Source organism: Squalius cephalus (assembly GCF_949319135.1).
Source record: "Squalius cephalus genome assembly, chromosome: 11".
In the NCBI taxonomy this organism is placed as follows: domain Eukaryota; kingdom Metazoa; phylum Chordata; class Actinopteri; order Cypriniformes; family Leuciscidae; genus Squalius; species Squalius cephalus.
The window spans coordinates 32,580,867-32,702,762 of NC_137132.1; the positions used below are offsets into that span (position 1 = coordinate 32,580,867).

Genomic DNA, 121,896 nt, shown 5'->3' on the forward strand with positions numbered 1-121,896 from the left:
GATTTGAGCATGAATGAGTATATACATGAGCGCTTGGTAAGCTATCTAGGAAGCTAATATTATTTTTCTTAATTCAGAATCCTGCATCATGTAGAGAAAAAGAGGGAAAAGAACTTTTAACTTGAGGTTTACCTGTTAGATTATAGCCACTTCTCCAGACACCACTACAATACTGGGCCTAGCCCAAACTATGAAAAACATCCCAAGACCATTATCCCACCTTCAACATTGGTCCATATAATTTTGCCTACAGTAAGGTAGTCTTCAGCATTTTTAATTATTTAATAATTCAATTTTAGGGGACCCCCCAAGAGTCCTAAGTCATTTCGAACCCTGCTTACAAGAGTACATTAGTATTGGTATACTTACTTCATAGAGTATTCTTAAAAATATACTTGAACTTTACTAAGGTATAGCCTACTTAATAAAATGATATAATATCCCTAATATCCCTTAATATCCCTTTTTATAAGGGATATACTGTGTATATAAAATGCATAAGTGAAACCCTGTGGCTGGTTCTATTCCAACATGGGAATAGTTTACAGACTCATGGGAACACGGCATAGTGTATTTAGAGACCATGATTTCATGTCACACTTTCATTTCACTCTTACATGTAAGAAAAATAATTATGATAGTTAAACAATAGTTATGATAGTTATCGAGAGCACAGGTTAATGCATGAAAGGCCTATGTAATTAAACATAACATCATATCTTGTATCTTTATCTTTATATAATGAAACATTCACTGAACATCTAACTTGTAAAGGTCAGCTTGATTTATTTTCTCTCTTCACAGCAACACAGTACAACAAAGAAGCCTCACAAATAAGGTAAAATTAAGTGTATTCTAATTCTTTCATAATGATAATAGATGAAAAGCACATTCACTCTGCATTTTAATTCATATTGTGAAAGTGAAATCACTAAATAAAATAATTGTGAGCAATACTGTAGAATTTTTTTTTTATTTATCACTTTCAAATGTAGCACAGCCTACTGGACATACATGGAAAAATGGTTTAGTTTTTATCTTTAGGCATTAATTCTTTTCTTTCTTTTTTTATGAACAGCATGAAGAATCTTTCTGCACAAAATATTTCATTCTCAGACTTCAATCTGATTGGTTTCTACAGCCTAGGAGAATGGAGGCCTTTATTATTTATCCCTTTCTTTCTTATGTTTTTATTGTCTATCACAGCAAATTCTATTCTCATATATTTAATCATATGTCAAAAGTCTCTTCATTCTCCTATGTATGTACTAATAGGTTTAATGGGTGTTGTAGACTTGTTCATGCCTGTATTTTTTGTACCTAACATGCTTCTTAGTTTTTTATTTAATTGGAATGAGATATCTCTAACAGGTTGTTTGATACAAATGTTTTGCGTTCATTTTGTTGGCTCATTTCAGTCCACTTTGCTTTTTTGGATGGCACTGGACCGTTACTTTGCAATATGCAAACCACTTTACTATCATAAATACATGGAAATCTCTAACTTTCTAAAGTTTATTGTTGTCCCATTATTTAGAAATGGACTTCTGAATATCACCATGGTCTCTCTGGCTGGAAAACTGTCATTTTGTTTAACAAATGTGATTGATCACTGTTTTTGTGAACACATGGCGGTGGTTCAGTTAGCATGTGGAGATATATCTATTAATAACTTAGTAGGACTTTTGTCTGCTTTCCTTATACCAACTGCAGATGTTATTCTCATTACTGCTTCCTATGCTGTGATTTTTACCTCTGTGTTTAAATCTGGGAAGGCCCACATGAAGGCCATAAACACCTGCATTACTCACATCATTGTTATGACATGTACTTTGATTTTTGCCCTGACTGCATTTATGTCATACAGAATAAGAAATAATTTTTCTACCAGTAGTCGTGTATTTGTGAGCACAATGTACGTACTTTTTCCAAGTTGTTTTAACCCAATTGTTTATGGAGTGAGAACAAAAGAAATAAGACAAAGGTTTATTCAGTTTATTAGAGAAGTAAAAGTCTTTCCTTTGCAAAGAAATCCAATTTAAAAAAAGATCAACAATATAATATGCTGATACTGGAACATTTTAAAAAGTGGTTTGTTAAAGCTATAGTTTAAAATGGCCATATAGGCCCTATTTGAAAACATGGGACTGAAAATATATAGTTAATAATAAACATACTGTAAACACTGATGGTAATTTACAATAATGATATCCTTGTTCACAATTTTTGAATCCAGAACTGAAAGAGTTACTGACAAATTCAATTAGCAAAAAAAAAAAAAAAAAAACAGCATTCTCCATCTCAAGCCTGTCTGATAAATCCTACTAAATAGAATAATATCTTTTTACTCCATTTATACTCTTTTCCTTGTAAGAGAAATACAACTAGTTACCTGTATGTTTTCTATTAGTGCCTACTTACTTGCAGTATACACACCTCTAAGAAGCCAATCTCTATGGAGTAAACAAAACTCACTACTAGAATATCGTAAAAATCAGGTATTCAACCATATAATCATTTTCAGTAATATAGGGTGTACCAAAGATTAGAATCTGTTATCTGTAATCATAATATGACATGTAAATTAAGCTTCATATACAGATTTGAGTTAAAAAAAATTATATATATATATATATATATATATATATATATATATATATATATATATATATATATATATGTGTGTGTGTGTGTGTGTGTGTGTGTGTGGAAAAGTTATTTTGCTCCAGCAATACAGACTACTACCAGGAGAGGGAGACAATAATGTATGAGATAATTGGAGAAGGACTAGCATGAACCTGCATTTCTTTTTCTCATTACTGCTTTATTATTTCAATTAAAGCTTATTTATTATTAAAACGTTTTTTAAAAAAAGAATTCTATTTTATGCCTATGCTTAGATGCTTAAATGCTATTTAACTCGTTAATTATTGCTAAAATGCAGTGTTGAAGTGCTCATTGACGCCCACTCCAGCTGGTGGTGGCCTAGGAAACCTCCTAGGTTGCCAATGCCTAGAAAAGGCCCTGCAATAATCTCATGTATGTAGCGACTGAGACAAATCAGACACAATTATTTGTTATATGTAACAAATAATCTTTAAAACTCACTCTGGGATCTATGGTCCCATTCCCCCAACAAGGGCAAGAAGGGTCTTGGTAACCATGACTACGATCAGATAAGTTGGTTTTATTGCTGTTAAAAATGTCCTGTTGTCAGGCAGAGACAATAGGGAAGACAGAAACAGTCCTCAAAACAGACTTTGCTGCATTCATTTATAGACAAACTGATCTATAAATGAACATGCATCCCAGAAAATTGTGTGAATGATTTACTGTCTTGTGTAGTGTCTTTTAATTCTATTATTTTTTTTGATACTGTCTATTTTATGATAGAGCCAACGGTCAATGTAACCTCACCTATACCATGTTTGGTCTCTATAAATTGATACTTTGAAGATCGAAATGATTGTGTACATGATATGCAGATAGCTGCGCAACATATTAGTATTACAAGAATCTTTCTTAGTTTCTTCATCAGAAACCAATCCAGCTGCACATGCAAATGAGCACGCTTAAAACAAAGATTCATAAATAAACCGCAGAGGAATTTTCCCGCTTGGAAATTCCACCTTTCTCATTGGTCAAGCATACCTCCCCCTCTTCTTCTGGCCTTCACTGATGCTTCTTCGGGTTGATGTCTGTGGGGACCCCCACTGGGGCCCGTGACCACAGCCTGCTATGCCTTCACTTTCCCAACAGAGTCAGACTGTATTTTCTTCAATCCAACTCAGAAAAAAACTGCAACTTTACCATCACTGAATGGGCAACCATCTTCGACTTCCTCACTCCTTGGTTGCCTGCGTGGCCTTTCTGGCCCAGGGATGGCAGGTCACAATCTGCATGTGGTCAGCCATGTGCTCATGGAGAGAGAGTCAAACAAACCACTAAAGTTCATAATTTCTTCTTCATCCAACGGAGAAGAAAACGTTTGCGACTTCCACGTTTGGCACTCACCGAACCATCAACATCCTTTTCCAAAAACTTCAAGAATTGTTTCCACTGCAAACACCTTGAAAGTATACATTTAATGAGGTGCTCTGAAAATGATAAACTGATGGTTCATTTCTTAGTTAAATGGATCTTTTTCATAGTCCCATTTCCTGCTTCCAGTTCCATTCTGTCACTCACCATTTTACCTATACCTAGTTATGTTTATGATTTAGTTCACAATACGTATTTGGTTCTGATTCTCTGCTTGCAACAAAGTTTCCTCCCCCAGAAATGAATATTTCTTAGAATTAATAAACAATTAACGCTGATTGTTTACGGGACGGACTGGTGGGTTGATTGTAATATAAATTTTACTACATTAAGTTAATTCTATAAACTGATCCAAATATTCATAATCAATTATAACAAGTTATGATTGATTATTAATATTTCTTTGAACTAACTCGTTACATGTATTATGTGGCTCAAGCTGGTATCCTTTGCTTGTAATCTGCAGCCAATATGCTTGCCCGCTTTCTCTACCGCTAACATTTAAATGGTCTGTTTCAGTATTTGCTGTAAGCTGGTGCAGTTTTCTCTCTGACACCTTCCTCTTCCCCAGCACCACGTGTCTAGATCTGCTCATAGGGCATATTATGTATGTATATTTGTACAGCTGCAGAAGAGGTCTGAAATGCTCTCTGAAGCATATGTGTGTATGACTTAGCAGTCTCTGTATTTGTTTTGAAGCAGCAAAAGCAAATTTATAGTGTACCAGGACCAAATAACTACACTACTTTGAGCAGATATACTGAGGTCCAGGCACGTGCACACATAGACATCAAAGGGGGCTTGAGCACCTGCCCTTTTTATTCCTGGAGAGAAAGTGCCCTTTTTTCTGGGGTGCTTTTTTTCTATTTTTGAAAAATAATATATATTCCTTTTTGCGCACAGCTTCCCTGTCAAACAAATATATTTATTGAAGAATAGTATATCTAAATATCAGGTCCGTCCAAGTGATCTGAGGGCGCGCGCGCATCCTGGTGTGTGACGTGTACGCAGACTGGTGCATAGATATATACACTAGATGTCGCCTTGTCTACGGCAGTTCATTGGAACGAATGTCTTTAAGGGCGACATCTAGTGTACATATCTATGCACCAGTCTGCGTACATGTCACACACCAGGATGCGCGCGCGCCCTCAGATGTCAGATCACTTGGACGTGGCAGTGTTATAAGAGCTAAAAGCGATATAAATACTATTCGTTTTCTCACACAAACCGCTCGTTTCGTGTCTTAGGCCATCAATGTGTACTTAAGATGGGGAATTATTTAATTTGGACGATGGGGAATTGTTTTAATTTGGACTCTGTGCATGCTCTTTGAGACGTGACCATAAACCTGCATTATATGACTGACAGACAAGAACGGTTTGACCTAAAAATATCAATATTTAAACTACTGCGGAAAAAAAGACACCTACATCTTGGATGCCCTTGAGGTAAGCTAAAACATACCAAAATTTTATTTCAAAGTGAACAATCCCTTTAACTAGTTGACGCCTAATTTGCATACAGAACGTCCCCAGTTAATGACTTACATCAAGAGTCTTTCCCCCTGAAATTTAGAAATCTAAATTGGTGAATTTAGAAGAAATCTACAGATGCAAACAGATGGAGGATACACTCTAAAAAATTTAGTAAATCTGAGTAACTGCATCTGGTACATTAATACATAAAACTGAGTAGAAATAAGTTAACATTAAACATTAAAAATAACAATATTTATAAACTTTTTATTTATGAGTAATTTAACTTTTTTTTATTTCCTCTAAACCTTTATATAATAGTATTCCATACAACCACATACATGACATTGGCTTTTATTGAATTTTTACTCAATTATTTTGGTAAGTTTAATTCAAACAATCAAGTAAGATTTTCAGAGATTTTATTAAGTTAATAAAGTTAAATATTTCTGTAATATTTACTAAGCCACAGAATATTTTTTAGAGTGTAGTAGGTTTAAAACAAACTCCATCTAAATGTGGATTTTGAATGTTTTATTTGATGATGATGATACAGTCCTCCCTCAAATGTGAAACTAAGTCCATGTCAGTCACCATCAGTTATTGTGTGTGTGTACATGCATAAACATCTACAGGGACATGGACCTTCAGAAGGTTGCCCGCTGTAAGGGAGGAAGGAGAGACAACCAGGGAATGGAAAAACAGATTTTATTTTGAAGTAGAAGACCTTTTTTTTTGTAATAATTTTATTAAATTGCTGTATTTTTGTATTTTGTCAATCATTTTTGCAGTGATTTTTTTCAGTAAAGTTAACAAAATAGCAGCAACAGCCCTCTTCAGTTTAGAGTGAATATTTGTGTTGATTTTAAAGTGTTATGTATTCTGATAACACCAAAATAATTAAAATGATGTAGTGCCTTGTGCAAAAATAAACAAATTATTAGTAAAACACGCCCCTCTGCTTGATGCAGTTATTTAGGTTATTCTAAATATATACTTGAAACTAGTAGCATAGAAAATGTTTTCAAAACATGCACATTGTGGAATGGTTTCCTTTGCTGCTCTATAAACCTAGTGAAGGAGACCATGGTTTCTGTGTGAACTGATTATTTTGTAGACATCTTTTGAAAATGAAACAATTGCGTGAGTTTGAGGAAGATAAAATTAACTAACTTTTTAAATAAATTTTTTTAAAAAGGAAGTCAGAGTTGCGTTAATATATATATACTTTTTTGTTTAAAAAAAAATAAAAAAAATACGTAATTATGAGAAGTGCCCTTTATTTCACTTGAGCCCCTGCCCCTCAAAATGTCTGTGCACGTCCCTGCTGAGGTCTTTAGAGCATATACAAGGTCAGAGAGAGAGATTATTTTATTCAGAGGGAGCAGTGTCACAATTATCCACTGAAGGAGAGGTGAGATGAACCCATGTGTAGTTTTATTTGACCGAAAGTAAAAGAGCTGATTAAAGTAAAGATTTTGAACACAAGACCAAGTTATTTTACTTGAAAAGACCAAGTAATTTCGGCTATGCCACCCTTGGGAATTTCACCCAGGTAATTGTTAACAATACCCTAAAATTGGTACTAGGTCACACAGGTTCGACTCTCTTATAAAAGATTGTAGGCAATTTTCACTTAATGTATTATAGTAATGATTCTACAGCATGACTTCGACCAGTGTTTAAATAAGAACATCTGTTTAATAATAAACAAACCTAAACATTTTGTACTGGTTCACTTAGACACACTCAAACCTCATGAATTTCAATAACGGTGACATGCTTCATGCCGCAATGCATTCTGGGAGCCACTGATGAGTTTTGTATGATGCACCCAGAATGCATTGCGCCATGAAGCATGTCACCATTACTGAGATTCATGCACTGATTCTTGAGGTTTGCATTTGTCTCAATGAAGGGTTTTAAAACTTACTGTACACAGATTTAGTTTTTTGTATTAAATGCTCCAGATATTCTGATTAAAACGCGGCAGAATCTCATGCTGTAGAAATCCTGGATTATTATGATCACATAAATTTGATACCAGAGACTAGTCCCTGAATGAAATCAGGCCACTACTACATTATGATAATAACTTTATTTTCAATATGTAGCTAACATGATCATATTTTCTCTTGTTATAACAAACACTTACAGCAGACAGAGAAAAACTAACATTAAATAGTCAAGGCCAAAGAACCCAACTAAAGCAAACACTGACCTCCACAATGGTGACCAAACCAAACTATTACTTTCAAACAAACTTCTTTTAAGATGTTCAGTCCTGTGTCTGCTGGGAAACTTCCCGCTAAAACTTTAAAATGTTAGGGGATAATGTTCTATCAATGTTATCACTAAACATGTTTAAAATGTTTTTAGAGAGTGTTATCCTACCTTTTAGGAGAACATTCGGGTAAAAAAAATAAATAAAATAAAATAGCTACAGAAAACAAGTACATAACATAATAGTCTCAAAACATTCATAGACCAATACAATTTCTAGCTGGGATGAGCTCGTATTGTGGCCATAGTATGAGCACACAACCTTTTAGCCTTTTAGTTTGTAGTTTGCGGATCAGACAGAAGTTGTCGGCGATTCTTTCTTTTGTAAAGTCAATGTGAAACCTCCTGTCGCCGATTCATCGCGCAGTGTGAACACAGCAGCAACTGAATGTGTCCCCAGAGAGTTGAGCAATGTGAAAAGAACAGTGAACAATCTAAAAATCACTACTTGAAAATTGTGCAGTGTTTTGCTAACGCCTGTTCGCCTGTTGCAGAGTGTATTTGCAATTAAACTTCATTGGAACTTTATTCATCTGTCTTCGTCTGTCTGTCTACCTACAAACACACTGTGACTTCTGATGGGAAACCGATGCGAAAGTTCGAATGAGTGAGTTCAGCACGCTTCTATTCATATCCACTTCACAGGGTGTGGTTCTCAATGAAAATCTCACTCGTCAAAGTCCATTGGCTTGTTTTGTTTACACTTGAAGGTGATTGGGCTCTCAGGCGAGATCCCAATTCGTCAGTCACTGATGTAATGTCGAGCGTGACTGACTGATAGGGAAACTTAGGCCTAGTCCACACAGACACGGTAGTGATGCGCGGGTCGTCTCATAACCCGCGGGCCCCACGGGTAGCCCGCGGGTCGGGTTGGGGCGGGTAAAGAAATTGTCACTTTATTAGCGGGGCGGGTTGGGGCGGGTCATTAAAAACAAAATAAAATAAAAATCCATATATGTTGCATGCAATGTCCAGCCTATATTAAATATTTGGGAATATCAATCTAATCATATTTTAGTAGGTTCTTTGATAAGGCCGTAGCAATGCAACTTGCGTGATTTCCCCAAACCTTTGACATCACGTGACACAGCTCGCGCAAAGCAGCTCCCGCCTCCAGCATATGATATCTATGCCTCCAGCCACAACAACAAAGACGGAGAAATAAAAGTGAAGATGGAAGATGAGGTGCGGGAGAAATTGAGGTCGGGATTTTACATAGCCTAATTAAAAGAAAAAAAGGTGAGTGATGAATTAGATGAATACAAACGCTGCTTTGTAAATATTGAAAATGTTTAAATCATTATCTTATTAATATGACCTGATTTATGGTTCATATTCAGAATCGTCTGTTATTGCCAGTTGGCGATGTTTCCAAGCACTTTCAGGCTGAAATAAAGGCTGTTTTCATTTACATTACAATGCCTAATATGTCTATTTAATGGTCGCGGGTGCGGGGCGGAGCGGGGCGGGGCGGGTTGTAAAAATAGATACAGTGGTGCGGGGCGGGCTGGAGCGGGCCAAATAATTTCATAAAAGCGGGACCCGCGGGTTGGAAAAAAAGCCGACCCGCGCATCACTAAGACACGGGTATTTTTATAACCGGAGTTCCCTTTCGTTGTCACTCCGAGTTACGTCGGATGACGACGAATGGGGTTTCGCTTAGAAAGCCTATCATCTTCGAGTATATAAAACGAGCCAATGGCAATGAAATGCCATGGGTCTGCGGAATTTGCATAGCGTATCTCCGCCCCACGCAGGGGGTATATAAGGAAGTGCGCGAGCAACATGCAGATATGTTTTCGCTTCGGAGCCAAGTTGATTCTTCACTCCACAGCCAATTCTGAGTTCATCTCTTCATTCTCTTCGAGACGAGCCTCTCTCCAAGTGTTGGTGTGACAGCGAGTTCCAGCGAGTGCACATTCCCTGCTTATCTGTGCAGTGATTTGCCAGAGTGTGTGTGTTCTCTCCCTGGTCGCTTCAACATTTGTGGAGAAAATCTCCTTTCACAAAAGAGCATTGCACGCGGCACGTCTTTTTAAAGATGCCTCGCCCGTGTATTTCTGGTTGCGGTCTATATGTGTCTGACTCTGATGGGCACAATCGCTGCCTTGTGTGTCTGGGTGTCGAGCACGCTAAGGCAGCGTTTGTGGATGAGTCATGTTCCCATTGCGGGAACATGCCATTCGCACGGTTGCGGTCGAGACTCAATGACCTTCGTGGTAGAGTCCCCTCACCCGCACCCCGATCTACTGGCTCCGCGAGAGCTAGTACTTCGGCTGGCGGCCAGGGTGACCTGAGGGTTACGGTGTGGAACAAAGCGCCGACTATTCCACGCTCCACACCGCCCTCTAGCACTGTGCAACCCGCGAGTGTTCCAAATGAGCCTGCAGTACAGTCCACTGACTTGCCGCATGTCTCATTTGGCGCTCCAGAGGCGCTCCGTATGTCGATCGCTGCATCACAAGGTAGGCAGGAGTCCTTGGGAAGTGACGATTCGGCTGTGCTGCCACCCTCGGGTGTCCCAGCATTGCCCGAGTCTGATCCCGAGCTGACGGCAATGCTTTCCCGGGCAGCCGCGGCCATTGGTCTTGAGTGGTCCCCGCCACCTGGTCCCCGCTGGATGATTGGTTTTTGGGAGCAGCCGCTGACCCTCGTCGCCGCCCAACCCCAATACCTTTCTTCCCAGATGTGCATGAGGAGGTCACGAGGTCCTGGAAGGCACCATTGTCTTCCCGTGATCGCTCGGCGACCTCCTCCGCCTTTCCTCCTTTAGATCAGGGGGCTGCTAAAGGGTACACTGGGGTTCCCCAGGTTGAACGCTCTGTTGCGATGCAACTGTGTCCTCAGAGTGCTTCTTCCCGTGGCGACCCAAAGCACCCCTCCAAGGCCTGTAGGTTCTCCTCCACCCTCGTGGCGAAGGCCTACAGAGCTGCGGGGCAGGCAGCCTCCTCACTGCATGCCATGGCGACACTGCAGGTCTACCAGGCCCAGTTGTTACGTGACATGCACGAGGGGAGGACTGACCCAGCACTCTTCGATGAGTTGCGTGCCGCCACCGACCTCGCTCTCCGGGCGACGAAGGTGACCGCACGCTCGCTGGGTCAGGTGATAACCACATGTGTGGTCCAGGAACGACACCTGTGGCTCAACCTGGCTGCTATGTGGGAGGCCGAGCGGACCCGGTTCCTCGACACCCCCATATCCCAGGCTGGCCTCTTCGGCGGCGTAGTCGAGGACTTTGCCCAGCAGTTCTCGACTGGCAGACTGAGGCTTTAAAACATGTCCTGCCCCGGCGGCCCGCTGCTTCGGCAGCGCAGTCGTCGGCACAGGTGCCTAAGCCTGCTCGCCGCCGAGGGCGCCCTCCTGTGGCTCCCGCCCCTCCCGACTGGCCTCAGCAGTCATCTGCCTCCGGCCCGCGTCGTGGAGGAAGCCGCAGGAAGGCGCCACAGCCCTCTCCCGCCCCGCGCCCCGCTAAACGCCAGGCCAAGCGGCGCTCCTGAGACGGGCTGCTCAGAGATGGCACTGAGTTCTTTTCAGGAGACGGTAGCAGGGCCGCTCCTTCCCCCGGTGGAGGGCCGGGGGAGAATCCTTGGTTATCCCATTCCCGCTGCTCGTCCCACGACGGGCAGCACCCTAAAATGGTTAAAGAAAGAACTCACACTCCCATCTCTGAGCACACAGAGTTCTCGGATGACAGTGCGCGCCGCTCACGAGCCCCGCCACTCTCATCCCCCTCTGTCGCCAGACCCCTGCCAGAGCATGCCCCCGTGGGACGCTGGTCCTCCCCTGGCCTCCTCTGGCAGGACGCGGCTAATGACCGTGCCCCCGCACTGGGCCGCTATGCCACCCACGCCTGGGCCGGTCATTCCGCCTCGCTGCACCACCGACGGTACGTCTGTGGTCCGTATGACCCCGCTGGTTCAGTTTCTGGGAGCCTGGTTAGAGCTTCCCGGTCTGTCCCGCTGGGTCGCGAGGACCATCAGGCTCGGCTACGCGATTCAGTTCGCGCGGTCTCCTCCCCGCTTCAGGGGAGTCCGCTTCACAATGGTCGGTGACAATGCCCCTGTCATGAGAGCGGAGGTCGCCAGCCTACTGGCGAAGGGTGCGATCGAGACTGTCCCTCCAGCCGAAATGAGGTCCGGCTTCTACAGCCCTTACTTCATTGTACCGAAGAAATCCGGTGGGTTACGACCTATCCTGGACCTGCGCGTCTTGAACTGCTCCCTTCACAGGCTGCCGTTCAAGATGCTCACGGCCAAACGCCTTTTCGAATGCGTACGGCCACAGGATTGGTTTGCAGCGATCGACCTGAAGGACGCCTACTTCCATGTCTCCATTCTTCCTCGACACAGACCGTTTCTTCGGTTTGCTTTTGAGGGGCAGGCATACCAGTACGCGGTTCTCCCTTTCGGGCTAGCCCTGTCTCCTCGCGTCTTCACGAAGGTCGTCGAGGCAGCCCTTGTTCCCCTACGAGAACACGGGGTTCGCATCCTGAACTATCTCGACGACTGGCTGATTCTAGCTCACTCTCGAGACCAGGTTTGCAAACACAGGGACCTTGTGCTCCGGCACCTAGCTCGTCTGGGCCTTCGGGTCAACTGGGAGAAGAGCAAACTCTGCCCAGTGCAGAGGATCTCTTTTCTCGGTATGGAAATCGACTCGGTCGCCATGTGCGCGCAGCTTACGAGAGAGCGCGCGAAGTCACTGCTGACTTGTCTTCGTCAGTTCGAGGGCAAGAGTGCGGTCCCACTGAAACTCTTTCAGAGGCTCCTGGGGCATATGGCATCCGCAGCCGCAGTAACGCCGCTCGGTTTGCTTCATATGAGACCGCTTCAGCTTTGGCTTCGCGATCGAGTCCCGAGGTGGGCATGGCAACACGGCACGCTCCGAGTCCCAGTGACTCCGTCCTGCCGTCAGACCTTCCCCCCGTGGTCGAACCTCAATTTTCTACGGGCCGGAGTTCCCTTAGAACGAGCTTCCAGGCATGTTGTTGTATCGCCACGGGTTGGGGTGCCATGTGCAATGGACATGCTGCCGCGGGCTCCTGGACAGGACCCCAGCGCCTTTGGCATGTCAATTGCCTCGAGTTGCTGGCTGTACGCCTTGCCCTGCACCCCTTTCGGGCGTTGCTCAGGGGTCAACACATACTAGTCCGATCAGACAATACTGCCACAGTAGCGTACATCAACCGTCAAGGTGGTCTACGCTCCCGCCGTATGTCGCAACTCGCCCGCCACCTCCTCATATGGAGTCAGAAGCATCTGAGGTCGCTTCGAGCCATTTATATCCCGGGAGACCTGAACCAGGCAGCCGACGAGCTGTCTCGGCTTCGGCCTCTCGCTGGAGAATGGCGACTCCATCCCCAGACGGTTCAGCTGATTTGGGATCAGTTCGGGGACGCACAGGTAGACCTGTTTGCCTCCCACGACTCGTCCCACTGCGACCTGTTTTATTCCCTGACCGAGGGCACGCTCGGCACGGATGCACTGGTGCACAGCTGGCCGCGGGGCCTCCACAAGTATGCGTTTTCCCCAGTGAGCCTTCTTGCGCAGACCTTGCGCAAGATCGGGGAGGACGAGGAGCAGGTAATTTTGGTTGCCCCGTATTGGCACAACTGCACCTGGTTCCCAGAACTAGTACTCCTCGCGACAGCACCTCCCTGGCCTATTCCCCTGAGGAAGGACCTGCTGTCTCAGGGACGGGGCACCTTATGGCACCCTCGTCCCGATCTATGGAACCTCCACGTGTGGCTCCTGGACGGGATGAGGTAGGTTTGAGTACCCTACCACCAGTGGTGGTGGCTACCATCACTTCCGCTAGAGCATCGTCCACGAGACATGTCTATGCGTTGAAGTGGAACCTCTTCGTCAACTGGTGTTCTTCTAAAAATCTTGAACCCACGAAATGCCCCATCAGTGTCGTGCTTTCCTTCCTGCAAGAAGGGTTGGAGCGAAGGCTGTCTCCCTCCACCCTGAAAGTGTATGTTGCCGCCATTGCCGCACATTACGACGCAGTTGATGGTAAGTCCTTAGGAAAGCACGACCTGATCGTCAGGTTCCTGAGGCGAGCCAGGAGATTGAATCCTCCTCGTCCGTCCTCGTACCCTCTTGGGACCTCTCAGTGGTTTTAACTGCCCTGCAGAGTGCTCCCTTTGAGCCTCTGCAATCAGTGGAGCTTAAGTTCCTGTCAATGAAGACAGCGCTCCTGGTTGCATTGGCCTCCATCAAGAGGGTAGGGGACCTGCAGGCATTTTCGGTTGACGAAGCGTGCCTGGAATTCGGGCCGGCTAACTCTCACGTGATCCTGAGACCCCGGCCTGGATATGTGCCCAAGGTTCCCACCACACCCTTTCGAGATCAGGTGGTGAACCTGCAAGCGCTGCCCTTGGAGGAGGCAGACCCAGCCTTGGCACTGCTCTGTCCAGTACGCGGCCTTCGTGCTTACGTTGACAGAACGCAGTGTTTCAGGACCTCAGACCAGCTCTTTGTCTGTTATGGTGGGAAGCTGAAGGGAAAGGCTCTCTCCAAGCAAAGGTTGTCTCACTGGATAGTGGACGCCATTGCTTTGGCTTACCAGCAGCAAGGTCGACCATGCCCCCTTGGTGTGACGGCCCACTCCACTCGGAGTGTGGCATCCTCTTGGGCTCTAGCGCATGGCGCCTCGCTAACAGACATCTGCAGAGCTGCAGGCTGGGCGACATTAGGTGTTTAGGTGACATTAGGCGAGATTCTACAATCTCCGAGTAGAGCCAGTTTCTTCTCATGTACTCGCTTCAACTAGCCGGTACTAGATTCTGCTCAGGTGTCTTCGCTTGCTCGCCATTCCCCTCCACGGACGGGATACGTGCGATATTTCCTCAGGTGAGCCTAATTATGCCAACGCCAGAGTTATGCCACCGGCAGCTTTCGCGCTTGGCTAGGTGCCTCCATGTGCATGGTTCCCCCTCCAGGCGACCCCCACATGTGTATTTCCACTGTAAGCCTCTTTGAGCATGTGTCTTTCCCTTGGCAAGCCACCTTGCCACCCCTGGGGTTGAAATATTCCACCTGCGGCTGGACACCCCAGTGTTACTCCGTATGCAGCCCTTCGGGGTCATATGTGTATTCCAAGTCCCTCCCTTCGGGTTGGGCATGATTGCATATTTCCACTGAGATATGCTTCCCAGTGTACCTTGGTATTCCTGTGTTAGGTAGGAGTCCTTCGTCCGTGCCAGTCTCACGACAGGGAGCTCAGACTTACGCAGGGCACTGGAAGACAGTCGAGAGGTGGCGTGATTACACTGGGAACCCCATTCGTCGTCATCCGACGTAACTCGGAGTGACAACGAAAGGGAATGTCTCGGTTACGTATGTAACCCTAGTTCCCTGAGTAGGGAACGGAGACGTTACGTCTCCCTGCCACTTCCGCTGTACCGCTGGAACGCCTGAGTTCAGTCTCGGCTCCTCAGCGAAGACATATCTGCATGTTGCTCACGCACTTCCTTATATACCCCCTGCGTGGGGCGGAGATGCGCTATGCAAATTCCGCAGACCCATGGCATTTCATTGCCATTGGCTCGTTTTATATTCTCGAAGATGATAGGCTTTCTAAGTGAAACCCCATTCGTCGTCATCCGACGTAACGTCTCTGTTCCCTACTCAGGGAACGAGGGTTACATACGTAACCGAGACGTTTTTCCTCCTGCGTTTAAAAAAAATCAGCGCTATCAAGCGCTGTCAAGAGTATGCCACATCAGCAGGCAGCGATATAACCCTAATCGTAAAGCCACGTTGGCCAATCAGAAGCCGCGGATAACGGCGCACCCTCTGACGTCGCAAGGCAAAAACCTGTCTTACTGTCTACACGACAACACTGCAACCGCCGTTTCTGAAAATCCTCACCCTGGCAGGGGTTTTCAAAAATGTTCGGTTTCAGTGACCTGATAATGCGTTTCCGTGTGGACGAACGGCCGAACCGCGTAAAAAAAGTCACGGTTATAAAAATACCCTTGTCCGTGTGGACAAGGCCTTAGGCAGATGGGAGTTTTACTTTCTCAAAAATGTTCTGAGGGTAGAAAGGAAAATTATTGGTTTACAGCTTCAACCAATGAAACTGAAGCAATGGCGGGGTCAAGACGTTTGAACGTGCGGTGTGAAGGGATTGAGGAATAGTCGGAATACAAGACAGATGTTCGTGGGAGAACGCATTTATTGCAAGGTAAGTGAATTTACTAAATATTTTGTTAAAATTCAACATCATCTAACATTTATTAAGATAATTAGCGAACATTAAAAATGTATTGTATGCATTTTGATTCGACTGTTTCAATAGACGACAACAACAAAGCTGACAAGCTGTTCTCAGGGTGTCCGCAGATCCTTAAAAAGTCTTAAATTAGATTTTTAAAATTTAAGGCCATAAAAAGTCTTAAAAAGTCTTATTTTTACTTATGAAAGGTCTTAAATGTTCGATGGCAATTTGACTTAGACATATCTAAATGTTTTCCAAATTAGAACTTAAATGTTCGATGGCAATTTGACTTAGACATATCTAAATGTTTTCCAAATTAGAACTATCTAATTAGCGTACTTTTTATCACATTCACATTCGCAGCAGCATTACGTCCGTCTCCTGTACGCGAAACAGGAAGAGAGAAGGAGAAGCGAGTTGGTAAATGTCAGTTCAGTTGTAATGCCGCGTTCCAGGCAACCTGTAACTCGTGTTTTTCCAACTCGTAACTGGGAGTACATCGTTCCAGGCAACATGTAACCCATGTTTTTCCAACCTTATACCCGTGAAAGTGCACTGGAATGGCAGTAAAACCCGTAACTTCCCACCCGTGAACTCGTACTAGATCGATGTACTCCCAGTTACGAGTTGGAAAAACACGGGTTAAGGCCCGTTCACACCAAGCATGATAACTATAAAGATAACGATAAAGATAACTATATATGCGTCCACACCAACGACCGATAACGGTCTTTTTATTCTAAGCACGCGCGCGCCCGGATGATCCAGATCCATTTTAAATGCGCGAGACCTTTAAATTAGAATGGATTCTGATTGGCTGTCAGTGTTTTATCGTTCGACAGCTGGAAAAAAATCGTTCTGAAAGTGATCCCAACGATATCGTTCCTCATATCTTTATCGTTATAGTTGTGGTGTGAACTCTGTTATTCTTTAATATGAAGAACGATTTTTAGAATTATATCTTTATCGCTATCTTTATAGTTATCGTCCTTGGTGTGAACGGGTCTTTACAGGTTGCCTGGAACGCGGCATAAGTTCAATCTTTATGTGCATAGTGGTGTGCGATGTGTATTGTCTATTATGATATTGTAATCATTGTTTTAACGATGTACGAGGCACTGCGAGCTGACATCGCTTTGTCTCTCGTGCTTTCACTGCTTGATGTGTGCAATTATAGGTATGTTCCCAAATTACTTTTTGTCTTATATTTATATCATATTATGTTGTTATCATAGGCCTACAATATCACATCAGCAAGAGTTCTGTTTTCCCGTGCACAATTGCAAACGTGATATTTATTTTATATAACAGTTAAATTAAAAATAAATTAACATTGTGAGTTAAATTTTATAAACAACGTTGTCAATATTGTTTGTTTTCCCTTTATTTCGCTGACGAGAATTTCAAAATGAAGCCGAGTCTGTCAGCTCTGACAGCGCTGCATCACGTGCACCTGCGCAATATCATAGCTTATGATTTCCGAAAATAGTACTATGTTGTCAACTAGTGATATCATCACAAGAACTGTTGAGGAATATGCAACATAATTTAGACAATTATTTTTGTCATATGTTATGCACAACTCTCATGTTGTCAACAATGTATGGAAAACACCAACAACCAGTAGCCTAACTCATGGACTTCGGTTCGAAGACAACACCTCCGTGGCGTGGATTAATATCGGGGAGTAGAGGCCAGAGCCAGAAAGTACACGCCGTTGATTATTTAGGCGAAAAAGCACCACCGACCTCAATGTTGATTCCCTCCACATCCGACGTCCAGCAAACTCTTCCAATTCGTCCAACAACCAGGACCACGATAGGCTTCCAGGAGAGTATGGCGATGAGCCACTATTGCCAATGAGGCAGGTGAGTTTCCCAAGTTTAGCAAGTGCAAATAGCGCAACAGGTAGGCTCCACTTCAAGCAATGCGTAGGCTACGTGGCTAAAAGTCCGTCTTTTAGTAATTTGTTCCAACAATGGAGAAAATGCAAGTTAATCCTTCGAACTGTATGGTTTAGTTTAAAAACACATACGTTTAACATGAGTGACGGGTCAAAAACATAAAGTCAAACACAAGACGCACACAGAGCTGCACCCAGAGCTGCCATCTTGGATTTTAGATAATACAGGATAATACAGATTTCACAAGATGAGAATATTTGTTTTTTATATAAATTACTTCATTTAAAAGAAGAGAATTCAAGCTTCATGCCTGTGTGTCTGTATGCCTGTTTGACTGAGTATTCGCTGAGCTACAGTTCATTTTCGGACGCGTTTCAGAATGGACTTTACTGGCAGAGAGAAGGCAGAACTCGCTTCGTGTTTATTTTTCTTTATTTGGCAAAAAGCACAACACTTTGTTTTTATTGTGAGTATACACAAAAATAATACACATTTAACAGAATCGATTGATGTATGAAACTCCTATGGAAAATCAAAGTCAACAGAGTATTTATGAGTTTCTTTTACACTGATAAAAAAAAGCGAGCTGGTATCGCCTTAAGTTTAAAGGTTTATATGCATGGAAGTTTATATGTATGTGCGAGTGTTTATAGGTGTATATGCATGGAAGTTTATATGTATATGCGAGTGTTTATTGGTGTATATGCATGGAAGTTTATATGTATATGCGAGTGTTTATAGGTTTATATGCATGGAAGTTTATATGTATATGCGAGTGTTTATAGGTGTATGCGTGCGTCAAGTTTATATGTATATGCAAGTTATTCACAAGTATGCATTCATGACTAACATAATATGTATTGGTATGGATTTCATATTAGTGTGCACGTGTATTTCATATATGTATTTTGAACATCCAATAGTATACATGTATATGCGAGTAATTTATAGGTGTATATGCACGTGTGTTATGTATGTATTGATAAGGAAGTTTGATTTAAATCCTACGTGGCGCCTCATACCTACTTACTTGCAGTATACACACCTCTAAGAAGCCAATCTTATGGAGTAAACAAAACTCACTACTAGAATATCGTAAAAATCAGGTATTCAACCATACAATCATTTTCAGTTATATAGGGTGTACCAAAGCTTAGAATATGTAGTTATCTGTAATCATAATATGACATGTAAATTAAGCTTCATATACAGATTACAGTTTATATATATATATATATATATATATATATATATATATATATATATATACCGAAAAGTTATTTTGCTCCAGCAATACAGACTACTACCAGGAGAGGGAGACAATAATGTATGAGATAATTGGAGAAGGACTAGCATGAACCTGCATATCTTTTTCTCATTACTGCTTTATTATTTCAATTAAAGCTTATTTATTATTAAAACGTTTTTAAAAAAAAGAATTCTATTTTATGCCTATGCTTAGATGCTTAAATGCTATTTAACTCGTTAATTATTGCTAAAATGCAGTGTTGAAGTGCTCATTGACGCCCACTCCAGCTGGTGGTGGCCTAGGAAAGCTCCTAGGTTGCCAATGCCTAGAAAAGGCCCTGCAATAATCTCATGTATGTAGCGACTGAGACAAATCAGACACAATTATTTGTTATATGTAACAAATAATCTTTAAAACTCACTCTGGGATCTATGGTCCCATTCCCCCAACAAGGGCAAGAAGTGTCTTGGTAACCATGACTATAATCAGATAAGTTGGTTTTATTGCTGTTAAAAATGTGGTCATGTGGTCAAGGCAGAGACAATGGGAAGACAGAAACAGTCCTCAAAACAGACTTTGCTGCATTCATTTATAGACAAACTGATCTATAAATGAACATTTGTGTGAATGATTTACTGTCTTGTGTAGTGTCTTTTAATTCTTTTTTTTTTTTTTGATACTGTGTATTTTATGATAGAGCCAAAACCTCATTGATACCCTCATTGATAAATATGCAGGTTCTGACAACTCTTGGTTTCAAATAGCACTACAATAACAATAAACAAAAAAGAAAAAAAATGCAACACAAAGAAACAGCAATTTAAAGAGACAAAAATGTATACAACTCACAAAAACAAAACAGAAAGTATGCCAAATCGCAGGGCTGAAAAGATTCCCACACTGATGGATGTGCAGCAGCTGGCAACTCAGCTCCTCGTGCCTGCGACAGCATTCAAATGAAGTTTGAATAATTTGTTATTATTAATAGGCTATATATAAAGTCCAAATATTTTTATTTAACCACCAAGTTAAAATTACATTTTATGGAAAAACAGAATCCCATCCTTGAACTGCCACCTTACCGTGGTGGAGGGGTTTGAGTACCCGAATGACCCTAGGAGCTATGTTGTCCGGGGCTATATGGCCCTGGTAGGGTCTCCCAAGGCAAACAGGAGGCCTCGACAACCCGATCCCTGGACACGGAAACTAGCTCTAGGGACGTGGAACGTCACCTCGCTGGCGGGGAAGGAGCCTGAGATTGTGCGTGAGGTTGAGAGGTACCGACTAGAGATAGTCGGGATCACCTCCACGCACGGCTTGGGCTCTGGAACCACACTCCTTGAGAGAGGATGGACTCTTTACCACTCTGGAGTTGCCCATGGTGAGAGGCGGCGGGCTGGTGTGGGTTTGCTCATAGCCCCCCAGCTCAGCCGCCATGTGTTGGGAGTTTACTCCAGTGAATGAGAGGGTCGCTTCCCTGCGCCTACGAGTCGGGGATAGGTATCTCACTGTCGTGTGCGCCTACGCGCCAAACGGCAGTGCAGAGTACCCGTGCCCGGTTGCATAAAGCACCTTAACCCTCTGGGGTCTAAGGTGTTTTTGGGGTCCTTGAGATGTTCTGACATGCCCTGACATTTGTGCTTTTTTCAGTTGCTTATAAACATATTAATGGCAAAGGTATAATTACACTCTATTTAGAACAAATAGGGCTACCATAATATGTGAGCAAAATGTATGTACATGTTTGTATTTTTGAGAGAATAATGTTTATGCATGGTTATTGAAAAAACAAAAAATGAAAGTTTCTGAAATAAGGCCACAAAACACATACTAAACATGTGTCAACAAAACTTTTGACTAATGGATGTCGTCGTGTTTTTTCTTCAAAATGATGTGAAAATCATCCTGCCTAATCATTCACATAAAACAATACATTGATTTACATTTTGTAAAACACTTTTTGTTTGGAAAGGCAATATGCGCAGGGGCGTCAACGATCCTACACCATCATGAATATAGAGTAGTTCACACCTGAGGAGACAATGGGGCCCGCATACATAATGAGCCTTTCATTCAGGTGTGTCACTGAGCCACAGGAAAGGATGCAAGGACTAAATATATATATATATATATATATATATATATATATATATATATATATATATATATATATGTAAAATTGGTTCACAGTTGGAAACACAGTTGTTGTTGTTTTTTTCACAAATTGTGCTTGCAAATTGTATAATATCCAAGATAAACATTTCTAGTAATTGTGCAGTTAATTCTCATACTGTATTTTCAGAATGTTTTTGAATATATTCTATACCCAAATGTGTCACTATTAAAACACAACAAAAATTATTTAAAGAGAAGGATTATATTGACCTTTTAAGATTTTGTTTACATCTATCCTTGTATATATTTTTGCTATTTTATTAAAAAGGTTATACAATCTTAGTTGATTATTTTTGACAAAACATATATATATATTTAACACATGAGCAGAAATTGGCAACATTATAAGCTTATTTGATGGGGCAGTATTTTACAGTAAAAACTTTCTAATCTATCCAATTTTTGTAGTCGATAGAGTATAGCTCAGTATAGCAATAGAGTTTGCTAAAAGCTGTTCATTCATTCACACACAGAAACGCGATTCATATTTAAACAGTATTTTTGCATGTACAGACACTTGCGATTAGAACAAAGCAAATATAGAACTGACCTCTTCTTCAGCTGGATCTGTTACTCCTCGAAATGAAACTTCCAGCACTTCTGAGGTAAATTTTCCAGGATTATTATCAAGATAGTATTATTCCTGACAGCGTCTTAAAGTACATGAGTCTGAAAGTGAACTCGCGGTGTGTGTTATCCAGCTGAAGTGGGCTCAAAGGTTTGCATGGATCGCCTCACATTTGCGTTTGAATAGCGCACGCTCTCCGTGGGCGGGGTCACATTAAAACATAATGAGCTGAGATGAGAACGACTGACATCTCTCTCTTTTCATACAAATTACATAAACTGAGAATATTTGTTTTTTATAAAAAATACTTAATTTAAAAGAAGAGAATTCAAGCTTCATGCCTGTGTGCCTGTGTGACTGTTTGACTGAGTATTCGCTGAGTTACAGTTCATTTTCGGACGCGTTTCAGAATTGACTTCACTGACAGAGAGAAGGCAGAACTCGCTTCATGTTTATTTTTCTTTATTTGGCAAAAAGCACAACACTTTGTTTTTATTGTGAGTATACACAAAAAAAATACACACTTAACAGGATCGATTGATGTCAGCAAATCGTTATAATTCGTTTGTCAGCAGAGTGGTTCACCGGGTTGCGGGGTCTCTTTCCCATCATTTAAATGCAACAGTCAAAAAAATTTTTTCTTTTACCATATTCATCAAGAAGAATGCATTTCTCCTCCTCTGTCCAATTAGGCTTTCTTTTTTTTGTTTTCTTTATCCATTCCGATATCCTAGCCTACTTAATTTGATGAAACTGCGAAAGTGTTAGTGTTAGTGTTTTGCGTATCTATGGCAACAACAGACTTTTATAACGTGAATCCAGGATCGCTGTCGTGAAACAATTAAATGTTTCCCTTATCTAAGAGAACCGTTTAAGAGATTATATGCGGGGCGCGCTTCCGGCACCGAATGGAGTAAACGCGTTTTTTTATAGCTCTCCACAATTCTGTAATATTGTCTGTTAAAATATCTTGTAGCCGCTTAAATTTCACAATTTATTAATTTTGAACATCCTGAGCAATGCCGACAAAGCAGAAGAAATCTGAAAAATCAAATGTTGAGGAGCCAGGAGGTAACGTTACAGATAAAGTTCAGGAGTCGTCGCCGGCTAATGCTAATCAAGCTAGCGTTGAATCAACAGTGCCGACGAACACTGACATTATGGAAGCAATAGCGAAATTGAGCAGCACCTTTGACAGAAAGTTCGATGTCCTTTCGTCTACTTTATCCGAGGTGAACGTATCACTTGCAAATATTTCCACCAGAGTAGCAGTGACTGAAGAGGCAGCAAAAGTTCACGAAACCCGCATCGAATCACTGGAGAAACTGTGTGCACACCTGGAGACCGAATGTGAAAAGCTTAAGGAAAAAACTTGTGACTTAGAGTCAAGATCTCGACGACAAAACATCCGAATTGTCGGCATAAAGGAAGGCGCTGAAAATGGCAAACCTACGGAGTTTGTGACAAATCTGCTGGCTCAGGTGCTGGGCGAGGAGAACTTTGATCGACCAATTCAGATTGACAGGGCACACCGCTCGCCACAACCCATAAGAGAAGGCCGCTCTCGGGCATTCGTTGTACGACTTCATCATTATCAAGTGAAAGAACGCATTCTGCGCCTGGCAAGATCCAAACCTCTGCAATATGATGGAAAAGCAATGCATATCTTTCCAGATCTCGCAGCTGACATTTTGAAACAGAGGCAGAAGTTTGACAGCATACGAAAGAAATGCAGGGAGCATGAAGTGAGATGCGGTTTTCGTTTTCCTTCCAAGTTCATCGTGACCGTGAGGGATAAAGAAACCAAAACTTTTGATTCATCCGAGTCGGCCGAAACATATCTACGGGGCGCGGTGGAAAACTGGTGAAATTACGGCGTTGGACAGCGGAGTCAGAAAATACTTGTTTATATAATTCCAGTTTACATGTTTGAAAGTCTACAAGGTATTGTTTTTGTTGTATTTTGTAAGATGAGTGGAGGGCTATATTAACGGAAGAATGCCAAGTGGCATCGAGGGTGAGTTGACAGATGCAAATGTTAATTTCTCTGGGATGGGCATCCATAATGTTTGCGTGGGATGCAGTAGTGGGTGGGGGGTGGGTTGGGAGGGAGGTTTTGTTCTAATTTACAAGGTTCGTAATGTTCTATTTCATGGGAAGGTTACATTTTTTGAATTTAAGCTGGAAGGTTTCACGCACTTTTTTATTTATTTAAGCGGGCCAGGCAAAACATGTTTTGTTTCATTTAATGAGTAATGGGGTGAACACTTGCGGTGGCGGGACACTGAAATTATTAAGTTGGAATGTGCGAGGAATTAATAGTCCAGTTAAGAGAGGAAAGGTTTATGCGCATCTTAAGAATTTATTGCAGAGATAGTTTTTCTACAAGAAACGCATATTAAAAGTACAGCGAAGTTTAGCGTTAAGGCTCCATGGATGTCTCAGGTCTACCAGTCAAATTTTTCTACTAAAACTAGAGGAGTAACAATTATCATTAAGAAATCTGTCCCCTTTATACATAAACAAACAATTAAGGATGTGAATGGCAGGTACTTGGTTGTGTGTGGGGAAATAAATTCATTACCCATCACTTTAGTGAATGTTTATGGTCCTAACTTCGACGACCCTTCATTTTTTGAAAAAGTCTTTAAGATTATACCAGACTTTACGCATTCACGAGTCATCATAGCAGGTGATTACAATTGCGTGTTAAATGCTAGGTTAGACACGCATCCCCGTCGAACCATAACAAGTAAATCGGCTGGTGTATTAAGCAATTACATGCAAAAGTTAAACTTAATAGATAGCTGGAGAGCTTTGCATCCCACGGATCATGACTTTTCATTTTACTCTTCAGTCCATAAAACATACTCAAGAATTGACTTTTTCCTAATAGATTCAAGTTTGTTGCAAAGTGTAGTTTCAACACAATATCATACTAGATTATTATCAGACCATGCCCCTGTTTCTCTTAATTTAAAAATACAATTTAGTAAAGGAAATTATGCCTGGAAATTTGATAATATGTTATTAAATGATGTCAAATTTTGTGAATATATTTCGAACAAGTTTACATTATTTTTAGAAAACAACGATAAAGGAGATGTATCTGATTCTGTCCTATGGGAGGCAATGAAGGCAGTTATTAGAGGTGATATTATAGCATATCAATCTGCAAAGAATAGAGAGAATAGGGCCAAATTGAATGATATTGACACACAAATAACACATTTAGAGATGGAATATAGATCAACCAGTTGCGAGACTATTCTTAAGAAAATAGTTGCACTGCGAAGTGAATATAACTCTTTTCTTTCTAAGAATATTTCAAGACAACTCATGTATATCAGACAAAGGCAGTTTGAAATAGGTGATAAACCCCAAAAACTACTTGCACGACAATTAAAGCATTCTCAGGCAACTCGTGCAATACATAAAATAAAATCTGATAATGGGAAGATAATTGTTGATCCTTTGGAAATTAATCGTTGCTTCGCTGATTTCTATAGAGAAGTTTATGAATCAAAATGTGATACGAGCCTGGAAGCAATAGAAGAATTTTTTTCTGATTTGGACCTTCCCATTCTTAGCACTGAAGCAAAACAATTTTTAGACAAAGAGATCACGCTGGAAGAAATAAATGAAGTAATATCTCAGTTACCTAATAATAAATCTGCAGGACCAGATGGCTTTAGTGCTGAATTCTTTAAAAAATTCTGGAATAATCTTGTACCTTTAATCCAAAGATTGATAAAAAATGCAACAACAGATTGTAAATTTCCACCAACAATGTACAGAGCGAGCATAGTATTAATTCCAAAACCAGGACGGGATAAATTGCAGATGTCTTCCTATCGACCGATTTCCCTTATTCCCATTGAATCTAAGATTATAAGCAAAATTCTTGCGAATAGGTTGAAGAAGTACATTTGTTCGATAATTCATCAAGACCAGACTGGTTTTATGCCCAATAGGCATATATATTTCAATTTGAGACGGCTGTTTAGCATAATTTATAACAAGAAAAACTTAAAGACATGTGTAATTTCACTAGACGCTCAACGAGCATTTGACCAATTAGAGTGGAAATATATGATTGCTGTTTTAAAGAAATTTGGATTCGGTTCAGAATTTGTTAAATGGATTGAAACTATTTATGCGCATCCAGTAGCTTCTGTTATTACTAACCAAGACATTTCAAACTCATTTCAGTTATCTCGTGGCACACGACAGGGATGCCCCCTATCTCCTTTTTTGTTTGCCATATCGATGGAACCTTTGGCAGCAAGGATCAGGCAACATCTTAACATAGCGCCTATAATGATTGAGGGCAGACCCCAACATCTTTCACTGTATGCGGACGATGTTCTACTGTACATTTCTAAACCTGAAACGTCTATTCCACCATTACTTAAGCTTATTGAAAAATTTGGCCGTTTCTCTGGATTCACGATAAATTGGGAAAAAAGCTAATTAATGCCAGTCTCTGACGATCTAGATACAAATTTTTTAGCCAGCACCAAATTTAAAATTGCAAACAACTCCTTTAAATATTTGGGTCTGATGATCACTAAAAATCCTGAAATGTTATTGAAATTGAATTGGAAAAAGAAAATTGATCAGCTTAAAGATAATTTAATTTTTTGGAAGACTCTCCCCATGTCCATGGTAGGCAGGATAAATGCTATAAAAATGGTTGTACTTCCAAGATTTTTGTATGTATTTCAATGTATTCCTTTCTTTATCCCCCTTTATCATTTTAAACAGCTAGAATCTATTATAACCAGCTTCATTTGGGCCAATAAGACAGCCAGGATCAACAAGAAACATCTAAACAAACTTAAGGATCAAGGAGGGTTTGGGCTTCCCAATTTTAAATATTATTATTGGGCAGCTAATTTAAATACTTTAGCATGGTGGAGGAAATCTGGGTTGGCGGAGTTAGGTGACAAGCCAGAATGGTTAGCAATTGAGGAAGCCTGTTGTAATAAGACTTCATTACCGGCTCTGCTTAATAGTCCCATTAAAATCAATGTCAAGAGTATCAACGGAAACAGTTATTTCTAATCTAATCAAGGTGTGGAAACAAATTAAAGTATATTTGAAAATTCCAGATATATATCTGGACACTCCTATTTGCAATAATCATGCTTTTCCTCCGGGATTACACGATAAGCTGTTTTTTCAATGGAAACGCATGGGTATAGTAACAATTCAAGATCTTTATAGGGAAGGCACATTCAGCTCTTTTGAACAGCTAAAACAAAACTATGCTATTGTTTCTGCACATTTTTTCCGTTACTTGCAAGTTAGAGATTTTGTTAGAAAGCACATTCCAAACTTTGAAATTGTGAATTTGAATCCCACTTTAGAGAGAATTGTTAATGTTAACCCTGGTATGAGTGGTAGTGTGTCAAACTTTTACAAATTACTGCTAGAAAATGTGGACAATAACACAGAGAAAATAAAACAAGACTGGGAGGAGGAAATTGGTCTAAACATTCATGAAAACATGTGGGATGAGTGCTTAAGAAACATACATGCATGTTCTTTGAATGCTAGACACAATCTGATTCAGTTCAAGATAATTCATAGGCTTCATTATTCTAAGTCAAAACTTCATAAAATTTATCCCATGATTTCTCCACTCTGTAATAAGTGTAAAATGTCAAAAGGCACACTGTTTCATTCTTTATGGTCATGTAGTAAAATTCAGCCATTTTGGAAATGTATATTTAAATTTCTTTCTGAAGCAAATTCTATTGATTTGGAGCCTGAGCCTTGCACTGGACTTTTAGGAGCAGAGAATGCTTCTTGCAATAAATATCAGACACAGGCCATTTCGCTGTGTATGATGCTTGCAAAAAGACTTATTTTGCAGTTGTGGAAAGCAGATTCTGTACCCACTTTTGAGATGTGGGCTAGGGAGTTGGGAAATATGTTGCACTTGGAAGAACTGAGATTTATATTAAAAGACAAACTATCCATTTTCATTAAGATTTGGAAACCAATAAGAAAATTCTTAAAGGCGGACTGAACAAGCTTTATGTGTATTATTATTATTTTGTTTTTATTATTTTTGTTTTACAATACTTCAATTTAAAAAGGCTGTCTGATTATACCTTATTTTAATTTCTGTTGTTGTCGCTCACTAAGATAAAAGATTGTATATGTTCACTCTTTGCTCATGTACAAAAGGTTTTTGTTTGTAGAGCATTTGAAGAAACCTTCTACAATCATTGCAATATGGGGAGGGGGGTGTTCTAATTCAAGCACTTGCTCATTGTAGCATGTACAAGGTACTGCTTAGAAAGTATATTTAGATATCTACATGTATAGTTACTATTTGGGTGTCATTGTACATGTTTGTTGTCTTTAAGAAAATGAAAATAAAGGGATTAAAAAAAAAAGAAAAAAAAAAAGAAAGAAAAAAAGAGATTATATGCAACACCCTTAAGTTATTCTCTTAGGTAAGGGGAAATCGCCCCTTAAGTATCATACTTAAGGGAAAAACTTAAGGTGCTTTATGCAACCGGGCACCGGCCTTCTTGGGATCTCTGGAAGGGGTGCGGGAAAGTGCTCCGACTGGGGACTCCGTCGTTCTACTGGGGGACTTCAACGCCCACGTGGGCAGCGACAGTGACACCTGGAGGGGCGTGATTGGGAGGAACGGCCCCCCTGATCTGAACCCAAGCGGTATTCTGTTATTGCACTTCTCTGCTAGTTACAGCTTGTCCATAACGAACACCATGTTCAAGCATAAGGGTGTCCATCAGTGCACATGGCATCAGGACGCCTTAGGCCGGAGGTCGATGATCGACTTTGTGGTTGTTTCATCTGACCTCCGGCCGTATGTCTTGGACACTCGGGTGAAGAGAGGGGCGGAGCTGTCAACTGATCACCACCTGGTGGTGAGCTGGATCCAATGGCGGGGAAGGAAGCTGGACAGTTCATGCCAGGGAACTGGAGAGGAGAATACAGCCGATAGTAGAACCTCGGATTCAGGATGAACAGTGCGGTTTTCGTCCTGGCCGTGGAACACTGGACCAGCTCTATACCCTCTCCAGGGTTCATGGGAGTTTGCCCAACCAATCCACATGTGCTTTGTGGATTTGGAGAAGGCATTCGACTGTGTCGCGGCATCCTGTGAGGGGGCTCCGGGAGTATAGGGTCCGGGGCCCTTTGCCTAAGGGCTGTCTGGTTCCTGTATGACCGAAGCAGGACCTTGGTTCGCATTGCCGGCAAGTCAGACTTGTTCCCAGTGCATGTTGAACTCTGGCAGGGCTGCCCTCTGTTCATAATTTTTATGGACAGAATTTCTAGGCACAGCCAGGGGCCGGAGGGTGTCAGGTTTGGGGACCAAACGATTTCGTCTCTGCTCTTTGCGGATCATGTTGTCGTGTTGGCCCCTTCAGACCAGGACCTTCAGCATCCACTGGGACGGTTTGCAGCCGAGTGTGAAGCGGCTGGGATGAGAATCAACGCCTCCAAATCCGAGGCCATGGTTCTCAGTCGGAAAAGGGTGGCTTGCTTACTTCAGGTTGGTGGAGAGTTCCTGCCCCAAGTGGAGGAGTTTAAGTATCTTAGGGTCTTGTTCACGAGTGAGGGAAGGATGGAACGGGAGATTGATAGACGTATCGGTGCAGCTTCTGCAGTAATGCGGTCAATGTACCGGTTTGTCGTAGTGAAGAAAGAGCTGAGCCGCAAGGCGAAGCTCTCGATTTACCAGTCAATCTATGTCCCTACTCTCAACTGTGGTCATGAGCTTTGGATCATGACCGAAAGGACAAGATCCTGCATACAGGCGGCCGAAATGAGCTTTATCTGCAGGGTGGCTGGGCGATCCCTTAGAGATAGGGTGAGAAGCTCGGTCACTCGGGAGGAGCTCAGAGTAGAGCCGCTGCTCCTCCACATCAAGAGGGGCCAGCTGAGGTGGCTCGGGCATCTGTTCCGGATGCCTCCTGGATGCCTTCCCGGGAAGGTGTTCCAGGCGCATCCCACATGGAGGAGACCCCGGGGAAGACCTAGGACACGCTGGAGGGACTATGTCTTCCGGCTGGCCTGGGAATGCCTCGGTGTCCCCCCAGAAGAGCTGGAGGAAGTGTCTAGGGAGAGGGAAGTCTGGGCATCTTTGCTTAGACTGCTGCCTCCTCGACCCGGCCATGGATAAGCGTAAGATGAATGGATGGAAAAACAGAATGTGATATTCAGACCATGGTAACTACAGTAATTATGATAGTGGGAAGTGATGTCCCCTGAGGGCGTTTTACCCCACAGAAAAAAAAATGTCATTCTAAAAATATTATTATATTTTCCTAGAATAACATGTACTCCCTAACCACAGGCCTTACTATTTTCATATCATATATAACTGTGATGTTCTGCAAAACAACAAGCTTTAAAACACTTTTTTTCTTATTGCTGAAAAGATCACTCACCATGAAATCTGTTTTCTCTCAGGTACGTCGCCAGTGTAAGCTTTAAAGTGAATACTTTCAATTCAATTTCAATTTATTTATAAAGCACAATTAAAAACAACTGCCGTTGACCAATGTTCTTTACAAAATGAATAACCATTGAATAAAATACAGACAAAGACACACAAGTAAACAAAAGCAAGATCAAACAACAATTCTGATTTCAACAGGTAAACTGTTCCAAAGTCTCGGTGCGGATGCAGAAATTTCCCGTCACCCCTAGACTGTAGACATCTATGCTTTAACATCCAAGAGGCAAGCAACTACAGAGTCTAAAACCATTCATATGTTTCAGAGGGAGATATATTTGTGTGTCGTCTGTGTAACAATGGTAACTTATACCATATTTCTCAAAGATGGGACCAAGTGGGAGCATATAGAGACAAAATAATATGGGAGCTAGGGTAGAGCCTTGGGGGACACCATAGGTCAGAGGGACAGAACCAGAGTGAAATTGCCCAATATTGAAAGAGAATACAATCCTGATATGATTGAAACCAACTCAGATCTACTTATGCCAACCACCTGTTCTTCAAAAGAACATTGTGGTCTACAGTTTCAAAGGCAGCGCTCAAGTCTAAAATCCCCAGAGTTGGTGGCTAATAGAACATCATTTAACACTTTTAAAGGTCCCGTATTATGCCCCTTTTCACAAGATGTAAAATAAGTCTCTGATGTCCCCAGAGTGTGTATGTGAAGTTTTAGCTCAAAATATCCAACAGATCATTTTTTACACCATGTTTAAATTGTCATTTTTTGGGGTTCAGAAAAACGCGCTGGTTTAGTGTGTGCCCTTTAAATGCAAATAAGCTGCTGCTGGATGGCACAGGGGGCGGAGCTTCATGAGCTCGTGTTCAGTCTCTCAGGACAATTTCATCTCACGGAATGATGATAATATCAGAAACTCTCAGTAACGGTGTTCATTTCGAGTCGGACAATAATGCCTACAGAGTCAGAGTGCTGTATAGAGATGGAACAGGTATAGTTTAGTAGTTTAATTACGGTTATAACGTATTTGTCATCTGCTTGTATGTATCCATTATTAATAGCCTACAAGTCTGCTGTTTCAGACCAGGTCCGAATGATTATCAAACATATGATGAGTTTAATAAAGTTTATTGTACATCACACAAAAGATGAAGCGTCAGTTTTACTTCAGAAAATCACTGTAAGAGCTGAGTTAACACAGTAAGTTATAAGAACTGCGCAAGTAGGCCTACATAAATGAATTTCGGTAGAGTTGAGGGAGCATTTTCTTTAAAAACAAAATAATTCCACCTCGTCTTGGCTGCCTCAGATTTCGGGAGTAAATAGAGAGAGTTATGTGGATTAATACATCCAGCCACACAACACCTACAATCAGGGCCGGATTAACAATTTCCAGTGCCCTGGGCAACAAGACTCAAGGCCCTGTAGTTAGGGGTGTTCGGGGCATGCTCCCCCAAGAAAATGTGGATTTCTCTGATCTACATACAGTGAGGAAAATAAGTATTTGAACACCCTGCTATTTTGCAAGTTCTCCCACTTGGAAATCATGGAGGTGTCTGAAATTGTCATCGTAGGTGCATGTCCACTGTGAGAGACATAATCTAAAAAAAAAAAATCCAGAAATCACAATATATGATTTTTTAACTATTTATTTGTATGATACAGCTGCAAATAAGTATTTGAACACCTGTCTATCAGCTAGAATTCTGACCCTCAAAGACCTGTTAGTCTACCTTTAAAATGTCCACCTCCACTCCATTTATTATCCTAAATTAGATGCACCTGTTTGAGGTCTTTAGCTGCATAAAGACACCTGTCCACCCCATACAATCAGTAAGAATCCAACTACTAACATTGCCAAGACCAAAGAGCTGTCCAAAGACACTAGAGACAAAATTGTACACCTCCACAAGGCTGGAAAGGATCTACGGGGAAATTGCCAAGCAGCTTGGTGAAAAAAGGTCCACTGTTGGAGCAATCATTAGATAATGGAAGAAGCTAAACATGACTGTCAATCTCCCTCGGACTGGGGCTCCATGCAAGATCTCACCTCGTGGGGTCTCAATGATCCTAAGAAAGGTGAGAAATCAGCCCAGAACTACACGGAAGGAGCTGGTCAATGACCTGAAAAGAGCTGGGACCACCGTTTCCAAGGTTACTGTTGGTAATACACTAAGACGTCATGGTTTGAAATCATGCATGGCACGGAAGGTTCCCCTGCTTAAACCAGCACATGTCAAGGCCCGTCTTAAGTTTGCCAATGACCATTTGGATGATCCAGAGGAGTCATGGGAGAAAGTCATGTGGTCAGATGAGACCAAAATATAACTTTTTGGTCATAATTCCACTAAATGTGTTTGAAGGAAGAAGAATGATGAGTACCATCCCAAGAACACCATCCCTACTGTGAAGCATGAGGGTGGTAGCATCATGCTTTGGGGGGTGTTTTTCTGCACATGGGACAGGGCGACTGCACTGTATTAAGGAGAGGATGACCGGGGCCATGTATTGTGAGATTTTGGGGAACAACCTCCTTCCCTCAGTTAGAGCATTGAAGATGGGTCGAGGCTGGGTCTTCCAACATGACAATGACCCCAAGCACACAGCCAGGATAACCAAGGAGTGGCTCTGTAAGAAGCATATCAAGGTTCTGGCATGGCCTAGCCAGTCTCCAGACCTAAACCCAATAGAGAATCTTTGGAGGGAGCTCAAACTCCGTGTTTCTCAGCGACAGCCCAGAAACCTGACTGATCTAGAGAGTTGTAAAACTGATGAAGATGTTTTCTTATTCGTTGGTGGGTTTTTTTCTATTTGCATGTGTTTTTTTCTGTTTGCATGCGTTTTTTTCTGTTTGCATGCGTTTTCTTCATTTGCAGCGCGTTGAGCTCTCTCGGCCACCGTAAAATAGCCTACACAGAAATGTAATAAAGTTATCAAACACTTTACAGTCTTCACTGCATAAAGTGCATCTATGCAGGTTCACACAGACTTTCCTCCCTCCCCGCTGAACGCCAGCGATTACTAATTCGTGAAATGCACTCCCGCTGGTTGAGCGCGGTAAAGTTCGCTTTAGGTTCGATATTAGCCGGACATTTGTTCTATAGGGCCGGTAGTCTAACAAAGATATCAATAGCAAGATTAGTTTTAACAATATGTGACCATTGTATATCGACATGATGAAAATATTCATTCAAAATCATTCGTGCATTAATGCTGCATAATTATACCTGAGAATGCTTTGACGCGTTTCCACAGCGCACAATGCTTAAGGGAACGTCTGCCAATTCCACCAACTGCGGTAAACGTAGTCTATAATTCGTATTATTTCAAATTACTTTTAACATTTAAAAACAGATGTTTTCAAATTCCAAAGCTTGCAGAAGGTTCCTAATGGCAATACTGACTTATAGGCTACAGCTTTCCTGGTAGCCTTGAGTAAATTAACTTGTCTAAGAAAATGATTCATAAAACGGATAAATATCAGTTGAGCCTATGTTTACTTTCGTCACTGACACAGACGAAAATGAAAAGACTAAGTTCAGCTTTAGGAGGGGAAGAAATAGGGCAGGATAAGGAGACTGAGAGAAAAATAAATGCTCACAACACAACCAAATACGGAAACGCGCTGCAAAAGTTCGCAACACAACCAAATACAGAAATGCGCTGCAAAAGTTCACAACACAACCAAATACAGAAACGCGCTGCAAATAGGACAGAACACAACGGAAATGTTTCCGGGGAACCCAATAAGTGACGGACGGACGGCTCGCAAGCTTTACCAGAGAGACGCGGCTCTGGCTTTACCTATGCCCTACTCTCTTAAAAGGGCAGACGGCAGAGCCCTTGAATTGGGCACTTTGGAGGGAGCGGGGCACTTGTGTGCCATTATGTTGATGAAGGGAGCAACGAAAGACAACGTAATTTCCTCATTATTTTCACCTGGGATGTTCCCATGACAACGCAGCGCGTGTCCATCAGCTGAATAGCTGTTCTTACCAGAAATATAGTATTAATGCTGTTAACATAACTGTTGCAAATAAATATACATTTTATACAACAAAGTTTTTAAAATATGTGTTATATCTTTGTGTGAGTGTCTCAACTTTAAAACTTGCCGTCTCATATTTGGACCCATAGCTACATTCTAACATTTCTTATGAAACTTATTTTAACATAACATGACAAAATGTGTTCAATGTAACTGATGTATAGATTAATGTCTTTCCCTCATGTTCTTTTTCTCTATCTTTTTTATTTATTTATTTATTTTAGTCTTCAGCTCATTGTTCTTTTTAGTATTCTTATGACATTGAACATATCGCAAATACATTTTGTATTGTATACAAAGTTGTATGTCATAAACGTGTCATCTTTGTATGTTTTGCAAAAAAAAAAAAAAAAGAAAATAATAAAAGTAGACAGCTGTAAGCACGTCCTAGCCGTCCGTCCGTCACTTATTGGGTTCCCCGGAAACATTTCCGTTGTGTTCTGTTCTATTTGCAGCGCGTTTCTGTATTTGGTTGTGTTGTGAACTTTTGCAGCGCGTTTCTGTAATTGCAGCGCGTTTCCGTATTTGTTTGTGTTGTGAGTATTGGGACGCACGTGAGTTGTAAAACTGATGAAGATGTTTTCTTATTCGCTGGTGTTTTTTTTTTTCTATTTGCATGTGTTTTTTTCTATTTGCATGTGTTTTTTTCTGTTTGCATGCGTTTTTTTCTGTTTGCATGTGTTTTCTTCATTTGCAGCGCGTTGAGCTCTCTCGGCCACCGTACTATTTCCTCCTACCTGTCAGGGCCCCTTAGATGTCATGTGCCCCTGGGCAAGTGACCAGTTGCCCTAATGGTTAATCCGGCCCTGCCTACAATGCTTGGGAGACATTCTCGTCAGTGCAGCAGCTGTGAATTCGATCAGGGCGGGTCTATGTTGAAACGGCAATGTCTGTCAACACTCGTGGGCGGGGCTGTGCTTAGTGACGTCACTAAAACAGCATTCTGAAAACAGGTCGTTGGGAGACACTGCTGATGATTTATGGGGATTAATAAAAAAGGAGTGAGTGGATTTTTATCACTATTGGCTGGTTGTATACACACACTGCCAACACACATTTATGTCCAAACAGCATGCAAAAGTGAATTTTGCATAATAGGGGACCTTTAAAAGAGCCGTCTCAGTAGAATGAAATTTCCTAAAACCCGACTGAAACATATCAAAGATTTTGTATTCGACCAAAAAGCTTTGGAGTTGGTGGAGAACTACTTTCTCTAGAATTTTAGCTTAAAACGAAAGGTTAGAGATGGGTCTAAAATTAGATGAATCAGAAGAATCTAAATTCTTTTTTTCCTTTTTTAAGTCTGGGTTGTCCCTTACGTAACAAAAATATATGGGAATATACTGCAAAATATAATGCGATATATTATATTTTGCAGTATATTCCCATATACTGCAAAATATAATGCGATATATTACAGTGGTTGACAAAATTGATGGCACCCCTGATAAATATGATAAAAAATGGCTGTAAAAAATAAATCTGCATTATTTATCCTTTTGATCTCTCCTTCAAAAAATTTGCAAAAGTCTAACCTTTCATTGAAGTAAAAGAATTGAAATTGGGGGGTAAATCACATTATGAAATAAATGTTTTTCTCCAAAACACGCTGGCCATAATTGTTGTCACCCCTAGAATTTTTTATGAGAAAAATATCTCTGAAGTATATTCTCATTAATATTTACCTTTTTTAGCACACCAGGGTGACTAGGAACATGAAATTGTCCAGCTATGACTTCTTGTTTCACAGGAGTTTATATATGAGGAAACACAAAGGCCAAATTCCCTTAATCATCCATCACAAGGAGTAAAACCAAAGAATATAGTTCTGATGTGCAGCAAAAGATTGTTGAGCATCACAAAATAGAAAGTGGCTGTAAGAAAATAGCTAAAGCATTGAAAATCCCCATTTTGACCATCAGGGCAATAATTAAGAAGTTATAATAAACTAAAGATGTGACGAATCTGCTAGGAAGAGGACGTGTGTCTATATTTTCTTAATGGACGGTGAGGAGGAAAGTTTGATTGGCCAAAGACTCTTCAAGGATCATAGATGGAGAATTGCAGAGATTAGTTGAGTCTTGGGGTCAGAAAGCCTAAAAAAAAATTATCAAACAACCCCTACATCCCCACATGTTGTTTGGGAGGGTTCAAGAAAAATCCTCCTCACTCCTCCAAAAATAAACTCCAGCATATTCAGTTGTCAGACACGACTGGAACTTCAAAAGGGACCGGATTCTATGTTCAGATGAAACCAAAAAAAGGGCTTTTTGGCAGCAAACTCACCAGATGTGTTTGGTGCAAACAGGGATAAAAAGTACCCCATGCCTACGGTTAAATATACTGCTGGATCTTATATGTTGTGGGCCTATTTATTTGCTGGAGGTCCTGGACATCTTGTTCAGATACATGGTATTATGGATTCTGGCAAATACAAACAGATAAAAAATTTAAAACCTGATGGCCTCTGCTAGAAATCTTATAATGGGCCGTGGTTGGATCTTCCATCAGGACAACGGTCCAAAACAAACATCAAAATCAACACAAAAATGGGTAACTAAGCATAAAATGAAGCTTCTTCTATGACCGTCCCAGTTCCCTGACCTGATGAGTGGAGTGAACTGAAGAGAAGAAGCACCAACATGAACTTGTGAATCTGAAGGATCTGGAGAGATCCTGTATGGAGGAATGGTCTCTGATCTTTTATCAGGTGTTGTCCAAACTCATCAGGCATTATAGGAGAAGATTCAGAGCAGTTATCTTGGCAAAGGGAGGTTGCAAAAAGTATTTAATAACAGGGTGACAACAATTATGGCCAGCGTGTTTTGGAGAAAAACATTTATTTTGTAATGTGATTTGCCCCCACTTTCAATTCTTTTACTTCAATGAAAGGTTAGATTTTTGTGAATTTTTTTAATGAAAGATCAAAAGGATAAACAATGCAGATTTATTTTTTACAGCCATTTTTTATCATATTTATCAGGGGTGCCATCAATTTTGTCAACCACTGTACATAATTAATTTCCATATATGGGAAACTAGTGCTTATATTTTTCAATATACTGCAATATATGCATTGACCATGTATGGCTATATATTAATGAATATAAAGTATTTATCAATGAAGACAAAAATAGATTTTATCCTTTATTGTGAGCATATATTGCACATACATGTTCCCATATAAATGTGAATGTATGTTCTCACATGTATGTATATACACTCACATTCACGGAATGAGTTACGACAGATTTCTAGTTCCCAGCATGCTTTGCTTCTGACTGACTTCTGAAAGGAGAGCAAATGTTAAAATGTTTGTGCTTTGCTCAGGATTAATATAGGGGGAGATCTGTTAGTGTTTAATGTTCTATTATTTTTTTATTTAAAAGTTTTTGGGGTCACCATTGTGCTAAAGAGTAGAGCCTGTGGTTCAGTTGACGATTGGCCAAAAAACAATAATATTATAATTATCATAAAAGTAATGATTGTGCACTCCTCAGCACAGTGATAGTCTTGATTAAATACTATAGCACATCCAGGTTCTTATGATAACTAACTTGACAATATGAAACATTTATAATGTAAATAATTAATAAATATAATAAATATATTACATTATATATTTCTCGATGTGTTTATTTTGTAAATATAAAATTTTTGTAAAATATATCTGCAATATATTACACATGCAGTACCATATCTGATCACATATACACCTATATATTATGAAGTGTATTACTGAATATAAAATTACATACATTATGAAATATTAGTTAATATATTGTCACATATTTTTCAATATATGAAAAGCGGCAATTCCTTATGTATTATTCAATATATTGTAATATATTAAGACAATATATTATTCTGTATATTCTCATTTAATATATTGATCATTAATTTATGAGAAATATGTTTTCGTTCTGTAAGGAGTACCGAAGCATGTTTTAAATTGTCAGGATCAACTCCTAACTCAAGACATTTATTAATCAAATTTAAAAGTGTCGGACCAACTACATTAAACACTTCTTTAAGTAATTGTGGGGGAAATAACATCTAAAGGTGAGCCAGTAGTTTTAACTGATTTACAATGTCATGTAAGAAAGAGAGAGAGATGGGTGTAAACTTGTTAAAAAAAAACCATATATTCTAAACAGCCTGCAGGATCGCACACAGCAGGTTGAATGGTCTGCCTAATCTAAGATATCTTTTTAATAAAAAACTAGCAAAACGCTCACACATAGCTACCAACTCTGTAGAATAAACACAGACAGATAGATTTAACACAGCATTGATGGTATTAAAAAGTGTTTTAGGATTTTTTGGTCCATAAGAGCCAAAAAAAGGCTGATTTAACTTTTTTATCTCTGATATTTAATAAGAGAGTCCTTTAAAATTTCATAAGGGATCTGAAGTTTGTCCTTTTTGAGGATAAATGAGTTCGCATATGAGTTTGAAGGGCAACAAATACAAATATTAAATCCCCAATAATTAAAAATCTATCAAAACTGGGGATGATTAGGCCGATAGACCACAGCAATAACTAGCGGAGTGTCAGAGTCCATAATGAGCAATTGCAATTCAAAACTGTTATGTAGTTCTTTGTAAAGTCCAACATTGAAAATGATCTTTAAAAATTGAAGCCAAACCACCACCCTGTCTCACAGATCGGGGGGAGTTAAAAATTTACAGTTGGGTGGTAAAAGTTTAGAAAAAGGAGTTAAATATCCATTGGAAAGTCACTTTCAGTGATAAATAGGAAATCCAGAGTTTGTGAAATGAAGAAGTGCTTAAGAATAAAAGTCTTATTTACCGCAGATCTCGCGTTGACCAAAGCCATTTTTATCTGCACTGTGTCCTCAATCCGCTGTGTTGCTCTGCGCATCGGGCGAAGAAGGTGCATAGAAACACTGCAGTGGCGGAGGCGAGGCGAGCGGTGCAGAGGTCGCTGATCACACGAGCTCGGTAAAATGGGTATGTTCCAGGAGTAAGTACACTCAGTTGTAGACCAGCTGATGGATTGGTTCGCATCGCATCGCATCTTCTTCCGCTTATCCGGGGCCGGGTCACGGGGGCAGCAGTCTAAGCAGAGATGCCCAGACTTCCCTCTCCCTAGACACTTCCTCTAGCTCTTCCGGGGGGACACCGAGGCGTTCCCAGGCCATAGTCTCTCCAGATGGCATCCGGAACAGATGCCCGAGCCACCTCAGCTGACCCCTCTCGATGTGGAGGAGCAGCGGCTCTACTCTGAGCTCCTCCCGAGTGACCGAGCTTCTCACCCTATCTCTAAGGGATCGCCCAGCCACCCTGCGGAGAAAGCTCATTTCGGCCGCTGTATCCAGGATCTTGTCCTTTCGGTCATGACCCAAAGCTCATGACCATAGGTGAGAGTAGGAATGTAGATTGAACAGTAAATCGAGAGCTTCGCCTTGCGGCTCAGCTCTTTCTTCACCACAACAGACCGGTACATCGACCACATTACTGCAGAAGCTGCACCGATCTGTCTGTCAATCTCCCGTTCCATCCTTCCCTCACTCGTGAACAAAACCCCAAGATACTTAAACTCCTCCACTTGAGGCAGGAACTCTCCACCAACCTGGCGTGGGCAAGCCACCCTTTTCCGACTGAGGACCATGGCCTCGGATTTGGAGGTGCTAATTCTCATCCCAGCCGCTTCACACTCGGCTGCAAACCGTCCCAGTGCACGCTGAAGGTCCTGGTCTGATGAGGCCAACACGACAACATCATCTGCAAATAGCAGAGACATAATCATGTTGTCACCAAACCTGACACCCTCCGGCCCCTGGCTGCGCCTAGAAATTCTGTCCATAAAAATTATGAACAGAACCGGCAACAAAGGGCAACCCTGCCGGAGTCCAACATGCACCGGGAAGAAGTCTGACTTACTGCTGGCAATGCGAACCAAGCTCCTGCTTTGGTCGTACAGGGACCGGACAGCCCTTAGCAAAGGACCCCGGATCCCATACTCCTGGAGCACCCTCCACAGGCCACCGCTAGGGATACAGTCGAATGCCTTCTCCAAATCCACAAAGCACATGTGGATTGGTTGGGCAAACTTCCATGAACCCTCCAGCACCCTGTAGAGGGTATAGAGCTGGTCCAATGTTCCACAGCCTGGACGAAAACCACACTGTTCCTCCTGAATCCGAGGTTCTACTATCGGCCGTATTCTCCTCTCCAGTACCCTGGCATAAACTTTCTCAGGGAGGCTGAGAAGTGTGATCCCCCTGTAATTGGAACACACCCTCCGGTCCCCCTTCTTAAAAAGAGGGACCACCACCCTGGTCATCCCAGAGGCACTGTCCCCGACCGCCACGCGATGCTGCAGAGGCGTGTCAGCCAAGACAGCCCCATAACATCCAGAGACTTGAGGTACTCAGGGCGGATCTCATCCACCCCCGGTGCCTTGCCACCGAGGAGTTTCTTGACTACCTCAGTGACTTCAGCTTGGATGATGGACGAGTCCACCTCTGAGCCCTCAGCCTCTGCTTCCTCAATGGAAGACGTGACGGCAGGATTGAGGAGATCCTCGAAGTATTCCTTCCACCGTCTAATGACATCCCCAGTTGAAGTCAACAGCTGCCCACCTCCACTGTAGACAGCGTTGGTAGGGCACTGCTTCCCTCTCCTGAGGCGCCGGACAGTTTGCTAGAATCTCTTCGAGGCCAGCCGATAGTCCTTCTCCATGGCCTCACCGAACTCCTCCCAGGCCCGATTTTTTGCCTCCACAACCACCCGGGCTGCAGTTCGCTTGGCCTGCCGGTACCCGTCAGCTGCCTCAGGAGTCCCACAAGCCAACCAGGCCCGATAGGACTCCTTCTTCAGCTTGACGGCATCCTTTACTTCCGGTGTCCACCACCGCGTTCGAGGATTGCCGCCTCGACAGGCACCCGGAGACCTTACGGTCACAGCTCCGAGCGGCCGCTTCGACAATGGAGGTGGAGAACATGGTCCACTCGGACTCAATATCTCCAGCCTCCCTCGGGATCCGGTTGAAGGTCCACCGGAGGTGGGATTTGAAGATCTCTCTGACAGGAGACTCGGCCAAACGTTCCCAGCAGACCCTCACAGTACGCTTGAGTCTGCCGAGTCTGTCCAGCTTCCTCCCCCGCCACCGGATCCAACTCACCACCAGGTGGTGATCAGTTGACAGCTCCGCCCCCCTCTTTACCCGAGTGTCCAAGACATACGGCCGCAGGTCAGATGAAACAACCACAAAGTCGATCATCGACCTACGGCCTAGGGTGTCCTGGTGCCACGTGCACTGATGGACACCCTTATGCTTGAACATGGTGTTCGTTATGGACAAACTGTAACTAGCACAGAAGTCCAATAACTGAACACTGCCTGGGTTCAGATCGGGGGGCCGTTCCTCCCAATCACGCCCCTCCAGGTGTCACTGTCGTTGCCCACGTGGGCGTTGAAGTCCCCCAGTAGAACGACGGAGTCCCCAGTCGGAGCACTTTCCAGCACCCCTCCCAGAGACTCCAAGAAGGCCGGGTACTCTGCACTGCCGTTTGGCCCGTAGGCACACACGACAGCGAGAGACCTATCCCCGACCCGTAGGTGCAGGGAAACGACCCTCTCGTTCACCGGGGTAAACTCCAACACATGGCGGCTGAGCTGGGGGGCTATAAGCAAATCCACACCAGCCCGCCGCCTCTCACCATGGGCAACTCCAGAGTGGTAAAGAGTCCATCCTCTCTCAAGGAGTGTGGTTCCAGAGCCCAAGCCGTGCGTAGAGGTGATTCCGACTATCTCTAGTTGGAACCTCTCAACCTCACGCACAATCTCAGGCTCCATCGCTACTTCAGGCTGAGCCCGGCCGGACCCCGTGGGGGGAGGCCCGGCCACCAGGCGCTCGCATATGGGCCCCAACCCCGGGCCTGGCTCCAGGGTGGGGCCCCGGCTACGCCATACCGGGCGATGTCACAGTCCTCGATTTAATTTTACTCATAAAGGGTTTTTTGAACCACTCTTAGTCTGACACGTCGCCTAGGACCTGTTTGCCTTGGGAGACCCTACCAGGGGCATATAGCCCCGGACAACATAGCTCCTAGGGTCATTCGGGTACACAAACCCCTCCACCACGTTAAGGTGGCAGTTCAAAGAGGGGGTTGATTCATCGGTTGATTCATCTTACTGCCTGTCCGGAGCAGGAGCTTGAACTTGAGCACCACCGCACTTACCCTGTCTTTTCCGGCTGGTAAGGATGCTAGGAAGGGAGGTGGAGAGTGTTGTGGGCCTCTCTGAATTTGATTGAGCAGCACATCAGTGGAGGTTAGAAGATTTTAAAGTGTTTGCCGGTCGTACGTTAAAAGTGGAAAAACTGCTTACAGTAAAAGAAGCCATAAACACACTGACACAAACAAACTCGCAAATGTAGATGACAGCAGATGGCCAGCCACACACAAAGGCGCCATCTTGAATCTGTACTTCTACATCACTCATGTCAACTTGGTCCATAGCAACAGCACATTTTGCCCCACTCTACCGGAGAGAGACTGGGCTCATACGGAGCAGCCACATAGCTTGTTATCTGCAGCGAGTACTAACTCTGATAGAAAGTCAGCAAATTCTTTGATAAAGTCTGTATGGTGCCCTGGTGGCCTGTATACAGTAGCCAGAATATTGCATGGTGTGGCCACTTACCCCAGTATGTGTTACATCCCTACCCTTAACAAAGGCACACCACATATTTGAGATCAACTCATAAGGGCTGTGATATTCTTGCATTATTCTTGCAGGTTTGAATTGGTGGCTTTTGTAGTAAACAAATGTGGGTACTTTGTATAAAAAGTTTAAGCAATCCAGCTCAAAGATTCATTGAGTTACAGATGCTTATATATATATATATATGAGCATTATCACATGAGTTGCAGTGCGATATGGCTGTATATCAGCATGGCTGTGATTTGACCGTTGGAAGCAATATTGCACGACTAGTGTGATATTGAGTTTATACAACAGTTTGACGGCACAAGTGAGTAAATAAATAAGAAACAACAACGGAGTGTCTTTAAAAACCTTCTTTTGTGCTGAACTACCTCCTTCCGCCAGATTTAAATCTCAAGTTGACAGTTTGACAGTTGAGCCCAAGCCTCCGTTACAAATTCTAAAATGTTACTTTAGAAACTAGTAATGAAGGTGCATTGTGTTTCTTTATTGAAGCTTATTGTATCAAGTATTATGGTATTATTAGAGAAAGATCAACTAAACTAGTGTTTTGCCTGCATCTGATGTAGCATTCATTTTTCAGGTTGATGTCCATAATATTATATCCATTATAAAAAAAATAAAAAAAATCTGTTTTAATGTCCGCTGAGGAAAGGGATATCTTTGACTGTGCTAAAGTCACTCATAAAGACATCCAACATCTAACAGTGTAATAATGTAACGGTCACTGAAGTCGACTATTGCAATCACTAACGGACCCTCTCAATAAATGCGGCATATTATAATAAAATAATATTTATTGAACAATAATATTTAAATGAACTGCAATAGCCATTATAAAAGGCAATAGGAAATTAACACAAGAAAACAATTCAGTCAAATGTACAAAAGCAGCACTCAAGTAGTATCACCGGTGGTTGCTGGCAAACAGATGAGGAAGACGTATACGATTCAATTCAAAAGATTTATTCTCTAAAGGTCTAACAGGAAGGCAAACGGATAGTAACACACACTGAACATAGACAATACAGGACACTGGACTGAAACAGAACTGAACATAGGCTATATAGCCTACAGGTGTTAATGATGGTGACAGCTGAACGTGATTAGTGTCCGTGACAACAAATGAGTGATGTAGGCAGGTGATGACAAAACATAACGAGTCCAAACTAACGTGAATGTGACAAGTAGGGCGTACAGGACTTAAATATATTTAAATATAGCTTAAATATAAGTTATTAAACTCAATTTTCCCCTTAAACAAAATTGACTTGCTGTGGAGCAAGTAATAGATTAATAAGACCAAAGATTCATTGTTTAATATACGTTACATTAATTATGTGTCATGTTTAACCACTATCTACATATAATTCCCAAAGGACTGGCCGAGATGAGATGAGAGCATCTCATGAGAGCTGAATGACCGCTGACGGCCTGGAGCTCACATCTCTAAAAACTTTTGAACAAATTGTAAAATAGACATTATGTTTATCTATGTCACATACAGTATGTGAGGTTTACTTACTCCATTCTCGCCACAATAACAGTAGTATTTGTAAAAGATATGGTGGATTTGACACACACGCACATATACGTACATAGAATATAAAGAAGAAACAAAGACTTTGATACAACATAGTATATATTTAATATATTGTAATTTCTCCTTACATTTTATCATCAATATCATTCTCTTGCCTTATGTAAATAATCAAGTTTATTTATTTTAAAATTGTGGTTTATCCAGCACATGGACATTATAATATATCAGTTCATTGAACAATCCATTTTTATTTAAATTTTTCTTTCTTTCTTTCTTTCTTTCTTTCTTTCTTTCTTTCTTTCTTTCTTTCTTTCTTTCTTTCTTTCTTTCTTTCTTTCTTTCTTTCTTTCTGTCTGTCTGTCTGTCTGTCTGTCTGTCTTTCTTCCTTTCTTACAAATGTTTCATTCACAAAACATACAAGTTATTGACATGTTTCATGCAGTAAGTCAAGGCCGCATTCATATACTGTAGAAAGCACATACTCTTTGCAATGTAAAAATGGCTACATTTCCAATCAAGAGTCTTTTGATTTTAGTGGCTCTCCAGCTCAGAGAATTACTGGATGAGTCTTGAGGAGTACAGACAAGTTTGAAATTGTCCATAGAAGATCTAAACGAATAGTTTGCCTCAAAATAAAAAAGATCTGTCATCATTTATTTACCTGCACAACTTTCTTTCTTCCATAAAACACAACAAGATAAATTTGAAAGAGTGTGCAGTGTTTTTTTCCGTGCACTAAAAATTAAAATAGGGACTGGAGCTTTCAAGTTTCCAATATGACCATATGCAGCAAAATCCTATTTAAAGAATTATAAAAGCAGGCTGTGAGTCTGTACACTTATATCTGTTTGTTTCTCTAACAATGCAACATGATTTAAGTCGTTAAACACTGAAAATCTTGACATCTGCCCAGCATCTCCTTGGCTAGTTCAAGTATTGATTCTTAAGTTTTTGTGTGTGTGTCTGATCGTTTCAATGAATTTAATGTTTAATCTGGTTCAAACTGAATAATTAATTCACAAACTTGGCCAAACTTGTTGATTTCTTTGCACAAAACTGTTAATTTGAAACGCCTCATACAATATAGACACAAGTTGGGGTGAATTTTTATGTTTTTAATTTTAGAATTGTAATAATTCTATGGTGCTTTTAAATCTTTATTGACACTTGAAAGCTGCAGCCTCCATTAATTGTGATAGCACTGGAAAAATAACCAGTACATTCTTCAAAATTTCTCCTTTTCTGTTCCACAGAAGATGGTTTCAAAACCTATTTAAGGATATATGTACTTTATTCAGAATAGATATTGTAACTGGAATGTTTGTAGCACAACGATTCATAGGTGCTTTGTTTGAGAAGCTTCAATTATGTAAAAATATCCTATAGTAATATATTGTCCCTTTAAAGATATATAGGCATTGTTTACAATTAAATGATTTCATAGAAACCCACTTTTACAAACGACTGAAGAGAAAAAAATGTCATAAACAGTTGTTGTATTGTCATCTTATACATATATATATATATATATATATATATATATATATATATATATATATATATATATATATATATATATATATATATATATATACCCATAACTTTTACCCACACCCATAACTTTTTAGATTAGATGATACATTGGTTCTTTTAAAAAGTGGAAAAAAAGTTCTCAGTTGAGACACAAGACATTATAAAGATTATTCAATTTGGCAGCTTTTTATAATAAAAATACTAAATCCAGTTCCTTTTAGAGTAATTAAAACAGATCAAATTCCATACATTAAATATGGTTTAATACTAAGCCACGGCCCTCAAACTCCTCCTCTGTTCTAATCAAAGGAAGAGTCTATGAAACAAAGCAACATTAAAGGCATGCTACCACTGACGTTTGATTTAGCTATGATGAGAAACCATTGCCTCAACCCCAAAAGACCCTCAAATATCCGAGGCACTCAGTGGGCGGCCTATCAACTAAAACCTCACCTTCTAATCGCTTCAACGACAAGGTCACATTTTTCTACACTTAAGTTTTTATTTTACACCCTCGCAGGATGGAAGAGACGAATGTGAACAAGAACACAACAACTTCACCACTGTGAGTGTGTTAAAGGGTGTCCCATTTTTCCAGGTTATCTCGAAAGGGTCTCTCGTATCGTCACAACACAGGAAACTCTTATCTGCGCGTCTATCTGTCATTCAGTTTGGGCGAATCGGCACCCTCCTCATCTTCATCTTTGTCGTCTTTTGCCCCGATCAGTCGTTGCCGAGCAAAGTCCTCGAATATGATGTCATCGTCACTAAGGACAAATAGTCAGAGAAGCATTCAGTTGTTGTGTTTCCATAAAAGCACTTTTTGCCAGAAAAAACAAAAAACACCAGAGTTAAAGAATTTGTAGGCAGAAGCAGATTTATTTTTTTGTCCTTCAGTAGATGCCTAAATGCTTTTGTAGAAAAAATTTTTTTTTATTTATATATATATATATATATATATATATATATATATATATATATATAAGAAAAATGTAATTTATATATATATATAATTACAATAATTATACACTACCGGTCAAAAGTTTGGAATAATATATATTATTTACATATTAAATATTATTACAATTTATATTTATATTTGTAATATATTTTAAAATATGATTTATTCCTGTGATCAAAGCTGAATTTTCAGCATCATTACTCCAGCATTCATGGTCACATGGTCCTTCAGAAATCATTCTAATGTGCTGACATGGTGTTCAATAAACATTTCTGATTATTATCAATGTTAAAATTAATTTATGTGTAAACCGTAATCTGTTTCAGGTAAGTAAGATTAAAAATAATAATAATAATAATTAATTAATTTACACTTTTATTCAGCAAGGACATGCTTATGATCATACGTGACAGAAACGACATTTATAATTTTACAAAAGATTTATATATTTTTTAATGCCATTTTACCCCAATATCCACACAGAGGTGTCGAGATTGTGGATTAAACCAGTATCATATAGAGTTTATAGTGTTCTTCACAAACAACACACTATTCCTCTATTTTGAGCTATAAAGTGCACGGTTATGGGGAGATGCCAAAGGTGGAAGAGACGTTTGCGAGCTATCTCTCCCCTGAATCAGCATCTTCACTAAAGGCCCACTAAGCCAGTTAGAACAACTTCATCCTTAAGGTAAGGTTTACTCAGCCGCTGGTCAGGCTGCAGCATGCCTACACACTATGTCGCCGCTGCAGGCCTACCAGGCTGAGTTGTCAGGAGATATGGATGAGAGGGGGGGTATTGGCCCTGACGTGGTTTGCGAACTGTGTTGGGCCACAGATCTATCTCTCAGGGCCACCAAGGAGACGGCTAAATCCACTGGCCGCTCTATGGCAGCCCTGGTGGCCACTGAGAGGCATCTGTTGCTCAACCTGAGCAGTATAAGGGAGAAAGACAAGAACTCCCTTATAGATGCTCCCGTCACCTTCTGGCCTCTTCGACGACGCTGAAAATTCAGTCGTTGAGAGGTTCCAGGAGGCAGCAAAACAGGCGGCCACATTCCAAAAACTTCTTCCCCGCCGCTCTCATGTCTCCTGGGCTGCTTGGCGATAACAACTCATTATACGGTGCCCGCTTCCCTCCTGCCAACCCTGCAACCTCGTGTGCTTAGGGGCGCAGCAGTCTCCGGCGAGCACATATCTCAGGGCCCACCCGGAAACGTAGAGGTCCTGGGATGCCCGCCCCCTCCCAGGAGGGTTCTAAAGCAGTCATTTCCTGCCAGTTCGCCACTTCAGGGCTCCAGGCTTATAGTGCAACAAAAACAAGAAGCCAGTCTCGAGAGGCTGGCTCCATTAGTAGATTTTTTGGCAGCGTGGAAGCTACTGCCAAATGTTTATTGTTGGGTCCTGCAAACTATAGAAAAGGCTTATAAAATACAATTCGGGTCTCGCCTGCCCAGGTTTATGGGGGTCCTACTCACCGTGGTGGGCCCCAAGCAGGTTCTGGTAATGGAACAAGAAGTGAAAACCCTGTTGGAGAAAGGGGCAATAGAGTGTGTATCCCCCTCCAATATGAAGACCGGGTTCTACAGTCTGTGTTTCATCATTCCAAAGAGGATGGGGGGGGGTTGCACCCCTTTTTGGATCTGCGAATTCTGAACGAATCAGTCGTGCAGCTAAAATTCTGTTAACCTTGAGACAAATTGTTCCTCAGTTCAGATCCGAGGACTGGTTTGTCACGATAGATCTCAAGAATGCATGCTTCCACATATCCATCCCTCCATATCACAGGAAGTTCCTGAGGTTTGCTTTTGGGAGCGAAGCATACCAATATCGAGTTCTTTTATTCGGCCTAGCACTATCACGAAATGCGTAGTTGCAGCTCTGGCGCCACTGCGCCTTCAGGGCATTCCCATCATGAACTACATTGACGTTTGGTTGATTCTGGCTCAGTCGCATCAGTTGGCGGTTTGGCATCGAGCCTTAGCACATGAAAGAGTTGGGGTTACGGCTATACAAAGGACTGGTTTGGGACTCATTGTCAATGCAGGCATGCTTCTCCCCAGCACGCATAGAGTCCATCCTTTCGGCCGTAAAAAGAAAAAAGCTAGCCCAGTCACTCACTGTGAAAAAGTTTCAGAGACTGTTGGGTCTGTGGGCAGCAGCGTCCAACGTGATACCTTTTGGCCTGCTGTACATGAGACCAGTTGGACCCAGTTAACTGCCCGGTTGGTACAGTGCTGGAGCGCAAGAGCGGTTCACTGCAGGTCTATTCCCGTCCACTTTAAAGGTTTATGTGGTGGCCATAGCTGCTTACTACTCTCCTTTGGGTGGAATGTCTTTGGGTAGAAACCCCTTGGTATCTCGTTTCCTCTGTGGTACTCTGAGGCTGAGGCCTGCGGCTTGTACCAGGGTGCCGACATTGTCCTTCAAGGCCTGTCCCTGGCTCCCTTCGAGCCACTGGAGGAGGTTCCGGCTAAGTTCCTAACCTATAAAGCTTTGTTCCTCCTCGCTATCACTTCTCTTAAAAGAATAGGAGATCTGCAAGCCTTGTCGGTTTCACCTTCGTGCTTGAAATTTGCGCCTGGCATGGTCAAAGAGTTTCTTCACTCTAGACCTGGCTATGTTCCTAAGGTCCCCACTAATATGGCTAGATCTGTTGTGCCTTTTCAAAACCCAGACCAGGAAAAGAATAACCTGCATGTCCAGAGAGCTGCCATGTGGTGTAAATCTGAACAGTTGTTTGTGTGTTTTGGGCCCCCCCAACAAAGGTTCCCCAGCATCAAAGCAGAGAAAGAGCAAGTGGGTGGTTGAGGCTATCTCACTTGGTTATGAATCGGTTGGACAGCCTTCCCATATGGCAGTCCATTCCCACTCTACTAGGAGTATGGTGGCCTCTAAGGCCCTTATGTCAGGAGTTCCTCTCCAAAATGTCTGTGATGCGGAAGGGCGGTCCTCACCACACACATTTGTGAGGTTCTATTCTTTGAACCTGGACTCTACACCAGGGTCCCAGGTGCTCTCTTCCTAGTGCTGTTCTTCTCGGTTTCACACAGGACAGACACTTCTCTCTATGGTGGCGTTGGTATAGACATTCCCAGACCGTCAATTGAAAGGGAACGCCTCGGTTACGACTGTGACCTTGGTTCCCTTAAGAGGGAACGAGACGCTGTTTCACCTTGCCATACCTCCTACGTGCATGTCAGCAACCTACTTCAGACTACTTAGAAGATAGCGCTGCTTGGTTTGGGCAGGCTTTATAGTTTCCTGGCTCGTGACGTCACCCGCCTCTGACGTTCCGCCACACTTTTGACTGATTTCACATGTGCTTCAAGACGTAATCACACAAGTGTTCCCACAGCGTCAATCGACACAGCGTCTTGTTCCCTCTTCAGGGAACCGAGGTTACAGTCGTAACCGAGGCGTTTGGTTTCCACCAAAATATTAAGCAGCAAAAACTGTTTTCAACATTAATAATAAGAAAAACAATTATTTTAAATCCAGCACCAATTGTTTAATTAATTGATAGAAGTTGAGCATTAAATCAGCATATTAGAATAAAGTCTGAAGGATCATGTGAAACTGAAGACTGGAGGAATGATGCTTACTGTATTTTTGATCTTAGTGAGCATAAGGGATTTCTTACAAAAGCATGAAAAATCTTAATTATTCCAAACTTTTGACTGGTACTGTATATGACTGACAGAATTTATTCTGATTAAACTAAATAAATGAATAAATTAAATTAAACCAGCATCATAAGGCATATGTGTAACTTTTTAAAAAAGCAATTTAGTTGGCTAAAATCCAATTAGACCATAGAAAAGTCTTTCACTTACTTTGTGTCAAATTCAATGAGGTTTGTGTCAATGGGGGCGTCATTTTCTGGGGCTAAAACAGAAAGGTTACAGAAAGGAATATTGATTAGAACTCTGTAGGTAATGGACTTCATTTCCCACTTAAAAAAAACTCTGTATACCCCATTTATATTTATAAAGGTCTACGTACATAGCTATGGTTTTATTTGTCAAAACAGTCCTTATTTTTGAATTTTAGAGTAACGAAATTTTCACCCACTTGCACCTTTTCAACCAAACATCAACAAAACATGAATTGTTAGTATAAATAAAGATTATTCAGATTTTGACTCTTCTTCACAGATTTTTAAAGCTGGAATTCAGTACTGACATGTTAGGACATGAACTAAGTTAAAAGTCTTATATTAAAGTATATATCTTTTCTAAATAAATATTTACATATTTATTGTATTTTTATGTTAGTCATATATATATATATATATATTTTTTTTTTTTTTTTTTTTTTTTTTTCTGTACAAGTGAAAGTATATGTTTTAGGTGCCAGAACATGCTAAAATAAATCATAAGTAGTTCACCAAAGCAATATGAAAGCAGATAAAAAGGCAGTCTGACAAATACCATCTCTGTAGAATGATTCCTCCAATGGTTTGGGATGCATTAATGTAAAAGGGAGCTCGACTGCAACATCACTGGAGAGGGAAACACAAATCATGCATCCAGTAGACATGATAACCAAATAAACCCTGGCCAACGCTGCTCCCAAACCTCAATCCCACCACTCATGCGGTGCTAACAGAGTGCTGGAACCACTGGCCTAAAAGCATCAGCACAAATGGTCCAGTAATTGATGGCATCTTATCAAGTGTCTGAGCCTGTCTGTGTTTCTGGCCAAAAGCTTGGCTACTTATAGGAATCTATAGTATGCACAATGGGCTGTGTAAGACACACTCTTCAGTATGGTCATGCAGTCTTAGTAATGGAACAGCTTTAATCCGGTTTCAAAGTGAAGGTGTCGAACATTTACACACATTACACAGAAACAGAAGAATTTCTAAAGGAATGAACAAAAATATCACAGTACCTTGAGGCAAGATCTCCCAGCAGTCTGAAAAAAACAATTAAACATGATCTTACTGTATTACAATAATTAAGGCATTATTGAATTGGTGTGTCATATTGACTCGGCAAAGTCATTTTAATGTAACCCTAGAATGCATAAAGAGTGTCAAATTGATCGGTAAGTGTGTGATTTTTTTGTATGTTTTTCGGTCATGAAAGTCATGTTCCCTTTCGTGGTCACTCCGAGTTACGTCGGATGACGACGATTGGGGTTTCGCTTAGAAAGCCTCTCACCTTCGAGTATATAAAACGAGCCAATGGCAATGAAATGCCATGGGTCTGCGGAATTTGCATAGCGTATCTCCGCCCACCGCAGGGGGTATAAAGGAAGTACGCTGGCAACATGCAGATATGTTTTCGCTTCGGAGCCAAGTTCAGTACTTCACTCCACAAGCCTTTTGAGTGTCATCTCAAATCTCTTCGAGACGAGCGGCTCTTCAGTGTGTTGGTGTGACGGCGCTTTCCAGCGAGATCGCATTTCCTGCTGCTGATTTGTGCAGTAATCTGCCGACAGTGAGTGTGTTTCTCCCTGGGCGTTTCAGCACTCTGCTGAGCTTTTCCACTCTCTAAAAGAGCTGCACGCGGCACGTCTTTTTCAAGACGGTTCGCCCGTGTATTTTCTGGATGTGTGTGCGTGAGTCATCTCTGCCTAACGGTCGCGAGCGCTGTTTTGCGTGTTGGGCTTAATCACGCTCGGCAGCGCTCGTTGATGAGTCATGTTTTCATTGCGGGAACATGGCCATCGCGATGTTTATAGATCAAGACTCAATGATCTCCATGTGAGTAGAGTCCCCTCTGCCACACCCCAATTTATCTCTTCCTCGAGAGGGGATACTTTGGCTGGTGGCCAGGGTGATCTGAGGGTTTGGTGTGGCACAACAACCGACGAGTCAATTCCTCGGGCCACACCCCCCTCCACATCGCAGACCATGCACTCACAGCATCACAAGGCGGGCTTGATTCCTCTGGAAATGAAGTTTCGACTGCGTTGCCTCCCACTGGAGTGCCATCGTTGCCGGGACCGATCCAGAGCTGTCAGCCATGCTTTCCCGGGCAGCTGAAAGCATCGGCTGGAGTGGCCCCGCCCTCCCCCCGAGCGCTGTAAGCTTCTCCCGGACGTGCATCAGGACGCCTGCGCTGCGCAAGACTCCACGTGACTTTCGTGGCCCGCAGGTGTCCTCCGCCTTCGCTGCTTTCGATCGCATGGCGATCATGGTCTGCATGTTCCCTGTCACTATCGTGGCACGGTCATGCAGTGCTGTGTGTTGCCTGCGCCTTCGATGCAGTGCTGTCCCGGGAGTTCTGTCGAACCGGCCGCAGTGGAACGCTAGTCCTTCCCTGGCCAACCCTGGCAGAACGCGGAAATTCTAACCACGCCCCTATGCTGGGACGCTATGCCTCCCATGCCCGGCCTGGTTTGTTCCGCCACGCACACTGCCGACCTCGCTCAGGCGACATCAGCACCTGCGTGTTCCTAGGTCAGGTGATGTCCACTAGTGTGGTCCAGACATGGGCTTAGCCAGGTTGATGTGGGGGTGTCTGAGAGTTTATTTTCTAAGCTCCCCCATGTCCCGGGCTGGGCTCTTTGGCGGTGTGGCTTCGACCACCTGAAGTAGACTCGGGTCCTGCACCGATGGTCATCCATCCGTGTGGTCTCCTTAGTCTGCTTCCCGCCAATGCCCCCTCCATGCGGTTGCTCCCCTCGGGTCTTCACCGGCCCTGAGCAGGAGCAAGTCGCAGGAGGGCGGCGCTGCCCGTCTCCGCCCCTTAGACTGCCATGCCAGCCTAAGCAGCACTCTTGAGACGGGCAGCCTAGTCGGCGGTGTGGTTGAGGATTGCGCCCAACAGTCTTCGATCACTCTATAAGCAGGCGCAGGACCTTCTGTACCGACGGTCATCTGTCCGTGCGGTGTCCTTAGCCTGCTTCCCGCCGACACCGCCCCTCTGCGTTCCTCCCCTCGAGCCTTCACTGGCCCACAGCAGAGGAGGTCGCAGGAGGGTGGCACCGCCTGTCTCCGCCCCTTAGCCGGCTAAACGCCATGCTAAGCAGCACTTCTGAGACGGGCAGCTTGGGGTTAGGGCTCAGTTCTTCTCAGGAGCTGGTAGCAGGGCCACTCCTTTCCCCGGTGGAGGGCCGGGGGGAAATTCTTGTTTCAAGAACAGATGTCCCTTCCTCCAAGCCCCAAGAGGCTGTGGATGACAGCACGCGCCGCCCACGGGCCACGCTCCTCTCATCCCCCTCTGTCGCCAGACCCCTGCCAGAGCACGCCCCCGTGGGACGCGCGCCCTCCCCTGGCCTCCTCTGGCAGGACGCGGTTAATGACCGTGCCCCCGCTCAGGGCCGCTATGCCACCCTCGCCGGTGCCGGTCATTCCGCCTCGCTGCCCCACCGACGGTGCGTCTGTGGTTCGTATGACCCCTCTGGTGCACTTTCTGGAGGCCTGGCTAGAGCTTCCCAGACTGTCCCGCTGGGTCGCGAGAACCATCAGATTCGGCTACGCGATTCAGTTCGCGATATCTCCTCCCCGCTTCAGGGGAGTCCGCTTCACTATGGTCGGTGGCAATGCCCCTGTCATGAGAGCGGAGGTCGCCACCCTACTGGCGAAGGGTGCGATCGAGATTGTCCCTCCAGCCGAGATGAAGTCCGGCTTCTACAGCCCTTACTTCATTGTACCCAAAAAGTCCGGTGGGTTACGGCCAATCCTCGACCTGCGCGTCTTGAACCGCTCCCTTTACAGGCTGCCGTTCAAGATGCTAACGGCCAAACACATCCTCCAGTGTGTGCGGCCGCAGGATTGGTTTGCAGCGATCGACCTGAAGGACGCCTACTTCCATGTCTCCATTTTACCTCGACACAGACCGTTTCTACGGTTTGCTTTCGAGGGGCAGGCATACCAGTACGCGGTTCTCCCTTTCGGGCTAGCCCTGTCTCCTCGCGTCTTCACGAAGGTCGTCGAGGCAGCCCTTGTTCCCCTCCGGGAACACGGGGTTCGCATCCTGAACTATCTCGACGACTGGCTAATCCTAGCTCACTCTCGAGACCAGGTTTGCGAACACAGGGACCTAGTGCTTCAGCACCTAGTTCGTCTGGGCCTTCGGGTCAACTGGGAGAAGAGCAAACTCTGCCCCGTGCAGAGGATCTCTTTTCTCGGTATGGAGATCGACTCGGTCGCCATGTGCGCGCAGCTTACGAGCGAGCGCGCGCGCGCAGTCACTGCTGACTTGTCTTCGTCAGTTCGAGGGCAAGAGTGCGGTTCCACTGAAATTATTTCAGAGGCTCCTGGGGCATATGGCATCCGCAGCCGCAGTAACGCCGCTGGGATTGCTTCATATGAGACCGCTTCAGCTTTGGCTTCGCGATCGAGTCCCGAGGTGGGCATGGCAACACGGCACGCTCCGAGTCCCAGTGACTCCAGCCTGCCGTCAGACCTTCACCCCGTGGGCGAACCTCAATTTTCTACGGGCCGGAGTGCCCTTAGAACGAGTTTCCCGGCATGTTGTTGTATCAACAGATGCCTCCAACACGGGCTGGGGCGCCATGTGCAATGGTCATGCTGCCGCGGGCTCCTGGACAGGACCCCAGCGCCTTTGGCATGTCAATTGCCTCGAGTTGCTGGCTGTACGTCTCGCCCTGCACCGCTTCCATGCGCTGCTCAGGGGCCAGCACGTACTAGTCCGATCAGACAATACCGCAACAGTAGCGTACATCAACCACCAGGGTGGTCTACGCTCCCGCCGTATGTCGCAACTCGCTCGCCACCTCCTCATATGGAGTCAGAAGCATCTGAGGTCGCTTCGAGCCATTTTTATCCCGGGACACCTGAACCAGGCGGCCGACGAGCTGTCTCGAGTTCGGCCTCTCGCTGGAGAATGGCGACTCCATCCCCAGACGGTCCAGCTGATTTGGGATCAGTTCGGCGACGCACAGGTAGACCTGTTTGCCTCCCACGACTCGTCCCATTGCGACCTGTTTTATTCCCTGACCGAGGGCACGCTCGGCACGGATGCACTGGCGCACAGCTGGCCTCGGGGCCTACGCAAGTATGCGTTTCCCCCAGTGAGCCTTCTTGCGCAGACCTTGCGCAAGATCAGGGAGGACGAGGAGCAGGTCATTTTGGTTGCCCCGTATTGGCCCAACCGGACCTGGTTCTCCGAACTAGTACTCCTCGCGACAGCACCTCCCTGGCCAATTCCTCTGAGGAAGGACCTCCTTTCTCAGGGACGGGGCACCTTATGGCACCCTGGTCCCGATCTTTGGAACCTCCACGTGTGGCTCCTGGACGGGACGAGGCAGGTTTGAGTACCCTACCACCTGCGGTGGTGGCTACCATCACTTCCGCTAGAGCATCGTCCACGAGACATGCCTATGCGTTGAAGTGGAACCTCTTCGTCAACTGGTGTTCTAAACATCAAGAACCCACGAAATGCCCGATCAGTGTCGTGCTTTCCTTCCTGCAAGAAGGGTTGGAGCGAAGGCTGTCTCCCTCCACCCTGAAAGTGTATGTTGCCGCCATTGCCGCACATCACGAAGCAGTTGATGGTAAGTCTCTGGGAAAGCACGACCTGATCGTCAGGTTCCTGAGGGGAGCGAGGAGACTAAATCCTCCTCGTCCTCCCCTCGTACCCTCTTGGGACCTCTCAGTGGTTCTAACTGCCCTGCAGAGTGCTCCATTTGAGCCTTTACAGTCAGTGGAGCTTAAGTTCCTGTCAATGAAGACAGCGCTCCTGGTTGCATTGGCCTCCATCAAGAGGGTAGGGGACCTGCAGGCATTTTCGGTTGACGAAGCGTGCCTGGAATTCGGGCCGGCTAACTCTCACGTGATCCTGAGACCCCGGCTTGGATACGTGCCCAAGGTTCCTACCAGGTAGTGAACCTGCAAGCGCTGCCCTTGGAGGAGGCAGACCCAGCCTTGGCACTGCTCTGTCCAGTACGCGCACTCCGTGCTTATGTAGACAGAACGCGGTGTTTCAGGACCTCAGACCAGCTCTTTGTCTGTCATGGTGGGAAGCTGAAGGGAAAGGCTCTCTCAAAGCAATGGTTATCTCACTGGATAGTGGATACCATTGCTTTGGCATACCAGCAGCAAGGTCGTCCGTGCCCCCTTGGTGTGAAAGCCCACTCCACACGTAGTGTGGCTTCCTCTTGGGCTCTAGCGCATGGCACCTCGCTAACAGACATTTGTAGAGCTGCAGGCTGGGCGACACCCAACACATTCGCGAGATTCTATAATCTCCGAGTAGAGCCAGTTTCTTCTCATGTACTCGCTTCAACCAGCCGGTGCTAGATTCTGCTCAGGTGTCTTCGCTTGCTCGCCATTCCTCTCCACGGACGGGATACGTGCAATATTTCTCTCAGGTGAGTCTGATAAGCTCTGAGTTTCCTCCAGCACTGGTGACGTCAACGCCTGAGTTATGCCAATCTGCCATAACGCAGCTTTTGCGCTTGACTAGGTGCCTCCATGTGCATGGTTCCCCCTCTGGGCGACCCCCACATGTGTATTCCACTGTAAGTCTCCTTGTGAGCGTGTGTCTTTCCCTTGGCAAGCCACCTTGCCACCCCTGGGGTTTAAAATTCCACCTGCGGCTGGACACCTCAGTGATACCCCATATGCATCCCTCTGGGTCATATGTGTCTCTCAAGTCCCCCCCCCTTAATGGTTGGGCATAATTGCATATTTCTCCTGAGATATGCTTCCCAGTGTACCTTGGTATTCCTGTGTTAAGTAGGACTCCTTCGTTCGTGCTAGTCTCACAACAGGGAGCTCAGACTTACGCAGGGCACTGGATGACAGCCGAGGTGGCGTGATTAGACTGGAACCCCAATCGTCGTCATCCGACGTAACTCGGAGTGACCACGAAAGGGAACGTCTCGGTTACGGATGTAACCCTCGTTCCCTGAGTGGGAACGGAGACGTTACGTCTTCCTGCCACTTCCGCTGTATCGCTGAAAAACGCCTGAGTTCAGTCTCGGCTCCTCAGCGAAGACATATCTGCATGTTGCCAGCGTACTTCCTTTATACCCCCTGCGGTGGGCGGAGATACGCTATGCAAATTCCGCAGACCCATGGCATTTCATTGCCATTGGCTCGTTTTATATACTCGAAGGTGAGAGGCTTTCTAAGCGAAACCCCAATCGTCGTCATCCGACGTAACGTCTCCGTTCCCACTCAGGGAACGAGGGTTACATCCGTAACCGAGACGTTTTGTGCCTCATTTACATATTTGTTGGTCATGGGTTCAGAGAAATAAAAATGTAGTTTTTGTATCACTAACCGTTTATATATATATATATATATATATATATATATATATATATATATATATATATATATATATATATATATATATATACACACTGTGTATATGTTAATAAATATGTACTGTTATAGTGAATTACATTTATTTATTTTTTTTTTCTATTGTATATGTACATGAGAAGGGAACAACTGAACATTGTCGAAACATACATTTGTGTACAATTGAAATCTTTCATTACACTAAAAATAAATATATTTTCTTTAAAGAAATCCACTGAACCAGTATGGGTCATCTTGAACCCCCTAATGCATTTGTGCAGGTTTTATGGTCATGCACTCTGGGGTTAAGATAAAAAATCTTTTTTCAAGCAATTTGACTAATAATGTAACAAGATTTTTACACTTTCTAAAGGTTTTGTGAATGATTCTCATCTCTGCTAAACTCACAGTTACAATTACAGAGGTTGCGTCCGAAATTTAATACTCTCTTGAGTAGGTACTTATTTTGAATAAGTATTTACTTCATGACTGCTAAAAAGTATGTTCTAAATAGTATGAATGTGTAGTAAAAATGTAATCTGGATGTACTACATCCGTCATGTTTTCATTATCATGTCACTTCCATTCATAAATCCTCTCCCGTTGTCACAGTTCTGTTCTGTTTGAGTGTTTTTGTCACTGGTCACATGTCTTCCTTTGTTCTGTTTTCCCGCCACTCCTTGGTTTCCATGGTTACCCTCATTAGTTCATTTGTATCACCTGGTTCCTCGTTAGTCTTGTCAGCTGTGTCTTGTTTCCCTGATCTGTTCTCCCCTGTATTTAAGCCCTGAGTGTTTCAGTCTTCACTTGTCAGTCAATGTTTATGTTAGGTTTGTTTAATGTTAGGTTTATCCTTGTTCTGAGCGCACGCTCCCTTTTTGTTTGTATTTGTTTATATTTAGAATTAAAATCTTGGAATTCATCATCTTCGTGTTCGTCTCCTACTTCATCCACCCAGAAGCCTGACAGATTGACCGACCATAAAGGAAAAGATGGAGATATGGAGGCAGGCCTTTGTGGGAACCCGCCAAGCTGTGTTCCGGGGTATCCGTGGAGGTCACAGGGGAGGATATGGGCGATATACCCGCACAATCGAACCTATCTCCAGGGATGACTTCTCTGATCTCCCTCCTCTCATCAGCCCAACCAAGCCTGCACTTCACGCCAGTCCAGCCGAGCCTGCACTTCACGCCAGTCCAGCCGAGCCTGCACTTCACGCCAGATCTGCCGAAGCCAAGGCAGTATGCGTCATGCCCGCCGCCCCTGAGACTGTGAGCGTTATGCCCGCTGTGCCTGTGACAGACAGCGTCATGCCCGCAGAGCTTTTGTTTTCTTTTATTCCGTCGACCTTGAAGCTCCCTTCGCCGCTGGTTCCGTCCAGCTCAAAGCCTTCACCGCTGGTCCCGTCCAGCACAGAGCCTTCTTCACAGCTGGTTCCGTCCAGCAGAGACCCTTCACCGCTGGTTCCGTCCAGTTCAGAGCCCTCTTCGCCGCTGGTCCTGCCCAGCTCAGAGCCCTCTTCGCCGCTGGTCCTGCCCAGCTCAGAGCCCTCTTCGCCGCTGGTTTCGCCCAGCTCAGAGCCCTCTTCGCCGCTGGTTCCGCCCAGCTCAGAGCCTTCTTCGCCGCTGGTCCTGCCCAGCTCAGAGCCTTCTTCGCCGCTGGTCCTGCCCAGCTCAGAGCCTTCTTCGCCGCTGGTCCTGCCCAGCTCAGAGCCTTCTTCGCCGCTGGTCCTGTCCAGCTCAGAGCCTTCTTCGCCGCTGGTCCTGTCCAGCTCAGAGCCTTCTTCGTCGCTGGATCTGCCCAGCACCGAGCCCTCGTCGCTGGATCTGCCCAGCACCGAGCCCTCGTCGCTGGATCTGCCCAGCACCGAGCCCTCGTCGCTGGATCTGCCCAGCACCGAGCCCTCGTCGCTGGATCTGCCCAGCACCGAGCCCTCGTCGCTGGATCTGCCCAGCACCGAGCCCTCGTCGCTGGATCTGCCCAGCACCGAGCCCTCGTCGCTGGATCTGCCCAGCACCGAGCCCTCGTCGCTGGATCTGCCCAGCACCGAGCCCTCGTCGCTGGATCTGCCCAGCACCGAGCCCTCGTCGCTGGATCTGCCCAGCACCGAGCCCTCGTCGCTGGATCTGCCCAGCACCGAGCCCTCGTCGCTGGATCTGCCCAGCACCGAGCCCTCGTCGCTGGATCTGCCCAGCACCGAGCCCTCATCGCTGCCCTGCACCGAGCCCTCTCTGGTACCCGGGACTTTTCCCAAGTATTTTTTGGGGGGGGGCCATAGGGCTCCGTCCTGGCCACTCGAGGGGCCATGGCCACCTGAGGGGTCCTCACCACCATGGCCACCTGAAGGGTCTTCACCACCATGGCCACCTGAAGGGTCTTCTCCGCCGTGGCCACCTGAAGGGTCTTCACCACCATGGCCACCCGAAGGGTCTTCTCCGCCATGCCACCCGAAGGGTCTTCTCCGCCGTGGCCACCCGAAGGGTCTTCTCCGCCGTGGCCACCCGAAGGGTCTTCACCGCCGTGGCCACCCGAAGGGTCGTCTCCGCCATGGCCACCTGAGGGGTCGTCTCCGCCATGGCCACCCGAAGGGTCCGCACCGCCATGGCCGCCCGAGGGGTTGTCTCCGCCATGGCCGCCCGAAGGGTCCGCACCGCCATGGCCACCCAAGGGGTCTTCTCCGCCATGGCCGCCTGAAAGGCTGTCTTCGCCCTGGTCACCTGAACTGCCAGCTCCGCCCTGGAGGCTCCCTGTCCTGCCAAGCCACGCCCTTGTCAGCCTCCAGGGCGCCCACCCTCCCACCCTAGTTGTTGGTCTGTCTACGGCGCGAGGACGCGCCTACCGGGAGGGGGGAATTATGTCACAGTTCTGTTCTGTTTGAGTGTTTTTGTCACTGGTCACATGTCTTCCTTTGTTCTGTTTTCCCGCCACTCCTTGGTTTCCATGGTTACCCTCATTAGTTCATTTGTATCACCTGGTTCCTCGTTAGTCTTGTCAGCTGTGTCTTGTTTCCCTGATCTGTTCTCCCCTGTATTTAAGCCCTGAGTGTTTCAGTCTTCACTTGTCGGTCAATGTTTATGTTAGGTTTGTTTAATGTTAGGTTTATCCTTGTTCTGAGCGCACGCTCCCTTTTTGTTTGTATTTGTTTATATTTAGAATTAAAATCTTGGAATTCATCATCTTCGTGTTCGTCTCCTACTTCATCCACCCAGAAGCCTGACACCCGTGGCTTCATGCCCTTATGGAACGAAAATATATTTTCCATATATGAATGAACAATATATTAAATAGTTTAACCGTATATTTAAAAATATACAGAATAATTTATTTTGTGTTAATATATTATAATATATTGAATTATACATAAGGAATTGCCGCTTTTCATATATTGAAAAATATGTGAAACAATATATTTACTAAAATATCATAATATATGTAATTTTATATTCAGTAATACACTTCATAATATATAGAGGTGTATGTGATCAGATGGTACTGCAAGTGTAATATATTGCATATATGCAAAATAAACACACATATACTGTATAGAGAAATATATAATGTAATATATTATATTTATTTACATTATAAATGTTTCATGTTTTCAAGCTAGTTACCATAAGTACCTGCTAAAGTACTTAAAGTAATGTACTCTTCAGTTGATTTCATCTAAGGCTTTGGCTGGAAGTCAGTTGTAGTTCTCGTCTCTTTTTCTGTTCTCTTCTTTCCTTCAGTGATTCTGCTTGTTAACAGGCTTATTAAGGCTGAAATGACTCCATATTTAATATACACAGATTTTGTGGCTCAGATACGGTCCAGTTCTGGTTTATTTCTTTGCTCTTGGCTGACACGTGGCATTGCTATGGCCTGCTTGTGGCCCACATCTGGCAAACAGGAGTGAGCCACCCAAGGGCCACCAGATCATCTTTCCACGTCTGCCAGATGTGGGCCGGATCTGGGACATCACAATGTTGCTATGTGGGTCCTCAGCCAGTTTGCGGTTTCTTGTCTAGCACAAATTCCTGCCAAGTGCTATGTACATTTGTTTAACCTAATTGTAAAGTTTGAAATTTATTCCACCATCACATGCCAAACAAGATGAGCAAAATGCAAACTTACCCTCCGCGGGACACCACCAGCTTCACTTTCACCTTATAAGAAACAATGATGCCAAGAATTTCCTTATTGGCTCCCTCTCTTAACCTTTTAAGACAACAATGCCATGGAAAGGTGAATTAATAAGCGTGACAAGAAACATAATCCGCTTTCAAATGGAAGAATGAGAGATTATTAGCCTGGGAAAACCCAGACAACTTCCGGCAAATTCAGATTTGCTCGAGAAGTAGTCTGGCAAAGAACTCATTCAAGCCCATTTCCATGGCCTAGAAATCGCGGCACCAATCAGAAACGTTGAGCTGGGCTTTACATAATGACGATCGCTCTGATTGGTTTTAGGTCTATCCAATTGCGCCCAGAGGCGACGTCCATTCAACTTTTAAATGCATTATTATATTCAAATTGCAAACACATGAGGACAGTCTCCATGAAAGACCCACTGGCAGATGAACGTGCTACTACATTTCTCTCCGAAACGGTAGGAAATTAAATTAGATTTAATAGAGGATTTTAACTGTGACACGATGATTGACAGGTCAGTTTAAGGGACAGGATGCACGCGACAGATCCGTCCGATAAAGAAGACGAAGTAGTATGTCCCAAAGCTTGCCTACTTTTTTGCTACACATTCAAAAGTAACACTTCACAAAAAGAGTACATACTTTTATGGCGTAGTGTAACTTAGGTGAATTGGGACACAGCATATGGCTTTACACGATGACGATCGCTCTGATTGATTTAGGTCTATCCAACTGCGCCCAGAGGCATTTGAGCGACGTCCGTTGGTGACGCCCCTTTGGAAATGATTTGTCTATGGAGCTTTGCCAGACCATAACTCAGTTACTACTGAGAATGGTCTGGTTTTAACCAGGCTAAGAGATTATACTTACAATGTACTCGATGCTAAATTTGTGTCTTCATGTTTGAGTTTGCCATCCAGAGCCAAGCCGCGTTTCTCTCGGTTATTCGCCAGGAACGGGGTAAGAGTATATACTTTGCAAAATGTGGCACTGGGAGCCACAAAATCACTAGAACACGACACAAAGCAGAGAGCAATGAGACAGGTGTCAAGTTGTGTTCTCATACGGATTTAGCTTCTGGTTTAGTTTGCAGTGTACGTACTCTGATTCCTCTGTCGCCACTGGACACTTGTACTGGGCAGTGTTGAAGAGGCAAATATCAGCATATTGACGCACTACAACATTTTATAATAGAAATAAGTGTTATTGCCAAGAGTTTCTTAACTACATTCTAATGTAAATACAAAGTCCATCTATATAAATAACTAAATGACCTGAAATCTTCATTTTTTTTACTGTCTTGTTTGTGTTGTTTGTGACATGGACGTTGACACTGATTGGTTCACCATGATAGTAAATCTGAAAGACATTATGCGCAAACAGCATCATGCAAACAACAAAAATGAATTGTTAATAGCAGATTAAGCCAAAAATAAATTGTGTTTCTGAAAAAAACAGTGTATAGTCTGATAAGGAATTAAGTTATTATCTACACTCATTTACATTAAGTTTATTACTTTGTCTATGCTAAAACTGTGTGATCCAAATGGATGGAAATTTTATAAACAATTCAAGTATATAAATCTTAAATTTAGGCCTAAATATTTCTGTTTCTGTTCTATTAATCTCTTTTAGATACTCAATTTTTTTTTACAAAATGTAACAATGAGCAGGCATAGCATTTAATAATATGTCAAAAGTCTGTAATGACATGCAGAGACCCCAAGTCTGAAACATTAATAAATGTAATGAATTTTCATATGCCAGATATTTCTGTTAATGCAGTACTGATTGTAGCAGTACACATTCATGCCAAATGTCTTTTTGGATTTGTTTTATAGTTATCTTTTGGTTAAAACGTTTTATTTATTTCTAAGTTTAGCATAGGGTCATATTAAAATAATTTAAAGACAAAATAAAAAACTTAATTTATATTTATATTATTATTATTAGATACTACTACTACTACACACTTGCAGTCAAAATGTTTTTAAAAGAAGTCTCTTCTCACCAAGGTTGCATTAATTTGATTAAAAATACAACAACAACAAAAAAACAATAATATTATGAAATATGATTACAATTTAAAACAGCCGTTTACTATTTGAAAATATGGTAAAGTGTCATTTATTCCTGTGATCAAAGCTGAATTTTCAGCATCATTACTCCAGTCTTCAGTGTCACATGATCCTTCAGGAATTATTCTAATATGATGATTTGATGCTCAAGAAACATTTCTCATTATTATCAATGTTGAAAACAGTTATTTACATTTTTATTTCAGGATTCTTTGATGAATAGAAAGTTCAAAAGAACAGCATTTATCTGAAATAGAAAGCTTTTGTAACATTAAACACAATCAGTAAGAATTTTTATTTTATTTTTTGGGGAAAAGAAATAAAAGAAATCAATACTTTTATTCATCCAGGATTAATTAAATTGATCAAAAGTTACAGTAAAGACATTTATAAAGTTACAAAAGATTCTGTTTCAAGTAAATGCTGTTCTTTTGAACTTTCTATTCATCAAAGAATCCTGAAAAAAACATTGATAATAATAATGCATGTTTTTTGAGCATCAAATCCGCATATTATAATGATTTCTGAAGGATCATGATTCATGTGACACTGAAGACAGGAGTAATGATGCCGAAAATACAGTTTTGCTCACAGGAATAAATTACATTTTAAAATATATTCAAATAGTTCAAAACAGTTATTTTAAATTCTCATAATATTATATTATAATATAGTGTACATAACATTGCGCCCACAGCATTTCAGTTGTAATGCCCTTTTTCCATCACTAGATGTAGATGTAGATCAGTAGAGCAGAATCCTACTGATGTTGCCTTTCCTCAATCGTCAGATATTTAATCTTATTGAGAGCAGCTGAATAACTACACAAACCCACCTCTTTGTCAAGTGAGGCCTCCAGGTGTAATGGTTTGTCTGACATGAGAAACTGCCTTGTGGTTTCAGCCATTGGCTGCGGGCCCGGCTTCTCTGGAGCATACTGCACTTTTCTGATGACAAGACGCACTGAATTCCTGTGGAAGGGCCAGTAATAGGAGAAGCATATCATAATTTGTGACATTTATTGACTTCAACAAAAATCAATGTAATAAATCTCTGCGATTTTCTGGTCTTTATATATTTTTTTCAGACATTTTTCCGGATCATTTAGACCATAATCGCACATTTTTCCTCAACAAATCGCCTTTTTTAAGTGTCATTTATATTCATGGCACAAATGGTGTGAGACTATTTATGAGTGTGAGCAAGAGTAATACTCTTACGGAACAAAAATATATGGCAATATACTGCAAAATATAATGCAATATAATACATTATACATTTCTATGTATGGGAAACTAGTACTTTGACCACGTGGCCATATATTGATACATATACAATATGGAGAATTGAAGAAAAAAATAGCATTACATGTAACATTCATAAAGTTGTGTCCTATATTGTGTACATATATTGCACATACTGTACATGTTCCCACATAAATGTGAATGTATTGTACGCACATATATATATAAACAAACAGATTTACAACAGATTTCTAGTTCCCAGCATGCTTTGCTTCTGACTGTTAAAGGAGAGTAAAAGTTAAAATTAAGTGTCATTTCATGTGTTTTGCTCAATACTGATATAGGGGGAGATCTGTTAGTATTTAATGTTGTATTATTTTGGAATTTAAAAGGTTTTCTGGTATGTCTGAGGGTTTTTGGGGTTCCTGTTGTGCAGAATAGTAGAGCCTGAGGTTCGGTTGACGATTGGCCGATTAGCATTAAGATTATGTGTTACATTATTTAAAAAGCACAGCTGTGCACTCCTCAACACAGTGATAGTCGCCTTGCTAAATACTTTAGTACATGCAGGTGTGCTTGTGCCATTGTTAACTAGCTTGAAATTATGAAACATTTATAATGTAAATAAATAACTATAAAAATTAAGTATACTTAATAAAGTATAAAAGTATACTTATACTTATAATTAAGTAATTAACTATAAAAACTATAAATAATATATAAAAATATATTACATTATATATTTCTCTATATATGTGTGTTTACACTGCATGAGTAAATATATCTGATCACATATACATCTATATATTATGAAGTGTATTACTGAATATAAAATTGCACACATTATGATATATTAGTAAATATATTGTCACATATTTTTTTTTTGAAACCCGGTAATTCCTTATACTATTTAATATATTGTAATATATAAACACAATGGGCCCTATTTTAACGATCTGAAACGCAAGTATCAAACGTGAAACTCAAGTAACTTTGTGGGCGGATCTCTAAAATGGGTTGGTCTTAAGTAGCTACTCATAGGTGTGGTTTGGGTGTAACGTGAAGTAAACCAATCAGAGCATCATCTCACATTTCCTTTAAGAGCAGGTGCGTTTGTTCCATGGCGGATTGCTATTATAACAGCGGATTTGCCAGGCTCACGCCAGGAGCGGTTCACAGCCGAGGAGGCCGACGTTCTCGTCAGGGCCGTAAAACACAGAAAAGTGACATTGTATGGGGATGGAGAAACCCACCCAACTAAGCTTAAACGATTAAACAGGCGTATAATAATTTGGGTAAATGTGTAAACTAGATTTATGCCTATTTTTTCACATCTTCATGGACACAACAATGATTTCCCTCATGTGGAATATTTTTCCTTGTAATTATGTATGGTTTGCAAAAATGGGATCTGCTGCGTCTGTGTGTAGATGAGAGAAGCAAAGTGTATGCGCGTTGTGCACGCGCTACATTATGGCCAAGTATGCGCCCTTAAAATAGCATCTGAATAATGCGCCACTGACTTTAGACTAGGTTTTTCCTGGTCTGTGGCGGAATTGGTTTCTGAAACTGCAAAATAGCACCAGGGAACGTTTGCGCCGGAACACGCCTCCTCTTTGCGCTGAACCGCCCCCGCGAGCGCAAGTTCATTCCCTAATTTACCGACGTGCGTCTGTGGAGGGAAAAGTCCGCTGTGCGTCGGGTGCAAAATAGGAATGATACATGCGTCGGTGTACAAAGTCAATTGCGCTGGGTGCAAGATAGGGCCCCATATATTATTCTGTATATTTTCAAATATACCATTAAATAATTTAATATATTGCACATATATATATAGGTACATATATTTTCTTTGCGTAAGGGTAGTGACTGCTTTACAAGACTAATAATAAATTAACTAATAATGTTTTATTAATCCCTGTTAGTCAGACTACTCCTCTGAACTTGAAAATGAAATTAGCAATCATAATAAGACACTTTCTCAAATGTATTCAATCATTTTGTCTTGTTTGCCTCATATGTTTTCCAAAAACACATACCAACAATGTTGCAAAAATGCACAAAAGAAGAGTAATATTTTATGTTTTGCTCTGTGTCTGTTACTCCGTTGGGTGCCATTGTGAAAGGTTGTACCTTTTGTGGATTTTTTCTTCAACATTTTCTGCACAGAAAGCTTTGACTTCAAAGTCAACCCCGCAGGCCTTTGCAGACAAGAAAAAAGAACATGTTACTCTGGAGAGTGGAGAATTCTGCATAGCCCTTTTTACTTATATCTATCAAAACCAACATCATAAAACATTAGTTGAGGGAAAATGTACCTTTCCTGTATCTTCTGGCCCCGGTTGTAACGTGACAGAACAGGGTAAGTTCGGAGTAATCTGTGAATAAAGGTTTGACATTCAGTGTCCATTGAAATGGTGATGAACGGACCTACTTTAATCAACAGCGAATCCAATAATCTCTGCACAGCATAACATAGTTGCCATTATATTAAGAAAATCAGACAGAAGTTTCACCTCGAAGGTGAAGGGGTAAGCATGTTCTCCGAGTTTCTTTATCAATCGCTCTTGTAGACGTGTCAAGCCCTTTTTTTCTTCAGGCACAGGAGGAAATGCCTGGATGTTGGCCACAAAGAGGTCTTTGCGAAACGTCAAGCCAAGAACGTCCAAGTCCTCCCGTCCATAGCGGAAAGCACACGTCAGTGTCACAAAAACTGTGGGAGAATAAAAAAAAAACATGCTTAATAACGTACTCGGTTACCTAACGTAACCTCTGTTCTCTCTAGAGAGGGAACGAGTATTGCGTAAGAAGCTTACGCTACGGGTAAAGTCATCTTTTCTCGAGATATGAAGCCAAAAAATTATCCTTAATTTAATATCTTGTCAACGCAGTGCGGCAGCAAGCAGACCTAGAGCAAGCGAAGTCGCGTGCTCATTGGCTGCTCTGCGGCAACTGCAGCAGCCTATCGCTGAAACCTTAGCGTGACGTCACGCCCAATGAGCGCGCTGGGCGCGCTCACGCGTCACAGCCCATGTGAGGAGGCGTGGCTTTAGCTTATAAAAGAAGGTTCAGAGGCTGCTATTCTCTGGTTTTTGTCGCTGAAGCGAGTGAGCTCGTGGCGCGAGCACGGCGGTTTACACAATACTCGTTCCCTCTCTAGAGAGAACAGAGGTTACGTTAGGTAACCGAGTACGTTCTCTTACGAGAGGTTCTCTCGTATTGCGTAAGAAGCTTACGCTACGGGAACTTCCCTTGTCAACGCCGTGCGCGCCCCGCATCCACTGAATGAGTCCCAGGGAGAAACCCGGGGAACACTATAACAGGGAACCGGGCGGCCAAGAATGGCTAGCGCAGTACATAAGCACACACATAAGGGCTCAGAGCGGCGTGGCCGGTCTGACTAACAACCCCAGAATTGAGCTCAACCAGGAGAGCTAAATCACACAGCAGTAGTCTGCACACAGAGTGGGCTGGCTACGCGGGACTTAGACAGATAAGAGTTTAGCCTGCAGGGCAGGAACTTCCAGATTGTAAAATCTCACAAATGTAGAGGGGGAGGCCCAGCCTGCCGCTGTACAAATGTCATGAATGGAAATTCCACTAGACCAAGCCCATGAAGAGGCCATGCCTCTGGTGGAGTGGGCTCTGATACCCAGCGGGCACTGCAGATTTTTAGACGCATAAGCGGCTGCAATCGCGTCCACTATCCACCTGGACAGGCTGTGTTTCGAGGCGGCGAGACCTTTGGTGCGCCCACCAAACGAAACGAAAAGCTGCTCCGAGCGTCTGACAGCGGCGGAGCGTGTAGTATAATTCCTAAGCGCTCTGACAGGGCAAAGGAGTTTACCATCGATCTCGCTGCCGGATGACGGCAAAGCGGAGAGAGAAATGACCTGCGCTCTGAACGGTGTGCCCAGACTTTTGGGGACATAACCGTGTCTCGGTTTGAGGATGACTTTAGAGTCATTAGGTCCAAACTCGAGGCATGCAGCGTTAACTGACAGCGCGTGAAGGTCACCCACGCGTTTAACTGACGACAGTGCTATCAGAAAAACGGTTTTTAGCGTGAGATATTTCATATCCACTGTTTCCATGGGTTCAAAGGGATGCGCTTTCATGGCCTCTAAGACCAGGGACAGATCCCAAATAGGAACCGACGGGGGTCGCGGCGGGTTCAATCTCCTCGCTCCCCTGAGGAAGCGGATGATGAACTCGTTCCTCCCTAATGCGCGGCCCAGTGCCGAGTCGGCAAAAGCTGAGATGGCCGCAACATAAACTTTGAGCGTGGAGGGGGACCTGCCCGCGTCCAACAGCTCTTGGAGGAAGCCCAGCACCTGCGATACCCCACATGTTAGTGGATCCAGCCCTTTGGCGGTGCACCATTTACTAAACACAGACCATTTTGAAGCATAGAGCCGCCTCGTAGAGGGGGCTCTAGACTGTGTGATCGTGTTCGCAACCCCTGTTGGCAAGTCAACGGGTAACCGTTGATGACCCACGCATGCAGAGACCAGCGCTCTGGATGGGGGTGCAAAATCGAGCCGTGGGCTTGAGAGAGAAGGTCTCTCCTCACCGGTAACGGCCAGGGGGCTGTGTCCGCCAGCCGTATTAGATCCGGGAACCATGTTTGATTCTCCCAATACGGGGCTATGAGGAGCACCGTGTGGCGCGCTTCCCTGAATCTCTCGATAACCTGCGGCAGCAGGGAGACCGGGGGAAAAGCGTAAAGCGGGCCGCTGGGCCAGTTCTGGGCCAGCGCGTCCTCGTTCTTTGAAAAGAACTTTGGGCATTGCGCGTTGTCTTGTGACGCAAAGAGGTCGACTTTCGCTCTGCCGAAACGGCGCCACAGTAACTGGACTGTTTGGGGATGCAAGGACCACTCTCCCGGGGGAACATTGTCCCTGGACAGTCTGTCTGGACCATCGTTCAGGCGACCCGGCACGTGCGCGGCTCTCAGTGAGCGCAGTGAGTGCTGAGCCCACACTAGGAGGCGTTCCGCCAGGGTGCAGAGCATTTTGGATCTGAGACCGCCCTGGCGGTTCACATAGGCTACCACTGACATGTTGTCTGTGCGGACCAGTACATGGTGGCCTTGCAGGTATGGGAGGAAGTGCTTGAGCGCATTCTCGACCGCCAGCATCTCTAGACAGTTTATATGAAGGCGACACTCCTGGTCTGACCAGCGGCCATAGACCGGTCTGCCCTCGAAAAGCGCTCCCCAACCTCCGTTGGACGCGTCTGTCGAGATAACTTTCCGGCGTGAGACAACTCCCATCGTCACCCCAGTGCGATACCATTCGGCTGCCAGCCAGGGTCGAAGGGCTGAGACACAGCCCTGACTCACTCTGACTCGTAAGCTGCCGGCCGTCCAGGCTCGGTGAGGCACTCGCGCTCTTAGCCAGCGTTGAAGCGGGCGCATGCGCAGTAAGCCCAGCTGAAGCACTGCAGCCGCTGAGGCCATGTGCCCCAAAACTCGCTGGAATGTTCTCAGCGGAGTCTGGTTGCCCGTCTGGAAAGATGCGGCTAGGTGTCGAATGCGGCGCGCGCGCTGCTCTGACAGTCTGGCCGTCATAGCCACCGAATCCAGTTCTATTCCGAGGAACGAGATAAACTGGCGGGGCAGTAATGAGCTCTTGGCCCAATTGACCGAGAGACCCAAATTTTCCAGATGGCCGAGAAGCGCTGTCCTGTGAGACAAAAGCTCTGACTCTGAATGCGCTAGAATTAGCCAGTCGTCCAGATAGTTCAGTACCCGTATCCCCTGAGTTCTCAGGGGAACGAGAGCCGCGTCCATGCACTTCGTGAATGTACGGGGTGCCAAAGATAGACCGAACGGCAGGACGGTGTACTGATATACCCGGCCGTCGAAGGCGAATCTCAAGAATGGCCTGTGACGGGGAATTATCTGGATCTGGAAGTATGCATCCTTCAGATCGAGAGAGATAAACCAGTCTCCCTGGCGAATTTGCGCGAGGATTTGTCTGGTTGTAATCATTTTGAACGGCCGTCTCATGAGGGCTCTGTTCAAGTGTCTCAGATCTAAAATGGGTCTCAGCGTCCCGTCCTTCTTGGGTACGAGGAAATAACGGCTGTAGAAGCCCGACTCGCTCAGAGAAGGATGCACTTGTTCTATAGCCCCCTTGTGCAACAGCTTTGCTATTTCTGCCCGAAGCAGATGAGCCACTTCTGTGTTCACACTCGTCTCGGTTCGCGCTAGAAAGCGAGGCGGACGGCGAGCGAATTGAAGCGAATAGCCGTGCTTTATGGTATTCAGCACCCATTCTGACACGCCCTGGATAGCTTGCCATGCGCTGGCACATCTCGCTAGGGGTCGAATGGTCTCTGGGTTCAGATCGCCGCGCTGTGCGGGATGGGGAACCTGTATCAGAGAAGATAGGGGGACGCGCGCATTGCGCGCGTCGCCGGTGCTCGAATACGGGGGCTCGCAGACAGCGGGGACTGGCTGTGCAGCATTCAATGGCTCGATCACTGTGGACGGGGCACATTTTGAAGCTGGGAGCCCGTGGCGCGAGAGCGGCATGGGGGTAAACGTGTCTGATTGTAAGTGCGCGCGCTCGTGAGCGGGCGCGGGGCTTACATACACAACACGGCCAGTGCTGGGGAGCTTTAGAAGATCTGCATCCCGGGATAACTGAGTGACAGAGCGTGCAGCGTGTAGGTGTGGGCACAGATTCGTGGGCACATTTTCTACACTTAGCACTCGAGCGGCGCTTGCCCGCTTTATGAGAGTGCGCTCTGTGAGCGTTACCGGGGAAACTGTGTTTGTGTGTAGTGGTGAGCACGTGGGTGTGGGCACATTTTCTACACTCATGACACCTTCGGCGTGAGCCGGAAAACCCGAAACCAAACTCTTTATGAGATATCTCTGGGTCGCCGTAAAAACGGCGTTTGTGTGCAGGCGAGCGAGTTGTGTTACTGGCTCGTTGGCTGCGATGTGAACCACTGCAGTAGCCTTTTTTAAGGGGACTGACAGGGCTGGGCGCTTTGATGGCAGTCCGGCCGCAGCGGGACTCAGCCATCTTTTCCTCCCTGCGGCTGCTAGGAGGACTTCGCGGGCTCAGGTTTCAGCGCTATCCTAGGCCGGGGTCCCCGGGGGGGAGGCGGTCTGCGACGGCTGACTGAGCGCTGTCTAGGGCGGCCGCCCTGGCGTCGCGAAGATGGAGGCTGAGCAGAGCGCTGTGTCGAGCTGCGTGCAGGAGGCTGATCCTGAGAGCGGCCTGCAGCGGAGCTCGAGCGGCGGGGCAGAAAGAGGTTCATAGCCTGTGAGGCTTTCTGCACCTCTGAGAAGCGATCCACAATCCCACTGACCGCTGGGCCGAACAGGCCGGTGGGGGAAAGCGGGGCGTTGAGGAAAACTGCGCGCTCCCTTTCGCTCATATCCGCCAGCGTCAACCAAAGGTGCCTTTCGGTGACGGTGAGCGAAGCCATGGACCTTCCGATGGCTTGTGCCGCTGACTTGGTGGCGCGAAGCGAGAGGTCCGTCGCGCTGCGCAGGTCAGTCAGAGTGTCCTGATCCGGGCCTCTCTCGTCCAGATCACGGAGGAGATCGGCTTGGAGGATCTGGAGCACAGCCATGGAGTGCAGGGCGGAAGCGGCCTGGCCGGCGGCAGCGAAAGCGCGGCCGACGAGGGCTGAGGTGGTCCTGCAGGCTTTTGACGGCAGGGCAGACTTTGAGCGCCATCTAGCGGATGGCGGGCAAAGGTGCGTTGCCACGGCTTCTTCGACCGGAGGGATCTGTGTATATCCCTTCTCGGCGGCCCCGTCCACTTGGGAGAGGGTCGCGGAGGCCGGTGAGCGGAGTCTCGCGGAGAATGGGGCGTTCCACGATTTAGCGAGCTCAGAGTGGAGCTCAGGCAGGAAGGGTGCTGACCTAGAGGCGGGCGCTTGGCGGCGGCTAGGCAGAAAACACCCGTCGAGCCTGTTAGGCGCGGGGGCCTTGGGTGGGGACCAGTCCAGTCCCATCTGGTCGACCGCTTTGGTGAGGAGGCGGAGGAGTTCCGCGTCGACACTGGCGCGGGACTTGCTAGACTCCTGTGTCGAGGAGGCGGAGCGGTGAGACCCCGACCATGCCTCGCTGTCCGAAGCCATGAGAGAACAGCTGTCTGATAAAGCGGCGTCGTCCGCTTCATCCCCTAGGGCGACGGCAGTGCGGGCGAAGGCCGGCCGCTGCGCGTCGGGAAGGGGAGAGGGAGATAGCGAGGCTCGAGGGAGGGGCTCCGGCGAGCACTCAGCAGCTGCCGCGGGTTCCGGTGGCCTCTGAGAGCGGCGCTTCTTCTTGCGCGGTCCGGTGGAGGCAGACGGTGAGACAGCGAGAGCGTCGAACGAGGCGAGTCGAGCCCGCAGGGTCGACATCGGCAGTTCTTCGCATAATTCACAGCCGCCCGCGGAGAGAGCGAGGGCTGCGTGGTCACGACCCAGGCAGAGAACGCAGATCACATGGCGGTCTCTTTCGCTGAGCGGAGCTTTGCAGGAAATGCAGTTAGGCATGATGCAATGTAAAAGGATATAATCGCCGGATAGCGAAGCAGGCAGGGATAGCTGAAGGCGGCGAAGACGACCGGCTTCCTCAGGTAATCCTCGGCTTGCAAGGCGCTTGTTTCAACGGCGGCTTCCTCAGAGTCCAGCGATGCGTAGTGCGTCGCTGAAGAGACAAAAATCAGAGAATAGCAGCCTCTGAACCTTCTTTTATAAGCTAAAGCCACGCCTCCTCACATGGGCTGTGACGCGTGAGCGCGCCCAGCGCGCTCATTGGGCGTGACGTCACGCTAAGGTTTCAGCGATAGGCTGCTGCAGTTGCCGCAGAGCAGCCAATGAGCACGCGACTTCGCTTGCTCTAGGTCTGCTTGCTGCCGCACTGCGTTGACAAGATATTAAATTAAGGATAATTTTTTGGCTTCATATCTCGAGAAAAGATGACTTTACCCGTAGCGTAAGCTTCTTACGCAATACGAGAGAACCTCTCGTAAGAGAACTGTATAGTTAATGGATTTACAGTCAACTTTGTTCTCCCGGTTCCTGATAAAAGAAAACCAGCAACAAATGGAACAATTATTGACATACACTAAGTGTTCAGAGCTATAAAATTAATGTGGATTGCACATCTCAGATTTTAGTCTTGGGAAAAAAATTTTATGAGTGATGTCTGAGTTTATATTGAGATCTCTGATTTATGATGATTCCAGACTTCCATGGCTTCCATCTTTAAAATATGAGAACGGTTAATAACACTGAAACCTCTTCTGAATGTGTGATTAACAGGGTCTTCTTCTTAGGAGAAACATCTGTGCATCAGGGAAGTTCTGCAAATTATCTGTTCTTCATTTAATAAGCGCCCCCATTATGCTATTTTATAAGGATCCTAACTTTTTTGGAGGTGTCCTACAATAGGTTTTCATCCATCCATGGTCAAAAAACACTTCTCATAATCTACATTGAAGCATCACCTCTTATCTCACAGTGTCTGAAACAGTTAGATAAAGGATTCAGCCTCTCTAAATTACTCCTTTCTGATTGGTCAGATGGCCCATCCTCAGCACATGGTACACAGTGATACGAATGGTAGTGATTGTGTCGCTTTTACCATATTAATTCAAGCCAGATTCCTCATCCTTTGGAAGTGTAGGTAAAGTGGATTTGCTTTGACAGTGCAGAGAACATAGTCTTTTCGACATGTCGACAACACAGATCAGACTCTTCCAGACTCAGCTACAACTACAGTGTTTGAGGGTCAAAGTAGACAATGTTTCCAGGCAGCCATTGAAAAACATAGGCTGGCATTATGCAGATTTGTTACAAACCCACATACGTTTGAGCAGTAAGTAAGGCTGGAATTACTGACGACTCATTTCAGTCAGTTCAGAACCGATTCTTTTTAAATTCCATTTATCCTGCACTTTGATCTTTAAAACTTTGCAGACCTTTTCACTCACAAACAGCTTTTAACACACTACATGATAGATAATATCCGGGGGGGGGGGGGGGGGGGGAGCATAATAGAGGCACTTTAATCTTGTTTAGGAGGAACAATTGTGATATAAACCCATTGCTTTTTTATGAGACCACATGAACATAACATATTGCTATACCATGGCTTTTAAAAAAATGGGGGGGGGGGGGGCTCCTCACCTTTTCTTTCTTTCAAGTACTCTGGATCAATTAAAACCACACCATCTGCAATAGGAAAAAGATATTTTATGGGTAAAATGTCAGCTTCATACCAGCTTAGGTAAGAAATTATTGTTATTTATTACTTTAATTTTTAATTCAATTCATCAACTCTATTTAAAAAAATTAAATGTTAAAATTGTGTTTTCTTTGATGAATAATTTTGCATATAATGTACAATAATGCATGATTATAGGGTCACACTTGATATTAGGTGTCTTTACTATGTACTTAAAGTATATTGTGTACTTAATGTGCTCATGTCTTTTACTGCTATTGAGGTCAGATACAGGTTTGTAAGTGATTACAAATTAAGTACACACTTATTTATGACTTATTAATTACAATGTAATTACAAAGTAACATGTTTACTAACGTAAAGTTAAACTGAAATTTAAGATTTTGATTTTTATTGCCTACCGACAGGATCCACAAGGTCCACATGGTCAACGAAATCCCTCTTACCAAGGTACACAGTTAGCTGAAAAGGCAATCATAAAATTACAATCAGCATAATTCAAACGCAGAACAATTTGAACTGAGCTAAAATGGCCATTTGCGCTGTTGCGTATGTACAGTTCTATATTTATATTTCATTAACCTTATCAAAATGAATGCTTTTAAATCTCTTTAGTTATGAGCACTAATTTGTTCTTTAGGTGCATTTTGATCAAGACCAATTTGTACCATTCAAAAATATATGTTTACATAATAGTTGTGTTGTGCCGATCCTTGGAAAAGCCTTTCCCAGCTTTGCAGAAGGCTGGGTACTGAGTCACATACCCCCTCTTTCATATTCGCCCCACGCCCGCTTCCTGCTCAAGGACTGTTGTGGCGCACCACAGGTCTCCCTGCTAATGATACATATAGACTCGAGGCTAGGCTATATGCTAACCGCACAGCCATTGCGAGCTGGGACCCATCAGTCTGGCTAACCATCACAAACATCAAATCAAATTTTGGAACAAGAGATACTTTGTTGCTCAATATTTGTGGTTGTTCAGACATAACCATTTCATAACAGGCTATGCTGAAGACACTGACAGAAAACCTTTGAAATATCAGATTCTAAACAACTGAAACACTAAAATGATCAGTAGACATGAAGGAGGGAAAAAATGAACGTAATATTACCTTTCCATTCGGACTTGCCTTCTTGAACACCCTGTGGAAATACAAGAGTGACACATAAGATATAGCATGCATACAATGTCCCTACCCCTTGACAGATATCACTGAAATAGGTGTCCTGAGAAATCACATTTGTCTCTGTGACATCCTTAGGTTCTGTAAACCATAAAATACTTGGAAAGTGTTAACCATTAGCATTCCCATTCCCCACAATGACAGTTGCTTGGCTGGTGCAAGACCCCTAAATCATTCCTTCTGGATGCTCTTTACTTTGTGTTTTTAGATTTGCTTAAATATCATATATATATATCTATATATACATATATATACATATATATACTGTATATAAAACAAAACAAAAGAGAAACTGAGGATGTTATATACACAGAGAACTAACGAACAAATAAGGAACAGGTGTGTGATGATCAATAATTCAATGAATATCCATGGTGACAAGCGTAAAGGGAATAGAAACACAGGCCATAAACAAATTAAGAGTCCTTGAAAAACTAAACAGAAAACACCACAGATTGTGACAAGATCCAACTTTATATGCATACATTATGTAGCAAATCTCAACTGCTTGACTGTTTATACCGTTGCACAAATGTAAACCAATTTATTGAACAAGTCTATATATAAAATTGTAAATGTACGTATATCAAACTTTATTCACATAGGCCTACATGCAGTATACTTATGTATGGCGATACACTATATCAAATCTCAACTGCTTGATTTTTTATATCATCACAAAATGTAAACTATATTATCACCGAGTGATAAATGTAAAGCGATATGTATGTGAAAGATGTGTAAAAGTGGTAAACAAAAAACAAAAAAATACAAAAATTTCTAATGCCATTAAGTAGTCAAACAGCTATAAAAAAGGCCACCTTAGCTGCAATATTTGCAAAGAAACCCTTAGCAGTTTATACTCAAGGCACAGGATAGAAATACTGTTTATTTTCCAAGACATATTTTTTTCTTTGTGGAAAGATTGACTGCCTCAGTGGCTCTGAAATAATGCCAAATCTGTTAGATCCTCACCCACAGTTCAGCCATTACTTTCACAGATAGCACCCTACAGCAAACAACAATAAATGAAGTTGTAAATCAGCCTGTGCTGATGTGATGGCCTACATTTTTAAAGGAACGCTGAGGCATTTTATCTGTTGGTATATGGCCTCAACGAAATGAGCTGTTTTCTTTCTGGATAAAGATTTAGGGTGCCACCCTACAGAAGAAACACATTTTTTCACATTTGTGAAATGGATAAAGACTGACTAACCCAAAGTCAAATGTACAGAGACACTGGCTATGTTCAGCATATAATACTACAGTGGCATAAAACATTTTAAACAATAGTATGCTGCATTGTTACCTGATCTCAATTTAGTGAGAGGTGTAAATAAAGCCTAGAAAATAAAATAGTTAATTTGCATCTTTAATCTAATTTTGTTTCAACATAATTATTATTAGTCTTTAGTTGTCAAGAGTATGTTGTTTTGTTGAGTTTCTCCTAGTTTCCTAGTAGTTTACCTAGGTTACTCATTAATTAATCATTCTGTTCCGATCCAATCTGACTTCTGACCTGAGATGTCTGAATCATAATCATTCACTGTTCATTCGTTGGCCAGAGGAGAACTGGCCCCCCGACTGAGCCTGGGTTCTCCCAAGGTTTTTTCTCCATTCCCCCGATGGAGTTTTGGTTCCTTGCCACCGTCGCCTTTGGCTTTTGGCTTGCTTAGTTTGGGACACTTAATATTCAGCAATAATACTGATCTGCCTGCATTGACACCATTATATGAGAACTGAACTGAGCTGGACGATGACATAACGGTTTTCTCCAGAGCTGCTGTATAGATAAATGAACAAAATTAATAACTTTTTTACAACAAAAATGAACCATCACTGAACTTACTTAAGCTGGACAATTACATAATTTTCTTCTAGAGCTGCTGTATAGCCAAAACAATCTTTTTTGCATTATTTCCCTGTCATCACTGTAAAGCTGCTTTGAAACAATCCCTAGTGTAAAAAGTGCTATATAAATAAAGGTGACTTGACTTGACTTCAGCTGTGGTCTTAATTAGTTCCCTAACAAACGTCATTAGTTCTCATTAGTGTCAAGCATGCATGTTTAAGCTTCCATTCACCATATTTGATGTGCTCTATTTGCATTGATTAATGTTTATATGTGAATAACAGCCTACTTTATTTTTATTAATCATATAAAGCAACCGTGTGTCTTCAAAAGACTTGGATTAACTTCAAAATGTAATTTAAGTGCCTCAAAGCTCTTTCTCCTATAGTAGGGTTACTGGTGGAGCATTGACAATCTTTACGGTTCTTGCAGGAATTTATGGGATCCTTTAAGAACTTTGTATTCAGTTCAGATGTTCTGGAGTCACCTTTTCATTACCATGAGACCTCGAAGTGCTTTGGGGGAAATTAGGGGAACTCGAATTCAATAAAAGGGTTATTGTAAGATCTTTTAACATTTAAGTGGTTCCTGGAAGATCTCTTATGTTAAAGCCAGCATCTGGAGGAACCCAATGGTTCTGTGAGACCAGAATAAGATCATTATTATCCTATTATTATTAGGCTATAGGCCTAACACATAGGCTTACATTTATTTAGTATAGGCCTATTTTATTGATTAATTTAAACCTTTATATCGTGTACAACTGTGTCTTCAAATTGCTGATATAACTAATTTAGCTGATTCCTGCTGTCTCATTGGCATTAGTTATGAATAACACAAGTGGTTAATATACTTAGTTTGGCCTGTTTTTGTTTATTTACTACAGGTGTCCTCATTCTCTCAAATACCATTTTAAAGCCCTTTACTGGCCAATAAATATTATGTTGTGAATGGATATAATCAGCTTTGTTCTTTTGTTTCCCCAGAACAAACATTTCTAAAATAATCTGAAAATTTCAGAGGCATCATTGAATTACAGTAATTTACCTGCACCACATGCAAGTACTTTATTACTATGAACTTTTCTGTTTGAAACTGTATGGTTTGACTGTGTACTTGTGTTTTTTAATCAGTTATTCTCTGAAAATCTTCCCTCATGCTCTCAAATCTCATTCATGTTACTCAGAAAAGTAATATTACAGGTTTGGCGCCAAGCGAGCTACTCTGCTCTGATTGGCCAGACACCTCAGTCTGTTGTGATTGGTTTACCGCGTACAGCGCGTGCGTTGAAAACAAAAACACCCATTGCCATAACAATGTCAGCTGTCCTGAGGCTTCCTACACCGTAAACTAAAGACAGTAACGAACAATGATGTCGATTTTACCATATCAATGCGAGCGCGAGTCCGATGATGAAACACTGGAAGAACTAGTTATTCAACCCGAACCTCCATCGCAAGGACAACTCGAGCAGGACGTTTCTCAGTGATACACTACTCAGTTTGAGGTACATTATGAGATGTTGCAACTGTAATTCCTCACCATCAGCATTAACAAGTGCATGTCTATCAACAAACCGATTCTTTTATTTGTACTAATTTATTTACAGAGTATTTTTGTAATATATTGCGGTGAACATGTGGAAACTGTATCAATAACAATGCATGTATGCAATGTATACATTAGCCGAGCTCTAGCGTGAATGTATCAGAATTACTGATGTATCATAAATGTTGGTAAAACAAATCTTGCTCCATGCTTAATCTTTCCTCAAACTAGTGAGAACGACAGACAATCTGCATTAATAGACACAGTTATAGGTAATAGTGGCCCACAGCTGAATAGCAGAAGTATTTCAGTAAGACAGTGATAACGTGAGTTAGCCAGTTAGCAGGAGACCTACACAATATAAAACTCAAAACTAAGTATTTTGAACACCATCTTTCAAGAGCAAGCGGTTTGCGAATCGTGCATTGAACTCCAAGATTTCAGAAGAAGTCGTCAGTAAAATAAAGGGAACACAGCGAAAGTTTAGGATTATACTGCTGTGATATCATGGTAAAGATGAATTTCAACCACTGATTCTTCACATGCTCGTCCTTGGGCAGTGAAACAAAACTGGCTTTACCTTCACATTGTAGAGCACAGCGCTGTCTTCTCGACATGATGCTATCTAATATCCACAGGAATCAGCTGCTGGTTTGAGGTTCAAGTTTTCCCTGGTGTCTGCACGTGCAATAAGTGGGCGGGCAATATGCTAATGTTTCGTCTTGATGTCACAACGAAGCGGCTTATGACTCGTTTGAAAAACAATTAATTTAATTGACTCAGACTCGACTCTTACTTTTGAAAGACAATAACTTTATATACGGTGCACTTTCAGATTTATAACGTTGCAGGATGTTTTCATTCACTTAGAGCTATGTTACACACTATGGTCATTTTCAAAAATCCATAATTGGGGCCCTTTGATCATTTGCATTTTAATATAAGACATTTGAAATTATAACTTCAAGTTTAGTCTTTTTAGACAAAAAAAGTTATTACATGGCTTCAGAAGACTTACAACACAACTCATAACACATAAGTTGTGGACTCAATTTTTTTTTTAACAATTTTTCATATTTTTAGGATCATATTTTCTGAGACATTTTTGGAGCTTAACAGAATATTTATCCATTTTTACATAAATTGTTGCATTGAATTGAACTAGACAAGTGTACTTAAAGGGGCTCTAAGTGATGTTCACATACAGCAAACATCTCCTCAAAGGTCCATTGACCATTGTCAGCAGTGTAGCGATGTAATATATGAAGCACAGCTCGCACAGGAGTCACTTTCAAGCAGCTTTCTGTTGGTCAAATCCAGCGAATTCCAGTGACTATGGAAGCAAAATAATGTCAAATGTTTTTGAAACAAAAATCCTGTTGAATTGCACTACAATACAACATTAGCATACACGTTTCTAACTTCAATAGCAAACTTTAATTTATTTGAATAAATATCAAAAATCTAAAGGGTGCGCATTATGCCTGACACTACATGAACACTTTACAGTTGGTTTTATGACTGTAAGTCGTTCTCTTCAAATGCTATTTAATTTAGAAACGTGTATACCAATGTCATATGTAACTTTAGAGATGGTCCCTAAATGTGCTAATGTCCATTGTATGTAATGTAACATTGGATCTGTACATTCGCATCGGGGGAATAACATTATAATCTCGTTCACGGTAGAGAAAGATGCATGTAGGCTCCACAGGAAAAGTAACCGTGAAGACACTGAATTTAACATAAAACAGCCGTCATAATAATCACAAATACACTTACATTGCTGTAAATGAGTTTTATGAATGAATGGCTTGCTCTAACTGTTGCTGATCTTCGTCAACAACACGCGCTTGTACCCCCTGCTGGTGAGGTCGACTAACAGCAGATGGAGAGTATGCTCGGCAATCTACTGCTTTTCCTGGATGTCAACGTAGAATTTTCTGTCGAATTTGAACCACTGAATTTGTGGAAGCGAATTTGCAAAGAGAAAGAAAATTGCCTGTTGAATATTATAGGTTGTATTTTTAAACAGTTTGAATATTTTGGAAGTGAAATATGAAAGGGGAATATGGATTATTGAATTTTTAATAATGAAAATGTGTTTGAGATGTTTTGAATTTAAATATTCACTGCTTAAATATTCAACCATGCTGAATTTCAGCCCATAAAAATGCAAGCCCTAAAAATACAATGCAGTAAAATGCAAGCATGCTTAATGCAATGGATTGAAGTAGTGCAATTCAACAGGCTTTTTGTTTCAAAAACATTTGACATTATTTTACTTCCATAAGTGACCACCTTGGTCCCATAGTGAAATTTTTGACCATACACGAAATTGCTAATCGTGTGGATTCTTATTGAAATGACTGTAATTCACCAGTGAAAATTCACAGAACAACAGATCATTTTACTGCACCTTAACTCTGTTATAATGGAAAATGTTGTCTGCTTGTTGTGGCATAAGGAATACTGTTTCCGGGTCGAAGCCTCTACTTCTACTTCCTTTATCTTGTTTCTAGTGAGAATACTCAACAACCATTAATGAGCACTGTTGATTCAAGTCACACATTTAAGCTTTTCAAAAGCCATAGTGAACATTACAGTCTCCAGTCTCAACTAACCATCTGAGATTTCGGTATAGAGATAAAGGTTAGGATCATAATTTTCAGGAATATTACGGCACAATGAGTATTAGCACTGTTTGTTGTTTGTTTTTGGCATCTGATAGAGCTTTTGGACTTGGAAACAGTGACGTCAGACTTAACAAGCGGACTGAAACACAAATGTTTTAAAATTAAGTGAAGATGGACATTTTTAATTAGTCAAAATTAAAAAAAAAAAATCCATTGATTTATTACATGGAACATATGTGTTTCCAAGCATTTTGTTGAGATGTCTTTTCTTGTGTAGCCTATTGTATATACATGGTTGGTTATTCATGTTGCTTATGTATTACACTATTTTTTTTGTGTGTGTATTTATTGATAATAATCTATTACTAGCTTTTTTTTTTAAGTGCATGGAAGTGTATGTATTAAAATGTATCTAAAGTATTTGGTTCAGTTTGTTTATTTAAATAGAATTTAATCATAACCATAATAACATGAAATTAATAAATAAATAAAAAATGCAATTTGGTTCCTGGAGGCACCCAAAGCGGATCCACACAGTGCTTCATAAAAGAGTTCCTCAGGAAACCTGTGTGGTTCCTCAGAGAACCGCCCCTTTTCAAAGGGTGCCTAGAGGATCTACAGACGGTTCTGTACCCCAAAAGGTTCCTCCAGGCACCTTTTATTTTTACAGTATAGGGACATAAATATCTCAGGTTTCATTAAGTATATCATCATTTGTGTTTTGAAGATGAGCAAAAGTCTTATGGGTTTGGAACGACATGAGGGTGAGTAAATTTTCATTTTTGGGTGAGCTAACCCTTTAAATCTTGGCAGTATGATCAAATAATCAAGAAGGAGATTTAAAAATGCAGCTGATATTATTCCCATTCATTTGTGACATTAGAAATTGAAGGTCTAATCAAGCACATTGCATTGTGGGATACAGTACCTAATAGATACTATTCCTCAAGCCTTTGCTAGTTAAACAGACCAAGGCTAAAGTTAGGCAGGTGAGGCACAAACTCTTCTCAGCCTGTCTTTTCGGTGTCCTATGTAGTGATTGCCTATACAGGCATGTTTATTCTAGTTAAAGGGCTTCAATTAAATTACCCAGCTTTCCTCTCTGTTAAGAGTCCTAATGCTGCTGTAAATTAGCTGTGGTGTCTCCAGAAATCCCTCTGGGCACCAGCATATCCTCTCTCAACTTTACATCCTTATTAGAGGAGTGTCCTCATTAATGGACGTTAAGCTTTCAGAGGAAGCATTTTGGTTTACGATAAAGAAGTGTGTAATGATAGGGATCTTACAGGCAGTAAGCAAAAAGCTGTTTACTATTAGAGCAGTGAGTGTGAACCATTAGCGACTTCAAAAACACATGTTTGTGGGATTTTTATGGCTTTAGCATTAGAGGACAAATTTGAAGTGGTTTTAATGGCACTGACTTACAAAATGTTTTGTTCAAAACTGATATAAAAAGACCACAATATTAGCTTCACAATGGTCGAAATTATGAGTAGGAAATACTCTTAACAAATATTTATCCAATAAATCATCACTTCTGATACATTTAGTTTCTGTAAACTAAAAAAGTGGTATTTAACTACTATATGCTAACATTTAAATTTAACATTTAAACATGTGAATACAATCAGTCACAGATGATTCACACTCCAATTCAGAAGGGGGTGCAAGGTAATGGTAATGCAACGCTGTTTGCTAACCGCCACAACAGAAAAGAAAGCAGAGGAAGAAGAGACGATCTAGGCACCAACCCAAAACAAGGGCATTTATTACCAAGTCCTTGGTAGTTTGGACTTGCCAAGTTTGTCTCAGGATTACAAACTCCCGAAGACGGGAGGACGTAAGTTTGGTGATTCTGCAAATGGTACAGCAGCGTTCTTGATAAGGTCACTCACTTCTCCTTGGCTACTCCGGTTAACTGTACGTATATTTACAATAAAACTAAATATGTACACTAGCCTGCCTCTTTTTGTTTTCGTTTTAAAAATCTTTATTAATAGCCACACAAATGTGGTTCAGGCAATGCGCACATTGATTATCTTCACTGCATGTATATTTATAACAAAACAAAATCTAAAACGCAAACCTGCCTCTTTTCGTTTTTATTTAAAAAATATGAAACGTGGTTCAGGCAATATATGCACATGTACTCACTAAATATACATGTATAATAAAATGAAATGACACAACCCTGCAACTGCATACAATTCAGTCAAATGTACAACTATCTCTGGGGGGACTAAATGCCGCTAGGTGAAACAAACTGTAATTTGCACTATTGTCTGCTCAAAATAAATGAAAAGAATCCTTGCATTGAGGATTTGTTGATTTTTCCTGTTGGACCAAACCCACATCGAACCGTGACCCCAAAACCGAGGTACGTACTGAACAGTGACTTCTGTGTACCGTTACACCCCTAACTGATAGACATATACTGTATATAAAAAATATATAAAAATAAAAAACAGACAGTCTTTTCACATACTGCTGGTAATAAACTTATTATAAATAAATTAAAGGTTGTATCAGCGATTTCAGGCCCAAACATAAATGATCAAATGACCAAAATAAATAGTGTTCCAACCAATCACCGACAGGGGTGGGTGTTGTGAGGTTTTCGCGTGTAGCCGTCATAGGCAGCCGTGCACGAGCGCAAAACCTCACAACACCCACCCCTGTCGGTGATTGGTTGGAACACTATTTATTTTGGTTTTGAGTGTTGGTGAAACCAACTGTTTTTGTGTGCAGATTTCAGAGCCTAGGCTGCCTACAGAGACGCGTTTTTTTTTACAGCATGTTTATGGGGCGGGCAGCTAGCGGATCGTTAGGAAAGATTAGATGAATGTGATCATTTATGTTTCAGCCTGAAATCGCTGATACAACCTTTAATGCTCTATTGGTTTAAAAAATTTGACAAACAAAAATCCAATCTGAACATCACAAAACAAGCTAAAAGTTGCAACAAAACCAACAGCAAAAATAAAAGCAGAAAATAATAAAAGAAAATACTAAGGTAATTCAGCATAATTTATTCATGTTGCAGTGCATGCTGGGAGATATTGATGAGTTTTGATTGATGGCTCCCATCATGCACTGCACTTTTATCATCACCGTTGTTGAGATTCATATGCTGATTCTTGATGTCTGTGTGTCTGTAAGATACAGTAGTTCAAACCTTTATTGTGCAGTTTTTAAAATTCTTCAAATTATCACAACACTGATGGATCATATGCTGTAGAATAATAGGGCTACTACACTCAATAATGTAACATTAATGACACATATTATCAAAGATAAGGCTCTATGTGAGCTCAGTAAATTTGATGTCGTCATCATAAACACATAACCAACATCACTTGATTCATTTTCTCTCTGATTTCCAAGCCATAATCAACATGTCTTATATACACAGAGTTACATCAGCCAGAGATAAACTAATGCTAGAAAGTCAAGGGTCAAGAGCCCAACTAAAGCAGTCACTGATCACCATAATGGTGACTTCAAATGAAACATTAAATCATCAACATCTAAACCTCTGTTAATTCTCAAACAGAACTGTAGATGTATGACAGAAATAAAGTATATCTGGTTAGTAATAAGTGAAGCTGGTAATGCTGTTTGTGGAGTTGTTTAATCCTCTGATGAGATCTTGAGAGATTTAATGTTTTTTTATCCTCAGTTAAGGCTGCTCGTCGCTTCTCTTTTTTCTGTTCTTGTTGTTTCTCTAAATTGCCAGAATTCCCTGCGTGACACTTCACATTTGATGTTATTTCATTTAAATAATTATGTTTCTTCTTAGTTTGTGTTATCATTTATGTACATTTGGAGTTTATATTACATCATATAGGCCTATTGTTTAATGATTTTTTTTTTGCCGTAAATTTAAGTCCAAAGTAAGGTTGCTACCATATTTTTTACGGTAAAATACTGACGTTTTTTACGTAAAAACCAAGCTGACGTTTTTTTACCATAAATTTCACCTTTTTTTTTAACAGTGTATAATGTGTACTCTTTCCCCATGTTACCTGCACAAAGATATTTTTGCATCATCCAATGGCCATCATCCATCTTGCCAGCCGTGAATTCACCCTTTAAGGGTTCCTCTTCAGTCACCAGCTGGGATCATTAGCCATGGGACCAAGACATCCTACTACAGTACCATGAGCCAAAAAAGTAATGTCTTACTACCAAAGAGTTAAGAGCAGATTGGCAGCTACAGTGCTCCTGAATATGTCATGCGTATGCAAACAACTGGGAAGAGAAGCAGCCATTCAACCTGCCTCTCTGCAATCTCCAGAGTCAAATTGTCTTCATCTAAATCAATGGCTCATTCAGTGGAGCCTCTTGTTATTATCCCTTGGCTCAGGCACTGGCAGCAAAATAATGACAGACAGTGATTTAGATCATTTATGGCAATTACAGTGAAATATATTCAGCCTTTTCACACCAAGCTTTCCTGAGAGAAATAAAGAGGAAATGATCAATAGGAAAAGGCAAGGCTCTAGAGTAACAAAATATTCATGAAGAGGAAATGACAGATGAGAGATGTGATTATAAATAGAGCTTCTTCATTCTGTTCTATCTAACAACTGGTCATAATAGTCAGAACCTTTACAAGAGGTGTCCATGTTTTATACTCACGCTGTGAACATTGGGGAAGCTACTTTGAAACTCTCTATCAATAAGGATAATAATTAAGGTGATAGCATCAAACTAAAAGCTTCAGCACGTAATTTGTGCAGACTGGAACAGCAAAAACATTTTCAAATACTCCCCACCCCATCAGCCACCGAAAAAACAACAACAACAACATTGTATTACTAGACTACATTAATCTAGATATCAGATTACTGCTGTTTTCAAGCATTTCCAAATGTTTCTCATCCACACTGAAACAATGTCAAATGTTTCAATCTTCCTGCACACGTGTAAAACACAATAAAATCATTTTATTAGCAAAATATCCCACCACTTACTGGTGCGTCCAGGTCTCAATCGTCATTTCTTGTATGGTCTAAAACGCAACTGCCCTCATGTTTTGCCGCAAGACAGTAGTTGTGAGTAAATTTTCTGTCATCTCTTGCAGAAATGGAATACTAATAGTGATGTTAAAACACATTTTAGGCTTAATATTTAGAAATGTGCAGTGTGCAATAAAGAAGCACTCCAAATAAAGTTTAATTACAATATTTATATCAGTAAGTCTCAAGCAATATGTAATCAAATATGTTAAGGGATACTTAGTATGAAATAAATGTATTTTAAATACATTTTGGTATAGTTTTTTTCACTAGGGTATAGTTGAAATATTTTACAGATAAACAGCTGATAAAAATAAGTACACAGATATGTTTGTATATCTCCTAAATCAAACACACCTGATTCAAATTTTAGCCAGTAGAGAGTTGAAAGTCAGCATGACACGATAGTTGTTTTTTCCCTATTTTGATGTATTCCTTATTGAACACGTCTTTGGCATTTTTTGACAGGTAATATCCTTAATATTTTAACATTTAAAGCTAGAAAGTTGAAATTGTACAATACATACTTGCAGAACATTAATTCTACAAGTTCTTCTGGAATGAGAAAAAAATGTAAGGCGGGACTTCGTTCTTCAGGAATTGATAGGATCGTAGGAAGTTGGGTGTTGCTGACTAAATGGAGGCAGATCTGAATGCCTGAGTTGGAGAGGATATAGGCTACATTAAGACTGTCAGTCCAAATCAGATGTTTGTGCATATCCGATTGAAATCCATTTCACATGGTTATTGTGATGTTCTCATGCCACTTAAAATGTAAATGACGCTGTCATAGGAAACATGCTGAAAGATGCTGCAGAAACAAGGTTGTGTTGTCGTAAAGTGCCAGACGAGCTGGAAATGGCAATATAACGGAGACGTTTTGAAACTGATGAAGACGACAGCATGGATTAAAGCCACACATATCAGCCTTCTACGTTTCTGCCGCTGCCTCAGAAGACGCAGTGGTCCAGTGCTGCAGCTACACATGGCCATGCTGTAAATAAGACAACATCTGTAATTCAAACCCCTCCATGTTGCGGTTGTTGTTGTATACCTACCAACACAATTTCATTGCCATAGAAACCAATGAAGTTATTCCGGAAAACGAAAGAACGCACTGGACACACAAATCGGTTCTGAACAGTTGTGATACACAATGTAGACAGTCAATCATTTTAGATCAGATTCCAATCGGATACATAAGTAATCGGATTTGGACTGACAGTGTGAACATAGCCTTAGGCCGCGTGTCCACCAAAGTGCTTTTAGCCAGCTGAAAACACTAGGCGCAAGCAGCATTTTTTTTCAGTTGAGACACTTTGCTTGCTATGATCAAAAATATCCACGTAAGTGTTACTAGTATCTCATTTCACAGATATTTTGTTTCTGTATTGTTTCTATTTAAAAATGTCAATACAATGTAAAGTCTTTGCTCTGGCTCTTGTTTTAAATGATTTTGTTCAGTTATGCTTGTTGTCATCTTGTTGTTCACGTTGCACAGGCAGAATGTGACAGCTAGTCGTGTGGTATTTGTCCCGCCCCTCCTCCATTGTGATTGGACGGCTAGGTAAAAAGTGACAGTGATGAGCGCTGCGTTTTACTCAAAGTTTAACATTCATCAACTCTCTGCGACGCTGAGCGCTCAGTGTGAAATAGACGCTCAGCACCTTGTTAGGCTCCTGCCGTTTTAAAAACAATTGGAAAAATATGCTAGCCGTGGAAAAAAATACTTTGGTGGACACACAGCCTTAAGCCAGGGACACACCAAGCCGACGGTCGGCCGTCTGGCAGTTTTTGTGCGTCAAGCCAACTAAGTTTTCTCAGTGGGTGTTTCTCAAAACCAAGAATGCAAAGAACGGACTTGTGTTCTTGGGGAGAACGCTCTTGCTAGTTGTTCTTGGAAGAATGAACTCACAAGGTGACGAGCACACAGAAGGCTGCTGACAGTTTGAGACGATGTGTTCTTGCTGGTATTGGTCCCCCGCACAGACGCCGTCTACAGTACCCAAACATAACGAGAATTATTGACGTTATTATTGGCCGTTATTCTTATGGAGATTCTCACTTCCGAAAACGTTTGAGCACATTTTCGATTCGCCATAAATTTTCGTAAAAATGCCAATATTTGAAATCTACACAGTTGATTTCTCGCATTAAATGTTCTCACAAGTGAATTTAGTGATGAAATAGCATACGAAATTGTAGAAAAACGACTTGTATTGACCTGCCTCTCCTTCCTCGAATGCCGAAATTAATGCTGGGATATTTCTGCCGTCAAGTTCACACAAGTTACCAACCGTTGCATCCTCGGTAAAATGGGCGTGTCAAGAACACTTCAGGGATTTTTAACCGTTCTTGCCAAAATGCAAACTTGTGTATTGGGACAGTACTTGGGCAGCGACTGATGACGTTTCACAAGTCCACAAGAACACAAGTACAGACAAGAACGCATATTGTTCCGCACCATCAGCTGAAATTGGTCCTCGTCTGCTTTTTTTCGGCCGATTCGACATGTTGAATCGGCGTCGGGCCATCGGTGAGAGAGAGAAATCTGATTGGCTGTTCAGCTTAGTGAACGAGTCAGTGCACGAGAATAATAGCAAAACAGCGAGCAAAGAAGTCAAAACGACACAGATAGAGGGCTGTTCTAATGTTACGTCATCTTACCTGAGTGTTCCTTGGCGAATATTTCAATATTAACATGAGTGGAGTGGAATAAAGAGTGTTTAGCAGGACTGATATTCAAAACGGTAAGCACACACTGCCTTATTTACGGTTTGTGTATCTGCAGTCTGCAGCGTCGGTTTCCCTTTTTGAATGACGAATATAGATTAATATATCTGCAGAAATAGACAGTTGTCTCATTTACACGCAGGCGCAGAACGCACATTCTAGCTGATAGTCGGCTGTAGTTCTCTCGGTGTGTTTAAGTGCAGCTTTTTTCTCCCGATGATCGGCCACACAGTCGGCTTTCATCAGCACTAGTTCTCTGGCGTCGGTTTGGTGTGTCCCTACCTTTAGTCTCACTCTGGGGGAGAGAGCTTAACTTTTTGATTAAAAATTATGAGGCCATAGCCTATTAATTTTTAAAAAAAATTATGATTTAAATCATTTATTTACATACACGGCAACATTCTGTAAAAAAAAAAGAAAGGAAAAAAAAGTCAATTTTGATTTCATGGTGACTTTAAGGCCTGAAAAGGGTGTATCAGATTAGCGAGAGAGACACCAAAACATACTGTTGCTTCAAAATGATTCCTTGCAGATACATTTTATTTTTTAACCTTTATTATAAAGTGATTATCAAATGATGACCATATACACCTTACAGTGCATTTTCACATTAATGTGACCATATATCTTTTTTGGCATTTTAATGTATCCTTTAATATCCTTCATATTTTAACATTTAATGCTAGAAAGATGAAATTGTCACATGATCAATACTTGCAGAAGATCAATAATATATGTATGATTTATACATGATTTATTAATTTCTGTGATTTTTAAAACATCCTGGCTGCTTCAACAAACCAGGAAGGAATTAAAAATTTATTATTTTAGCTGAGCACATGACGTGGTCATGCCATAAACCCTGATTCATCTGGAAGGAAATTTGTTTGGAGAGATATTCCCAGCATTCATGTCCTGTAATAATGTGTTCATGAAAATGTGTGCCTTTGACATGCAAATCAAGAAAGACCGCAGTCATGTATAATGTTTTTGTTGATTTATTTTGATTTGATATTTGACTTTATTATTGTACAATGCAGAAAAATCTAATAAAAATAATAGGATTTTATGACTGATTTTTAGAACCAGCCACAGCGATATTTTTTATAATCAAGTTTTTTAAGTAATTTATGTAACGCTCAGATGCAGAGAAGATGAAGATGATTATAAAATAACATAAGATTTATCACAAACTCAGAATAACAAGCCAACATGTGAGACAGTGTGCTATGCACAAACAACAGATGACAATGAACAGCACAAAGGGAGGAACTTAAATACACAGTGATGATTAACTAAAAGATGAACAGCTGCGATGTTTATTGTCAGTTGTTCATAACATAACAGTGACTATTAAAGGTTAAGTGTAGAATTTCTACAAAATTCCCAAGCAGTGCCAAATGGAATTGCTCAACCAAACAATATTTATATAAAGCCACAAACTTTTCAGAGAAGTCAACCTACAAATGGCTTAAATATAGTTGACAAATTGTTGCTATACGGACACAAGGTGATCTTTAGCCTTAGGAAGTTGAGGACAACACTGGCTTTTTAATGATGATGTAAGCCTTATTTTTTTAATTGCATGCATAAACTACTACCTACATTACTGAAATAGTCATAAATAACTGTAATTAAAATGTTTTATAATATTACTGTTTTTACTGTATTTAGTCAAATAAATTGAGCCTTGGTAAGCATTAGATTCCTTCATATTTCGTTTTTTGAACGGTGTATATGTATCTATCTATTGCTTTGGCACAACATATTTCAGATTAACCAACCCCTAAAAAGACAATATCACATATTTTTGTGAAATTGTGACATACCTGTATTTAGGCTATTAATATTACCATACTATTCAAAATATTAAAACTGTATTTGGTCAAATGTAACAATACATATTGGTGGTCTCACTAAGAGATGTCATGGCTCCCTAAGATCCCACTGCAGACTGAAACACTGATATAAACAAGGCAATTACAACATTACAATTACAACGTTTTATCTTAGAATTCTGGGTCATAACATACAGCACAGTAGACCTCACCACATGAAGCCATAGGAATTCATTATTTTCTCAGAATAAATAAATAAACAAATACTTGCAGCTGTCTCTCTGACCTACATTTAGCCTCATTCACAAAGCCACATTAGAGTCGGCGGAAGGAAAGACGTATTGAGGCGCATTTGAAACTACATTTGATTAACCGTTTTGCTAAAACTTACACACTGTCTTCAGAGAGATGATCATTTTGATGATCAGAGACCAAACAAACTTGCTTATGATACAATTGAAGCTGTAATTGTTGGGCTTTGGGATTATTTTTAATAATGTTTTCAGATTTGCAATTACCTCAATATTATTTTAGGCTTATGCATGTTGATATATCAGCAAAGTGTCACCTAAATGTAATTTTATAGAAAGCTGTATGCAATTACAGACCCACCACAGCTCTACAATGGCTGATTTGGCCATACATAGACACCTGGCATTCCCTAAAAGCATTAGATTATGTGTTAACATAAACATGCCAAAGACAAAGGTTTCATGAAAATAAACCTGAGAGGCACCAGGAAGCTTTCAGCCCATAATGTGCTATCTCACTCCGGGTTTTAATAGCCAAGGAATATAAAGTAAGTGATTTCAAAGTGTATGTATGAATTTTTAAATATGGTGCATGCAAGACTATATGCAATCTTTACTGTACTCTTAAGCTAAAGCAGCAATACTGACTGGCTACCGGTGTTGTTAAATAAGTTAATTATTTAGACCTTGTTCAGACTAAATTAGTTACAATTTTCTCATTGTGGGGGTAGCATGTTCTGAAAAAGTGTACTGTTTTTATTTAATTGTTATGAAGGCTCACTAAATGAAACAATAATTCATCCAATAATGAAAATTCTGTCAACAACAGACTTTCATCAGACTTTCTCACAAAGTTTGCAGATTTTTCTCTTGTCTATACAATGAGAGGGGATGGGTATGGATGCTATAAATTTCAAAAAAGGATGATACATGTATCATAAAAGTAGTGCATGATGTAAAGTACTCAAGTATGCTCCTCTAGTTAGCTAGGAAAAACAGAAGCAAAAAGATGCATCCAAGCCTGCCCTTTTAAGGTCTTTTGTAATTTTGATAACCAAATTCCGAGTTGGACGAGTCATAAACTTTAAAAATGAAGGAGGGGAGAATGATTGCTGCTGTGACTGCTATTCTTTATTAGTTTTTTTCCCGATACCGGTCTGAATACTGACTTGTGATGCAGCCTGAATCATAATGACACCGTGTTCATTTGTTGGCCAGAGAAGAAGGTTTTTTCTCCATTTCTGTCACCTGATGGAGTTTGGGTTCCTTGCCACGATTGCATCTGGCTTGCTTAGTTGGGGACACTTAATATTCAACAATATTATTGATCTGACTGCACTGACACCATTGTATGAGAACGTCTAGGTTAATAATGAAACCCCCGTTACCTGAAGGAGGGAACGGAGACGTTATGTCAGACTGACGTCATGCGGTCTTGCCTGGGAGCCCATTCACCTCCAAGTGGTAACAGAATGAGCCAAAAAAAACATTGGCCAGTGAGATTTGCATGCCGAGTCACACCTTCCCGGACATACGGGTATAAATAGCACAGGCATTACTCACTTAATTCATGTCTTGCTGAGGAGCAGAGACAGAATCCCGGCCATTCAGCTGTGGTACAGGGCTGTGGCAGGGGGGACATAACGTCTCTGTTCCCTCCTTCAGGGAACGGAGGTTACATTAGTAACCTAGACATTCCCATTCAATTCCCATTCAGTCATGGGGTCCCTATGGAAAGCGCCATAGCCACTGAACTGTGTTACGAGTGTTGGAGACACAGATGTTGGCAAGCTGCCGCATGCCCTTTTGGAAACTGCTCTCACAATGCCGTAACCTACCCAGCGAAGTAAGCCCGACAGGTAGTCATCCATACCAAACGGGATGGAAGGGACAGGACTTACTCTGGGGACAATCGAAGCTGCTGTTCCTACTCCAGGGAAAAGTGCTTTGGAACTCAATTCCCAACATTTCTCAGCCATGACCATAACGCTGGGGAAGAGTGCCCAGTAAGAAAGGAGGGGAACACTAAGGAGACCACACCCTGCCCGAAGGTAGGTAACGTATGGTGGTACACATACGGACTGACCCGTGGGGCAGTATTACATATGGAAGACCTCTGTGGTAGGTCCTAACTAACCAGGGTGGTGCAAAGAGTGCTGGGGCTGAACATGAGAAATACAAATTCCCAGAGTAGAGGCAGTGAGTTTGGTGCACGTACCTGGCTCCGTGGGTCCCGTGAGGGACTGGGCAGGAGGAGTGAGGAGGCGGTGCGTCCTCAAAACGCGGACCCGTGGCAAATGAGGCCGAATGAGGGTGTGGCCGAGAGTGAGGAAGAGGAGCGTCGCTTACTGTCAGCACAGACCCAGTATAGCCCAGAGGTTTTGGAAACTTTAATTGAGAATGTGGGTACCGAGGGCCCCAGGGCCAGCAGCAGAACAGAAACAAAACACAAGATTCTCCACCCAGCCTCTGGGGGGAGGAGCGGTACGTTCACCATGTCCTGGATCAGAGCAGCTTGCTCCATCTCTGCGCCATCCGTCTTAGGGCCGTTTTGATGTGTGCTTTGAGGGTTTAGCGGTCTGGATGGGCTGTGTCGCCTTCCTGCAGGTGGCTCGGGGTAGACAGAATGCCTCCAGTCTTCTCAGAGCCGGTGCAGCCGCAGGGGGATGCCCTCGGCGACGAGCAGGCTGGGGACTAGCCCGCAGCGGCTTGGTGGCAGTGTCACGCCAGGGGAGGATGTGCTTTATGGCCTCTGTCTGCTTCTGGACTGCTGAGAACTGCTGGGCAAAGTCCTCAACAGTGTTGCCGAAGAGGCCAGCCTGGGAGATGTGGGTGTCGAGAAAGCAAACTTTGTTGGTGTCCTTCATCCTAGCCGGGTTCAACCAGAAATTAAGTTCCTGGACCACCGGAGTGGACACCGCAATTGCACACTCCACCTGTGGAATGTCCACGTAACCCTTGGTGGCCCCACAATCGAGAGTAGTGAGAGTGACGGAGGCAGAAGAACGGCTTCAGGCAGTAAAAGGTGCATTCCACGTTTTCTGAACCTCCTCATGCAACCGATGCCCACGACCCGGAAAAGCATGGCCGTCAACTCTGAATCCGATTCAGCATGAGCAACCACTCCAGAGGGGGGCAGCTTAGCTTCCTCATCCTCTTCATAGGACAAAAGCCCACTCCCTGATGCAGCGATCGACATCTGATCCTCACCCGGAGCACTGAATGAGACACAAGGTGCCTCACGTGAGGAACCTGCACCAACATTCAGCAACTCAATGGCAAATTGCATGCTAGAGGAGTGGTTGGTTTGTGGGGGCAGGCAAGACAAAGAAGCTCCCACTGTAACCCTCAGATCTTCCAGAGTGCTAACTAGACCCACAGCTCTACTACGAAAAGCGGCGGGGGGCTGGGTAGCAGCAGTGGGGACTCGTGCCTCCGTATTGAAGAAGCCATGCCAACATGGACATCCTCTCACAGTGAGAGCATGCACCATCCCACAAACGCTCTCTCAGCATGCTGTTCCCAGGCATGAGAGACAGCGGTCATCAGATGAAGTCAGGAAACCGCACCCAGAAACACACAGACGGAAAGACGTCTTGAAAAAGACGCTGACTGGCGGTGCTTGCTCTATTACGGAACTGCTCTTTTAGCCGAAACACCCAGGGGCGAATGCAGCAAACTGGATTCAAACACCGCTGGAATGTGCCTTCACACCGGCAGAGATATCCCACGACAATCTGCAAGCAAAGTAGCAATTAAAATAGCTGTTTTCGGAGTGTTCTCCTAATAGCAATTAAAAATTCTGTTATTTGCTCTTTAGAAATTTACTCTCCAGTAGAGGTGAGTTGGAAAGAGCGATGTCCAACTGCTCAGCTCCCAAGCTTTTTTTGCAGAACTGCTTTATAGATTAAATTAAGTAATTTAATAACTGATTATCTTTACAACGGAACTGAATCAACACTAAACTGACTTCAGCTGAACAACAGCCGAAATGCATACTTTTCCTGTTATCACTGTAATGCTGCTTTGAAACAATCTGTATTGTATAAAGTGCTATAGAAATAAAGGTTACTCAACTTGACAACAGCTACATCGCCTTGTCTTGACGTTAAAGTAGTGCATATTTACAAATATGAATAATCATTTGAAGCATATTGTATGCTTTATACTGTATTATGACTAAAGAACTTTAAACACTTTGAACAGCAAAAAAAAATTCAACATTGATCATAATAATAAGAAAAGTTTCTGATCAGCAAATCAGATTATTAGAATGATTTCTGAAGCATCTTGTGACACTGAAGACTGGATAATAATTATGAAAATTCAGCTTTGACATCACAGGAATAAATTACATTTGAACAGTATAAATATAGTGTTGCAGTGATGATGTATTTTTGTAGGCCAACCGGGAAGTTATCACCCTCGACAAAAAAACAACTAGGATTTTTCCATTGGCTTTTGGATTATTGCAGAAAATAAGTTCTGTGATTAACAAAAGTGTAAGATGCTTACAAGAAATTATAAGTTTAGTTTGAGTATAGTTTAGTTTTTAGTTTGTTCTATGCTGTTTCTTGTGGTTAGTCCAGGTAGCCTTTATGCTGTTGACCTGCAAAACTTAGCAGGTTAAGCTGATTATCCAAGGAAGATTGTTAGTTAAGCTTGTTAAGAAGTCCCATGATGGTATTTTCAGTGGGGTATTATCCTCCTTTAATCAAAAATAAATAAGTTTAACTTCTATAGTGGATTGTCTTTTTCACATCTAAAGCTATTATCTTAATAGCATCAATCTAAGTTCAAACACAAACTGTACATTTAACAGCAAAACACCTTCCACATTTCCACGACATCTACGAACAGGTTAAATCTGTGTTCAACTGCATCCCCTTCATCCCATGCAGCCTCCAGCCCTCGGCCTCTGAAGACACAGGATGTGCATCCAGGAACAAAGAGCATGGGTGGGATCGAGGCAGGTGGGGGTTGACTGGGGGAGGAAGCGGAAAGGATAGATGACAGGCCCTCTCTGTTTAGCACGCTAAGCATGACTTCTGTCGGTCTTACACATGCAAGTCTTCATTCTCCAGACTATCTCAGACTATCAGTATCTATTCTGACAAGAAGGAAAGTGCAGAAAACACTTAAACACCATGCTAACAATAGTGACAGATATGGTCCATGATTAAACAGAGTAGCATGTGTTCAGTTCTATAGCACAGATTCACAATATTTGGCACTCTGCACAGCCTCACTTTATGTTCTTGACTGTAACCAACAATTAATATCATACAATATTGTCATCAATTGGAAAAAAAAAATGGAATGGATTTTTATTCCAGTAAAACCCTTTTTTTTAAAAAACTAATTTAATGATCAATAAAGTAGTGTAACTGTGCCAAAAATGGTAAAAAGCTTAACATTTGTAAAATACTGTAACTGGACCCTTTTCATATAATGGGCAGACAGATAAATAATCGTATTGCATTTTTACATTGTTGTGTTTTTGTCAACCATTTAACCATGTTACCAAATAAATAAATAAATAAATAAGAAAAAAGAGTGTATACAGTTGAAACATTTGGAATCAGATCTTTGTGCTTTTGAAAGAAATCTTTCATGCTCAGCCAGGCTGGATTTATTGGATTAAAATAGAAACTGTAATACATTATTATAATTTTAAATAACTATATATTAGTTTATTCATGTGATTCAAAGCTGAATTTTCAGCATCATTACTCCAGTCTTCAATGTCATATGATTCTTTAAAAATCAATCTAATATGCTGATTTGCTGCTCAAGAAACATGTATTATTAAATAATAAATAATGGTCTAAATAATGATTATTATCAATGTTGAAAACAGTTGTGCTGCTTAATATTTTTCTGAAAACTGTAATGTATTATTTTCAGGATTCTTTGAAGAATAGAAAGTTCAGAGGAGCAGCATTCATTTTAGATAAATCTTTTTTAATAATGTAAAAGATTTTGCTGTCACTTTTAATCAATTTAATGCATCCTTGTGTCACGTTCGCTGTAATGAACCGCACGAAGAAAGAGATATAGAACAAAAATAGTATTTAATAAAATAAACAAGGGACACTCAAGAGATCATAGGAGCACAAACGAACACAACCACTTTAAACTAAGTCAATACCGGACAAGGAAACAAAGGAAACGTCTCTGTGTCTTGGGAGCCCATTTTACTAAAATGGCCAATGAAATTGGTGAGTGGAATTTGTATGCCTAGCCACCGGACATACGGGTATATGGCCCAGGAGCCTGCTGTCTTACCCCTTAGAATATTCAGGCATTTCAGCACTGACTGTGCACGCTCGTTCATGAGACGGGCCATCATATTGACTGAGTCCAACTCCATATCCAAAAAAGAGATCCTCTGCACAGGGGAGAGCTTGCTCTTCTCCCAGTTGACCCGAAGCCCCAGATGGCAGATGCACCAGGTCTGTGTTCGCACAACAAATCTCGAGAGTAAGCTAGAATGCTGAGAAGGCAATTGCCCACTTCCGTTAACGGGACAAGGGCAACCTCAGCAACTTTTGTAAAAACACTGGGAGACAAAGACAGCCTAAAGGGGAGGACCTTGTACAGGTATACCTGACCCTTGAAAGCAAACCAGAGAACTGGTCTGTATCGAGGCAAAATCGAAGTATGTGGAAGTATGTGTCCTTCAAGTCAATTGCTGCGAACCAATCTTGGGGGCTAACACATGTGAGAATGTGCTTCTGAGTTCATTTCTTGAACGGAAGCCATAACCCACCGCATTTCTTGGATACGATAAAGTAAAACCCTGACTTCATCTCTATGTTGGAGGGACAGGCTCTATTGCGTCCTTCGCCAACAAGACTGCAATCTCCACTCACAGGACAGGGGTGTCTTTGCCTGCCACCGAGGTAAATAGGACGCTGTTGAACCTGGGGGGACGCCTGGAAAACTGAATAGCATAGCTGAGTCTGATTGTCCAAATGAACCAGCGGGACGGGCTGGGAAGTGCTAGCCAGGCTCCCAAGCTCCATGCAAGTGGCACCAGAGGGACAACCGATGTACCTGCAGAGGGGCAGCGAGGAGTGCTGGGGCTCAACCCGGAAAGCATAGTGTCCCGAAGTAGAGGCAGGTACATCAAATTAACAAATGAATATACACGTTACAACTTGCTGATGGCAAGGTTGACTTGGTGGGGGAGGGGCATGAGAGTTGTAAACATTCAAAATTTTGGCTAAGTCCCCTCAATCTGCCAGACTTGCCGACTGCAGCTTTAAATCAGACTGACCCCCCTGTTTGCCTTTGTTTGTTTATTTACAATAGTATTTGTTTAATTTAATTAATTTTTTTTTTAATGTTTACTGCTATAAAAAAAACAATATCACACAAATCAGGATTTTAAAATATAATTAAGAAATGTCCCACATTTTGGTAAAAAGGTTGCAATAATATCTAACCTAAAATAAAATTAACTTGAAGAATATATAAAATAATATACTTATAATGTTTATTATGACCACCTAAGGTGTGATTAACATTTTCGGAAGGTTAAGCTCCTGCAAAAAAAAAAAAAAAAAAAAAAAACCTTACTTTTAAAATTGTTTCAAGACCCTAATTTGTGCCCTATTCATGGAGAATGGCATTTGCATCATCCTTTGTAGGCCAGAGTAAAGCAAAGCTGCCACAGCTGAGTGAGTGATCAGCAGGTCAAGGCGATCACTGAATAACCTCTGCTGTACTAATCAGATGTTGAAGAAGAGAAAGCCATTCTCTAGCAGTCCATGAATAAAGAGAACAACAGGACAAAACACAGGGGAAGACAACCAGTTTATTGGCAGCTGCTTGAGACTATCTTGCTGTGGCAATAGATTTTGCTCATGGTTATGTCAGAGGCTTTCAGCCTGAATCAATAAATGAAGTCAGTGCTCTTAACAAACAGTGGTTGTGCCCTTCCAGATAGTGGGCTGAGAGCAAAGCCTCTCCCCTCACCACCTCCGCAAACAACTGCCATCCTTTACATTAAGCCAGTGGTTCTCAAACTTTTTCGCCGTGCCCCCCTTTAAACCTTTAAAAAATCTGGCGCCCCCCCCCCCCCAAAAAAAAACCGGAAAGATTTAAAAAAAAAAATAACATGCAATGAAAAACACCAGCAATAGTTTCACTTTGTAATGTCATTATTTCATATAACAGTAAGAGAGAATCATAATACAGAACTGAACTTTTAATTTAAATAAAAACATTTCAATATTTCAGTGATGCTTTGGATGAACTGAACAATAAAAGCGCAAATATAATGACTGCTTTTGACAGCGCCTCACATCACGAGCTCAGATTCTTGTCCGTCTTCTCACCGGAACACGCACAGTAGCGGAGTTGCTTGTGCGTTTGCAATAGCAGCTTGTGATTTGGTCTATTCTATGTTGGGCTTGTTCCAATGGTGACAAGTTGGTCTGAAGAAGAATGATTAATTGTTGTTCAATGGCGGTGCAACGGCTGTTTGTTTTTTTGCTGATCTCCCGCGCACCCTATTGCCCCACACTTTCAGAACCACTGCATTAAGCCAATAGAGGTGCTTATGATAATCATCAAATAAAATGGTAGTGGTATCTATTGTGATTACAGCATCTAAGATCTGCAGTTTAAAGTGAAAATAAATTGTCCCACTCTTGTTAAAATGGACTGAAACGATATACGATACACTATAAAAACATAGTTGCAGTTGCCAGAACTTTACATAACAAATAGAAAGACAGTTTTTCAAAATTCCATCAAAACACATACATATTCTAAATTAAGGTGGTACTCTTTGCTTAATATTTATTAATTATAAACTATTAGTAATTTATATTTTTTGACTTTTTTATGTATTTTACAGTTGTTTTATGTGTACTGCCTTGTTAAATATTATGCACATTTTAACCATATGGTAACATATGGTAAAGTTAATCTCGGAGCCGGACGGTCCCAGGGGCTCAGGACTGTGGGGAATGTCCGGAATCTCAAGCCTTAACTAGGCTTGGCTCCCAAATTATGCCCGGTTTACATTTTTGTTAATGAATTTGTTTGAATGAATGTGTGTAATTTGTAGGCCTATCTAAATATAGTTGTAAATTAAGGTAGTAAGTAAGGTAAGGTTAAATGGTTAGTAAGGTAAAAGCTTAAATGGTTCCACAGTGAGTAATGGTGAAAAAAGACAATGTTTCCCTTTAAAAATGTAAGATATGTTTACAAATACATGCATGTAGCTTAAATATACTGTGGACTAAGTATCATAGTAATTTTCATTGTGCCCACATTGAGAAATGTTAAGTTTTTTTCATTCAAGGTTAGCTTGTGTTCGCTATAGTTTGCATGCATTTTGTGGCACTGTACCATTTAAGCTAAAGTTAATTTATGAAAATAATCTTCTCTACAAAACAATTTATGATGTATTTATTTGTAAATTATTGTAAAATGAATCACAAACCATTTATTATTTGCAGTTCACATGCTTAATTCTTTGGCAGTCTAGCCTTTCTGTAAGGCTAATGGTTAGACCTAGACATTAGCTTTGAACGCAAGCTAATAAAACTCATCTTTCCATTTAAAGGAAAATGATATAAAATGATAAAGTACTGTTTGTTAATACACAAAAACAATACATTTATCTCTTATTTGACATAATATCAATGTAATTACCAAAGAAATGGCAGAAAATTGCAGAAATGTGTTGATTTCTGAAGGGTCCCGAAACACCAAAGTTTTGGGGTGACTTTGTGTGAGGTCCCCTGAGACAGCATGCACATGGGTGGGGCTAACTCAACATTGCCAAATGTGATTGGTATGCAATAAAAAATGGCAGGGAACTGAGGGAAGTAACAAATCACTGGATTGGTTAAAATAATGAGCAGCATAAAATATTATTTTCTATTTTTTAATTTGACTTCAGAGTTGAAAGTGGGCTTAAAGGGTACATGGGCGGGTACACTTACCCTACATTTACATGTATTGTTTTGCTGAGTATTTTGCTAATTTTAACCATATGGTAACATACAATACAGCTGATCATTTAACAAGCAGTAGTATTTTTACTTTTTTCAGATCAAAATATTAATACGTTTTACAGTGTACATTAACATTTTCCAAATACATTACTTTTTGCTTATGACCAACACAAAAAACATCTGAATACAAGGAGCTTGTTGAGCAAAACATAAAGTCTGTTTGTATGTTTGTGTCAGCTAAGGGAACAGCACAGAGACCACAAACTTGATGTTACCTAGCATATGACAAATCTAATTGCTTCCTTATGTCATGCAGGTCAAAGGTCAATTGAATATATCCGTATTTTTATGATTTTTTTTTTTTTTTAATAAGGTTTTGGTTTAGTTTGAGTTATTTTAGTACTTCAACTTTCAACAAAAATGAGAAATGTTGCTTTGACAACAAAATAAAATGAAATTAAATTAAATTAAAATAAGTTACATTTTTCAGGTTTTTATTTTTATTTAAAATTATCAGTTAATGTTTATTTTATTTCAAGTAATGACAATTTTTTTTATGGGATTTAGTTTTAGTTTCAGTTAACAATAATAACCCTGAACTGAGGCAGTATTCAAGTATGCTCTCCAAAACTGGCTTAATATGCAACATTGAAAAATCTGATTATTTTCTTTGTGAATTGGTTTGTTTGTATGGCACATGATCATGAAGTGGTTAAAAAAGTTGACCTGCTGACCTCTACTCAGTTATAGAAATGAGGTTCCCTAGGGCCCCGCCCCCAGTGTATCTGAGGGGCCCAACAAGATGATCAATAATAAACGCAGATCATTACTCCCGATAGGAGGATAATTTAATAACACTGGGGTCTATTTTCATTATCATACAGAGGGTCCAACAAACCCTTAGGCTTGCTCTGGTTATATATTTAAAATGATATTGTCCATTTAAATCTCTCTTAAAACTCTATTTGTTTGTATCTTGTAGTGCAGCTAACTTGTATGGCAGAGCTGCTTGACAGCAGTTTCACTTAAAATTACTGGTAGCTTTACAAACTCCAGTTTCAAAATAGCTTCTTCAACACTGGAAGGTGCACATACTGATCCCAGACTACTGTAAATGAGATCAGATCTGCAAAACTCTCATTTGTTGTGCGTAGCTTAAACTGATTTTTGGCATAATTTTACTTTTCACTCTCCAAAAACACTGGACATACTGTACACGTAACACTGTGACCAAACCATGTGCAAAGCAACAAAACATCCAGCCACAAGTAATTTATCTATGCTGAAACTGAAAATGACAGTAAACACCAATCAGAATGCCAATCATACTTTATTTTTTAATATACCAGCCAGTGATGTTGTTGTCACAGATGTGCACATACTGTGATTTTACCAAGTACCCACACACACACAGCTACACACCCATACACACACACACAGCTGTACACACCCAAACACATTCTGAATTTGTTTGTATTGAGTAAAAGGGTTACAGAAATAAAAGTGACTTTATATGCAGTATATATTTACAAAATAAACAGAAATGCAAGGGTCAAATTCTTTTGATTTTACATGATTTTATTTCTTAATGATCAAATACGGTAGCATTTAAAAATGCAAGAAGGTAAAAATTATTTCTAAGTGATCAATGTGTGTATACGTGTTTTCACACATGATTGTTGGGTGTACAGTAGGTAATTGGGAAATGAGGCATTTACACAATATTGCCAAAAGTTTTGGGACGCCTGCCTTCACGTGCACATGAACTTTAATGACAACTCTTCTGGGAAGGCTTTCGTCAAGGTTTAGGAGTGTATTTATGGGAATTTTTGACCATTCTTCTAGAAGTGCATTTGTGAGGTCAGGCGCTGATGTTGGACGAGAAGGCCTGGCTCACAGTCTCCGCTCTAATTCATCCCAAAGGTGTTCTATCAGGTTGAGGTCAGGACTCTGTGCAGGCCAGTCAAGTTCCTCCACACCAAACTCGCTCATCCATGTCTTTCTGGACCTTGCTTTGTGCACTGGTGCGCAGTCATGTTGGAACAGGAAGGGGCCATCCCAAAACTGTTCCCACAAAGTTGGGAGCATGAAATCGTCCTCTTGGTATGCTGAAGCATTAAGAGTTCCTTTCACTGGAACTAAGAGACCAAGCCCAACCCCTGAAAAACAACCCCACACCATAATCCCCCCTCCACCAAACTTTACACTTGGCACAATGCAGTCAGGCAAGTACCGTTCTCCTGACAACCAACAAACCCAGACTTATCCATTGGATTGCCAGACAGAGAAGTGTGATTCGTCACTCCAGAGAACACATCTCTACTGCTCTAGACTCTAGTGGCACCGTCCTTTACACCATTGCATCCAACACTTTGCATTGTACTGGGTGATGTAAGGCTTGAATGCAGATGCTCGGCCATGGAAACCCATTCCATGAAGCTCTACGCGCTGTTCTTGAGCTAATCTGAAGTCCACATGAAGTTTGGAGGTCTGTAGCAATTGACTCTGCAGAAAGTTGGCGACTTCTGCGCACTGTGCGCCTCAGCATGTGCTGACCCCGCTCTGTCATTTTACATGGCCTACCACTTTGTGACGGAGTTGCTGTTGTTCCTAATTGCTTCCACTTTGTTATAATACCACAAACAGTTGACCGTGGAATATTTAGTAGACTTATTGCACAGGTGGCAACCTATCACTGTGCCATGCTTGAATTCACTGAGCTCCTGAGAGCGACCTATTCTTCCACAGATGTTTGTAGAAGCAGTCTGCATGCCTAGGTGCTTGATTTTATACAACTGTGGCCATGGAAGGGATTGGAACACCTGAATTCAATGATTTGGAGGAGTGTCCCAATACTTTTGCCAACATAGTGTAAATGGCAGTGTTTTATAAATGATGGGGAATGGAATTCTTAGCATGTTTACTGCATTCAGTAGCCTGTTGCCAAATTATGAGATAATTTAATATTTAAAAAGAAGAGATAAATCAATAATCAATTAAGTATAAGTGTTACCCACGTTGAAGAAAAGTGTAGTTTGAATGTCTAAAGACAATTATCAGGTGCAGTACAGTATATAACAGCAGCTTTTCTTGTGTAATTGCAGTTTTCTTACAAAAATACAAAAAATACAACGACAAAACCATTATAGGATTAAAGACATCTTCTATTATTGGATTCCATATCAATTTAATTGATTTGCCTCTTAACGGATCACGCACAAGAGACGACTCATTCTGGACATTTAAACTGTGATTCAAGTGCTCATATGAATCATGGGAGATTCAGATTGGCAGGAGGATTCAAAAGCTACTGAAGAGCTCTGTGATACTCAAACAGTCCCACACAAAGACACTTAAAGCATAAAAAACATGAACAATGAATCAGAAAGAATACTAATTTATTATAATTGTGGGAAGCACAAGTAGGTGCTGAAATCACTGCACAGGAGATCCCTAAAAGAACAATTCTAGAACTGAAGGCTTTTGAAATAAAAAGCACTTCAAGTAACAATAAACCATTAAGGGCTATAAAAATGTTAAACTTGCTTACTGCACCGGAAACTCAGAAATCAACTCTGAATTTTAACGAGCGCATCAATTCTAATAGCCTGATACAATCCTGAATTAGATTAAGTGCAAAAAAAAGAGAGAGAATTTTTTTCTCGCAAAAAAAGCACTTAAGCAAGAGTTGTAGATAATGCAAAACTTTATCACACAAAACATCAACTGCCAGTCAGGCCTGAGGCCTAGTTTCTGGATTTAATGGGGTGTCGATTCAGACATAACATGGCTGATAATGCAAGTCCATAGATTTTCAGGGGGTTATATGTTCCTACAACTTTCAAAGAGTAGAAGTGGAATTGATTCTTTAACGACCATGTTTTATTTCATGCAGTGTCTGGCTCTAATGGTCAAAGAACTGACAAACGTAGGGAGTTTTTCGTCCGTCTTAATCTAGGAACTCTAAACAGGTTATCCTGGTTACTCCAATATTGGCAACTAGCCAGTAACAGATAATTGGGATATTTCTTAGCTTTAGGTTGCCTTTCAAGGTTAACTCAAACTTATAAAGTACTATTTGAAAGAATATGTGAAAAGTAACAAGCATTAATCCTAATTTGGGGTTCACAAATATTCATGTTCATTCATTATACAATAACTAACTTATTGATTTATAAACTTAAAATGGTAAAAAAAAAAAAAAGTATTTGTAGCAGTTATGTTCAGTTTGGTATCATTGTTACTGTCTTATGTTCCTGTTAAGCCTGTCTTAGTTCTTAGTGTTCTTTTTTCTAATTTTCCCGCCACCAGTTAATATTCGGTCTTTGGTGTTTTATGCCCCCAACGTCGCCTTCCAGGCAGCGAGGGGATGGGTAGGTTTAAGGTTGAGGGTAGGGTTAGCTGCCTCTAAGGAGCCATTGGGGGCATAAAACACCATCGAGCTTAATATTCTTGGTTACTCATTAACTAGATCACACCTGATAGTATTCTGTTCTGTATCTTATGTATATTAGCCCTTCAGTTCCTTCTGTTCCTTTGTCCGTTATTGTTTGCACAAGGCACAGTTTCGTTCAGTTTGTACCTTTGTGGATTTCCTGAGTTTGCTTATTTTAAAAAGTACGCTACCATTACATCCTTTGTGCCAATCTCTTCATCATTATCGGACTAGAACGTGACAGAATAACGGACCTCAAAAGAAAATGAAAGTCGCAGCTATCAATGTTGTGGCACAAAGCTGTAAAGGACCGAAGGAAGGAATTATCATTTTATTTTCCAGGATGGCAGAAGCTTAGAGGACTATTTGGAGGAATTTCTTAACATCTGCCACCAAGCAACGTGCGATGACCTGACCCTGATGGAAGGTTTTCCTTGTGGGCTGGACGACACCTCTTGGAGTTTGGAGGAATACATCAATTTCACTCTATGGGTGGACGGATACTCCCTTTACTGTCGGCAAGGCAGAGGAGAATATCGACAGCGTTTAGCCCCACCCAACATCCATCGTCACGTCACTGAATCCAGAGCCCAGCCAGCCATCAACCCCACGCACAGACTTTAGGCCAGAGCCCATTGCAGAACGGTAGCTCAAGCCTGCTGCAATGAACGAGCCAGAGCCTAAGTTGAGGACAGAGCCTACTATCGCCCAGAGCCCAAGCCCCACAGTGAGTCTGACCAGTGAGCCAGCACAACCGTGCATCACCGTGGGACTTTTAGTGGAGTTCAAGGGTATGGAAGAAAACCCTGCCCGCAATCCTGCGTTGAGCTAAAACTGAATCTCCTGTATCCAATGGTCCCGCCCAGAACTATGTTTCCAATGTCGTCTTCATCAAAAAACACTTTCATTTTCTTATAATATTACATTGCATATCACCTCATTTCTGAAAACAGTTCGTTCTAAGATTCAGGCTGTTTCTCAATATGCGTTCTTCAGCGATCTTGTGTCCTTGTGTTCTCGCTCTACGTCATCATCAATCGTTCGAAGTTCCAATACTCAAGAACTCAAGTACAGCAGAAGCATGAAAGTGCCCGGATGTGTTCTTGATATCGAGAATGCATTGAATGCAGACTTGAGATTATCGAACCGGTAAGCTTTAAACTTCTCGTTCTCACTTAAGAGATGCCCGCTGCAAATACATGACGGCTCGTGAAAGTAAACATTTGTCTGTTTGTTTTGCTTAATTTTAATAAAATGATAGCCTGAAGAAAGCCTGCAGTCATTTTTATTGGCATATAAAAAAAAATCTTAACATTGACAAAGCATAGGTTACAGACAGGCTTCTAATTTTCATAAATACACACGGTAAAATAAAAATATATAAAATTATATTAAAATAATGAAAGAAATGGTTGTGACATTTGTTTGTGATTATATGTTGTATTAATTGTCCGCTAATTAGCCGCTAGTTCTGTGTCCTCGCATCCTTCCGAGTTCGTTCTTTCAAGGTCGCCTGGCAAGTCCGTTCTCCACGAGAAAGCAAGTCCGTTCTTTGCATTCTTGGAATTGAGAAACAGCCTCAGGCTACGTTTACACGGAAACGATCTGAAGAGAAAACGCAAAAGTGATCACTTTTTATTCTGCGTTTAGACGAGCGTTATGGGGGGGAAATCTGCGTGCATACGGTGACGCAAAAGTGTGTGAAATTCAATGTAGTATGCACTCCAGGCGGCTAGGTGGCAATGTGAAGCACTGATCGGTGCCTTCACTGTCTAGCAGACTTTTGCGTTTTTACCGTTTAGACGGAAACGCGACGGTGGAACGTTTTTAAGATTTCCACTCTGGAGGGTGGTTTCACTTTTTTGCGTTTTTAAGCCCCAAAAGCGCCGTCGCCGTCTAAACGAAAGGCACATCTGATAAAATATTTTTACGTTTTCACCCGCGAGCGTTCTCGTGTAAACAGGGCCTCAGTCTCTCTGAACTCCTACTTTCCAAGAGCTTACTCTACTCTGATTGGTCAGATGGCCCAGTATGTTGTGATTGGTCTACTGTTTACAGTGCATGTTGGAAACAAAACTCCTATTACCATATCAGATTCTCAGCTCCGGAGATTTCCTCAGCGCTTGATACACAGTAATATGAACGATTGCGTCGGTTTTACCATATCAACTCCAGCATGAGTACTCATCCTTTTGAAGTGCACGCAAAGTTGATTGAAAACAGCGCCTTCTCGACATGTCGATAATATGAACCAAACTCTTCCAGACCTCAGCTACAATTAAAAGGTCAAAGTAGACATTGTTCGCCTATAGAGATCATAGACTAGCATAATGAAAATTTGTTACATTGTTATGTAAGTATGCAACAGTAAGTGAAACTGAATTGCTGACGACTCCTTTCAGTCGTTCCGAATCGATTCTTTGTTTTAGGAGACAATAACTTTATTTGTAATACACTTTGATCTATAAAACTTTGCTAGCAAACTAACAAAATGCTTTTATCTTAAAGTCCCCCTGTGGTGCAAATACAGCTTTTAATGTTGTTTGTATGTCTATGTAGTGTTTTTAAAGGAGTCATAACCTAGTCTTAATTTGGATACCTACTGCTGTATTACAGTCTTTCATGCCCTTCTAAAAAATAAAAGTGGAAAATAAAATAAAAACAGAGCTCCTAAAACCTTTATTTCTGAAGGCATTATTGTCTCGCGAGATCTGATGCGATGTTTTGGCTGTCGTGGACGTAGAGTCCATTCCCCGTGTTTACCTTGAAGCTAACGTTACATACAATAGCCGCATTAGTAGTTAGCTGCTGTTTGTTACACACAGTAGAGCAATAAAAACAGTCTTACCGTTTCAATTTCAGACAAGTCCCGGATGGTTGGAATGGCACTTTTTTTCAAACGGAGCTTCGTGGCCAACTTCGCCTGATATTGGCCCAAATTTGTGAATGATTCCGGCGTAAAATGTTTAGCGCAGACACCGAACAATAAGCCAGTTGAAAGTGTTGCTGGGACAGCGTCATTAAAAATGAATTTTATCCACTGGTCCCTGATATTTTGGTCCATTTTTGGTATAGAAAACACATTCGCATGTTGTTTCTGGCAGTCAACCACAGAGCAACTCACGTGTGCACTCGGTTTCTCCATCTTTCGCGACTGAACTGAATATGAGGGGGAGAGGGGAAGGGCGGGCTTCCTGCTGCGGTGTCCATATATGGTATATCCTGCCACGTCTTGACGTCAAGACGGGGCTGAAATCAAAATCTCGTTTTTTAGTGCGCGTGCACGTGGGCTATTTTACAAACCCTGAGGTAAACAAACGCTTCACTTTTAAATATCGGCTTCCCGGCCAGTGTATAATCATTATGCAATCATAACATACATTGATTCTCGTGGAAAAGTGAAATTTGCAGGTTATGACTCCTTTAATATGCTCTGAGACAAACCATATGCAAATTTATAAGTCAACACCATTGCTGAGTATTTTCTCCTTAAAACTGCAGTCTCAAAAACGCGGTTTGAAAGGTCAACATGTCGGAGAGCTTTAGCATATCATTAACAGAGAACTAGCAAGGGAGTGTCAAAAGATGGCAGGTTATCCCGGTATATGTTTTTGTTGATATGAAAATAGGTAAGATTTAACAATATAGCAGGTTTATGATGTATATTACGATTGTATGATGCCTTTCTCCACTGACGTTCTGAGTTGTTCAAAGCGTTTCTGATGATTGTTAGAAGGCAGACTGAGATGGCGAACGGGAACATAGTTTGTGTAGCATTAGCAACACATTATTAGCTGTTTGATAACATAGTCAAGCAAAAAACTAATCATATTAGTAACCATTATGTGCCTGACGTTGTCAACAGCGATACCATTGTGCAGCACTTACCTCAGTAAGTTGGCAGAGAGAATCTCTGAGCTGGTGTGAGTGAGTGGCGGGGTTAGTTTGCATATTCATAGAACCGCGTATACTAAATGAAGCAAGGGTGTAGAGTTGCATTCAAGCTATTTTAAGGCATGAAGATTTTTTTTTTCATTTTGGTGATCAAAGATGAGTTTTAAGGGATACAATTATTGACTACAAGAGGACTTTAAGTGAAACTTCTACTTTCATATTCTGGTTAATTTAGCTTTTTTTGTGATGTAATTAACAGGGTTGCTGCACACTTTTTACAGTCAAATTTAAGGCTTTTTAAGACCTTTTTAAGAAATCAAACCTAAAGAAATCAAAATTAATACCTTACATTAGGGGTGCACAATATTGACAAAAATATATCTCGATATTTTCATTGATAATATAAGTTTTGTTGATAATAATTAAATGATATTTTACTGATTGTGTTTTTGTACTGGTACCATGGCTGGTTTAGGCCTGTTGTTGACAGCAGACTCACAAAGATATTAATATTTTTCATATTCTATGCAGTGGTCAGTTCACAGTAGTGACAGAAATGAACAATATTTGCAACCTTAAATTGATTTCCAGGGGCATTTTCACCTATATATGGACATTTTTTCTCAACTTATTTAGAGGTATGCATCACCTTTTATGTCAAGTTTATGTCAAACTCATTTGGGGACATACGTTACCTATAACTGTACTGACACATCATCACGCAGAGAAAGCACGAGAGACAAATGCGATGTCAGCTCGCAGTGCCTCGTACATAGTTAAAACAATGACTACAATATCATCATTGACAATACATATCGCACACTCCTAAGCACATAAAGAATGAACTTACAATTTAACTGACATTTACCAACTTTCTTCTCCTCCTTTCGTGTGCAGGAGACAGACGTAGGCTAATATGCTGCCTTGAATGACGCTAATTGTCATGTGAACAAACAAATCCACAAAGATAGAATAATAAAAAATAATACATACGCTAATTAGATTAGATTAGAAAGCATTTAGATACGTCTAAGTCAAAGTGTCATCTAAAATTTAAGACCTTTCATAAGTAAAAATAAGACTTTTTAAGACTTTTTCTGGCATTCAATTTTAAAAATCTAATTTAAGACTTTTTAAGGATCCGCGGGAACCCTGAATTAAGTTGTAAAAAGCCAAACAATTATTATATTGACTACATTAAGTTGCTAACATTTGGGCTTATGTCTAAAAACATATATAATGATTAAGTATGTGTGGTCTTTATAATAATTATTTATTTAAAAAAAGGTTTAAATTTTTATGAATGTTTTTGTCTGCGGGAAAATACATATTTTTGGTTAATATGAAAGCTTTGCAAACAGACTTTTACAATATGGACTTCGACAGTATTGCCACAACAAAGTAACTGTGTTAATTCTAACGCCTGATCTGTGATCAGCAATTCTGATATGTAATATTTCATGTACACCCTAGTGAAAAATGAATATACCAAAATGTATTTGAAATACATTTATTTTATGCTAAATATAATACAAATACATTTACATATTTATGTACTTAATATAAATACTCTACAATTGTAATTTTATACATGTAATTCTAGCTATTTCATATGCAAATGTGTTAGCCAATCACAGCAGTGTGCGTTTACACTGAAGTCTCACATCAGAGACGCCACTTCAAACACAGCGTTCAAATCAAAGAGCTAAATCAGGGTAAGAAAAACGCCTTTTAATTATAAATTATGACAATTTTGGATGTAAAAATCATACTAACAATATAAGATTACCCCTGGAAACATTATAAAACAATGCAGTTCATGACCCCCTTAAATACAAATTTACGGTCTGAACCAAACCTTTTTTTTTAAGTTGGTCTAAGTATTTTTTTTTCATTGTATCCAGGAAATAACCTAGATGAACAAATATTGTAAAAGCACTGTTTGTTTTTAGTTCATGATACTAATGCATTAACTATTCCTACTCCTACCACTAATCGAACCTAACTGTAAAGTGTTACCTGAATGTCTTATTAGTAATGTTGTAAGAAGGGTGGTATAAATAGGTATAATAAAAGAGAAAAGTCATTTTTGATCAGTATAGTTAAGGTAACAACAACATCTAGTCACATAATCATGTATGAAGCAATAGATGATAGCAAAGGATGCACTTCTTTTTACTTCTTGATCTCACTGGCTTGGAGGTATGCAATTTCCAGGAGCCAGAGTGTACAGGTATTTATCGGACTGCCAGGAAACTCATATCTACAAATTCTTAAGCTGTTACAATGAGCACTTACACAGCTAATCACTGCGAGGTTAATGCAACTGAATCTATGAAAGAATTCAATGAATGTGTTTAAAACAATTATTAACAAGTAAACGAGACATTTATGACATTTATGTTATTTATTTATAACATACGTTTATATTTTTATTAGGGCTGTCAATCGATTAAAATTTTTAATCGCGATTAATCGCATGATTGTCATGAGTTAACTCGCGATTAATCGCACATTTTTTTATTTGTTTTAAATGTACCTTAAATTAATACTTTTCAAGTTGGAAATACTCTAATCAACTAGGCATGGATAAATATGGATGCTTTACACAAATGTATGTTTATTATTGAAACCATAGTCAACATAGAGCATGAAGACGAGACATGTTTCAAAGGTCATGTTTTTCAAAGAACTTGTTCATGTCTATTAGAAAGAACAAAGAAATGCCAGGTTCCCATTACTTCTCTTTCTTTGCACTGAGCAATTTACTAACACAAACATGTTTAGATTTTTGCATGACAGGGCAGCTCTTCTGAAAATGCTACAAGTACATTTATTATTTATTATTACATTATAGTTTGTCTCTCTTTGTGCCCATTTTGATGAAGTTAAATTCTCAATAAAACTGTTTTCACTGGTATATTTTACTGTTTCTGTTGTCAAACAACGGAATGAATATGAAATAGTGAATGAAACGCGACCCATTAAGACATAACCAGATCTCCCTTCCAAGATGTTAATCTGCACAAAAATCCTGATAATCGAGCCGTCGTCTGGTGAAATCAAATACACATAAAATAAAGACAATATCTGTGCTCTGATTTCGGCTATACTTGCATGTAAAATAAGAGAAGCAACATAATATATGTGTTTAACTGAATTAAAGCGCTGCTCCTCTCTCCAGTGCGAGACGCAGAGAGAGAGAGAGAGAGAGAGAAAGAGAGAGAGAGAGAGAGAGAGAGAGAGAGAGAGAGAGAGAGAGAGAGAGAGAGAGAGGCGCGCGCGCGTGCTCAGTACCGGCGGTACCAGTAGATTCTCAGAAACTAAATAAGGTTTGGGCGCTTTGTTGAAGGGAAAAAATCGCTAAATGGGTCTGCAATGTCGCTAAGTTGGCAACACTGTGTATCTCCATTTCTCCAACTAGGTTTTGGGCCACAGGTCAAACAGAAAATACGCGCTGCGTTAATCGAGCGTTAAAAAAATTAGTGCCGTTAATATGATTTTGCGTTAACTCGTTATTAACGCGCTAACTTTGACAGCCCTAATTTTTATGTATCATATTTCTTCTAGGAATGCGCCAATCTGACACTCAGTATCTTATTGGTCCAATCAGGTATCAATCAAACAGGACCGCTCCAAATTTGATACTGGTATACCAATTTATACCAGACAACACTGATGGAACCACTGAAAGTTAAAGGTTTAAAAATATGTCCTATTTTAATAAGGGGTACTTCTTAAGAGTTTGGTTGTAACTAGCTCAATTATAAAGCCAGATTCCAAAAAGGAGTTTTCGCAGCGATGCCATATAAGAACTATTTTGGGTTCAACCCAACAGTAAACAGTAGGGGTGTAACGGTACATGTTTTCTTCCCAAACCGTCACAGTACAGATGTCACAGTTTGGTGCATACAGTCAGACAACGAAAGCAGTCAGTCACAGGCGATCCACACTCCAATCCAGAAGGGGGCACGTGTGGTAATGCAACACTGTTTGCTAACCGCCACAACAAGAAGAGACATGCACCAACCCGAAACAAGAGTTCAGATGGCACACAAGAGCTTGCTAGTAGCCTATACGCTGTTTTGATTCTTTTTTAAAAATATAAACACGCTCCTCAAGAAAAAGGAAACCGGGATGGCAGAAAGGGGGATCCTGTCTGTTTTCTTTATTTTACAAAAGCACAGTGTTTCGTTTTTATTGTGAGTGTTGAGTGTACACAAATAAAAATAGACTGTACCAACTATCTCAGGGGGGACTAAATGCCGCTAGGTGGAACAAACTGTAATTTGCACTACTGTCTGTTCAAAATAATTGAAAAGAAATCTAACATTGGGGATTTGTTGCTTTTTCCTGTTGTACCGAACTCATATTGAACCATGACCCCAAAACCGAGGAACGTACCGAACCATGACTTCCGTGTACCGTTACACCCCTAATAATAACTTCTTAAAGGGGTGATAGAATGTAAAACCAAGTTTACCTTGGCATAGTTGAATAACAGCAGCTCAGTGGATAAAATGGCCATACACAGAATCTCAAAATCCTATGTCACCTCCTTATGAAAATCTCAAAACTTTAAACTGCAGCTGTAAAACGGTCGGATCTCAAATCAGCTCAGATGTGACGTAACACTTGGGGGATTTCCTTATTTGGATCTGGTCTGTACCTTTGTTACGCCCCTAAATTTGCATACACACAGCCCACTTTCTGGGCCCAGGAATTTCAATGGTGGTCGTGCAGTCAGACACAGTTTAGCCACAATGGCTCGAGAATGACGAGTTCTCGTGGTGGTTAAAGCTGGTGCCTGGAGATGCCGTTTGTCGAAGACATTTTAAACTGGGTACAATGGGAATCAATGTATTTGAAAAATAATTTTCTCCTTCAAAAGAACTGTATTTCTCTAGCTCTTTGGCTGCTGTCAATTTTGATTTCTTGGGGGCTGTTTACACCTGGCCACTTCATGCGTTTTCTGTGATCGTATAGCTATCCGATCGTGAAAAGACCAGGTGTGCCCTCCGAAACGCATTCGAGACGGATTTGAATCCGATCGCTCAAACCACTTCAGGAGGAGGTCTGGGCCGCATTCCAGATGAAACTAGCCAATGTAAATGCATCTGGTTGTTGAAACCACATGTAAATTGTACTCCTCCCAAAAATGCTAAAAAAATAAACGTGTGAGAGCGTGTTCTAATAATAATAATACATTTTATTTATAGGCGCCTTACATGACACTCAAGGACACCTTACAAACACAATAAAACAATCAACAGTAATCAAATACTCATTATTAAAACCTTGGATACCAGTATTAAAATATAAAAATAATCACATAAAAGCCTGCCGGAAAAGATGGGTCTTAAGGCGAGATTTAAAAACATGAAGACTTCCACTGTTTCGCACATCCTGTGGCAGCAGGTTCCATAAATAAGGAGCTGCATGACTAAAAGCTCGGGCTATATGACATGTTATAGCCAGATATGACAACGCTACTGCAACACGCATCACCGCAGATGAGCAGCTGAGCATATATTCATCAAGCCAACGTGCAAACTATCGCAAAATTAAAGTGAAAGTAAGTCGCAGACGCTTAACACACAATTATCATCATTAAAAGTAAAGAAACGAAATGATCTTACCAGGGCTGTTGCCGCTCTCTCTAATTGCGGTCTTTTAGCTGATGATCAATAAAATGCAGCTCATTTCTGTTGCTTTCGGTGACGTGAACTGCATTAAATCTGCACATAGCGCGGGAATTGAAAATCGGATTTAAATCCGTTTTGCAAAAACACATTTATGTGACCAGATGTAAATGGAATCGTTTTGATAAATCAGATAGCTATCCGATCTGAGAAAACGCATGAAGTGGCCAGGTGTAAACAGCCCCTTGGATATTGTCTGCTCTGCTGATATGAAAAGCTCACTGTATATTGTAATGCAATGATATTCAGTGATATGTGATGATTTATATACAGTATGTGTGTACGTGTGTATTTCCATTGCAGGTTTGGTCTTAAATTTCATATACGGTGGTATTAAAAAGGTCTTAAAAAGACTTAAATTTAACGGTTTGGTTTAATTGAAATATTTATTCGACAGTAGTTTAGATACACAGTGAGTGCTGCCAATCTTCATTGGGTATGTTGCCTCGTTGTAAACCAACCAATCAGCGTGCAGCTCATCTAAATATAGTGTCTCCAAAGTGTGTTTTTGGATGTGAGGGAAAGCTTACCAAAGAACCCAGCGTTAGGAACAGTGGATGCAGAAACGAGTTGTGTAGACTGTTTGTTCCCTGCATTTCGACGATGAATGTTTTATAAACAAAGCCCAGATCGACGGATTCTCTCTATGGCTCTGGCTTCGCCCACACGGCCCGCTTCCAGACGCTCGGTTTTTTCCGGAAAGACTCGGTACAGCCTATCTTTCTTTAATAAATATAATAAAACTAAAGACTTTTTGGAGATATGAAGGATGCAATACTACTCTATACTGTAGGTACTCAAGATTAACAGGAGATTGAGTGAAAATGAGCATTTCACCCCCCCTTTAAATTTAACGGTTTGGTTTAATTGAAATATTTATTCGACAGTAGTTTAGATACACAGTGAGTGCTGCCAATCTTCATTGGGTATGTTGCCTCGTTGTAAACCAACCAATCAGCGTGCAGCTCATCTAAATATTCATGAGCATACTATAAAAGGGAGAAAACCGCTCATTTCATTCTGGGGCTATTTCTCAGGGTTGCATTATAGTGTATAAAAGAGCCATGGGGGCATTTTCAGCCCAACCAATGTTACCCTATTTGGATACCTTAAGGAACAGTGTGAAATACCCTATAAAATCATTCTATCACCCTTTTAAAAGAACCATTTTCCTCATTGTGAAGAACATTTTAATAATAAAAGAAACTTTTTACACCTTAAAGAGCCTTTTGTGCAATAGAAAGGTTCCATGGATGTTAAACGTTCTTCAAAGAACCACCGATGCCAATAAAGAACATTTTTAAGCATGCAGATGATTTTGACGAGTGAACAGTTGAGTTATATCATAAAGCTTTGGGCTTTGAACACTGACCTGGCACACAATCCTGCTGAGAGTTTAGAAACAGTGGGTAGGCTATGTCCTGGTCAAATGTGACCTTGTGTGAAATGTCAAATATCAATGAAAATGGCACTATGCCAAAACAGTTTACCTCCACCAACCTCTAAACCCTTCCTAGAGAACTGCGCAAGTGAATTACAGATGAAACAAATGGGTTACATTTATGCAGTGGTTTCTGAAGGGTTGCAGTTTTGTTCCTGCTTGGATCACGGAGAGGCGGGATAAAAATGCAACTGACCATTTGGCTAATTGTCCATTTAGCATAGCAAATAGGCTGTGCTGTGCAAGTGCTCAAGAGGGCAGGTCCAAATCCAGCCCGTGTCCCAATCACATTCTCTCCCTCCACTTACCTGTCCAGTTGCACTGTTTTCAATTGAAGTAATACAACACCAGGTTTTTTTTTGTTTTTGTTTTTTCAACTGTAAAATGCTAGTAAAAACCTGCTAATTGGTTAACAGCAAGTTTCCTTTCTATATGTAATTGAAACAAAAACTGTATTGAAATTGAAAACTGTAATAGAACAAGCCTTTCACGTTTCATGCAATTCTTCAGTAAAATACTGTTAAATGTACCGTTTTTGTACGTAAAAAGAACAAATAATCGTATATTTTACAGTGAAAAACTGACATTCAGAGTTTGCTGGTTTTTCATTTTAATAATTGTTTCTTCTTAGTTTTGTGTTATCAGTTATGTACATTAGAGCTGTATGTTACAACTTATGTTGTTAAATGTATGTTTATTGCATTATTTTAGTGTCATGTGATTATGGTGTTTTGTTTTGCACCGTATGCATTGCAAACTGACAGTATAACTGACTGCGTTGAGCCACTGTGATGTTAAATGGCCAATTACATCTAGAACATAGAATAAAAAACAAACCAATAAAAAAAATGAGCAATTGTACAGTACAATGTCCTCCAGTAGCTAATCCATCTGAAACACACGGCTTACCTTGTGCCTTTATCACCCATCGCGAGGATCTGCGTGCGACACGTTCAGCAGAAACTCTTCTGCTAGTGGGGGGAAAGATGAGAGGGGATGACGAGAAAAGAAAAGAGCCGATGGAAAACAGGAGGATGGAGAGAAAGACTGAAAGAAAGATAATTTACTACGCTGCGTTATAGAACCGCTGTCACTTAAGGAGCTCTCCTTGCGGTTTGAGAGCTTTCCAGATGAATCCAATTACAGGAGCATCTTCCACTGACGCTTGCCAACAGACAAACCCCGCGTTTCCAAATAAAACAAGCGAAAGCCGGCGATTCTTCGCTGCCTTCCTGTTTTGCTCTGGTTTAAGAGTCCTTCAGGTGGGAATTTATTAAAAATAAATGCTGTTGTGTAAGTCCTAAAGCTATAGAAGCGTCCGTTTGATATCCACGCTGCCTCCGTCTACCAGAGCCCTCACCCTCCCTTCCGCTGTGCTTCTCTCTCTCCTTCTCTCACTAACATGCACTCGCTGCTATCTCTCCTCCTCTCTGGGTGTGTGAGGGTATGTGTGTGAGCGGGTGCTGAGGTGAGGTTAGTGGGTGATGATACTCTCCAACGCTGAGCAGATATTCTCAGCTCGCCATCACTGTGTGAAACGAGCGCGCGCTGTCTGTCGCCGAGGCGACGGATGAAGCATTATTTAAATCTTGACATTGACCATCATTTAAAGTGGTGTCGCATTTCTGTTCTGAACTCCCTAAACAATAAATCAATATTGAACAGGATAAATCATATCAATCAGCCATTGAGTGGGTTTAAGATGGTTTTATTAATTGAAAAATCATCCTTGATGTTCTTAGAGTGTTTATCACGTTTTATATATAGCCTATATATATATATATATATATATATATATATATAAAGAGTTGTTACTGGTTTACAGTATCAGTTCAGTAAAATAGCCTAAATTCGTTTCATACAGGAGCTGAAATTAAGATTTCAAAAAAAAAAAAAAAAAATCATCAACCAAGATGCAGGGTATGGAAGTTTGTTTCCGCCACTTAATAAAAAAAATAAAAAAAGAAGTTGCTGCTTTTTATCTTACAATTTGGACTGTTTTTCTCTCAAAGTTGCATAAACTCCCAATTGCGAGAAAAAAGTCAGAACTGAGAGAAAAAAGTAAGAATTATGAGAAAAAAGTTAGAATCGCGTAATATAAAATCGCAATTGCAAATTATAAAGTCAGAATTGCAAGACATTTTTCTCGCAATTCACCCTTTCGCTGGGAGTTTGATTGACAGGCAATCTGACCAATCATAATCCCGCCATCTGCCTTTTTATACATCAGGAGAGTTAATTTTAACGTCGGTGGACTTGTAGCCTACTTGAAAAACAGTTTGTACTGATGTCTTTCCGCGGTTGAAACAACATTCCTTCTGATGTTCATTAATTTTTATTTGATATAAATGAACTAGATCGGTTCACAAGCAGCTTTGCTACGGCGATCTGTCATGACACATTAAAGTCACACAACGGTATTTATTGTTTAAAGGGGGGGTACAATGGTGTTTCATGTATTCAGAGTTGTTTACAGTGTTAAAGAGATGGATTCTCATGCTTAACATGGCCAAAGTTTTTAAAAAATATTTTGGACGAATAACGGAGAATTTCTGTGCCGAAAATCTTACTTCCGGGTTGGTACAAGTTTCGGCTGGGTTTTTTTCGACCGTGGATCTAATGACGTAGACCAGAGTGGAACTCCTTATATGAGCATTTCTCCCGGAAAAGCTCGCCTGCGCACACGTCGACCAGAGGAGAGCGAGACCGCGCACATCAACGCGCTTCAACAGGAAATCATCGGCAGCGCTGCATAGTGTTCCCAAAGAACCCAGCGTTAGGAACAGTGGATGCAGATTGTTTTTCCGGGGCAAAAACGAGTTGTGTAGACTGTTTGTTCCCTGCATTTCGACGATGAATGTTTTATAAACAAAGCCCAGATCGACGGATTCTCTCTATGGCTCTGGCTTCGCCCACACGGCCCGCCTCCAGACGCTCGGATTTTTCCGGAAAGACTCGGTACAGCCTATCTTTCTTTTATAAATATAATAAAACTAAAGACTTTTTGGAGATATGAAGGATGCAATACTACTATATAGGTACTCAAGATTAACAGGAGATTGAGTGAAAATGAGCATTTCACCCCCCCCTTTAAATTTCTTAAAGAAAAGACAAAATTTGAAAGCTGAGACTTTGTTTCATATCAAAAGTAACCTGCTCTATCCTCTCTGTTACGCGTTGTACGTGTCCGCGATGTATTTGTATATTGAGAACATGATGTGTGGTGTGAGAGCGCTATGGCTTGTCGGACATATCAGTAACTAAAGAGGGCGGGTCTTTGCAAACGGTCAATTGCGAGTTTATAGCCACTTTCACACA

The 121,896-nt window shown here is 41.7% G+C and overlaps 2 protein-coding genes across 3 annotated transcripts; one reads left to right on the forward strand and one right to left on the reverse strand.

The window, feature by feature from the left end:
- Positions 1-1,079: 1,079 nt before the first annotated feature.
- On the forward strand, positions 1,080-2,042 carry LOC307167871 (olfactory receptor 52E8-like; the record flags this gene model as incomplete). Its single annotated transcript, XM_079887177.1, has 1 exon — positions 1,080-2,042. The coding sequence occupies one exon, from the start codon at positions 1,080-1,082 to the stop codon at positions 2,040-2,042; it is 963 nt and encodes a 320-aa protein (XP_079743303.1).
- A 44,658-nt stretch (positions 2,043-46,700) lies between these two features.
- arrb1 (arrestin, beta 1) lies at positions 46,701-119,924 on the reverse strand. 2 transcript variants are annotated; one of them, XM_079885902.1, is made up of 17 exons: positions 119,646-119,924; positions 119,488-119,546; positions 77,179-77,209; positions 76,465-76,525; positions 76,006-76,050; positions 68,376-68,572; positions 68,178-68,237; positions 67,993-68,060; positions 65,451-65,586; positions 63,812-63,896; positions 63,640-63,712; positions 63,408-63,545; positions 62,521-62,604; positions 52,071-52,094; positions 51,608-51,678; positions 51,011-51,062; positions 46,701-46,980 (listed from the first exon to the last, which is right to left on the reverse strand). In XM_079885902.1, the coding sequence occupies exons 2-17, from the start codon at positions 119,505-119,507 to the stop codon at positions 46,869-46,871; spliced, it is 1,257 nt and encodes a 418-aa protein (XP_079742028.1). In that variant the 5' UTR covers positions 119,508-119,546; positions 119,646-119,924; the 3' UTR covers positions 46,701-46,868. The 2 variants fall into 2 exon arrangements, with proteins under 2 accessions (XP_079742028.1, XP_079742027.1); XM_079885901.1 differs by having other exon boundaries at positions 46,787-46,980; positions 119,488-119,549.
- Positions 119,925-121,896: the final 1,972 nt, after the last annotated feature.

Coding starts and splice junctions, on each gene's coding strand:
- arrb1 (XM_079885902.1), bottom strand. CDS start 119,507: ATGGGTGATAAAGGCACAAG. Junction 68,061..68,177: donor GGCCAGAAGATACAGGAAAG/GTACATTTTCCC, acceptor TTGTCTGCAAAG/GCCTGCGGGGTTGACTTTGA. Junction 52,095..62,520: donor CTGGTGGTGTCCCGCGGAGG/GTAAGTTTGCAT, acceptor TGTTTTTTTCAG/ACTGCTGGGAGATCTTGCCT.